This window comes from Megalobrama amblycephala, linkage group LG7, assembly GCF_018812025.1.
Source record: "Megalobrama amblycephala isolate DHTTF-2021 linkage group LG7, ASM1881202v1, whole genome shotgun sequence".
NCBI lineage: Eukaryota > Metazoa > Chordata > Actinopteri > Cypriniformes > Xenocyprididae > Megalobrama > Megalobrama amblycephala.
Genome location: NC_063050.1, coordinates 9,350,663 through 9,484,345, shown reverse-complemented (window position 1 = coordinate 9,484,345; position 133,683 = coordinate 9,350,663). Strand labels below are relative to the sequence as shown.

The 133,683-nt window shown below is 39.4% G+C and overlaps 6 protein-coding genes and 2 long non-coding RNA genes across 16 annotated transcripts in view; 5 read left to right on the top strand and 3 right to left on the bottom strand.

Moving 5' to 3' along the window:
- The first annotated feature begins 12,671 nt into the window (after positions 1-12,671).
- Positions 12,672-63,898, top strand: LOC125271229 (B-cell receptor CD22-like). The gene is made up of 6 exons (XM_048195265.1): positions 12,672-12,729; positions 13,076-13,435; positions 13,534-13,782; positions 62,862-63,116; positions 63,209-63,463; positions 63,606-63,898. Exons 1-6 carry the CDS (start codon positions 12,675-12,677, stop codon positions 63,881-63,883), a joined length of 1,452 nt encoding a protein of 483 aa, XP_048051222.1. The 5' UTR covers positions 12,672-12,674; the 3' UTR covers positions 63,884-63,898.
- A 24,168-nt stretch (positions 63,899-88,066) lies between these two features.
- Positions 88,067-89,482, top strand: LOC125271338. The gene is made up of 3 exons (XR_007185576.1): positions 88,067-88,645; positions 88,805-88,882; positions 88,982-89,482. It is a non-coding gene; the product is annotated as an uncharacterized LOC125271338 (long non-coding RNA).
- A 10,789-nt stretch (positions 89,483-100,271) lies between these two features.
- On the top strand, positions 100,272-104,055 carry LOC125273094 (B-cell receptor CD22-like). The gene is made up of 5 exons (XM_048198361.1): positions 100,272-100,290; positions 102,820-102,885; positions 102,985-103,326; positions 103,425-103,673; positions 103,760-104,055. Exons 1-5 carry the CDS (start codon positions 100,272-100,274, stop codon positions 104,038-104,040), a joined length of 957 nt encoding a protein of 318 aa, XP_048054318.1. The 3' UTR covers positions 104,041-104,055.
- Positions 104,056-112,305: 8,250 nt separating this feature from the next.
- LOC125271335 lies at positions 112,306-113,389 on the top strand. The gene is made up of 3 exons (XR_007185573.1): positions 112,306-112,552; positions 112,718-112,795; positions 112,895-113,389. It is a non-coding gene; the product is annotated as an uncharacterized LOC125271335 (long non-coding RNA).
- A 1,416-nt stretch (positions 113,390-114,805) lies between these two features.
- Positions 114,806-121,354, bottom strand: LOC125271286. The gene is made up of 5 exons (XM_048195365.1): positions 120,897-121,354; positions 120,466-120,795; positions 120,119-120,265; positions 118,965-119,014; positions 114,806-118,757 (listed from the first exon to the last, which is right to left on the bottom strand). The coding sequence occupies exons 1-5, from the start codon at positions 120,934-120,936 to the stop codon at positions 118,578-118,580; spliced, it is 747 nt and encodes a 248-aa protein (XP_048051322.1). The 5' UTR covers positions 120,937-121,354; the 3' UTR covers positions 114,806-118,577.
- A 1,188-nt stretch (positions 121,355-122,542) lies between these two features.
- On the bottom strand, positions 122,543-124,951 carry LOC125273093. The gene is made up of 7 exons (XM_048198360.1): positions 124,763-124,951; positions 124,296-124,621; positions 123,846-124,073; positions 123,587-123,647; positions 123,112-123,285; positions 122,995-123,029; positions 122,543-122,889 (listed from the first exon to the last, which is right to left on the bottom strand). The coding sequence occupies exons 1-7, from the start codon at positions 124,800-124,802 to the stop codon at positions 122,563-122,565; spliced, it is 1,191 nt and encodes a 396-aa protein (XP_048054317.1). The 5' UTR covers positions 124,803-124,951; the 3' UTR covers positions 122,543-122,562.
- Positions 124,952-125,171: 220 nt separating this feature from the next.
- LOC125271294 lies at positions 125,172-127,159 on the bottom strand. 2 transcript variants are annotated; one of them, XM_048195375.1, is made up of 4 exons: positions 126,808-127,159; positions 126,424-126,528; positions 126,306-126,340; positions 125,172-126,195 (listed from the first exon to the last, which is right to left on the bottom strand). In XM_048195375.1, the coding sequence occupies exons 1-4, from the start codon at positions 126,986-126,988 to the stop codon at positions 125,824-125,826; spliced, it is 693 nt and encodes a 230-aa protein (XP_048051332.1). In that variant the 5' UTR covers positions 126,989-127,159; the 3' UTR covers positions 125,172-125,823. The 2 variants fall into 2 exon arrangements, with proteins under 2 accessions (XP_048051332.1, XP_048051333.1); XM_048195376.1 differs by lacking the exon at positions 126,808-127,159 and having other exon boundaries at positions 126,424-126,763.
- Positions 127,160-128,392: 1,233 nt separating this feature from the next.
- Positions 128,393-133,683, top strand: part of LOC125271221 (B-cell receptor CD22-like) — a 136,821-nt gene continuing 131,530 nt past the window's right edge. For 4 of the 8 annotated variants that reach the window (XR_007185540.1, XM_048195250.1, XM_048195249.1 and 1 more), the window contains exons 1-5: positions 128,396-128,538; positions 128,702-128,768; positions 129,726-130,061; positions 130,160-130,408; positions 132,332-132,586. Coding sequence is in view for 7 of the 8 variants with exons in the window: in XM_048195250.1 (XP_048051207.1) it covers positions 128,714-128,768; positions 129,726-130,061; positions 130,160-130,408; positions 132,332-132,586 (895 nt within the window). In the remaining variant the exon portion in view is untranslated. Of the gene's footprint in view, positions 128,539-128,701; positions 128,769-129,725; positions 130,062-130,159; positions 130,409-132,331; positions 132,587-133,683 lie in introns of all 8 variants that reach the window. The other 4 variants (XM_048195244.1, XM_048195243.1, XM_048195245.1 and 1 more) reach the window with 3 other exon arrangements.

Sequence of the window (133,683 nt, the reverse complement as noted above, 5' to 3'; positions counted from 1 at the left end):
CTCGACACACACATCAATATTGTCAACCAGTAGACATGGACAAAGCCATAGAAATGGGCGTGGTGGAGGGGCTCAGTAGCGCCACCTTTTGACAAAAGTGGGGGGGTTTGTTTTTCCTACAGTCACCAAACTTGGTACACATATTGTTCTCATCAAGCCGGACAATTTTCTAATTTACATTCATTAGCTCCGACCAACAGGAAGTCAGCTATTTTGGTTTGAATGTTAATTTTTTGAAAAAACAGGCTATGAATTTTATACTACTACTCCTACAGGGTTTATCCAATTTACACCAAGCTTTTTTTAACTTGTTGCTAACACATTGAAGTTGTTTAATTGCAAACGGATTTTGGATATCTCAAACGGTTTGGCCGTGGCGAGGCAACGAATTTATGGCAAGAAAAGGGAAACAAAGTGTTATAACTTCTGCATACATTAATTGATTTTGATGAAACTTCGGCTTAGTCTTCGTTGTACAAGGCTGATCACATGGATGTGACTATTGTGATTCAAAGTCATAGCGCCACCAACTGGAAGCAGAAAATGTGTCACTTTCAGCATACATTGAGATCACCCTCTTATTTTTACCTGATTTGCTTCAAAATTCATCAGAATAATGTTAAAACTTGGCACATGTAATCCTTTGAAAATGGGCAGGGAGGAGGGGCTCTATAGTGGCACCTTGTAGTGTAGCACCCCACATTAATCAGGCTCTTAAAGCAGCGTTCCCAAGCTCCTTGAAAGTACTTGAAAGTACTTGGATTTCAGACACATGGATTCAAGGCCTGGAAAGTACTTGAAAACAATATTGGTCCTTGAAAGTGCTTGAATTAAATTTGAAATAAATTTTGTGAAATATACTTATTCCTAGTATATTTGTTCTGGAATATTATTTTACAATCAGTTTCTGAGTGTTTTCCATTGCGGTACTTTCCCTTGCTTGTTATTAGGCGGGGTTTGGACATTTGAGCTGTGACACTTGCTGTGTCCACAATGAACATTCGTATAGGTGTGTGCGATTTTGATCGTGGACGATAAAATGGTCTCCACGATCTGCTTTTGAAGAAATACCATTGTATCGTACTATAGTGCTTTCTGTCAGTTGCAGTCCTGGCGCCGTCTCAACATATTGTGTAGTACAAAAAAGCGACATACATTCACATCACATGTTAACACAGCGGTAGAGTTATACTCACGGAACACTGCAGTTATTCACAATCACAAAAGTTTATTATTTTCATGCATTTTAAAGCCTTGCCGGTAAAACTTTTATCTGCGTGCTCGTCTAACACGTGCTTTTCTGAGCCGAAGCGCGCACACTCTAAACACTGTCAAACACTGCATTTGCTGGACAAAGTTATCATTCGCATCTTATTATGCTAATACTGTCAATACACACAAGGTTTACACCATTGGTTAAGTGTAAAATTAAACAGTTGAGAGAAAATCAAATCTGTGTCAATATATTCTTCTTCTTTCCTTTTTATGGCGGGTGGCACCAACGTTAAGGTGCATTATCGCCACCTACTGTATTGGAGTGTGAACCAGAGTTTACTCATTTAAAAAAAAACAAAAAAAAACAACTAAATTCTCTTAATCAGCTGTGTTCTCTTGAGATACAAAAATAAACTCTCTAATCCATAATTAAATATATTTTTAAGCTTAAGATCAACCACTCCCACCTTTCTAAGTTCATTCTTCATTGTTTCTCGTTCATTAGTATACTTCTGACAGACACAAATAACATGCTCTACTGATTCCTCCATTCCACATTGCTCACATAATCCTGTTGGATGTTTATTTATTAATTTTAAGGTTTTATTCAGCATGGTATGCCCAACCCTTAATCTTGTTAGAATAGTTTCTTCTTTAGTATTTCTTCTTGTCTTCCTCACCCCTCCTACTTCCCGTTGTATTTCATAAAGCTGACGTCCTGTGTTTCCTGTATCCCATTTTTGTTGCCACTCGTTAGTGGTAAATATTTTAATTACTGCTTTTGCTTCAAATTTACTAAGTGAGATATTCATGATGTCCTCATTTTCCAGTGCCTGCTTTGCTAATCCATCAACCTTTTCATTACCCTTTATCCCCCTATGAGCTGGTATCCACATAAATATTATCATGACGTTCATATTTTTAAATCTATACAGATTTTCATACATCTCATTAACTATATCCTGTCGACTGTGAGATGTGAATGATTGTAATGACTGTAACGCTGAACATGAATCTGTACAAAGTATAATCTTTTTGATTCCAGTGCCTTCTATCCACTGTAGCGCAGTTGCTATTGCCATCATCTCTACAGTCTGATCTGATGTTCTCCTATTATTAAAAATGTTTAAGGATGGACAACTAAAAGCAAAACCTGTTCTCCCTGTATTTGGATCTTTAGATCCATCAGTATATACTGCAGTAAATGCTTGATATACAGTTTGTATTCTATCTTCAACAATAGCTGCAATGTCTCCAGATTCTTTAAATACCTTCATTAATTCTAGCATATAAAAATCCAAAAACACTGCAGGAAACATCCATGGTGGAGTTATTGATAGCGGTACTGTAGCAATGTATCTTTTCTGACTTAAAACCATTTCTCTTGCTTCTTTGCCACTATTCCATGCAAAACACTTCTGTTTAGATCTTTCCTTTTCCCAGCAAGGAAGGAGTACCTTTACTGTTGGATGGCGGTCTTCTGAATGACCTTGAAGATTTACCCAGTAGTTCATCATTAACTGCTTTCGTCTGATTTGTAACAGCATTTCACCAACCTCTACCTGAAGAGCAGATACAGGAGTCGTTTTAAAAGCACCACTACAAAGTCTCAAAGCTTGAGCTTGTATCACATCCAACTTCTTCAATAAAGTTTTTGCTGCTGAGTCATAAACAATACTTCCATAATCTAAAACTGATCTAACCAATGCTATATAGATATTTTTCATTGCCGCGCTACTCGCTCCCCATTCTGATCCTCTAAGGCATCTCATCACATTTAAAATCTTTTTACATTTAGTATCTGTCTTTTGAATATGTTCTTTCCATGATAATTTAGCATCAAACCACACACCCAGAAACTTAACTTTATCTTGCTCAATAGTTTGCCCATACATCTTTATCTGTGTGTCAATGCCTCTTTTCCTAGTAAACATGATTGTTTTTGTTTTATCTACTGAAAACCTGAAACCCCATGAATATGACCATCTTTCTACTTCTTCAATTGCCTCTTGTATTTTCCTGGTAATATGATTAATATTCTTTCCCCGCTTCCACAATGCCCCATCATCAGCAAACAATGATCGCCCAATGTCCCCTTGTACTTGAGAAAATACATCATTTATCATGATTGAAAAGAGTACTGGACTAATGATGCTGCCCTGGGGGGTACCATTTTCCACCATATATCTTTCAGATAAAGCCTTCCCAATTCTGACTTGAATAAATCTATCAAACAAAAAATCTTTAATCCAATTATAAATTCTACCTGTTATTCCTATCGTATCAAGTTTAATCATTAACCCCTCTTTCCAAACCATGTCATATGCTTTTTCGACATCGAAAAAAACTGCTATGACTGATTCTTTATTAACCTGAGCTTTCCTAATATCTGTTTCTAGGCATATAATGGAATCCATAGTTCCTCTTCCTTTCCTGAAACCACTCTGATGAGGTGATATAATTCCTCTACTTTCCAAATAAAATGATATCCTCTCCGTAATCATTCTTTCCATTATCTTTCCCATATGCGAAGTCAATGCTATTGGTCGATAATTCTTTGGATTTGATGGATCCTTTCCTGGTTTCCTAATAGGAATAATGACTGACTCTTTCCATCCAGTAGGTAACTTTCCTTTTTCCCAAACTTTATTATAAAAACCTAACACTTTTATTGAAGCCAAAACACCCAAATGTTTTAACATTATGTAGCAGATTTCATCCTTCCCAGGAGATGTCATTCCAGCTCTTGATATTGCCCTTTTCATTTCTTCCATAGTGAACGGAGCATCCATTGTGCTACTAGTTTCCCTCCGCCTCTCAAGTCTTCCAGTATAAATTGATTTTGTTAATTCCCTTCCTCTCTTTCCCTCCTCAGTTAGATTATTTGAGCTATGGATTTCAATAAGTGCCTTTGCTATCATTTCTGCTTTTTCCTCATCAGATGCTGCTGCCTTTTCCCCCACCTTCATAATAGGATATTTCCATTCCCTTCTGATCCCTCTCATACTTTGAATCATGCCCCATACCTCTCCCACGGGTGTTGATCTACGAATTTTATTACAAAACATCTGCCAACTTTGTCTTTTTGCATTCCGTATAAGTTTCCTAACCTTTGCTTGTATTCGCTTATATTGAATTAAGTTTTGATAATTATGAGTTCTTCTTAATACTCTTAGAGCTTTATTTCTTTCTTTAACTACTGCACTACACTCATCTGTCCACCAAGGGATCCCCTTCCTCTTCATTTGTCCTTTACTTTTAGGAATTACTTTATCAGCAGCTTCAAGCAATACTTTTTCCAATTTTCCCCCAATCTCCTCAATATCTTCATTCAAATCTATATTGTCTATTTCACTTTCACAAATAAAACTAAACATTTCCCATTTAGCACGATCAAAAATCCACTTCCCCATTCTTTCCCCTTGTTGTTTATTTTCCTGTATTAATATTCTACAAAAAACTGGATAATGATCACTTCCTACTGTTGTTTCATAAGTTACCTCCCACTCACATTTCCCTGCTAAATTATTTGATACCAAAGTTAAATCCAATACTGACATATTTCCTGTATGTACATCTAATCTGGTTCTTCTCCCATCATTTAAACAAACCAAATCTTTTTCTTCTAATAGTTGTTCAATCACCCCCCCATTTACATCTGTTTTTGCTCCTCCCCATAATGTATTATGTGCATTAAAATCCCCACATATCACTCTTCTATTTCCATCTATTCCTTCAATTTGCATTAACTCATTGAGATCTAATTTCTTACAAGGATTATAATAATTTATAATAATAAACTCTCCTTCCTTCATCAAGATCTCTATGACTATATATTCATTCTCATTTCCTTTTCCTATCTCTCTAAATGCAATATCTTCTCTAATAAATGTCATGCATCCCCCCCCTACTCCTTCCCTCCTATCACACCTAACACAATCATATCCACCTAGTCTAAAATCCAAATTTGGTCTCAACCATGTCTCTTGAACACAAATAACACTAGGTTTGCTAGATAACTCTTCTATATATTTTTTAAATTCTTGTCCATTGGTCAACAAACTTCTAGCATTCCATTGCATCAAGAGAATCATTATTAATATTATCCAATCCATAATTGTTCCTGACTTGCCTGAGCACTAAGGTCATTTCTTACTTCCTCCCATGTCAGTCCACTGATGTTTAAATGATGTACTGCTGCCTTCACAATTATTTGTATTCTTTCTGTCTTTGATTTAATCTCCATTGTGGCATTAACTACCCCTGCAATGAAAATAACCAACTTCTTTAAGTCAACCAATACTTTTCCTTCATTTGTCTGTTCTGTTTTTTTTGTGATTTGATTCTCCTCTCTATTTATTTCATTTCTTCCTTCTCTTGGATTCACCATCTTAACATCTTCTGCATATGTGATCTTATTCTGAGTTCTTATCTGTTGTATTTCCCTTTCCTTTTTCATCACTTCACAGCCCCCATAAGCCACACTGTGATTTCCTCCACAGTTACAACATTTTAGCTGATCATGATTACATTTCCCATATTCATGGTCTTCTCCACACCTGGCACATCTCCTTCTACCTTTACATACCTTAGCTGTATGACCAAATCTTTGGCAGTTGTAACACCTCATTGGCTAAGGGATATATTCTCTTACGTTATAACTCAAAAATCCTAACGTCACTTTTTGGGGTAGCGATTCCGCTTCAAAATCAAGTACCACACATTCACTGTCTTTCCTCACTCCCTCACGAGTTATTTGTATCCTCCGAACACCTTTCAAAATTCCTCCTTTTAGGTTTGATTTAATTTCCTCCATTGAGACTCCTACCGGAACTCCCCAAATCACCCCTTTACTCCACTTATTTTCTCTTTCAACACGACTTGTATTTATTACCTTGAATGATCCTATTTCCTTCATTCTACCAGCCCTCTCCCTCTGTTCTTCATTTCTACAAACAATCAGTAGATTTCCATCTCTCAAAACCTTTGCCATATGTACATCTCCAATCTGGTTTCGCAAAATAGTTGTCAATTTCACTGGATTCATTGATGAAATTCCCTTCTCCTCTCCGAATCTCAATACCATTTTAAATTTCAAACTTTCCTGATCACTCTCTTCCACTCCTCTTTCAAAACTGCGACTACGCCTGGTTTTCTTTGCTCTAATCCTTTCAAAATTATTTTCTCTTTTCTCCCTCATTCTTCCGCTTCCTTGACTCGTTTCCATACTATCATCACTATTTACTATATCAGAATCCCCCCACTCTGGTCCATTCACAACACAGCTGTGCTTACCCACCACCGCTTTCTTCTTTTCATTTGATTTTCCCATTCTTGTTAATTCTCCGCGTTTCCGACCACCAGTTGATAAACATGCTTTTCCTCCAAAGTCATCTGTTAAATTTCCGTATTCTTTTAATTTGGAAGGTTTAACCATATAACCTTGCCAACAGCTGCACACGTTGAATTTCAAACTTCCCGCAACAGCCCACCATGCAGCGGAAATGACGCACGGGATCTACCAACCAGCCACCTAGTATGGTGTGTCAATATATTAAATGCGTGCAAGAGCCTTAAAGGGACAGACATCGAATGCTGCGACTTGTCCTTAAAGGGATAGTTCAACAAAAAATAAAAATTGTCACTCTAAAGTTGATCCAAACCTGTATTCATTTGTCTTGTGCTGAAAATAAAATAACATATTTTGAAGAACGTGGGTAACCAAACATTTGCTAGTACCCACTGACAGCCATAGTATTTTCTTTCCTACTATGGAACTCACTTGGGGACCATCTGTTTGGTTACCCACATTCTTCAAAAAAAAAAAAAATTGTGTATGTTCAACAGAAGAAATGTATTCGGGTTTTAAACAGCTTTTACAGTGAGTAAATAATGACAGAATTTCCTTTTTTTTTTTTTTTTTTTTTTTTCAATTTCTTTTCAATTTCAATTTTTTCCATTTCAATTACAGTAGCTTTAACAAGAAACTCATAAGAATTGCGATATATAAATTGCAATTCTGATTTTTTTTCTCAGAATTGCAAGCTTACATATGATGTTTTATTAACAAAGTTCGGGAGGAGCAAGTTCAGATAATTAACCTAATTAGCACAGGTGGAGAGCATTCAGTTAATCGACTCAACCAATGACTAGAGGTATAAATTCAGCAGACTGACTTCATGTTGAGAGTTTATCAGCATCCCTCCTCCACCCCATCTCCTCACTTCTTGTTCTATCTACTTTTACCACACTGGGGGGAGTACTCTGGGTTTGGGCCAAAATTTCGAGCTCGGAGCCCTCTCCCCAGACAGCACGCCAAATATGCATAACTTTACTCTATTTAATTATATGGATATGTGAACTCGTGAACTATAATATATTGTATATATTCTGACTTTAAGCCACAATTATGATCCATATAATCCTTTTTTTTTTTTTTTTTCACTCAATTGCAAAATGTATTTTTATAATATTCTCTCTATATTATAACGTTTTTACTGAAGTAATGATTCATAAAAAATGAAAACCAAAGCTAGTATGGAATATTTGTTAGCATTAGGGATAAGAAAGCCGCAAACAGTTTTAATATATTTCCAAAATGAATGTACAAATGATTCTGTTCCTCTTCCGGGTTAAAATGGATGCAAATGCAATAGGATGATTAAAATGTTAAGTACTGTAAGAGGTCTTTCATGACGCTCCATATGTACTGTGTATTTGATAGGTGCTTGATATAAAATAAACAGTGCTTGAAAAAGTCCTTGAAAGTCCTTGAATCTGGTGTTCATGAAAGAGTGGGAACCCTGTTAAAGGTGCCCTAGAACATTTTTTCAGAACATCTTAAAATACCCCACAGATTTTTTTTTTTTTAATTATTATTTTTTTTAAATTATTTTTTTTAACTGCCTATTTTGGGACATCATTAACTATGCACCGATTCAGGCTGCGGCCCCTTTAAATCCTCGCACTCCCTGCCCCCCGAGCTCTCGACTATAATACAGTGCATAAACAAAGTTCACACAGCTAATATAACCCTCAAATGGATCTTTACAAAATGTTCGTCATGCATGCTGCATGTGAGTATAGTATTTATTTGGATGTTTACATTTGATTCTGAATGAATTTGAGGCTGTGCTCCGTGGCTAATGGGCTAATGCTACACTTTTGGAGAGATTTATAAAGAATGAAGTTGTGTTTATGAATTATACAGACTGCAAGTGTTTAATAATGAAAATAACAGCTCTCTTGTCTCTGTGAATACAGTAAGAAACAATGGTAACTTTAACCACATTTAACAGTACATTAGCAACATGCTAACAAAACATTTAGAAAGACAATTTACAAATATCACTAAAAATACCATGTTATCATGGATCATGTCAGTTATTATTGCTCCATCTGCCATTTTTTGCTGTTGTTCTTGCTTGCTTATCTAGTCTGATGATTCAGCTGTGCACAGATCCAGACGTTAATATTGGCTGCCCTTGTCTAATGCCTCGAACATGAGCTGGCATATGCAAATATTGGGGTCGTACATATTAATGATCCTGACTGTAACAGTCGGTGTCATGTTGAGATTCACCTGTTCTTCGGAGGTCTTTTAAGCAAATGAGATTTACATAAGAAGGAGGAAACAATAGTGTTTGAGACTCACTGTATGTCATTTCCATCTACTGAACTCTTATTATTCAACTATGCCAAGATAAATTCAATTTTAAATTCTATGGCACCTTTAAATAGCAATATTGCTAAACTTACCACACCAAACCACACGTACATTGTTGCATTTGTTATCCCCCTCAATCTCCAATTAATCAAATACACATCTCTACAATCCTTTACTGCATCAAAAGATTTGGTATAAGTATAAAAGTATAAGATACAAATGTCAACTGCAGCCTGCCAACACCTTTTGCAGGCTACGTCACATTCTACGAATTGTAACACATTTTTAATCACTTGAACTTTAAGACCTTCACATTAGTTTCAATCTACGCTTTTGAGTATAATAAAAAACATACATTGTATCAGTTCCCTTTTAATACTTCTCGTTTAGAGAATAAAACATACATCTCGGTTAGTTTCCATTAACACCTCCAGATATGAAAAATAAAACATACATCTCGGTTAGTTTCGATCTACACTTCTGAGTATAAGAAAAAGCATACATCGTATCAGTTTCCCTTTAATACTTCTTGTTTAGAAAATAAAAACATACATCTTGGTTAGTTTCCATTAACACCTCTAGATATGAAAAATAAAACATATATCTCGGTTAGTTCTTTATAAAATTTAGCAGTAAAAACATGACATCTATTCAGGCATCATTTTAGCCATTAAACACAATTTTCAGATTCAATCGGTGTTGAAGCTTTTGTGGTCAAAGCTTCAACCTCGTTTGTAATCTGTTCCAGGTCACAAATAAAAGTATTTTATATATATGATTGTTTAATAAGCATAATCAATTTCAAATTAAATTTCTGTTGCTGTCTCAGTAATTTAAGCATCTCTTTGTTATCATTGAGAATATTTTTAAGATCGCAAATATGAGCCCATTCGCGATCTCAAAAAACTACATAATTTTCACTGTCTTCAAAATCAATATTTTGATCACTGACAGCTTGACCAGATCCTCCATCAAGTGACAGTGATGCTCATATTTGATTGGATTCAGTATTTGCTCTGCAGTTAATCGCTGAGCCATTTCATGTTTTGCCTATTCTCTCGTTTTCAGTCTGAATGAAACATCACTTCATAATTGTGTATCAGCCTTTTTAGCGCTTATTCCATCATCAAAGATTCAATTATTGTTGTGCAGAAAATAAAAATATACATACACTGATACACTTGGGTCGTTAGCGACCCTATACAATTATTACAAAAAATGAATAAGAAAATCTGCATTCTTTTATAACTTGAATTGATTAAGGAATAGTAAGAAGGTTGATGTCTAACTTTGAAAAATGAATGAGGAGGAGGATAGTGAATGACGTCCCGGGTCGATAAAGACCTGAGGTATGCATTTAAGGGTTAAATGCAGTTTACTCATCTACTTAATATGAAATAACATTTCTGTTTGTGACTAGTGCTGCAAACTCGTTTCAGAGTATTACATAATTTAAAACAAGGCTTCAATCTGAAACTTTCTGAATACAATTTCTGTAATTGTTTAACCATTTTGTAATATTTTGTTTGTTTGCTGTGTGACACACAGAAGGCGTTTTCTCATATGCAGCGACTGACAATACAACCATAAGATACACCAAAACACAACATAAACTCACAAATCACATTCGATCCGTCACGGTCAAAGCCTGTGGTCAATATGATTCAAATTTGAAAGTTGCGCCCTCGAGAACCTTTACAACATGGTTTACGGCACTGATATCAAACACTCATTGGTTCTCACCTGCTTTGTCATGGATTGCGACATGCTGTGTTTCAGTGGATTGACATTTGAAATGAGTGTGCGCCTTCAGGAAGAGAAGCCGGATTAACCCATTTGTGCCCAAAGTTTTCTGAATGGTTTCATGCATAGTCGTGTTAATAGTGTCCTATGTAAACATGTTCTGCATTTATATTCCCCAGGATTTTTTTTTTTTTTTTTTAAACGTATTTGAATAAATATGTTGTATGCACACCTTCAATGTAAAATTTGAATAGGAGGATGCATCCAACTCAAAATAACTGCTTTCAACAGATCAACAGATCAATCAAAGTTGAAAAACATTCGACATGAACACAAAAAAGCTGCATCTAGCTTATAATCTCTTGAATAAGGAAACACAACAAACAACAAATCCATTTGTTTTAAAGTGGTGGAGCATAGTGCAGAACAAAGTGCAGCCATTAAGTTGCTCCAACAGAGCATTGTGAATCAAAAAGTTAAATTACATTGTTCATTAGAAAAAATTACTCCTATATGTGACCCTGGACCACAAACCCAGTCATAAGACGCATGGGTACATTTGTAGCTATAGCCAATAATGCATTGTCAAAATTATTGAATATTTTTTTCTTTAATGCCAAAAATCATTAGGATATTAAATGACTGGTATTGTGCTGCTGTGACTTCACCCTTCCAGGCTCACTATTGGCTGATTCAGAGGTTGAGGGCGGCCATTTTGAGTTGACATCATTGTAGTCCTTGGTTCACAACACTTAAGAATCCGTCGTACACTTTACTAAAAGTTGCTTTTAGCTTCTTTATAAAAGTCTCTTAGAACTCTTAGAAAACTCCTACTCTTTACTAAGAATTTTTTGACACTTAAGTCAAAACTTGAGACTATTCTTAAGAGCATTTCCGAGAAGTTTTATACATACGGGCTCTGGTAATATCTTCAATTAACTCCATTAATGCAGTAGATGTAGATGCAGTAGATGTAGATATATATAAACAACATTAAAGTCATCATGAAATCAAAATTGACCCTATTTACTTTGTAAGTGCATATTACTAGTATGAATTCCCATTAATAATTGATGATTAATCTTGTGGTGAGCAATTAATCCATGGAAGTTAATACATTTTATTTTGTTGTAGTAATCTTTAATCTTTAATCATGGTAAAAAAGTTACTTCCGGTCTGGAATGGCGTTCCTTCTCTGATAACGTCACTTTGACGGCTTGGGTTGAAAACGCTTAAACCACTCCAACCGTTAGTCTGCTATGAGCGAGAGACAGAGAGGAGGAGTGCTAAAGTAAAACCCTGAACCTCTATTCAATATTCTGTTTCACTTAGAAATACGTAACAACACTGGAGAAAAGTTGTTTGCAAATTTCGGTTCACGGGCACTTTAAATGACTGGTGTTGTGCTGCTGTGACTTCACCCTTGCAGGCTCGCTATTGGCTGATTCAGAGGTTGAGGGTGGCCATTTTGAGTTGACATCATTGTAGTCCTTGGTTCACAACACTTCAGAATCTTAGACTTAGACTTTACTACAAGTTGCTTTTAGCTTCTTTATAAATGTCTCCTACTCTAAGAAAAGTCTTACTTTTTACTACGATTTTTTTTTTTTTAAACTTGAGTCAAAACTTAAGTCTATTCTTATTCTTAAGAGCATTTCTGAAAAGTTTTATACATACGGGCCCAGAACTGAAAGCTTGAACTGTGTACTAAAGAGAAAATTTATGTCACAAAAGGAAAAAATAAATAAATTTCATGAGTTCTCATATTTAAAATAGCTTTAAAAATATACTAAACAATGTTTGATTAAAAATGTAAAAGTGCAGAATGTTTTCTGTGATGAGTAGATTTATTGGTAATTCCCAATCCTGGAGGCACACCAGCACTGCACATTTTGCATGTCTCTTTAATCAAACACATCTTATCCAGGTCATCAGCTCATTATTGGAGACTCCAACACCTGAAAAGGGTTTGTCAGAGAAAGGACTTTGCAGGTGAAGCTGCTGCCAGTTAATTACTGCAAATTTACAGTTTATTATTGTTCTTGCAGTGATGTCACTGATAATGGCTCCTCCTCTTCCTCTGGTGTTTCTGCTCATGATTCACGGTGAGTCGCTTCTGCTGGAGAGTTTTTAATGTTTTAGTCACTTATCAACTTGTCTTTATTTCAAATCATGGGTCTTTAACGGGGGTCCGGCAGTCATTGAACCCCTGTTAAAACACCTTTCACAAATGAATTTCTGTGGGAAAAAAAAAAATAATAATAATAACAATAACTTCAGATAAATGTTTAAATTATTCTCACTGAAATGAATCTGAAATATGTGCATCAATAGTGATTACTTTTGTCTTGTAATGTCAGCATTTCATGTGATGATTAATGTGATGAACATGAGGAGTCAGTAATGAAGCAGTCATTGTAATGTAAACTATCCCTTTAATGTGTTTTTCAGGAGGTTTCAGTGATGATGCTGATTGGGGTGTGAGTTACAGTCCTTCACACATCTGTGCACTAAAGGACTCATCAGTGATAATGAGCTGCACTTATACATACCCTACTGGATATCAGATCATGAAAGTGTTCTGGACAAAAGGTGCTGTAATAAAGGGTGAAGAGCCTCCAGATCTGTCTAATGACCCTGAATACAGTCAGAGGCTTCAGTATCTGGGAGATAAACAGCAGAACTGCACCATCAGACTGAGTCATGTGACACTGAAGGATTCACACGTGTACTATTTCAGATTCATCACTGATAAATGTCAGTGTATTAGAGGATATACTGGTGATCCAGGAGTGACTCTTACTGTCACAGGTGACTTTCATGAGGTTTCTCTCTTCTTCTGTGCATTATGTTGAATAATAATCAGTGTATGACAGCAGCACTAGATATAATGTGTGTGTTGTGTTCAGATCTTCAGGTGGAGTCTCCTGAGAGAGTGACAGAGGGAGATTCAGTCCGTCTGACATGTAAAAGCAGCTGCACTCTGACTGACAGAGCAACATTCATCTGGTACAGAAACTCACAGCCATTAACTGAGAGAAGAGACAGAAACAATGAACTCCTGCTGCAGTCAGTCAGAAGAGAGGATGCAGGCAGATATAGCTGTGCTGTACACGGACACAATCACATCTCTCCTGCTGTTCAGCTCAATGTCACGTGTGAGTATGAATTTTATTTAGTGAATACACTTTTTTCTTTGAAGGTTCTATCCATGTAGGAGGGGACGTTCTCGTGACTTTGTGCAACGTTCCTAAAAGTTCTGAAAGGTGACGAAAATACAGAACAGATGTTCCTAAAATGTCCTCAATGAAAATGCTGCTGTTCAAGGTTCCTTATATAACATTAACCCTCTGGAGTCTGAGGCTGATTTGGGGCCAATGTTCCCTCTAAGCTGCGCGCGTGTGCGACCGCACAGAAAAAATAATTGCAGCGCAGAGAACAGACATGAAAATAATGTGTGGGGAAATCCATTTGATTGTGGTAGTTTAAATGAGAAATAATTGCAGTGCTCTGGACAACCGCTATAGAGTTATTGTCGCTATAGAGTTGGAACCAGTGAATGCGGTTTACAGGTTTCATAGAAAGAGAACGATTGAGCGCGTGTGAGCTGGCTGGCCCTGAGCTAAATCAGCCGCGGTAAGAATACTGTAATGTTTGCGGACTAAATACATCAATACGAGAGGCAACACGAAACTAAGAAAAGAAATGTTTTAATGAAAAGTGGTGGAAATAACAGATGATGGGCACAGAATGCTAACAAAACTCTGAGACATTTACAATCGCACACCCACCACAGGTGTAGCTTGCAAACTCAAAATACATCAGTGATATACCTCAGTTTAAATAGATTATTGTATGTGGTGGTGGTGTGGGTTTCAGGGATGTTTAGATAAATATAAAAGAGTTAACTTTCACTTTTCTTAAAAATATTTAGCTATCAGATCTGTTTAAATGCTTCAGTTTGTTTTTACTTTATAATATATTAAAACAAATGGAAGCATTTAAACTGATATAATACTGTATATCAGTTTAAATACTTAATTTTTTTTATTAGGCATATAATATTTATCTCACAAGGGGATTGTTTAGGGCTCCTTGCCATGAAAAATCTTGAAACCTCCTGGTATATAAAATCTGTGAAATACATAAGCAATAAACGTAATTTTGATGGTTTAACACTGTCTGTTGCTAATAATTGACTGTACAAAAACACATTATGGTTGTTCCAAACCATCATTGTAACTGCTCATATTATATTATTATAAAGAATTGAACTGTCCTGCAGGAGGACAGAAATTATTTTTTAATAGAAAAATGAAAAAAATCTCAACTGAACTGCTTGTTTTCAAACATATTATTTAATAAATCACTAAGTTACATCAAGGGTCAAATAAAATAGAAACGGCACATTAAAGTTAAATGTTACAGTTGCATGATAAAACCATTTTTTGTGTGTGTGTTTACGTTGATTGTACAGGTCTGATATAAAGTATGTTTTTGCTCAGGTGGCCAAAATGTGCGCTCAACAGAGAAAAGTTTTGCTCAGCGAGAAAAAAAATTAAGGCAAGGCAAGGCAAGGCAATTTTATTTGTATAGCACATTTCATACACAATGGTAATTCAAAGTGCTTTACATAAAGAATAATAATAAAAATAGAACATAAGGAATAGAAATAACAGTAAAAACAGAGAATTTTACCGCAATAGCCTATTTAAAATGCTTTAAAAGTCAGAATCAAGATGATAAAATACATTAAAAATGAAATAAAAACAGGAAAAGGAATTTAAAAAATAAAAAGATAATACGTATAAAATAAAGTGCAAACAGTTCGGACATAGCACAGTGCTCAATCAGCAAATGCATAGATAAAAAGATGTGTTTTGAGTCTGGATTTGAATGTGGCTACTTTAGGAGCACACCTGATCTCTTCTGGAAGCTGGTTCCAGCTGCGGCTGGCGTAACAGCTAAAAGCAGACTCTCCCTGCTTTGAGTGAACACTTGGTATTTTTAAGTGTGTTGATCCTGATGATCTGAGTGATCTGTTAGGTTTATATTCTATGAGCATATCTGCAATGTATTGGGGTCCTAGGCCATTGAGTGATTTATAAACGAGTAACAGTACTTTAAAATCAATTCTAAATGCAACTGGAAGCCAGTGCAAGGACCTGAGGACTGGTGTGATGTGTTCATGTTTTCGGGTTCTGCTCAGAATCCTGGCAGCAGCGTTCTGTACGAGCTGCAGTTGTCTTATGGTCTTTTTGGGAAGGCCAGTGAGGAGCCCATTACAGTAATCCACCCTGCTAGTGATGAAAGCATGAACAAGTTTCTCCAAGTCTTGACTGGAGACAAAGCATCTAATTCTTGCAATATTTTTGAGATGATAATATGCTGATTTAGTTATTGTCTTTACATGGCTACTGAAGCTCAGGTCTGACTCCAGAATCACACCAAGATTCCTGACTTGATTTTTAGTTGTTTGACCCCTAGAGTGAAGGTACGTGTTCACTTTGAGAACTTCGTCTTTGTTTCCAAATGCAATGACTTCAGTTTTGTCTTTGTTTAACTGAAGGAAGTTTAGGCACATCCAATTTTTAATTTCATCAATGCATTGGCACAGGGAGTCAATGGGGCTGTAGTCGATATGTGAGAGGGCTAGGTAAATCTGGGTGTCATCTGCATAGCTGTGATATGCAATTTGGTTCTTTCTCATTATTTGGCTCAGTGGCAGCATATATAGGTTGAACAGGAGGGGTGCAAGTATTGAACCTTGAGGGACTCCGCATGTCATGGATGTCCACTCAGACTTACATTCACCGATACTCACATAATAACCTCTCCCTTCTAAGTATGACCTGAACCATTTAAGGACCATCCCAGAAAGCCCAACCCAGTTTTCGAGCCTGTCAAGAAGAATGTTGTGATCAACAGTGTCAAACGCAGCACTGAGGTCGAGTAGAACCAGCACTGATAATTTACCTGTATCTGTGTTTAGGCGAATATCATTTATTATCTTTATGAGTGCTGTCTCTGTGCTGTGATGCGGTCGGAAACCAGATTGAAAGTTGTCGAGGTATCCATTCAAGCTTAAGAACTTGTTCAGCTGATTGAAAACAACTTTTTCAATGATCTTGCCTATGAAAGGAAGATTTGAGATTGGCCTGTAGTTGCTCAATATGGTGTTATCCAGATTGCTCTTTTTCAGGAGGGGCTTAACAACTGCAGTTTTCAGTGATTTTGGAAAAGTCCCAGAGAGAAGTGAGGCATTTACCACTTCTAGGAGATCTGCTTCTAAACAGTTAAACACTCTTTTGAAAAAAGATGTGGGAAGTGTGTCAAGGGCGCAGGTTGATGTTTTAAGGTGCTGTACTGTTTCTTCCAAAATTTTACCATCAATTGCTTCGAAATCAGACATAATAGCTACTTTCTGAGGTTGTGATCTGATCTGTTTTACCCCAGTGCAGCTCAAGGATGTGCTGATCGCCTTTCTGATATTATTAATTTTCTCAGAGAAGAAGGAAGCAAACTCACAACATTTGCTGTCTGAGAGCATTTCACTAGGAATCTGACTTGGGGGGTTTGTTAGTCTCTCTACAGTAGCAAAAAGAGTGCGGGTGTTGTTTAAGTTTCTGTTTATTATATTTGAGAAGAAGGTCTGTCTAGCTTTGCCTAATTCCACATTGAAAGCATGAAGAATATCTTTATAGATGTTATAATGAATTTCAAGTTTTGTCTTTCGCCACATGCGCTCAGCTTTTCTGCATTGTCTTTTCATATTTTGCACTGCTGTTGAGTTTCTCCACGGTGCTTTTTGTCTGCCACTTTTCTTCCTGACTTTCACAGGATCAATGTTATCAATAACATTCTGTACTTTTGAGTTAAAAGAATCAAGGAGAAAATCAACAGAGTCCGCAGAAATGCTTGGTGTTAAAGATATAGCCTTCATAAACAGTGCACTAGTATTCTCATTTAAGCATCGCTTTTTGCCCGAGACAGATCTAGCTTCAACAGTCGGACAGATCAATATTTCAAAGAAAATACAGAAATGATCAGATAGCACTACATCCTTAATGACAATGGATGAAATGTTTAGACCCTTACTAATAATTAAATCTAGAGTGTGTCCACGATTGTGTGTAGGTCCATGTACATGCTGAGTCAGATCAAAAGTATTCAGAACAGTTATGATTTCTTTTGCCATATTGGATTCTGCATTGTCTATGTGGATGTTAAAGTCCCCAGTAATAACAAAACAGTCAAACTCTGAGGAAATTGCTGATAACAGTTCTGTAAAATCCTCCACAAAGGCTGGAGAGTATTTTGGAGGCCTGTAAATAACTATAAGTAGAATGCGAGGAGCACCTTTTAACACAATACCTAAATATTTGAAAGACAAGTAATCCCCAAATGACACTTGCTTGCATTGATAGACATCTTTAAATAGAGCAGCAACACCTCCACCTCTCCTAACAGCTCTGCAGACACTCATAAAAGTAAAGTTAGGAGGGGCTGTTTCATTCAGGATTGTTGCACTGCAGCTGTCTTCAAGCCATGTTTCATTTAGAAGCATAAAATCTAGGTTGTTTGTGGTTATTAAGTCATTGACTAGAAGTGATTTATTTTTAAGTGAGCGGATGTTTAAAAGTGCTAACTTAACAGTCTTACTTTCTGTCTCTACAGTAATCTTAGTTTGACGTGTAATAGGTAGCAGATTAAATGGGTTTGCCAAACAGTTTGAAAAGGCCTTAGGCTTTCTATAACGTAATAAAATAGAAATAGAGAAAGCTACAGGCACACTGGGTTCCCGCTTGTTCTGTAAACAATTGATAAAGTCACTGTTATCGTAGCGGGGACCCGACACACATCACTGAGAGCTGTTATCGGTTGTTTTTGATTCACCTAGAACAGATGGAGGAGGGTGAGGGCCCTGGCGTTGTGGCAGGGGCCGAAGAGCTCTCGCAGGAGGAGGGGGTGGCCGAGCTGGGCCCACAGGCTTTGGTGGTTTCGGGGCTTGACGCTTTTTTGTTGATATCTGGGGGCTCGCAGCAAAAGAGTGGGAGAGTTTGGTTCCAGCATACACCAGTTCCTCCATTTTCTCTGAAAAGCACAGAAGAGGGGATGCTGTAGAGAGGGATAACGTGTCCGCTGAGAGGGGCTGTTGCTCTGGTGTTACCGGAGGCTGTAATATGCTTTCCTGGCTTCCCTGGCTGTTTTCCCAAAAGTCGTCCTTGGGTGCTGAATCTTGGAGCAGTTCTAACACGTCACTGTCTCTCGGTGAGCTCTGTGGGCAGGGCTCAGTTAGGATTGTGTTCGTGAGCAGTGGTTGTTGTGGCTGCGTGGTGTTATCATTGACCTTGTGGGAAGTGTCAACCGCATGTCCATTCAGCTGCTGAAGTGAAGTCCTGTGGTCAGTTGTACTCTGTCCAGGTGTGTTTGTGCTATTCAGGTTGAGTGGATTTGCACACACTGCTGAAGGATGATGGAGGCAGAAGTAGATATTGTCCTTTAGCACTCTTGAGCCCAGTTTGTTTGGGTGCAGGCCATCATGAGTGAACATTTGTCTCTGACTCCAGAACAGATTGAAGTTGTCGATGAAGTTAAGTCCTTTTAAGTTGCAGGTTTTTTGCAGCCATGTGTTAAGTCCAAGCAACCGTGTAAATCTATTTGTTCCTCTTGCTGGGAGTGGTCCACTGATGAACGACTGAACTTTTAGTCTTTTAAGCATTTCAAAAAGTTCATTGAAATCCCTCTTAAGGAGTTCTGACTGCTCCTTCCGAATATCATTCTTCCCCACATGAATGATTAGTCGATTTGCAGTCTTATATTTCATCAGAATGCTCTTAAGTTCCCTGTTTACATCAGAAACTGTTGCTTGTGGAAGGCAGCATGTAGTTGTATCCCTGCTGCTAATGTTTCTGATAATAGAGTCACCCACTATCAGAGTCCTGGGCTCGGCTGCTCTAAGAGCTGAGTGCCGCTGACTGTTCAACCTTGGGCGGCAGTTAGCATCGGTGTTAGCTGCTGGCTGATTTGATCTGTGTCCGATCATGTTTGGGGATTCCTCACCCACATTCATCAAGTCTGGAGATTCCTCACCCACATTCATTAACACTTCAAATCTGTTCTCCAGATGTATTGGCGGTGGTAGGGAGCTAGTGTTTGGGGTAGAGGATGCTACTGCATTAATATGTGATACTCGTTACAATCTAATGTCTCGAGTGCCTTTGGGTCTCGCTCCCTGTGTGTGCCATCGATTAATGTGCTGATCAGTTCTGGCACTCAGTACGGTCTGTTTAGGGGCATTAGATTCATGGGACTCACCGGCTTTGTGCTGAGGACGTCCATGACGAAGCTCTGTTGTGTGTTCCTTCTGGTTTGGTAGTCCCGCAAGTAACTTTGTTTCAAGAACTGCAATCCTTTGTAGAAGTCTGTGGCAGTTTGTGCAGCAGGTAGATTCTTCAACCAGAAGAGGCATATTATTTCTAATCCTTTTGGATGTAGGCAGCTGTGTTTTCCCTTCTCCGGATTGTAAGCTGATGGCGGTCAGTGGGAGGCTGGTTGGATAAAAATTCCCCCTTTTTTTGTAGCAATTCTTCCAGTTAAAAAGATTGTTGTTGCCAAGATTTGTCGTTTGAGCACTGTGCCGATTTGCTGCAGAGCTGTAAGCAAGAGCGTCCGAACAGTAGCGAAGCAGGAAGCAGAATGGGAACATTGAGGGAATATTGTTTGGGGCCCTGGAGAAGTTTTGATATGTCCTGACATTTGTGCTTGTTTCAGTTGTTCATAAACATATTAATGGAAAAAGTGTCATTACACTGTATTCAGCACGAACTTGTCTACCATATTATGTGAGCAACATGTATGTACATGTTTGTTTTTTTTGAAGGAATAACGTTTATGCGTGGTTATTAAAAAAACAAAAAACTTAAGACTGAAATAAGGCCAAAAAATAATATTAAATCTGTGTTCACAAGACTTTTGTCTCAGACACTCCAGGCTCCAACAACTTCGGTAAAGTTGGTTTTATATTCGCACATTCGGACTTCTGCGTTTAAGATTTGTCTAATTATATGTGCTTTGAAGTGAATATTTGCAAATACAAAGCATGGCATGCTATTCACAGCTAATTATTATCAATCTGTACATTTTCCAGAATCGAACAAGACGGCCATATATTGTATAATCGCTTACTTACTTGCTGAATGTCTGCTGAATGTCCAATGTTGTGCGGAAAACCACATAGGGAGCGTCTCAAAAGTTCGATATTGTTTTATTTTGTGCAAACAGACAACTACATTTTATCCAACTATGTACAATATAGAATATAGATATTTTTCTGTTTCTGTTTCTATACCTACAGAACATACAGCCCATGTATTGCTGTTTTATTCACCTCTGTTTCTCTGGTTTGAAGTGGTAATAAAAACAGTGTTCTCCACGTGTTAAATAAAATAAATGGCTAAACTTCTAAACTATCTTTTATATTTTCCTGTTGTATGACACCTTCGTTTAACAATAAACTCTCACAACATCACAAATCATGTGCATTGAAGGATGTTTACAGTCCTGCAGAATTATCACTGTCCATGGTACTGAATCAATCAGATTATTGACAAGCATTCACAAAGTATAACAGCAAACAGGATGTTTAACTTGGGTGAACACTTCAAAAAGTAGTGTAAAAACTTTTTTTCAAGATGGTTTACTGGACATTTATGAGAAAGGTAGGGTACCACAATGTTTATTCACCCAATTTGTAGGCTACTGCATTTAAAAAAAGTAATAGGCTATGTGATCATAAAGATGTTACTACTTTTACAAATCATATTTGTATATCCTTTTTTTATGAACACATCTATATTGAAATATTACAAAATCTGAACATATTACAAAATTATTTTTTATGTGTCTACTTCACAAAAACGGAGATTTGCGTTTGTGGCTACGTGATGACGTAATTTAGCAACTTATAGCAACAAATCGACCAGCCTGAAATCAACTGAAGGCAAAATACATTAAATCTCTTAATATCTCAGCAGAGGAGGATTAAAGAACTCCACAAACAGCATTACCAGCTTCACTTATTACTAACTTCACTGACATTTATTTCTGTCAGACGTCTGCAGCAGTTCTTATTGATAATTAACACAACTTTTATATTTCTTTCATTTAAGGTTACCGTGATGGTGATTGATGTTTCCATTTATTGGTCTCTAAAGTTTTGTTATAAGTAACGGCGTTCTTTGATTACTGAGACAGTTTGTTTAACAAACATGTTTGCAGTATATCAATAATTGTAATATTATGAAAAGATGAGGGTTTGCTTTAGTTGGGCTCTTGACCCTTGACTTTTAAAATAAAATTTTGTTTGGGTTGTTTTAAGTTATAACATCCAGACAAACAAGTGGAAAAAATGGTTAGGTTATGTTGGTTATGTTTTCACATAATCATTATTTGACCTGAATCACTGAACTCATTTAGAGCCCAATCTCTGAGTTAGATTTACATAATTGATTACAGCAGCACTGTGATTCTACAGCACAAGATCAGCTACATCAATATAATCTGACGGATTTCACAAAAAGTTGTTCTGAGCAAAAAAAAAATAAATAAATTTCACTTAGGCACACACAGACATCAAGAATCAGCCTGTCAATCTCAACAATGGTCAGAATAATAAACCATGTTGCAGTGCATCAGGGACGTGCACAGGGGGGTTGCTCAGGTTGCCCGGGCAACTGCCCATATGCCCTTCTCAACTCACGTTGCCCTTCCGAGGTGGAAAAAAATAAATAAAAAAATCATATAATGGATGCAGAATTTCACGTAGGCCTAGATAAAAAAAAAATCGCAAAGCCTCATTCACTTCCATTCGGGCACCCGTCCGAAAGTGAAAGTCAGTAGGGGAAGGGCAAACTCTGTTTACGTGGCTGCAGCGCTGCACGCGACCGGCACCTGAGCTGAGGCTGCATGAGCGGCACTAGAAGGAGATTGTAGCGGTTGTCGGGTGAGACGACTTAACGTTGTCGGAAAGGTGAGTAAGGTTATAATCGTTAACGAAAACGAACGAAAAAACGAAAACTAGGTGGGAAAAAACATCATCGTTAACTGAAATAAAAATAAAAACGAGGCATTACAAAAAAACGATAACTAACCAAAACTGTAATGTGTGTTTGGCAAAACTAACTAAAATAAAATAAAATTATAGATTAAATGTCCTTAGTTTTCGTCTTTGTCAATGTCTTTCATAGAGCAAACGTTCAGCTGCATTTCATTTCCCTGCTTCTCTCACTCACGCGTCTCTCTCAAATACTCGCGCGCGCACAGCCCCTCCCCTCCGTGCACACCGCGCCTCCATGAGAACGAGTGTTGGAAGCAAGTTCGCGAAAGGTTGGTATCTCGTGAAAACCTTTACACAATCACACATTAAAAAGTGGTATAAAAATATTTTTAATTCTGAATATAATTTTGTCAGTGTGTTAATGTCGACCTATGAAGCAATTGCTACTATAGAAAGTTGACTAGATGTAAGTTTGAGGTAAAATGCACTTGGGTTGTCTATGTCAAAACACTATTTAAGCTGTGATTCAAGGAATAATTGACGACGGGCCATTGAATTATTAGAAAAATAATGCACACCTGAGGTGGTGATTCGGTCACGACTCGAAGCGTCAATTAAAAAATAAGAGTCAATTATTCCGCTTATACCACGGTTATTCTCAGTCCTTCATATAGCCCGTGAGTTTTTTTTTTTTTTTTGGGGGGGGGGGGGTGTTGGTAGGGGAGTGCCCTTTTTTTAGGTCAGAGCAACTGCCCCTCAAAATTCCTGTGCACGTCCCTGCAGTGCATTCTGGGTGCCACCAATCAAAATCCATCCATGGCTCCCATCATGCATTGCTGCATGAATAAATTATGAGCTGAATTGTCTTAGGAGCTTGTGCTCCTGTAATCAATAATGTAAATCTAACTCAGAGTTTGGACTCTAAATGAGTTCAGATATTCAAACCAAATAATGATTATGTAAAAACATAACCAACACCACCTGACCATTTTTTCCACTTGTTTGTCTGGATGTTATAACTCAGTTAAAACAGCCCAAACAAAATTTTATTTTAAAAAGTCAAGGGTCAAGAGCCCAACTAAAGCAAACGCCGATCTCCACGATGGTGGCTTAAAAATTGTGATTTTCTCCTTTGGTGATTCTGCTTGTTATCATCAGGTGTCTTCAATAATGGTCAATCATCACTCAATTAATCACTTAATTATCTCATTAACTTTAACACTCTGGAGTATGGTCTCACATGTACTCCCTGGAGAGTTAATTTAACACTGCAGTTTTTGCTGTGTAGTATTAAAATAGTAAACTACTAGTATACTAGTATAAGTTCACTTTTAGTACAGATGCAGTACAAATGAGAAATGTAGCTGTGAACTAGTTAAAGTTTACTACTGTTACACTTATAGTACACTTAAACGTATACTTCAATTGGGCCAATTTAGTCCCAAGCGGTATTAAAATTTAATATTTTTTATCTTGTGAGTGCTGCTGAGTTCCTTGCCAAGGCTGCCGTGCCGGGACGTGGGCTGGAGATTAGCGTACGACGCGTGCGAATAGATTGGGAGGGATAGTTTGTAGCGTTGGGGAGTTTTTTTCCCCTACTAAGTTAGGCGGCTGCCGCTGTTTTCCTCGAACGCTGTACCCCACGTCCGGTAGCGGTTAAGAAAGCCAGCAGTACATTTTTATATTTATTTATATATTTGTTGTTATATATGACAGTGAATTGCTTTGTTCGCCGGGGAGGCCTTGGGTAATGTGTATGTTTATTATGGTCCCCCGGCGCTATGTGTTTATAAAGTGAGCGTGTGTGAATGAGTACGGGGTATGAGGGCAGGTTATCAATTCCCATATCTCCCGTATTGTATACTGACGACGGCTGGGTATTTAGCTTGAGGGGTATTGATGCACAGCAAAATCCCCAGTGTTAAATGAACACCCAAAGTGTACATATGACTCCATCTTGCTGGGTGTTAAAAAGTAACACTGAAGCAGTGTTAAAGTTAATGAGATAATTGATTGATGATTGAGTGATGATTGACAATTAGTGGAGACACCTGATGATAATAAGCAGAATCACTGAAGAAACAACAAGAGAAAGAGAGAGAGACACAACAACTACAACTGACTTCCAGCCATTAAACATTATTACACTTATTATTAACCAGTTTGATTTGATTTCTGTCATACATCAACAAAAGTTCTTATTGAGAATTAACAGATGTTTAGATGTTAATGTTTTAATGAAAGTTTAGTTTGAAGTCACCGTGATGGTGAAAAGCATTTCCTTTAGTTGGGCTCTTGACTCTATTTATTAACATTAATTTATATCTGGCTGTTCCAACTTTGTGTTTGTAGAGCACATTTGTTATGGCCAGAGAAACTCTGATCTGAGCTGTGTTTCCCAAAAGTGCTGTGAGCCAAAGTTCAGCTAGTTTAGGTTTACAATGCTTTGGGAAGCACAGTCATAATGGTTGTTTGCTCATTGTGAAATGGCCAGATTCATTGCTGACATCCAGTATTAACTGGTGATATAGATGTTATATTATTTCTTTATAGTAAATCTCTGTTACCGCTTGAGATCCAGCAGAGCTTTTATAATCTGAAGGGTTTTTTTTTTTTTAAACACACACAGACATCAAGAATCAGCATATGACCCTCAACAATGGTGACAATCAAACAAATTGCTTCATGTTGCAGTGCATGATGGGAGCCACCAATCAAAACTCATCCATGGCTCCCATCATGCATTGCTGCATGAATAAATTATGCAGCTGAATTATCCTGATAGATTGTTCATGTTTGCTTTTTTTTTTCTGTTGTTTTGTTGTGACAGTAGCTTGTTTTGTGATGTTCAGAGTTGATCTGTTTGTCAGTATTTTGTATTTATTTATCGTCACCGTTCTTGAGAATCAGATGCTGATTCTTGATGTCTGTGTGTGTTTAAACACTGAAGCTTCAGTGCATAATGTATTCTTAAAAAAAATAAAAAATAAAGTCATACTATTGTTGGATCCGAAGCTGTAAAATCACAGGACTACAATCATTAATACTAAAGCTTCACATCAAGCACACAGAGATTTTGACTCTAAACGACATCAGGCCATCACATGATGATAATATCATAAAATTATATTGGGCCTGGATCATATTTGCTCTGACTATAACAAATGTGCTTTACAAACACAAAGTTGAATCAGCCAGAAAAAAATTAATAATAAAAGGTAAAGAGTCAAGAGCCCAACTAAAGCAAACGCTGACCTCTTTCATGGTGACTTGAAATGAAGCATTCATAAATCATTAATTAACACCCTTTTTCTCTCTTTCCTTCAATGATTCTGCTTATTAACATCAGGTGACTCCACTAATTGTCAATCATCACTCAATCATCAATCATCTCATTAACTTTAACACTGCTTCAGTGTTACTTTTTAACACCCGGCAAGATGGAGTCATATGTACACTTTGGGTGTTAATTTAACACTGGGGATTTTGCTGTGTGTATAGGTTGCCTTGATCGTTGATGCTGTATTCTTTCATGAGTTAAGTTTACTGAATATCATTCATACAAATACATAGCCAGTTGAATGGTCCCTGTCATGATTGCCTTGACCTGCCGTCACCCTGTGTTTTAATATTATGATTGTACAAAAATAAAATTGTTATATTTGTATTTGATAAAAAAAAAAAAACCTCCCCAACGCTACAAACTATCCCTCCCAATCTATTCGCACGCGTCGTACGATAATCTCCAGCCCACGTCCCGGCACGGCAGCCTTGGCAAAGAACTCAGCAGCACTCACAAGAAAAACCCCCCCAAACAACAAAAACATCATACCTTTATAGCTTTGATCCCTGATTGCTAATGCAACACAGGTGTTTCTTTTACCTGGCACAGCACGAGGAAAACACTATGGATGCCGCTGACGTCACCACACTACTTATTTGGAATGAGCGGCTTACACACTCAATCAGCACTCCAATCACACACCAGTTAAAAGACACTTACACTCACTCAGTCACTGTCCGGTCTCATTTGCATTAAGACTTACCTTCATGCTTACCTCAAGGACTCCAGTCGATATACTTACCTGTCTCCAGCGTCTCCAAGTCTCCTCCTGTGTTCCAAGTCTGTGTGTGAGTGTCTGTCGTCTCCAGCGTCTTGTCTCTCCATCATCGCTCATGATCTTCATCACTATAAGCGCAAAGGACAGTATCACTCATCTATCACTCATCTATCACTCAACTGTAATGAATCTTTAGCGATATTACAAGTATTTAATCAATTCATGGGTGAAATATATGAATATAATAAATCATAAAGCTTTATGATTAATTATGATACATATATCCACCCAAGAGGGAATTATGCACATATATTGTGAATTAATTACAACGAAGTATAATCAATTACAGTTCTGATTAGTTCTAGTTTAATAGTTCTTGTCAGGTGGGAAAGGCATACAAGAGAAGTTAGTTTACAGTCAAATGTAATCTTTAGAAATGACACTATCACAACTACAGTCATAACTAAGTTTAATCACCAGGGATACATACATGCACTTGACATACATGACAGGTACACTTTGGCACAGTCATATTTTGAGAATAACTGTACTTAAAATCTCTAAGCATGTTTGTGTGTGTGTGTGTGTGTGTGTGTGTGTGTGTGTGTGTGTGTGTGTGTGTGTGTGCGTGTGTGTGTGTGTGTGTGTGGTGTGTGTATTGGAGGGGCAAAGGGCCATGTTGGTAGCAGTCCAAGCCTGGACTATCGTTGAGCTGGTTATGATGGGCAGTCGGGACAGTGCTTGGAGGGTTGTGTGTCGATGGGAGTAATGTGGATTAGCTGGGACCCCCTTTCTCAATCCTCAGTTCCAGTTCTGGATCTAAGGTGAGGTTGTGATTCCTGAAGAAGGATAGGGTTTCCAGTTCCGACTGGTACTCTTCACTTGAGAGATAGTACAATGCCAGATTGTCGAGTTGGAAGGTGGCACCTGGGGGTATCTGGATCCACATACTTTGGTTGGGCAGACTGACACGAGTGGCAGTGTCGTGCTGATTATAGGTTAGGGTGGCAGTAGTGATGTTACGGTCTGTGCCGAGGCTTCGGAGCGTGTGTTGAGAAATCCTTGAAGCTTTCAGTGAAGCGCGTATCGAGGCTTGTATCGCTTTAGATCAATGACGTCATTGATGATGTTCGAAGCCTCGCTTCTGCCTGACTGGTTCGAATGGTTCGACTGGATGCGGTTCAAATCTTGACGCGACACAGAATTTGTGGTTTTAGAATAATAATATCGCCCCTCCTGCCTGTTATGACCAAAGAATTTGTTTACACACATTTGATAGCCCCATTCATTTGAAGCCAATACGTTTATTACACAGTTATGTTATACAATCATTATATACAACCAGAAAATAGCCTACACAGTACATTCAAATAAATATATAAGTCTTTGTGGAAATTGATTTTTTTCTTCACTGTTATTTCTAGGCCATAACTGCCGCAAAATACAGTGTATCACAGATTACATCAGGTCATCTGTAATGTATCTGCTTGTTTTACACTCTTTGACCACCAGGTATTGGTATTGGTATTGTGAGCAAATTAAGCCTCGAGAACCTTTTTGTGAACCACTTGGCTGAAAAGTTTCAATGCTTCATGAGGCTTCATCTCGCCATCACTAGGTGGCAGTACGAGTGGGGGTGTGGACGAGCAATCGATTGTGTCGCTGATCATGGGCTGCAACTGGCAGATTCCATCAGTGTGGTCTCTGAGGAAAAGCTTGTTAGGGCCGAGGTAGTGAATGACTTTGGTGAAAATACACCTGCACAAATGGGGAGCCAGGTACAGCCGTGGGTTGCTGTCGTAGTAGGCTACCACATCTGAGGTGTGTATCTTCGCTGTAAAAAAAAAAATCCCGTAAAAAAACGGTAATTTTCTGGCAGCAGGGGCACCAGAAATTGTCCGTTTAAAAACAGAAAAATACTGTCAGAAAAAAAGACATAGATAAATTGTAAAAAAAATCCCGTAAAAAAGACGGTAATTTTCTGGCAGCAGGGGTGCCAGAAAAGTACCATAAAATAACGGAAAATAACCGTTATTTTATGACATTTATTTTCCGTTATTTTTTCTGGCGCCCCTGCTGCTAGAAAATTATCGGTTTTTTTTACTGGATTTTTTTATTTAAAAGAACTCATGCTGAAGTAACGCAGGATTTATAACAACACAATTGTTAGATTGAAATGACATCAGTCCATTTCATAATGCCCATAAAACAATCAACAGACATCATCACCTGATGTCATTTTGCTTTAGCTTTCTTTACTACTACAAACGTGTTTAACAAACACACTATCACAGCAGCCAGAAAAAACAAATGTATAATAAGAGTTAAGAGTCCAACTAATGGAACAACTATTCACCATTATGGTGAATTCAAAAGAAACACATTAGAGTTAAACCTCTGTTAATTCTCAATAACAACCTTTGTTGATGTCTAACATAAATAAAGTCAATCTGGTTAGTAATAAGTGAAGCTGGGGATGCTGTTTTCAGTGGCGTAACTTTGTTTTAAAAAGTGGGTGGGACAGGAATATGTATGTGCCATTAGTCCCGAGCGTATGTATATTAGTTAATAAATACGAGGATCCGCAGTTGATATCAGATTGTCCTGATGGACCAGTAGCAGCATTTTCGTTTAGCGTGCAAGAGGTTCTGGGTTCTAACCCAACCATGTATGATTTTTTTTTTTTCTCATTAAAACCAAAGATGTTCATTAAGATTGTATACCAAGAGCAGGGATATGTTTATGTGTAGCTATTTTGTTTTGTGATTTCAACCTAACAAATAGAGAGTCTCTGCAACAGAGCGATAGATTGAAGCGCTCATCCGTGTGAACACTGCTCAGTGTGCACGAGCGCCAAGAGAACACTGTTGCGCCTCTGATAGCAGCGACAACGAGCACTCAATCGGGTGACCACCTGCCCCGCTTTGCGTTGTACCGCACAGCATTTTAACTCCTTGTCCCGCATGTCGCATATTGAGAAAATGTCCCACATTTTCATCAGTCTGTTCCGACGAGCATACAGCAGCCTGCTGGAGCAATTGTGTATTGATCATGTTCTCCAACAGAGGGGGCTATGCAGCTACACTTGGTCGCGCGTGTGCGCGCCGCTACTTCATGAGGAACGTAATCTGGATCTGGAGCAGAGCAAAGCGCCATTATCGTCAAATATCAAAATAAACATCGTTATCAGTTTCAAGGTTAGTAACATACTAACTATTCAAACTGTTTGTATGTTTTATAACAGAGCCTCAACAGGGTGCGAGATTGTTTTGCACAATTTCAAACGCCCACAAAAGTTTTGCTGTCATAACGCAGCAATTTCCACACACACGTCTTAATGGTGCTAAAGAGGATGTTTTGTTTTATACATTTTTGCAATATTACTTGAAACTGTCTTTACTAACTGATAAAAGACTATTTATTAGGTGCACTGAAAGGAATAATATTAATATACATCATCTGTGCACGAGGTAGGGCCTTAAAAACATCAGCCAATCGTTTACGCGATCATCGTGTAAACGATTGGCCCTCTGGCTTGTCAATCACTGCCATGACGTTCCTTGTGAGAGACGAGCGCGGCTGCTGCTCCAGTAACTTTCCACACTCCACAGGCGCCGCATGCAATGTTTTTGTCAGGAGACAGGAATAACAACTGCAGATTATGAGTTACCTGCGGTGAGTCCGACATAATGAATCTAAAAAACACGACACAGCGAATGCCGGTGGTAAACACTCGTGTTCCAATACTCGTGCACGAGTTTTGGGAGGCGTTCCTTTGAAATGAGCTGTGAAGGAGGGGGGTTGTTCTTACGCATGCGCTCATTTCAAAAACTCAGTAACAGTCTTTGGATTCTCAGTCGACAAAAAAATCCTCTCTATCACCTTTAACTACGTGATGAAGGTACACTCAGATATGAATAAATAAAAAATAAAATAAAATAATACACATACTTTGTGCTTAAAATAAGTATAAAATGCAAAATAATAGTTGTACAGTTGTAGCCTAATTTCTGTACAGTAGCTAAAAACAGCATGTGAAAATTAAATTATTAACTTCAATAATTTTAAATTATATTTGTTAAATATTTATCTTCTTATATGCCTATTTCTGTTTTATTTTTGAAATGTAATATGTTTTTGTAAAGTCACACGAATGTAAGGCTATAACAGTATTGTTTAGAACTGCTTTTACAGTGGTTACTATTGTGTAAAAGTTTTTTTTTTGGTTGTATTTAAACCAGAGCAAAAATCCTAATAATAAAACTAAATCATAATTATTTATGTAATAATAGCCTATAAGGAACTCACAACAATTAAAAACAAAAACATAAAAAAATGTATTGTCCCTATTTTTTAAATAGATAATAACAAATGAGGTTTTTGTTTACCTAAAATAGGAAATGTCCCCAGTTTTCATTTCAGAAATCTGGTCACCTAATTCAAAAATAGTTATATGCATGATGCCTGCTGCCTTTAGGGTCAGTGATGTTGAATTTAAATGACATGTAAAAGACATGTTATGTTACATTGTGATGTAATGGTGTTTTCTGGAATGGACTAAAGAACAAAGTATTTTTATCAGCTGAAAGGCAGAATACAAATGTTGTTATTAAGTTAGACAGACATCATATAACAACTTTAGGTTATGTTTTAGTATTGGTAACATGTCCCACATTGTCCCACACAAACTTAGTAATCGTCCCACATTTGGTTTGTTTGATGGTGGTCACCCTATAGCACTCAACAAGATTTCAAAAATGGCACATTCTAGCGCCAGATCGCCTATTATTAACTCAAATTGATAATCAACTAGAGGTGTTTCTTTTTATTACATATCCGTGCCGCGAGAGGTTTCAAAAAGTGGTCGGGACAATATCAACCCTTTCAAAAAGTGGTCGGGTGTCCCACACGTCCCACCCGTCCCACCCGCCCCACCCGCAAATTACGCCTATGGCTGTTTGTGGAGTTGTTTAATCATCCTCTGTTGAGAAAATTACCCCTGCTGCCAGAAAATTACATATTTTTTAATTTAATTTTTAATAAAGTACAGTTTATAACCATAAATTTACATTAAAAAGCTGAAGAAAATACAATAGTTTATGTACAATTATGGTTATAAACTGTATTTTATTAAAAAAAAAAAAAAAAAAAAAAAATCCTTAAAAAGACGGTAATTTTCTGGCAGCAGGGGCGCCAGAAAATGTCCGTTTAAAAACAGAAAAATACTGTCAGAAAAAAACAGATAAACTGTAAAAAAAAAAAAAAAATCCCGTAAAAAAACAGAAATTTTCTGGCAGCAGGGTCAACGGCTATTTTCTGTTATTTTATGGTATTTTTCTGGCGCCCCTGCTGCCACAAAATTACTGTTTTTTTACAGGATTTTCTTATTTAATTTTTAATAAAATACAGTTTATAACCATAATTTTACATTAAAAAGCTAAAGAAAATACACAAGATTTTATGTAAAATTATGGTTATAAACTTTATTTTATTAAAAATTAAATAGTTTAAAACCATAATTTTATATTAAAAAGCTAACGAAAATACACAAGATTTTACATAAAATCTTCTGTATTTTCTTTAGCTTTTTAATGTTTAATGAAGGACATTTACTTAACACAATAAAAACAATAAAAACAATAAAATTCCCTATAAATAAGGTTAAATGCTGCTATATACAAATTACCAGTCTTAACTGCAAAATAATGTTTATTATTAGTTTATTTTATAAAAAGCCAAAAACAGTTTGAAAACTAGTAATGGTTTCAATTACAGCAGTACTAAATATACAGATACAACAAAGAAAAAAAAGTTACAGTGGAATAATAATTAAACAGGCTGCCTTCAAAACCTTGATTTTAACCGAGGGAGCGAGGGTCTGCCCATGTAAACTTCCCTCGTCCACTTCACGAAGTGGAACGCACTTCAAAATGGTGGCAGGGATTCCCCCGAGGGGAAGTGTGTAGGGAAGTTCGCGAGTGCGTGTCTAAAACTGGAGTGGAACGCAGCCCTGGAGCGGGTTGGAGCACTTTGCAGGACAGTGGTCCCCCAGGAGCGGAGTTTGACACACATGCTGTGGACTGAACTATATCTGCTTTCTTGAAGTTTCTTCTCAGCTTTTGATCCTTTGGGGTTTATCTTGAAAAGGCATCCCACTGAGCAAATTACGTCCAGAAGACGTGTTTTTGAGGTCTTGTCTCAGGTTGAAAAGACGTCCACTGAGGGGCCAGAATGAAAGTTTTTATGACGTCTTTTTTGGACGTCTTCTGGACATCCGATATAGACGAACACGCACAATCACCAAAGGAGAAAAATCACAATTTTTAAGCCACCATCGTGGAGATGAGTGTTTGCTTTAGTTGGGCTCTTGTCCCTTGCCTTATTAATATTAGAGTTTGTTTGGGCTGTTAACTCAGTCATAACAGCCAGACAAGCAAAGAGAAATGATCAGGTGTTGGTTATGTTTTCACATAATCATTGTTTCTGATTCACTGAACTCATTTAGAGCCCAATCTCTGAGTTAGATTTACATTATTGATTACAGCAGCACTGTGAGTCTACAGCACAAGATCAGCTTTATAAATATGATTCACACGATTTCAGAAAAGATGTGTTGAACAAAAAAAAACTTTTTATTTTAGCCACACACAGACATCAAGAATCATCCTGTGAATCTCAACAGTGGTGACCATCAAAAAGCATGTTGCAGTGCATTCTGGGAGCAACCAATCAAAATTCATCCATGGCTCCCATCATGCATTATGAACTGATTGTCTTAGTAATTTCCTTTGTCACTATTTTTTTTTTTCTGTTTTTATGTGACTTTTTAGTAGCTTGTTTTCTAATGTTCAGAGTTGATCTGTTTATCAGAATATGTTGCTTGTCACTGTCGTTGAGATTCACAGGCTGATTCTTGATGTCTGTGTGTGCCTAGAAGAAGAATTTTTTTTTATTTGTTTATTCAGAACAACTCTTGAGAAATCCTTCAGATTATATTGAGAAAGCTGATCTTCTACTGTAGAATCACAGTGTTGCTGTAATCAATAACATAAATCTAACTCAGAGGTTGGGTTCTAAATGAGTTCAGTGATTCAGACCAAATAATGATTATGTGAAAACATAACCAACACCACCTGATTATCTTTTCTCTTTGCTTGACTAGCTTTTACAACAGCCCAAACAAAATCTAACATTAAAAAGTCAAGGGTCAAGAGCTCAACTAAAGCAAACACTCATCTCCATGATGGTGGCTTAAAAATTGTGATTTTCTCCTTTGGTGATTCTGCTTGTTATCATCAGGTGTCTTCAATAATGGTCAATCATCACTCAATTAATCACTTAATTATCTAATTAACTTTAACACTGCTTCAGTGGGTGGAATAAAAAAATATGGCAGGACTTTTACTTTCTGACCCCTGGTCTTTACACCTCTGCTAAACGATGACTCGCATCATCAACATCTAAAAATCAGCACCGGATCACATGTTCTCTTGACATTTATTGACAAAGGCGCTTTATAAACACTCATTTATAGCAGCCAGAGAACTCTTGATGCAATGAAACCAAGAACCCAATTAAAGCCAACACTGACCTCAAAGATGGTCAAATGAATCTCAATAATTCATCAACATCTAGGCCTACACCTCTGTTAATTCTGTAATAATTTTGTAAACTCTGTAATGTTTTGTAGAGTAGTTTGTTTATGTAAAAACTATGTAATCCAAATGGATGGAAAATATGAATGTAATTAAATTTTTTTGAGTGAACATTTAATAATAGAGAGAAGTTTAGAACATGTGTGTTTTACCTGCTTATTTTCGCTTCACGTCCGCGAACAGCAGCAATCCTAACGGTCGAGTGATTCCAGTCAGGGGTGAGTTTCCCAAAAGCATCGCTAGCCAAATGTGGTCCTAAGTCCCATTGAACTCTATTGGTAACGATGGAACTTGCGACCATAGTTCTCTTTGGGAAATGCACCCCAGCTCCGCTGCTTCACCGTGTGCTTTGAAGAGACTGTATCCTTGCGCCGGGCGGGAATTCCTTCATTTCGATATTTAAACTCTACATTGTTGAAATGTCCGCGTATTTCAACAAAGAATGTATGATTATATTATATTAGGAGGAGATGATATTATGAAAAGAAATTCGTTACGAAACGAAACATTGAACGCAGCAAAACTACTTTGAAAAGCGGATTAAGTCCAATAAAAAAACAGAAATTTTATGTTATTTCACAGTTACATGTTTTTCCACATTATTTTACAGCGGATATGTAAATTTACATTATATTTCTGTGATTTTACTGAATATTCAAAATACAGAAAAATCTGTAAAATATTAATCAACATTTTATGTAAAATTACACATTATTCTGTAAAAATACCGAACATTTCTTAAAAAAAAAACAGAAATTTAATGTAATACTAAAATACATGCAATTCCCTGTAAATTTAATAGTGTAAAATAAATTACAGCAAATATCAGTAAAACAACAGGCATTTCAGTGTATAATGACAAAACGGGAAAAATCTGTAAAAAAAAAAAATACAGACCATTACCTGTAAGTTTACATTTATTTTTAACAGTGTTGGTATGGGTGTTACCTGGCCACAACCTGGCACTGACCCTGTCTTTGGGTCTGTAGATGTTTTCTGATTCGACGCTGGGTGGATTTAGGAGGAGGGCCACCTTAGTCTACTCTGCTCGTGCGGTAGGATGGCAGTACCCAGAGAGTAGGCGCGGTGGGCTTGAAGAGGCTCGGTGGGTCTGCCAGTAGCAACATCCAGCACAGTTTGTACAGGATATGGGGGAATCCTATCCATAGCCACGCTCTCCGTGGAAGAGCTAACCTCCCACAGCATGTCTGTCATCAGAGCTGTGACCAGTTGATGTTGGGCAAAGTCATTTTGGAAGACTGTAAACAGTTGGTTCATTGAGTTCACTGTTGGGTTCAGCAGGAAGCTGTGAGTACGGAGATCCACCACAATGCCTTTCAAGAATTTGCCGCTAGTTTGCAGGGTTTGACTCTGTGTAGAGAGCTGTCCTCTCAGCTGTGGGTGGAGCTCGTCGAGGTGCTGGTGAGTGGAGTAGGCTGTGATGAGGCTGGAGTATCCTGGTTGATACAGGCAGAGGTGGACATTCCAGGGGTCAGAAAGTAAAAGTCCTGCCATATTTTTATTCCACCCACTGAAGCATTAATGAGATAAATAAGTGATTAATTAAGTGATGATTGAGCATTATTGAAGACACCTGATGATAACAAGCAGAATCACCAAAGGAGAAAATCACAATTTTTAAGTTACCATCATCAAGGTCAGGGTTTGTTTTAGTTGAGCTCTTGATCCTTGACTGTTTAATGTTAGATTTTGTTTGGGCAATTTTAACTGCATTAAAACCAAACAGACAAGCAAAGTTAAAAGATGGTCAGGTGGTGTTGGTTATGTTTTTACATAAACATTATTTGATCTGAATCACTGAACTCATTTAGAGCTCAATCTCTGAGTTAGATTTACATTATTGATTACAGCAGAACTGTGATTCTACAGCACAAGATCAGCTTTTACAATACAATTTTTTTTTTAGAGTTCTGATTTAAAAAAAAAAAAAAAAAAAAGCAGAGCTCATTTAAACACACATACATCAAGAATCATCCTGTGAATCTCAACAGTGGTGGCCATCATAAAGCATGTTGCAGTGCATTCTGGGAGCCACCAATCAAAATTCATCCATGGCTCCCATCATGCATTGCTGTATGAATAAATTATGAGCTAAATTGTCTTAGTAATTTCATTTATTCTCACTATTAAAATTTTGCTGTTTTTCTGTGACTTTTTAGTAGCTTGTTTTCTAATGTTCAGAGTTGATCTGTTGATCAGAATATGTTGCTTGTCACCGTTGTTGAGATTCACAGGCTGATACTTGATGTCTGTGTGTGCCTAAAAGATTTTTTTTTTTTTTTTTGTGATAAGGACAACTTTTTTAAAAAAAACATTCTGTATTGTAGAAACTGATCTTCTGCAGAATCACAGTGCTGCTGTAATCAATAATGTAAATCTAACTCAGAGATTGGGCTCTAAATGAGTTCAGTGATTCAGATCAAATAATGATTTTGAGAAAACATAACCAACAACACCTGATCATCTTTTAACTTTGCTTGTCTTGTTGGTTTCAATGCAGTTAAAACTGCCCAAACAAAATCTAACACTAAAAAGGCAATGGTCAAGAGCTCAACTAAAACAAACCCTGACCTCAATGATGGTAACTTAAAAATTGTGATTTTCTCCTTTGGTGATTCTGCTTGTTATCATCAGGTGTCTTCAATAATGCTCAATCATCACTCAATTTATCACTTAATTATCTCATTAATGCTTCAGTGGATGAGATAAAAATATGGCAGGACTTTTACTTTCTGACCCCTGGAATGTCCACCTCTGGATACAGGTGCAACGGTAGTGTCACCTGCCGTGCTGTCATTAATTCAGTTGGAGACACCCGAGTTGACTCCTGCATGGTTTCTGTGATGGCCATGAGCCTCAGAGGAAGTTTTACATTCCAGTCTTTCTGATTGACTGACCATGGGAATGTGACTCCTCTGCGTTGCAGTGGAGTTCTGTGATTTGTGTTTGCAGGTTGGAATTGACAGCAAACCTGACATCCTCTGACAAACTCTGCCACATCTTGTTGCACACTGGGCCAGTACGCCACTTGTTTTAATGTCTCATAAGTGGTTCTGGTACCATGGTGTCTGGCACATGGTGTGTCATGGGCGTATATCAGTTCACCCCCCTTTTGGCCCTGTGACATTACAAGTTTTGGTGCTGTGAGGTCATCAGGGACATACTTTAGAATGTTCAGTCCCACACGCAGCATCTGGTTGATCTCATGCAGTCATTTGTGGCTAGGGGCCACCGTGGGACCAGATGGCATGATCGGGAGGTTGGAGGGGTTTGAGTGGAGGTGCAAAATAGTTCGTTTGGAAGTGTTGGAGATTTTAGTTGTTAGGGGCAGTGGCAGTGAGGCGGAAACTGTTACAGGAACAGTACATTGGCTGCGGGTTATTGTTGCCATATTAAGGGTGGGTGCCTGGGGTGGGGTCAGGGCTGGGCGATATATCGCATGCGATTGTCACGCGCATTTCTTCAGTAAAGCCGGTTCCCTGATTACCGCTAAATCGCCATCACCTGCTTTCAAATGGAGCGCCATTTAATAGACAGAGCCGTAGTTCACTGACATGCTACGCAATATCGTGTTCATTATCGAAGGCGATTCATCTGTGATAATGAATGCGATATTGCGTAGCTTGACAGTGAACTACGGTTCTGTCTATTAAATGCCGCTCCATTTGAAAGCAGGTGATGGCGATTTAGAGGTAATCAGGGAACCGGCTTTACTGACGAAATGCGCGTGACAATCGCATGCGATATATCGCCCAGCCCTAGGTGGGGTGACCATAGATTGTTATGCAGTGTGCCAGTCATGGCAAGGGCATTAGTTTGGTCATTCACTCCTTTGTCACGCCCTGGTTGTTTTGAGTGTCTTTTCACATTTTCCCAGTAAACGATCATGTTGTGTGTTTGGGTGATGATCATGGGTCATCACATGTTTGGAACAGGTGTTGATGTTTCACTGGCTTGTTGCATTCAGTCTTGAAACCAGTTTGTTTCCAGCCCAGAAGATGGCAAGTGAAACTAAGTCTGGCATAGTGTGAGTCTGTGCAAATGAGTTCTGATGTTATGGGCTGAGGCGACTTCAAGGGTTATGAGAGTAGCTGCTACTTCAGTATACTGCCACGACTGGTGACCCCACCTGAAGTTCTGTGGTGGGCAGGGTTGGTTGTTTAACCATCGCACCCCTGCACCTGCCTTTAGGATGCCCTCATGGCTGTAGGAACATCCATCGCCGTAGGCATACCTTGGCACGCATTCTCTTCAAAGTGCCTGTGACAGGTTGGTTGCTGTTGTTGGGGTACCTTTATCGCAAGTGTCGAAGCTGGTGTGTTGTCATAGCGGTTTTTGCAGGCAGCTGAATCTTTGCCCCATGCAGACTTGTGATATCTGGCATGTCGTTACAGTGGCACTTGCTGGTTCAACTTCCTGAAGTCAATGGTGGGTCGCCACTTGCCGTATGGTTTGACAACGGGCCAGATGGGGGCTGAATAGGTGCTGTTGGCTGGGCACATAACACCTTTTTCTTCCATAAAATGAATAATTTCCTGCACTGGGTCATGTGAGGCGATGGGAATTTTGTACTGCCTGACAAAAGTGGGAGGATCATTCGGGTGTGTTGGAATGTGCACCGTGTGAAGGTTAGTGAGGTCACAGTCTAAAAAGTCTTTGGCAAATGACACTTTGAATTTGTTCAGGACCTGTCTGAATTTTTGATGGCCTGCACCATTCTTTAGGGCATCTGCAACTTTAAGAATTAGTTGCACTTGAGACTCAAACCCTGGGAATGGCCTCTCCGTTGTGGTGTCAGCTGTCAGGTTGGCTGTCAGAGGTGCAGCACTTTCCTGAGTTTCGCAGGCAGGCTGCGAAATAAGGGAAGCTTGTATAAAATAAGGGAGGCTTGGGTGTGAGGATGCTGTTACCAGCAAATCACAAAAGGGGAAATATAGATTATTGTAAATTAAGTGATCAAAAGGAAAGAATTTCCAAAGTAAAAATAACTCAAGAGCAAAAGAGACAGAGAAGAGCAAAAGGGAATAAATTGAAATAAACTATGACAGAATAGAGTAAATCTGTGAAAACAGGAAAAAGAAGGGAAAAGGACGCACAGATGAGGGAATTGAATTATCTGGAGCGTGTCCACAAGGGGGAGCACTTCCAGAAAGTGAATTCTCTTGTTGGAAGGGAAACTTAATTCAAATTAAACATTTAAACCTGTTTAAACTAAATTTTTAATCAGTAAACCACATTCCAAAGACAATTGAAAAGGATACCATCAACAAAACAATTTTAACAGCAAGCAAGATTAAAGTACCCAAAAGGAATTTGGAAATACTTCAGGTCAAAGTATGGAGAGCAGAGCTAACCCAGAACGCCCACACGATGGCATTAATGAGTCCACACAACAATGAAGTAGCGAGGGGTGCCACACACCTGAACAGATTGCCCTCTGGCGTCTGGTCAGAGTTACTGCATCCACCTACTGTAAGCTCGTGATATTTTAAATTAGCGCGTCTGTGGAGATCTGACTCCCTCGACTGATTTAACTACAACTATCACGGATACAAAAATTTGCAACCTTGACGGATTCTTTGGTGCCAGTTCGCTGGACACTAATACGCACCTTTATCATGGATACACATTTTTTGGGGATCAGTGGATCCCTTTTGTGCAAACTCAGTGTACACAAATATGTAACTTTGCAGGATTTCTTCACTGCATGTGTTACGAATCAACACTGGATCAGGTGTTGATAAGCTCCAAATTTTACACATCAATCGGATAAATCAGATAAACTGTTTCCAGATTAGATTTGCACTCGGTAACGTTATCGGTTATGTAAGGCCCACCTAATGGGTCCAATGACGGTTTCCCACAGGACAGGGAAGGTTTAAGCGTGTATGCCTTTTCAGCGTCTCTATTAAGTTCACTTAATTTCACTCGCTTAATCTGACTCCAATTTCAAATGATTCTTACACTTAGGTTGTGTTTCCAATTAGAAATTCATCATTAGTTATGCATTAATTTAGATATTTGATGATTCTGGATATTCCATATTTCAATTGTTCAGTCATTAGGGACCCGATGCCGCACAGAGATACTCGCCCCGGGATTTCGCGGTAAACTCACGGACATAAACTCGCCAGTCTGATCTTCGTCAGAGGGTGTAATAAGTTGGCTAATACCTTTAGTCGGTTGCCTACTGCTCACTCGAACAAAAGTGTATTTTAATTTAGCCACTTTCATACAACTTGCTAAATCAGCGGTAAACAGAAATCAAAAGGTCTTCAGATGAAGTGCCTACTGCTCCTTCATTCATGCGCCTTCAGTTTGTTTTACCCTGGACACAGATTTACGGTAGCATTAGCCTCCCATAATTTACTGGTAATAATGATATCAGGAGAATCCAGAGTAAATCAAATATAACATTTTATTTGTCAGGTAAAAGTGTATCGTGTCAATTACACACATAACCAATTAAAGCCAATTCAGAAATGATAAATGCATAACATCGATTACTCAAAGAAATGCATATACACACAGTGATGGGTGAATGTCCTCAGACATTCACCCATCTCTGGGGGGCCTCTCCTACAGATGATCCCCCATGACTGCTTTGCTCTTTACCTTTTATACCAGAACCAGAACAAAAGGATCGTAAATGTTTATTACACCAACACCTGTTTTGGGGGAGAGGAGAAGAGACACCACCCAAAAAGAGGACAGAACTTTCCTTAATTTTCCATCTTCTTCATAATTCTAGTGACTGCTATGAAATTGAGACCAGTTTACCAATCGCACTGAGACAAATTAAATGATACCAAACATGAAAAGGGAAAAACAATAGATACACAAGTTACATTATATGTTTTGAATAACTTTCAGTGACTTGAGCCAGAGGAAGGGGAGGTGTGTGTGTGTGTGTGTGTGTGTGTGTGTGTGTGTGTGTGTGTGTGTGTGTGTGGTGGGGGAGGCGTTGTCCTTTTGGGGTTAGGGCGAGGCGTTGTCCATTGCTACTTCTTTGAGATTTTCTTTCCAGATTAAAGTTTTATTACTTTATTGCAGGACGCTTGATCTCAGTTTTTGTTTAGCAGGAAAATCAAGCCTTACAGATGGCCCCTGGCCCCTTGGGGCAAATTCAATGAGTCCCTGAGGGGCCACTTTTGGACATTTTCTGCTTCCATATGTTGGGTGTTGCTTTCAGAGTGTTCATAGTCTGTCTCTTTGCAGTGTCAGTCGATGGGTGCAGGAGTCAAGTCGTCACCTGAATTAACAACATTAAGGCAGGTTGAACATTAAGATGAAAGTACAGCAGGATGCATCTCTGTGGCACACAGTCCCTTCAGGTGTGTACTGTGCTGACTGGATGCTGCAGCAGCTGGACATAATGTCTGTGATCCTCTTGGTCAGGTTTACTTCCACCTGCACTTGGCTGTGGTGGTATTCTGTCTGTAGAATGACTGGTTGTACCAAGTCTGTTGTGTTGGTCAGCATGAGCAGAACGTGTCAGGAAAGTCTCATTACACTTTACAGAAACATCTGTGTCCGCCCCAGGTTTAATTGATCCTGTGAGAAATCCTCGGTTACCTTCAAGTAGAAGGTCTGGTTTGCCGGGCAGGTCAAATTTCCATGGGTGAAGGATTCATTTAGCTGATGATGCTCCATTGCGTGCAGGACACCTGAACAACCTCTGAGTGACCATTCAATACTTGAACACTGATGAACTTGGTGTTATTGTAAGATGAGGAAAAGGGTTGTTGGAAAAACAGAATAACACAAAATAACACATGATGAACATGTCAAAAGTGCAAGTGGTAAAGAAGGTCTCCCTTTCAGAGTCCTATCTTTAGTGAGCAGGTCTCATTTAATCACCAGATTCTTCACTATGATAGTGGAATTTAGACTTGGTCTGGATGCGTTAAAGGCAAGTAGCAAAGAGTCTAAATAACTAGTATATTTACCAGTGGTATAAATAATTAAATATATCACATACTTAAACATAGAAATACACAATTTCATAATTACAATTATAAAACTGTCTATAATAGTTGTTTAAACGGCACATCCTTAATGCAGAACTTATGCTTCAATCAAGTCAATTAGAGAATGGAATTTACAGAAACGGAGACTTAAAATCTCTTGTTTAGCTTTTACAACCATCATCTGTGCATTTGATGTACAGGCTAAGTCACACTCAAGAATAGAGGTCTGAGAATTGAGTAACTGATTTATAGAAATGTCTTCATTTCAGTTCTACCTGTTTATTTCAATTTGTCATTAGTCATATGTTGGAAACTAGGGGGCCCTCCTAGTTTGCAACAATGCCAAGGACTGAAAGAGACCAGTTACATTACTGAAAAGGTCTCATTTAGATTTTGAATTTGTAATTTGAATAATCAGAAATTCTCTTAATTGATGTGTGACTAAAGCCATGCACATGTCCTGCATATTACAGTGTTTCCATAACACCTCAAAATTTACACAGTTAAAAAGGAAAAGAAATTACGACTATAATTTCCCTTGTCCTATATGTATGAAGGTGAATGATGTATGTTAAGTTTGCATTATGTGAATGCCAGGTAGAGATGTTGTGAGTTTGTAGTGTGTGTGTTCTGTATGTTTGTGTAGAAGATGGGTGGTGTCTATCCTACCATAATTTGTGTTGCATAATTTAGTTCCAGTTTTACACTGGGAGGCCATGTATCTATTAGTGTCATGAGATGGCCTCTTGAAGTTTCTACACCCCCATCTCCTGCGTGTGAAGTTGTGTATCATGGCCCTTAAAATGGCAGCTGTCAATCCTGAAAAGGAAACAGACACACAGAAAAAACAGTTTATCTTGAACCTTCAAACAAATTATTAAGATAGATGGTGCCATCTTAGTTTTTCTTAAATGGTCTTATCCAGACAGTTGTTGCAAATGGCTTTAATCTGTTAAGATTGTATGCCATTAGAAGAAAATTTGTTTTAGTTTACAGAGACATAGATCATTATTATGATTATGTTTCTGCAAAGAAAAGGCCAGATAAAACTGAATGTTAGTGGTCAGATCTGACTGCTGGTGTTTAAGCATGGTCAGAGAATCTTGCACTTTGAGTTGCTATTGCAGCTGTGCTTACACACACTGTTGTGTTGTGAGTTTTATCACACCCGGGTTTCCTGGGGGAATCTCACATTAGTTAGTTCTGTGATTAGGACACCAGATCACCTTTTGTGGTGCTGTGCTGTTTGTTTAGCAATTAGCATTTATGGTGTCATTCAAATACTTGACCATTTGGACCTCTGTCGTCTGTAAAAACAGAAGAGTTTCTGCCTGATATTAACATTTCACACAACTTTAATTACATGTCCAGTAAAATAACTTCCCTGATAAGATCCCATATGATCCAGTGCCCTCAGAGAGGAGTTTGCTAACACTTGTCCACTTTGTTTGTGGTTTTGTTGCAAAGGAAAATCAAAACTTGTACTTCCTCTTGTCGATGGGTTACAGATCAATAGAATCAAATTTTTAATTCATGTTTTGATCTTGAATGGATTTAGCCTATTCAAGATATGACAATCGGGTTGATTGTTTTAGTTAATAAATACTGGGCATTGTAATTTTTCTCATTAAAGATTCTTGCACAGATAGAAGATAAAGAAGTTCTTTCCCATTAATTTTATTTATTCCTTCCATTTTTCTTAACAACGTATTTAATGCAATTGTGAAGCACATTGTAGCCTTATGGCAATTCTATGCTCCTGTGCATGGTTTAACTGCAGCTATACGGAAGATAGCTGAGTGTTCCACTTAGGAGACTAACAAATTTAACACAGACACACATGTTGTACTATTTCAGTACTAGTTATTCCAACTTACACAAGACACATGGTCTAAAATGCATAGCATCTAACCTCAAACCTAAGTGTGTCAACGCATCACTTACAGTAAGGCAGTCATGTGTTTTAAAGAATAAATTCAACTAGTCTAGGTGCACATGTAGCACAAACAACTAGAATGTGTGTTCTGTGAGAACAATGTGTCTAACACAATTACAAATTTGAATCCTTCCATTGATTCCTCATAATTCTTTCAGCACTGATAGTGCTCCCAACTTCTGTCTTCATTCTGGTTCCATCTTACTACATTCTAATTCCTTCTGCTCCTCTCCAAAATTCTTTCTTCTTCCAAGCCATTGCTTGAATCATCATGAGATTAAAGGCCATCCCTGGCCATCATAATATAATATATCATGATGTGATCATAATATAAATTATATTATATTAAAATAGTATAAATTAAAAATAATTTTATTTGCTGGTATCAAGAGGGTCTTGGCTGAGTAATTTGTGAAGAGTGACTTATCACCTCACTGATCTTTTAGAAGGCATCTGGCCCTGTAGCTACAGCTGTGATCGCATTGCTTTGTGTTCACAGCAACAGGCTAAACTGGAAACAGTTATAGACTTTGATGCTGTGAATATTGGGTCAAATCATTTGCTCCATTTTAAGATTTTTGTGACAACAATATAGAATTGGACACAATTTTCTTATTTTTGGGCTAAGACATTCTCCTGAGACTCTATTTGGATATGAAAATAAAGGTTGGACAAACACACGTCTGATTGAGAGCACAAAGATTAATTGTTGGTCTGTTTGTTTTTTCAGTTTCTTTTGAGACACTGAACAACATACAAGAGTGCAATAATGTTTTAAAGTTTGAACTTAGACCAAGGTAAAAGATATGTTTTATACTTTTATGAAACAAAGACAAGTTGAGCATGTCCTCTGAATGGGTGAAACCCTTAGGCTTGGTTACAAGTCTCTCAGTAACATCATAGTTATCATTATACACATCAGTTTTAACATTTAGTGTATTTTCCCAATTGCAGTCTCTAGGACTTCTGCATGGCAGCAGTTCTCCCGGACTGAGACAGAATTATGCCCAAATCTTTTATTTTGAAAACTTTTTAGTTTTACAACATTGTTTTGTCCAGCTTTACATTCCACACACAAAGGATTTCAGTGAGATTTTTCTCCCTTGTTATCTTTTTTGGTTTATCCAATCACAAGATTTTTTCACAACGTGACCATTTGCTTATTTGCAACGTTGTTGCAGCAAGACAAATAAACATGTAGCCGAGCATTCTTTACCTCAGAATTTAGGTTTCAATTTACAGCCTTCTGTTGAATACCAGAATAAAATTTGGATGATGTTATTCCAATTTAAGGTTAATCTCTTGCTGCGTGGGCAAACAAGGAGATCTTTAAAGTTTAAAGCAAGGGATATCATTTCTCATATACGCTGCCGCTATCATGTCCCTGATAACATGTGGTTGTCTAACTCTCCAGCCCCACCGGATTTCGGTCTCCGGTCTTAAATATGGGTATGCCGACCCATTCTATAAATGTGTAGGATGCAATTATCTTTCCCTCAATACTTCTAAAAGGCAAATAAGAATGGACTTACCACAGCTGAAGAAAGAGAAGATGATCAAGCCTCTTACTTGTTGCAAATCCCAATTTTCCACTGAAAAGACACTCGCCAACAGGATATGGGAGATCACTGAGGGAATGTCACCACTTTGTAAGGCCCACCTAATGGGTCCAATGACGGTTTCCCACAGGACAGGGAAGGTTTAAGCGTGTATGCCTTTTCAGCGTCTCTATTAAGTTCACTTAATTTCACTCGCTTAATCTGACTCCAATTTCAAATGATTCTTACACTTAGGTTGTGTTTCCAATTAGAAATTCATCATTAGTTATGCATTAATTTAGATATTTGATGATTCTGGATATTCCATATTTCAATTGTTCAGTCATTAGGGACCCGATGCCGCACAGAGATACTCGCCCCGGGATTTCGCGGTAAACTCACGGACATAAACTCGCCAGTCTGATCTTCGTCAGAGGGTGTAATAAGTTGGCTAATACCTTTAGTCGGTTGCCTACTGCTCACTCGAACAAAAGTGTATTTTAATTTAGCCACTTCCATACAACTTGCTAAATCAGCGGTAAACAGAAATCAAAAGGTCTTCAGATGAAGTGCCTACTGCTCCTTCATTCATGCGCCTTCAGTTTGTTTTACCCTGGACACAGATTTACGGTAGCATTAGCCTCCCATAATTTACTGGTAATAATGATATCAGGAGAATCCAGAGTAAATCAAATATAACATTTTATTTGTCAGGTAAAAGTGTATCGTGTCAATTACACACATAACCAATTAAAGCCAATTCAGAAATGATAAATGCATAACATCGATTACTCAAAGAAATGCATATACACACAGTGATGGGTGAATGTCCTCAGACATTCACCCATCTCTGGGGGGCCTCTCCTACAGATGATCCCCCATGACTGCTTTGCTCTTTACCTTTTATACCAGAACCAGAACAAAAGGATCGTAAATGTTTATTACACCAACACCTGTTTTGGGGGAGAGGAGAAGAGACACCACCCAAAAAGAGGACAGAACTTTCCTTAATTTTCCATCTTCTTCATAATTCTAGTGACTGCTATGAAATTGAGACCAGTTTACCAATCGCACTGAGACAAATTAAATGATACCAAACATGAAAAGGGAAAAACAATAGATACACAAGTTACATTATATGTTTTGAATAACTTTCAGTGACTTGAGCCAGAGGAAGGGGAGGTGTGTGTGTGTGTGTGTGTGTGTGTGTGTGTGTGTGTGTGTGTGTGTGTGTGTGTGTGTGTGTGTGTGTGTGTGGTGGGGGAGGCGTTGTCCTTTTGGGGTTAGGGCGAGGCGTTGTCCATTGCTACTTCTTTGAGATTTTCTTTCCAGATTAAAGTTTTATTACTTTATTGCAGGACGCTTGATCTCAGTTTTTGTTTAGCAGGAAAATCAAGCCTTACAGATAGCTACGCCAATGACTTACCAAGGGAGCGAGGTGCTATTTTGAATTATTGGACGACACAGTAATTCACATTTAACAGCGCTACAAATTATGAGGCCTTCTGAGAGAGGAAGGGAGAATCTCGTCCCAGCTCTCTTTTTCAAACACGCTGAACAACGATTCCTTTCGTTTTATTAAAGCGGAAATCAATATTAAACTGTATTGCAAAAATATTGTTGCCCTTTTGCAGATAAAAGTTTGAAATATTAATTGGAGTGCAGTTTATTTTACGGTCAACAATTGACTACAGTGTTCACACACATAGCAGTTTGTTAACGTTTTTTCAGAGTGAGGGACGCGTTGTCAGCTCACTCAATAGGGCACGCATACACATCAAATCACACAGATTTATTCTGAGTTGCTCACACATAAAAAACAAGTTTAAAACTTTGTTCGTGAAATCTCCACCAAAATATATGTAATGAATCCTTAGCGATATTACAAGTATTTAATCAATTCATGGGTGAAATATATGAATATAATAAACCATAAAGCCTTATGATTAATTATGATACATATATCGACCCAAGAGGGAATTATGCACATATATTGTGAATTAATTACAACAAAGTATAATCAATTACAGTTCTGATTAGTTCTAGTTTAATAGTTTAGAGAAACTATCCTTTTTTAACAAACTGTTAGTTTCCTCACAGACTATTATAAAAAGAATGTTATTCTCTGGCCATGAGAATAACTTCCTATTATAGCATCAAAGCGTAAAGCAGTGTTACTGGATCGACAATGAAGAAGTGACTTGGTTTTTCTGAATGAGCAGCAGAACAATCGAGCATGAATATAATGTATTTAATATATGAAATTGATAATACAAAGGTTATATGGCTAAATATACACAGAGGATATACATATATATACGGAAGCGAAAGTAAAGGCAGGAAAAGAGAGGTGATCAAAGATTGGCAAATTACAAACAGTTAACCTTTGAGAGCCAGCAAGGAAACTCAGTACACAAATCTTAAAGAAGTTAATACTTGCATATAGGTTTGGGTGCTGTAGTTTTAGAGTTTCAGAGTGCTCGGTTTGGTAATTGGTCCTTCTTCAGGAGGGTGTCTTCTGGCAGGTTTTTCAAACGAGGTTTAAACTGAAGAGTAAAATAACCGTTAAAGAAAGAAGAGAGAGAGTCTGTCTCCTAGGTGATGGCGGATGACTAAGGCTTGACAAAAGCAAAGCTTGTGCCAAGAAGATGGTCGTCCCGGGAAAGAATAGTGCGTGATGGAAGCGTGGTCGCCTGAGACGTCTGGGAGAGACGTGCATGAGAGGGCGATGGACAATTCAGAGACAATCGAGAGACAAAGCAAAAATGTTTGTGCTTGTCTTTTACGGACAAACAAGCCAACACGCCTCCTTGGTTGAAACAGCCAATGGTAAGAAGTGCAATCTTTGCGGGCAAACATTTCCTTTGTCTTGTCTTGTGGCTCGATTTGCATAATTTATGAAGCCTCAGATCAGAGTGTATTTTCTCCAAAGTACCATTAAAAATAGAACAATGCATTTTATAGTAATGTGACATACCTTGTTGAATGAGGCATAAAGAGAGCTTTACAAAGAAACCAAACTTGTCAGGTGGGAAAGGCATACAAGAGAAGTTATAGTTTACAGTCAAATTTTATCTTTTGAAATGACACTAGCACAACTACAGTCATAACTAAGTTTAAACACTAGGGATACATACATGCACTTGGCATACATGACGGGTACACTTTGGCACAGTCATATTTTGAGAATAACTGTACATAAAATCTCTAAGCATGTTTGTGTGTGTGTGTCTGTGTGTGGTGTGTGTATTGGGTTTTGGCTGTTCTGGAATGTAGCCACATGAGGGACTCTTTTGAAGTCCCCAGAGCTGGGGACTGGGGTTCTCTGGTTAGTTTCTGATAGGGCCACAAAAATGCCAAATCCCAGTCTTTTACTAGACCAGCCGGAGCTGATTCATGATTTACATACACCGTTCAGGAGGCTAAAAGCATTCTGAAAATTCCAAAGTTGGTTCACTAAGACGGATATTGTACAGGCGTTACACAACCATCATCTATATACTCACTTGCACTTCTGTTAACTCTGCTGTGTGTCAAATAAACAACCTTATCTGTTACCTTCAGTCTCCGATCCTTCTGTATTGTAACAACTTCTGGGTATTGGAGATTGTAGACTAGAGTTTTTGCTTCAAAATGATGTAAAAATTTACACTCACTCTCAGCTTCACTCAGTATGTAATCAGCACGATGAGGGTGTGGCTCAGTGGACACCATCAGCACAGAAGGGTAGAAAAGAGAAACATCATTATCAAAATCATTTTCATAAAATGTTGACCATCACTTGTGACCACAGGCAATATTTTTTTACCATCTACATTCAATTCCAAATTTGGCAAATCAATTTTGTTATTTTTATATTTTAGAGTGAGCATAAAATTACTTGGGGTTCCTTCACTCCTTAGGCATCCCTTTTGAGGAGTCCATTCTGTTTGGTATTTGTTACTCTTGGTTGGAGTTGGAGTTCTTCTTTTTTTTCTGTCTCTAACTGTTTGCGTTTTAGCTCATCATATTTTGGTTTCCTGCACTCTTGCACTTTTGTGCCCAATTACCAGGTTTGCCACAATAATGACATTTCCCTTGCCTTCGTGTCCCTTTTCCATTCATTTTATAATTTTTTAATTTAATAATTTTCAGAGAAGGACACACATCAATTATCTCTGTCTTTGTCACATCATCCCCCAAAGTTCTGAGGAGTATTACTCTAAAATCTGGACCCGTCATTTGTGCGTAATGGGTATGACTTTTCAGAATCTGCACAAATTTCACTGGATGAGAGGGAGAAGGTAGATTGTTACATATGCTTTTGATGTCACTTGCCTTAGCAGGACGTATGGAAATTTGATTTCCCTGTCTCACAAACATAAAAGCAGGCTCTAATTTTTGTTAATCTTTTGGCTGCTCACAGTCTGCCCGTTTACTAGCAGCTACGACCCTTCAATTCCTCTACTGTAGGAGCCTTATATTGACACATATTTGAAGGGGATGTTGGGGCATAGGGCTGGTATGGGTACCCCTTTTTTTTTTTTTTTTTTTTTTAATTTTGGCCTCTCTGGACCTTTATCCCAATATTTTTTCATTTCTTTCCATTTACTGTATGACTTTTTCATGTACTTATCGTTAGGGATGTCCAGATCCGATCACGTGATCGGAAATCGGGCCCGATCATGTGGTTTCAGACTCGATCGGAATCGGACGTTACCTCCCGATCAGGACTCGGATATATATGTATATATATTCTCATTATTTTTAACACATCTAGTGATGCGGTGGCACAGAGTTAGGCCTGTTTCACACTGCAAGCGTAAGCGGCGCGTGAGTAGCGCATATTTTTTTCAGCGTGGATGTCAACCAACGGATGCATTCACACAGGCAGCAGGAGCAGCTCGTAAAGCGTCAGGCAGGAGCGTCGCGTAAGCAGCAGTGCCGCGATCGTCTCGGCACCGAGTCTATTGCGCTGCTGACGCATAATTAAAGTGAAAGCACACTTTCGATGGACAAAATAAATAGAATTTCACACAAAAAGTGTTCAAAATGCACACAATACGCATGTCTAATGTGTTTTAACAAGAATTTGAGTATGACAGAAAAGAAAATTAAGAATCAAAAATAATAATAGAAGATTTACCCATTTAAACTTGTTTTTTATTATTCATTTTGGGTTAAAGTATGGTGTATTATAAAAAACTAAAGTAAACTAGCCAGAAAATATGATATATATAAACATTATTTTAGTTATTACACAGACTGCAGCATACCCAAATCAAACCAAATATATTTGTTTTTATATTAGCCTTTTTTATATTTACTGTTGCACTAAAGTGAAGTGAAGTGAACAATTTATGTTATTTATTACTTGATTGTTCAAGCTACCTCACAGAAGTGATCTGTTTGTAATTAAATAAATAAAAAATAAGGAACGTCCTGGAACGTTTTTTTTTTTTTCGCTCTTCTTTATTCTTTTTTTGATGTATTATAGAAGTATCGGATCGGGACTCGGTATCGGCAGATACTCAAAATCAAATGACTCGGACTCGGACTCGAGGGCAAAAAAACCTGATCGGGACATCCCTACTTATCGTTCCACTCTGGGTCTCCCCAGCCCCCATTAATCATCAAATTTGCACTTTTCATATCCCCTGGCTTAAAAGAGCCTTCTTTGGGGAAAGGATCCAATTGTATTTTTCCTTGAGTCCACCCCTCTAAATTTGATAAATAGGGTTCAGTCCAATATCCACAATTATTTTTAAACATCCAATTTTGGGGTGTCTCATCTTGTATTGGTCTTGATATCTTTTGACCCATCCTTCACCTAATTTGATTTTTTTTAATTTGCCACACCACACCAAAGGGGTCTCTTTATTATTCTTTAATTATAATTTTTCAGCCAATTTTATTAATTCGTCAACCGGAATATTCCAATCAACACTTTGTTTTTCCATCAGAGCGGATCTAAACGGATATCCATCAGAGCGGATCTGCACAGATCTTCCTCGCACGGAGGGATAACCAAAATATTTGCCAGGTAGCTGTGTGTAACAAAGTTCGTAGATGTTAGGAAGGAAGACGACAAGGGTCGGCTGTGACTACTGGCTGCTTTATTTGGAAAATCAACAAAAAGGTGTGCAAACAGGCACAAAACAATCGCCAACATAAACACGGGGAATTCACTCCGTCAGCTCCAGTCAGTCTGTGGGAGTGTGGCAGCCAGCTGTCCTTCTCTCTCTCACTCACTCCTGTTTCTCCTGGCGTTAAGTACTCTCTCCACGCCAATTACTGTAACAAGAGACAGGTGTTTGTTATTTGCGCTTAACCCGCTCATCCACCGCGCGTCTCCTGACGCTCTCCCCCGCTGCAGCGTTCGCTGAACCACGCCCCCCTTGCCACACTGTGCATTTAAACAGTACCCTTACAGACAAATCTTCCTGGACTAACTCTTAGAGCTGCTTCCAAGGATAACACTACCTATTATGGGATGAGTTCAATCATTCCTACCACCACAGGAAATTATTCATGAAGGATGACCTCTCAGTCCCCAGTCCCGTGTTTCTTGGGAATATCCTGGATGAGCCCCCAAACTGTTAGATCAAAATCTCAATAATAGGTACAATATTTGTAGTCTCAGTCATCAATTAAGAAACAGGCGCCTCAACCCCTGTGATGTGTGGCAGCAGCAGCGTGAGATCTCGGGAGAATGACCAAGCAGACACAGATCAGTGTACCACAGTGTGGTACAAAGCATTCTCAGATTTATTCAGGAAGAAGGGTCATATTTATAGACATAGGTCAAACAACAATCTCCAGGATAGCTTGAGCTTCCAATCATACAACTTAAGAATCAAACCTTACCATGTATGGCATTTCAAGAAATATAATAACAAATGAATAGAAATGTATGTGCGTAAATGTGTGTGTCTTCAACTTCTGGTTGTGTTTGAGAGTGTCGGTGTGTCCAAGGACTACTACTTCTTGTTTTGTCTAGGTAGGTACATGATGTGCACAATGGAAAAATCCCAAGACACAGAGAAAGTCAAAAAGTGAAGCCCAAGAAATAAGAAATTATTTAACAGAACGTAACCTCGGTTCCCTGAGTTCCCTGCGTAAAAGCTCTTTCCCCCATTACCTTATAACAGCCTCAACCACTTAAGTACAAAACTACTATAGGTCTGATTTTTAGGGAAGGGAACCGCCAAATTACATAGACCTAATCTAAACCAGGTATAAATCACATAGAACAGTCATGCAATGAAAATGTGTTTTTGCAATTTTATATAAGTAAACCAACCCACAAACAAACAAGAAAAAATATATAGACAATAAACCCAGCAATGGATATTGAAACAAAACAAACAATGAGCATGTGAAAAAAACAGACTGTATGATTGTAGGCAGGCTCAGCTTTAAATAGGTTTCACAGTCCTTGAAACCAGTAAAGATGGCAATTGTAGTCTTGAAACATAGAATACTCCACTCCACAATGAATAAATCCAACGTGCAGTCAATCCCAAAAAGAACAGTCAAATTTTCATAATCCTCGTGCAAGAGATCCAAAAGATCCACAAGGTGAAGTAAAGACATAGTTCATCTTTTGAACAAAAAAGGGAGTCTGTAGTCTACGTGTTTTAGCCATTAAATAAGCACATTTAGTTTCAAGTTTGTTAAGTTTTGTTTTGAAGAAAGATTTTCTTTAAAGTGAATTTCGTTTAGTATAAATTGTATCTTAATTTTAATACATTTTTCATCATCCAATTACCTGGATTTAATACATAAAAAGCAATATAGCAGACAATGTAATTATGACATGGAGGCGCCGGCGCGCCGCGGTCACACACCTTTTGAAACTGGTAACACACGCTGTCACCGAATTTACAAATGCACATCTTGCTTGTTGCTCACACACATATTATGTTGAAATAACAATATGTTGAAGTAACATTATTAATAATAATTCATCTTTAAGAATATTTGATTGAATGCTGAATGTTGAGCTTGTTCAATTTAATAAAATTAAAACTTTAATTATGATAATTAAAATAATTTAATATTTAATATTGAGTGGCCAATTTTTGCTCATTTATTAATAGTATTTATATAATTTATATAACTGCGCAGCTCCCCCCTGTAGCCTAAATGATCTAGCACAGCAGCACCTGCGTTAAAAAAAAAAAAAAAAAAAAAAAAAAAAAAATTTGGCGCCGCCCCTGGTTATAACGGCCCACATATTAAAAATGGTCGGGTTTAAATCGGGCTCGGGCTCATAATTACAGTTGACGTGTCAGGCCGGGCCGGGCTCGGACACAACGTGCTCGGGCTCGGGTAGGGTCGGGCTTGATTTGTTGGGCCCGATCTAAGCTCTACTGTGCTCTGAACAGGGTCGAGAGCACTTTAGGGACCCTAGCCATGCCTGGGCTTTAGAATGACCTTCGAGTCGTTGGGCCCAAACTCAAGGCATGCAGGGTTCATGGAGAGGGCCTGCAGGTTGCCAACACGTTTGACTGATGCTAGTGCACGTAGCAGAGCGGTTCTGAGCATAAAGGGCCGAAGGTCAGCTGATTGCAGCAGCTCAAAGGGGGGCCCTTTGAGCGCTCTGAGGACTGTGGAAAGGTCCTAAGTGGGAACAGTGAGAGAACATGGGGGGTTCGACCACCTAGAACCTCTCAGGAAACGCACAGTGAGGCTGTTTCAGCCCACTGAATGGCCAGCGATAGGAGCGTGGAATGCTGCAATGGCTGTTATGTACACCTTGAGCGTGAAAGGGGTGAGGCCCTTGTCCAGACACTCCTGGAGAAATGACAGTATCGGAGATACATCACACTCAACAGGGTCTTCGTTTCATGCAGAGCACCAGTCAATGAAGACTGACCACTTCTGGGCGTAGAGGCGTCTCGTAGATGGGGCTCTCACCTGAAAAATGGTATTTAGCACATCCCCGAGGAGGTTTAAAGGCTCCCATCGAGGGACCATAGGTGCAGTGCCCAGTTCTGGCTATGGATGCCAGATTGTCCTGTTCGCCTGAGAGAGGAGGTCCCTTCTCAGGGGGATCAGCCATGGGGCTTTCGTGGAAAGCCTGAATAGCTCCGAGGTGGGGCCACCAGGAGGAATCTGTGCTTGTCTTCCCTGACTCATCTGATGACCTGGGGGATCAGAGTGATCGGGGGAAAAGTGTAAAGAAGGAGGCTGGGCCAGTTGTGGGCCAGCGCATCTGTGTCCTTCAAAAAATATGTTGGGCAATGAGAGTTGTCTTCGGAGGTGAAGAGGTCGACCTCTGCCTTCCCGAAGATCTCCCAGATTCTGAGAACCGTCTGGGGGTGGAGCATCCAGTCCAAGGGGACATTGCTCCGAGATAGCATATATGCTCCCAGATTTGTTCTGCCTGGTATGTGCATCGCTTTGAGTGACCGCAGCCTGGGTAATGCCCATTCCAAGAGGTGCTTTGCCAGTGCGCAGAGGCGGCTGGACGAAAGGCCGCCTTGGTGATTTATGTAGGACACCACTGTCAACCTGTCCGATTGGACTAAGACGTGGCGCCCCTTCAGAATCGTGTGGAAGGAGTGAAGGGCTCGACATACTGCCAGCATCTCGAGGCAGTTGATGTGGAGATTGCTCTCCTCGTGTGACCACGAGCCGAAGGCTGGTCTACACTCACACAGAGTGCCCCAACCCCAGTTGGACACATCTGTCGAGAGCACCGTCCTTCTGGAAACCGCCTGTAGTGGTACCTCATGACTGGATAGCGTTCATCCAAGGTTTCAGGGCTGCTAAACAGGCCTGATTGACCCTGACACAAAAGCGGCCATGCCACCAAGCGTGAGTTGGGAACCGGAGTTTCAGCCAGTATTGCAGAGGCCACATCCACAGAAGGCCAAGCTGCAAAAACCGGGGAGGCGGAAGCCATCAGCCCTAGCATCCTCTGGAAAAACTTCAGAGGGAAACAGACTTTGTTCCTGACGGAAGCCACAAGCTGCTGAATTGCCAGGGCGCGCTCTGGCAAGACTACAGCCCTCATCCGGATTAAGTCGAAAACTGCACCCAGGAACGTAATATGTTGGCTGGGGAGCAGTGAGCTCTTGGCAAAGTTGACCCTGAGTCCTAGGCACTTGAAGTGGCTGAGGAGCACAGATCTGTGATGGTCTAGCTCGGTTCGTGACTGGGAAAGAATGAGGTAGTCATTGAGGTAATTCAGAACCCTTATTCCCATCTGTCTCAGAGGGACAGCCCGAAGGGAAGGACTGTATATTGGTAAGCCACACCCTTGAATGCAAATCTCAAGAATCGTCTGTGATGGGGGGCTATCTGGATGTGAATGTAAGCGTCTTTCAGATCCAGCGAGAAGAACCAGTCCTCGAGGCAAATCTGCGTGAGGATCTGCTTCAACGTTAACATCCTGAACTTCCATCTCATGAGGGAGAGGTTCAGGAGTCTGAGGTCTAAGATGGGTCTGAGACCACCATCTTTCTTGGGGACTAGGAAATAACGGCTGCAGAAACCCAATTCACTCTCTGAGGGGGGAACTATTTCTATAGCTCCCTTCCTAACAGAGTCATCAATTCGGCGCGAAGGATATGAACATCGTCCGATTTACCATAGTGGGAACCACTCCGCTGAAGTGCGAGGGTGCTCTGGCAAACTGCAGCGAGTAACCTAGATTTATTATCCCCAACATCCATCTTAACACTCCGGGGATGGCCTGCCTGCCAGCCACAGCCCGCGTGCAAGGGATTGGATTAGGTTGGTTGACAGACCGCAGTGTTGGGGCCTGTGCACTGATTCAGAGAGCTGCGAAATCCTTGCTTATATAGCCAGTCCCCCCACCTATTTTGGTGATCTTTGGCGCGCTGCATCACCATAGGCTCGCGCAGCTACGTTACTCCATCATTGGTTCAAAAAGTTTTCCAGTTTGAACCAATGGATGTGCAGTTACACTGCGCTATTGAAAAAAGGTTCAGCATCGAGGAAAAAGGAGCTTTTCCCCATACGCAGTACGAGTGAAGTATCGAAAGGGAACCTCTGTCATTCATTTAACTTTTTTTTTTTTTTTAAACTTTGGACGTTTAGAAAGAGAATCCAACTCTTTAACAGTGTAAACAAGTCAGAATGCATAAAAAAAGCATGTCTAAATGTCTAAAAATTTCACATATATTTTCTATAAAATGTAAATCTCTTGTAATCAACCATTAATGGCACACATACATGAGCTAATGTCACTACTGTGTCACTGCATCAGCGATTACACAGATACTGCCTTTAAATAGAGCAACAAGTGTTTCTCAAACCTGTCCTGGAAGACCCCCAGTCCTGCACACTATGTATGTCTCCTTCATCTAACACACCTGATTCAACTCATGAGCTCATTAGTAGAGACTGGATGTGTCAGATATAGGGAGACACACACATGTTCAGAGCTGGTGCTCCTCCAAGAGAGAAACACTGCTCTAGGTCTCAGCATCCACACTTAATGCAAACCTGTATGACATTATTTCTTTCATATGAAACTTGAATGAGAATTAACAGAGGTTTAGATGTTGATGTTTTATTGAAGATAATGAAGTTTGAATGCACAGTTATAGAGGTGAGTGTTTGCTTTAGTTGGGCTCTTGATTCTTTACTTTCAAAATATCAAAGCAGGACATGATTTTATGCAATAGTATTATAGTGCTACAAAATGAATATATTCAAATATCAGTGAATAAGGCCACTAGATGGTGATGATGGAATCATTATTAATAATTATCAGATTTATCTGATCACATTTGTTCTTGCAGTTTTTGTTATAACAAATGTGCTTCAGAAACACAGATAGAACAGCTGGAGAAAAACTTATGTTAAAAAGTCGAGTCAAGAGCCCATCAAAACAAACGCTCACCTCCATAATGGTGACTTTAAATGTTATTACTTTCAAAGCAAGGCAATTTTATTTGTATAACACATTTCATACACAATGGTAATTCAAAGTGCTTTACATAAAGAAGAATAATAAAAATAGAACATAAGGAATAGAAATAACAGTAAAAACAAATGGAAGAGCTAGGAAGTCTTAGGGAGTTTTGTGTTGTTGTTGTTGTTGTTCGTCAGAGTGGATCTAAACGGATCTATCCATCAGAGCGGATCTGAATGGATCTTGCCCACACAACAGGACTGCTACCTGTTAACACTCTGAGGTCTGAAGGTATCGCCGGCGATACCACCGTGGTTTTTTCTTATCAGTGTGAAAGAGACTCAAAATACTCCGTCAATGTTGCACATACAATTAAGAGTTATACACCATTTTAATCTGTGGAATATCTTCTTTCATTTGTGTACACTCAGAGTAAAAACAAAATGTTGTGCTCCTTGTAAAATAAAGAAAACTAACATGATGCGTGATCTCTCCTCTCCCTCTGAACGAACTCCAATCTGATAGTTCTTAGAAAATTAACTGTAACTTAGTGAATACTAATGACAAAAAAATTACACTTATGTCTAAAAAAACGTTAAGATGTCAGGTTTTAAAACATGTAAGTCAAATCGAAAACAAACCTTCTGTGTTTATGTAATCTGTATGAAAAAAGAGCCATGTCAGAAGTCTGTGATTCAGCTCATTATCCGCTAATGCGGCCACACCCACAGAGCCAGCGCTATTCAGACGCAAATTCAGAGGCAATACATGCATTCATCGTCTCAATCGTGTATTTATTATCTTCAAAAGTGTTTTGAATAGCCATATTTAGCGATCTCTTGCCTCTGTTAGTTCCTTGATTGTCACATGATATTCCTCTTCTTTTACTGAGGCATTTGTGGACAAAAGGGGCAGAGCGCCCTCCGGCTGCAAATGAATTAAAAACACAGCATCCAGCGCTCATAATGATGACAATAAATATAGAATAATAAATATTACTTCTGTATAGAAAATTGATATAAACATATGGGAATCCATCAATATTTCTCCAAATGTGTATGCTTTTAAGCATATTAAGAAATTATGGTCAATATAAGATTTTAAGAGTCAAAATGTGAAGCTTGAGTCTTAGATCTTTTTAATGATGTATAGTTTGTCAACTGCACATCAACATTTAGGCTCTATAATATAACAAATATAGTAGCCTATATGAAATGCCCTAGAGGTAGGAATGTTCAGACGCTTTGCATCACAGAAATACATTATATTTTAAAGTATATTAAAATAGAAAACCATTATTTGGTTAGAGACTTGAGACTTCTTTTAAAAACATTATAATGGCATTATAATGTGTTCAATCTTTTGACTGGTAGTGTAATTTAACATAGGCCTATACACAATTTTCTTCATATCATGTGCAATAATACGTGCATGCATGAGATCACAAAAATCATGTTTTTTTTTGTCCTGAGTGGACTTTAATCCTGTTATTAGCATGATCACAGAGGGTTTTTTCACAGCCTACCTGACTGAAAGGCCTCATTAATATGCAAGTCATTTCAGGTCATTATTATTCAATTCTTTTGTCTTCTCAGGTGAGAATCACCCATTATACATGAGGATTCCCGCCTCCTCGCATACTGTGTTTCTTGACCAAAAGTGTCTTAGAAAATTTAAATCTCTCTATTGTTTTATATGAAGGAGTAGGAAGGATAATTTTTACTTCATTCTGAAGCAAAAACTCTAGTCTACAACCTCCAATACCTAGAAGTCTTATGAACACAGTTTTAATATACTTTTTTTGGCCTTATTTCAGTGACTTAAGTTTTTTGTTTTTTCAATAACCACGCATAAACGTTATTCCTTCAAAAACACAAACATGTACATACATGTTCCTCACATATTATTATAGCCTAGTTTGTGCTGAATACAGTGTAATGACACTTTTTCCATTAATATGTTTATGAACAACTGAAAAAAGCACAAATGTCAGGGCATGTCAAAACTTCTCCATGGCCCCAAAAATCCTCAGACCCCTGAGGGTTAAGGCACTTCAAAACGATAAACAAAGTTTCAATCTCCCCTTTTGCCAAGACACCTCAAACTGCACCACATATCTTATCTATGCAACGCAGTTTAAATTTCCCCTTTGGAAAGTGTCCTGACTGAAATCCAGAGATATCTTAACCATCTACTACAGCTCAAATTTCCCCATGGTTTGTCCCCTTATTCAAACAAGTCTTTGTTTAACTGAAGGAAGTTTAGGCACATCCAATTTTTAATTTCATCAATGCACTGGCACAGGGAGTCAATGGGGCTGTAGTCGTTAGGTGATAGGGCTAGGTAAATCTGCCCTTCAATAAAACATCAAAATCTAAACCTCTGTTAATTCTTAATAAGAAGCTTTAAATGAAAAGAAATAAAGTCATACTGGTTTGTAATAAGTGAAGATGCTGAGATCTAGAGATCTGTTAGTGTTTAATGTTCTGTTTCTGTTCTCTGAGTTTTGTGAGGTTACCATTGTGCTGGAGAGTAGAGCCTGTGCTTCAGTCAAGGCAGTAACTGTTGCAGTGCAGTGATACAGTAGTGACATTAGCTCATGCGCTGTTGTTAGCTAATGATTAACTGCAAGAGATTTGCATTCACAGAAATGATTTATCCAGAAAAGACCTGTATAAAGTTGTTTTGTTTTTTGTAAAATGTATTATTAACATACATATTATCATTAATTTTACAATCTGAAAGAAAAAAGGAAGAGAAGGACAGAAAAAACATACATTATATGGTCATTCTTTTACATAGTCTAAAATGTTGGGAAAAAAAAAAAAAAAACATTGCCATGCATCAATGGTACTAGGTGTAGCCTAGTTAATTCATGCTGTTGTACATTCAGAAGTCATTATTTTATGTGAATCCAATATGTTTCTGCACGCATGTGCAGAGTAAACCAGTTTTGTATTATTGTCTTTTTGCAGCTGTAAATCCAGCAATCAACATTCTCTTCTTTAATGAAATCATACAGGAGTTAGAATCATCATTGAGAAGACATAAACCTGGATTAGACATCTAATCAATTTGTAGTAAAAGGACAAAACAGAATTTACATGAGTGTAAACATCAAATTTCCAAATAAAATATGGTTCCCTAAATGTTCAGAGAACATCCTGAATCCGCCAAATAACGTCCCCCAATCCTTAAAATAATTCCACATCATGTCCATCTCAGAACGTTCTGGGAACTTTACCAGGTAACGCCCATGACACCAGTGGGGACGATCTGAGAACATTCTGGGAACATACATTTTTTAGTGGGGTAATGCTATAAAGTACATGGACAAAAGTATGTGGGCTTTCTTGAAATGAATGAGTTTGACTCTTTCAGTCACACACAATACACAGAGTGAGGTTAATAAAAAAATGATTTACTGACTCTTTTAAATGCATGAAGTACAAATCTTAACCTCACTGAACACATTTGAGATTAATTGAATCAGACTCAGTGCGAGTGAATCGATCATGAAAATCTTCAAAGTTCCAGTGTAAAAGTTTCAACTCAGAGTTTTCCTTGACACAAGATTTTCAGTGATAAACTGAATAAACTGATAAACTATGATTTAATATAACATTTCACCTATAGATCCTCCAGAGAAACCAGTGATCTCCATCAGTCCATCTGGTGAAATAGTGTCAGGAGATTCAGTGACTCTGATCTGCAGCAGTGATTCAAACCCTCCTGCAGAAATCAGCTGGTTTAAAGGAGGAATGTTTGTAGGATCTGGAAGAATCTACAGCAACTCAAAGATCAGCTCTGATGACAGTGGAGAATACAAGTGCAGATCCATCAATAGACATGGAGAGAAATACTCTGATACTCTGACTTTAAATGTCATGTGTGAGTTAATGATCATCTGCACATTGTTTAAAATTTTCAAATTCATATTTTTCTAATATTTATTGTGAATGTTCATTTTTCTCTTTTTTAGATCCACCCAGGAGTGTCTCAGTGTCCATCAGTCCATCTGGTGAAATAGTGTCAGGAGATTCAGTGACTCTGATCTGCAGCAGTGATTCAAACCCTCCTGCAGAAATCAGCTGGTTTAAAGGAGGAACGTTTGTAGGATCTGGAAGAATCTACAACATCTTAAAGATCAGCTCTGATGACAGTGGAAAATACAAGTGCAGATCCATCAATAGACATGGAGAGAAATACTCTGATGCTGTGACTTTAAATGTCATGTGTGAGTTAATGATGGTTCAGTAACTTTGACATTAAATCCTCTAAACAGTCTGTGATGTCTAATTTATTTAAATACATTAAATATCTAAATATTGTCTGTGATGGCAGCTTTAATGTGATTGTTAATAACATCTATGTTTTCAGATCCACCAAAGAGTGTCTCAGTGTCCATCAGTCCATCTGGTGAAATAGTGTCAGGAGATTCAGTGACTCTGATCTGCAGCAGTGATTCAAACCCTCCTGCAGAAATCAGATGGGTTAAAGGAAGAACGTTTGTAGGATCTGGAAGAATCTATAGCATCTCAAAGATCAGATCTGATGACAGTGGAGAATACAAGTGCAGATCCAGAAATAAACATGGAGAGAAATACTCTGATGCTGTGACTTTAAACGTCATGTGTGAGTTAATGATCATCTTCACATTGTTTAAAATTTTCAAATTCATATTTTTTCTAATATTTATTGTGAATGTTCATTTTTCTCTTTTTTTAGATCCACCAAAGAGTGTCTCAGTGTCCATCAGTCCATCTGGTGAAATAGTGTCAGGAGATTCAGTGACTCTGATCTGCAGCAGTGATTCAAACCCTCCTGCAGAAATCAGATGGGTTAAAGGAAGAAAGTTTGTAGGATCTGGAAGAATCTACAGCATCTCAAAGATCAAATCTGATGACAGTGGAGAATACAAGTGCAGATCCAGAAATAAACATGGAGAGAAATACTCTGATGCTGTGACTTTAAACGTCATGTGTGAGTTAATGATGGTTCAGTAACTTTGACATTAAATCCTCTAAACAGTCTGTGATGTCTAATTTATTTAAATACATTAAATATCTAAATATTGTCTGTGATGGCAGCTTTACTGTGATTGTTAATAACATCTATGTTTTCAGATCCTCCAAAGAGTGTCTCAGTGTCCATCAGTCCATCTGGTGAAATAGTGTCAGGAGATTCAGTGACTCTGATCTGCAGCAGTGATTCAAACCCTCCTGCAAAACTCTACTGGTATAAAGGAGGAACGTTTGTAGGATCTGGAAGAATCTACAGCATCTCAAAGATCAGCTCTGATGACAGTGGAGAATACAAGTGCAGATCCATCAATGAACATGGAGAGAAATACTCTGATACTCTGACTTTAAATGTCATGTGTGAGTTAATGATCATCTGCACATTGTTTAAAATTTTCAAATTCATATTTTTTCTAATATTTATTGTGAATGTTCATTTTTCTCTTTTTTAGATCCACCAAAGAGTGTCTCAGTGTCCATCAGTCCATCTGGTGAAATAGTGTCAGGAGATTCAGTGACTCTGATCTGCAGCAGTGATTCAAACCCTCCTGCAGAAATCAGATGGGTTAAAGGAAGAAAGTTTGTAGGATCTGGAAGAATCTACAGCATCTCAAAGATCAGATCTGATGACAGTGTAGAATACAAGTGCAGATCCAGAAATAAACATGGAGAGAAATACTCTGATGCTGTGACTTTAAACGTCATGTGTGAGTTAATGATGGTTCAGTAACTTTGACATTAAATCCTCTAAACAGTCTGTGATGTCTAATTTATTTAAATACATTAAATATCTAAATATTTCTGTGATGGCAGCTTTATTGTGATTGTTAATAACATCTATGTTTTTAGATCCTCCAAAGAGTGTCTCAGTGTCCATCAGTCCATCTGGTGAAATAGTGTCAGGAGATTCAGTGACTCTGAACTGCAGCAGTGATTCAAACCCTCCTGCAAAACTCTACTGGTATAAAGGAGGAATCTTTGTAGGATCTGGAAGAATCTACAACATCTCAAAGATCAGCTCTGATGACAGTGGAGAATACAAGTGCAGATCCATCAATGAACATGGAGAGAAATACTCTGATCCTGTGACTTTAAATGTCATGTGTGAGTTAATGATTGTTCAGTAACTGTGACATTTAATCCTCTAAACAGTCTGTGGTGTCTAATTTATTGTGATTGTTAAAGGTGAAGTATGTAAGATTTTTTATGTAAAAAAATACATTCTCTTAACCCAGATTATTGGTCATTGACTATTATAACTAAGCAGTGTTGGGCACGTTACTTTAAAAAAGTAATTAGTTATAGTTACTAGTTACTTCTCACAAATAGTAACGGAGTTAGTAACTGAGTTACATCATTAGAAAAGTAACTAATTACCAGGGAAAGTAACTATTGCGTTACTTCAAAAAAATGACAAATAACTTGCATGCCCCCAATATTAAATATAAGTCTAAGAGTAAATTATTCTTGATCCGACTTGTGACTCATGATCCGCTCTTGCTTATGAAATTTCTCTGTACTGTACAATACGTGTTTGTAGCCATTAAAGAAAATAAAGTTTCAAATATATGTTTAAATAGTCCTAAGTTATGTTTTAAATTCATCTATTTGATTATGAGAAGTGAACAGCATGAGTAAGATGCATCATAAGATGCGCAATATATCGGGAGTCATGGAGTGGGTCAGACATGATTTTGACCACTTCATTAAGTTTTGTTTTGCAGAAAGCCTTTCTTTAAAGTATATTTCGTTTTGTAAAAATTGTATCTTGATTTTAATGTTTCATCAACCAATTGCCTGGATTTAATAAATAAGAAGCAAATATAGCAGACAATATAATCATGGCGGGCGCGATCACTGACGCGTAAACTGGAGCGCGACTTATAGGCTAAATGAACCGAAACTCAGCGTATAGGCTGCTTGCCTCAGAGACATGAGAAATATCTCTATAGAAAGCATGGAATATCTAAAAACGAAAAGAAATAGGCTACTCTGATTACGTAGCCTAATCCGAATGAAATGTGCATTTTCTCTCTAAGCATGTCCAGTATGCGGAGATGATGAGAGTCAGCAATATCAACTTCATCTTCGCAGCCGACACTGATTCAGAAAACAGTACTTTATTAATAAACAATTAAAATGTCTCCTTGCTGTTTTGATCCCATTCATAATAATTTTTTTTCCCGGTTCTTTGTGGCAAGCTTTATGTGTGCGCTATAGCCTATATTACGATCATTATTATGGTTTATTCAACAGATTGGAGTTGCTGTTTATAGCAGTAGATAGGACCTTCGAACCAGAAAGACAAAGCTTACATTTGACTAAAAGGTTTTTGCCTTTATGCTCAACTAAAGTGCAATAATGAGCATATTTCCACTTTGAGAAACTCGTCTTGTTCTCGCCTTGACTCGCCATGACTGCCACACATACTTGAATAAACGGAAACACGCCCACAGTGCGTCTTCGTGTTTACAGTGATTGGCAACCACCAATCCTACAATGCGTCGCTGCTGTAAACAGGTTAGGCTGTAGGCTACACTTCAGCCAAAATTAATTAATTTAAAAAAGTAACGTACAACGCACTATATGGTAACAGTAACGGAGTTAATTTATTTAAAAATGAATGCGTTACAGTATTAGTTACTGTCAAAAGTAACTGCGTTACAGTAACGCGTTACTGCCCAACACTGATTATAAGTATGCCATTCATGGGTTTATGTTTCCCAAAATTGTAAAAGCTGAGCCTCCCAGGCACCATGAAATCATTGAAAGCGGTCTGCTCAGATCCGTCAATCTCTGACGGATCAGATGCTGTAACTGTCACAGGTGAAGCTTTTATTAACACACTCCTGTATCTTCACATCATTCATCAGTTTTGAGAGTTAATCATGATGATCTTCCTCTTTCAGTTCATCATGGTGATGGTATTAATGTGATTGTGATCACAGCGTCATCTGGAGGATTATTCATCATCATCATCATCATCATCATCATATTTATAATGTAAATAAAATAATATAGTATACATATTCTCTACTTTCAAACTAATGCAATTGGATATTTGATTATTAATTATATATATGAAATTACTTTGTTTCCTATTTTGACAGTCAGGGGAAAATGAAGAGGAAAATATCTGCACTACATGAGTATGAGGTGAGGTGAACAAAAAACACAGATTGAAATCAATTAAAGAATAAAATTAGGTTTTTATAATAAATCAATAATAGAATAAAATTAGATTTTAAGTGCAAGAGTAGTAAACTAAGTACACAACTAATTTACAGCTATTTTCATTTTGTACTACAGTTATACTACAAATAAACTGTAACGAAGCTGGACTCAGGCAGGGATCCAAATGCAAAGCTTTTATCAAAAGTGAGCGTGGTCGTACAGGCAGGGTCAAAACAGGAACAAACAGGAACAGTAAAGGATAGGCAGAGTCGTAGTCAGGATACAGGCTAAGATCAGGACAGGCAGATATCACTCAAAGGCCGGTATACAAAGCACAGGTCAGGGGTAGGCAGCACTGGATCGTAAACAGGTAACAGGCAGGAACGGTAACAGACTGACAGACAGCATATTAGTACGCTCAGAATTGTATCACAGGGAAAACAAGACTTCGCAATCAGGTGGTGTGTGTGTGAGTCATTTATAGTCCAGGTGGTGGCTAAGCTGTATGTGGCAACAGGTGATTGGTGTAGAGTGAACATGTGACTGGCAGGAAGGGTTGTGGGAAATGTGGTCCGGGAACTGACAGGAACAGATGGAGATCTGACACATCATGACATAACGTCCTCCCTTCCGGAAGGCGCGTCCTCGCGACGTAGATGGCATAGATGGTGTAGATGGGGAGGGGGGGTGGGTGCATTGGAGACTTGCATGCAGACAGGAGCGGGGTCCCCAATGCAGATCCAGGAACTTGGGCAGCCACGGAGGGTCAGATGGCTTGGGCGGCCATGGCGGAACAAAGTCTGTAGACGACCACAGTGGGTCAGAGTCCATTAATGGCCATAACAGTTCGTAGTCCGTTAATGGCAGTGGTCGTGTAGGATCCCCACCTGTAGGCTCCCCACCCCTAAACTCCCCACCCTCAGGTCTATGGCCCCCCCAAAAAAAGTTCTTGGAGAATGTGGCGTGTTCGTGGACAAGGAGCTTGGGTGGTGCTGGCAGGGCAAGACGCTTGGGTGGTGCCGGTAGAGGTGGCAACTTGGATGATGCCGGCAGGGCAAGCAGCTTAGGTGATGCCGGCAGGGCAAGACGCTTGGGCGGAGCAAGAAAGACCTCTGGAGTGGTCTCCGGGCCCACAGCGGGCTCTGGGAAGGCCTCCGAGCCCTGAAGGAAGAAAGAAGCCTTCTTCCTCCTCTTCCTCCTCTTACGTGGATGAGGCGGTGGCTCTGTGTTCACCTCCTCTGTGGACGATGCAGCGGGCGCATGGGCTGGAGCGGGCTCTGGAGCGGACCCACTGGCTGGAGCGGACTCACTGGCTGGAGCGGGCTATATGTTTACAGACACCAAAGGGGCAGCCATCTTGTCCATCGCATCCAGAGAGCCTGAGTGCATAGCAACCGGCAAGCTTGAGTGCGCGGCAGCCGGCGAACTTGAGTGCGCGGCAGCCGGCGAACTTGAGTGCGTTGCAACCGGCGAACTTGAGTGTGAAGCGGGCGGCGGAGGCTTAGGAATGCCAGCCGCTCGTGTTGACATCAGCGATGGATCAGCCACACTGGAACGAAATCCTCTCCGCTCCCGGACAGATCCAGAGACGTGACGTGATTCTGGGCGATCAGCAGGGACGTGACGTGACTCAGGAAGTTTAACTTGGACTTGGCTTGGCTCACAAAGATCAACGGTGGCTTGACTTGGCTCATGAAGATCAACTGTGACTTGCCTTGGCTCTGGAAGATCAGCGCTGACTTGACTTGGTGTTGTTATGATGGTAGCCGCCATCTTGTAAATGTCCTTTGGCGCGGCGGCCATTACGTGATTCAGCGAAGTGTCGCATTTCTCTGCGACACCCACAGTAAACGCAGAGCCAACAGACAATAACGCATAATCCAGAAAGCAAGTAAGTGATGAACGCAGTCCCTCTTGTCTAAGTTTATTCTGAAGGGGTTGATTAATGCCATCACATAAAAAGTCTATCAGTGCACAGTCAGGCCAGTCTGCATAATAGGCAATATCCAGAAACTTCTGAATGTGGTCCTCCAGAGTACAATTACCTTGACGAAGGCGGATGAGACGTATAGCTGGGTCCATGCTGATGCTGGAAATGCTCATAGAAGCTGCTGGATCTAGGTTTGGCGAAGTCTTCTGTAATGAAGCTGGATTCAGGCAGGGATCCAAATGCAAAGCTTTTATTAAAAGTGAGCATGGTCGTACAGGCAGGGTCAAAACAGGAACAAACAGGAACAGCAAAGGACAGGCAGAGTCGTAGTCAGGATACAGGCTAAGATCAGGACATGCAGATATCACTCACAGGCCGGTATACAAAGCACAGGTCAGGGGTAGGCAGCACAGGATCGTAAACAGGTAACAGGCAGGTTAGGTGGCTCGGGCAGCCACGGCAGGTCAGATGGCTTGGGCAGCCATAACAGGTCAGGTGGCTTGGGCAGCCACGGCAGGTCAGATGGCTTGGGCGGCCATGGCGGAACAAAGTCTGTAGACGACCACAGCGGGTCAGAGTCCATTAATGGCCATAACAGTTCGTAGTCTATTAATGGCAGTGGTCGTGTAGGATCCCCACCTGTAGGCTCCCCACCCCTAAACTCCCCACCCTCAGGTCTATGCCCCCCCCCCAAAAAAAAAACGTTCTTGGAGAATCAAACAGGAACAGCAAAGGACAGGCAGAGTCATAGTCAGGATACCGGCTAAGATCAGGACAGGCAGATATCACTCACAGGTCGGTATACAAAGCACAGGTCGGGGTAGGCAGCACAGGATCATAAACAGGTAACATGCAGGAACGGTAACAGACTGACAGACAGCATATTAGTACGCTCAGAATTGTATCACAGGGAAAACAAGACTTCGCAATCAGGTGGTGTGTGTGTGAGACATTTATAGTCCAGGTAGTGTGTTAAGCTGTATGTGGCAACAGGTGATTGGTGTAGAGTGAACATGTGACTGGCAGGGAGGGTTGTGGGAAATGTGGTCCGGGAACTGACAGGAACAGATGGAGATCATGACATGAACAAATAGGTTTACTGATAGTTTAAATACTTGTAGCACATTTTTTTTTTTTAGTTAATAAAAGTACACTTTAAAGTATACTCAGTAGTTATATACTGCAAGTATACTTGCACGTTTTCTTTATGTGAACCTAACACCATACTTATATGTAGGTATTAATTTCTATACTTGAAATATACCTTTAACTGTACTTGAACTCTTTCCTCGCCAGCTTTTTTTTTTTTTTTTTAAGTTGCCAGTCAGCATCAGCATTTTTGATCATTTTCACAAACTTTCATGGCCCCCAGAATATTTTGATGTATGAATATCTGAACATAGTATAACAGTATAACAGTCAAAACATGGGTTACCGAAAAATTTTAAAATGGCGAGGAAGCGTTGTTTCATAAACAGTGGAAAAAAGTTAGGTAGATTTGAAGTAAATTCCTATGTACACTACCAGTGGACTACACAAAAATTCAGAATTAGGAACATATCTGTTTTCTTTATAAATCTGTATTTTCAAACAATGTAAGTTTATAAGACAGTATGTAAAACTATATGAAAAAAGTATATACATGGCATGAAACTCTAAATGGTGCATGCTGACAGTAGGTTTAACGCATTTGGAAATGATCATGACATTATCTACATAGCATGATAGCATGATTATCTACATAGCTGGTTGGTTGTTGTTGCCTCAGCATCAAATGAGCTGCAGCTCAACATTCAAACATATTCCAGTATGATGCTGGTAGTAATGTGCAGCATGCTTTCAGAAATCCTCCACCTTCCCCAGCTCCACTTGTATAGATCTGCTACTGGGATAATTCATGTATGTTACATGTGCAGCATCAGTCTTACATGCTCACAGCAATGTCTGTTAATGTATTGGCTGTGGCATAATTCTGTACTTGCTCTGCAGCAGCAGTGTAGCAAATCTATTCCACCAAGACCAAATACATTAACATTGCCATATCCATAAACATGCCAATCTCTTTTACCATACCAATCTCCCGAGTTGTCATGACAGAAATAAGGCTACTCAATCAAAATTACACACAACTACAAGCCAAGTATGCTTAGGCCTAGTCCACACGTACACAGGTATTTTTATAAATTGAGTTGTTCCTCCATTTAAAAAAATAAATAAATAAATAAATAAATCTTGTCTACACAAGCACACTTAAAAAAAAAAAAAAAAAACCTCCATCGACATGAATAGCAGCACACACTCTGACATCACAAGCCAAATTCTCTGGTTTCACCAGCCACATGACAACACTGCAACCGTCCCAGTTATTCTAGCACAGTATTAATGGGTCAAGTGTTGTTTAGTGATAGTCAAGTATATTTTACTTAAGTTAAGTGTAATTTTAATTATATTTCTGAGTACATACTTTCTAATTTTAGTTTAAAGGTAGTATACTAAGAAGTATAACAATATACACAGATTATGGATTTGTGTGCTCAGATTTGTAAACTGCCATTTTTTTTTTTTTTATTCTTAACAGCATGCTTAAATTCTAGGCTATAATTTGGGGATGGGGTGAAATGGACAATAATTTATTAAGAATTGTAAGCAGCTGTCTTGTATCAGGCGAGATTGGGCAAAAATTAGGCAATTAGTATCCTCAATTCTCAAACAAATAACATGTGTAATTAAAAGAAAAGGGTGATGTGACAAAGTGGTAAACATGCCTCTGCCCCCACTTTTTTGGAGTGTGATGCAGCCATCAGAATCAAAATATCTTTATATTTACAAAATAAAATTGAGTTGGTCAGTGAAGACTTTGAAAATCTTTTCTTTTGTAAGTTAAAAAAGGTTCAAAGTGAATTAACAAAACACAGATTCTTGATTTTATTGCATTTTACAACATTTTCTTGATTTGGGTTTGTTCTGGTTCTTGAATTTGATTGGCTGAAAGCCTTTTCCAGCCATGTGATATTCTACTAAAATTACATGGTAACCATTTCACAATTTGTATTACTCCACTTGTTTCTGCCAAATCTATACCAGTAGCATTTCTCACAGCAGCCGTCAATGGTGGATGAACAAACCTACTACAGTTTTACAAATACTACTGTTACAGTGGTGGTCAGAATTATTGGCACCCTTGGTAATTATTATCAAAGATGACTGTAAAAATAAATCTGCATTGTTTATCCTTTTGATCTTTAATTCATAAAATTAGCAAAAGTCTAACCTTTCAATGAAGAAAAAGAATTGAAGGTGGGGGAAAAGTCACATTATGAAATAAATGTTTATATCCAAAACACGTTGGCCACAATTATTGGCACCCTTTTATTCAATAGTTTTTGCAACCTCCTTTTGCCAAGAAAACAGTTCTGATTCATCTTCTATAATGCCTGATGAGTTTGGAGAACACCTGCCAAGAGATCAGAGACCATTCCTTCATGCAGAATCTCTCCAGATCCTTCAGATTCCAGCTCCATGTTGGTGCTTCTTCTCTTCACTCCACTCATTTTCTTTAGGGTTCAGGTCAGGGAACTGGGAAGACCATGGCAGAAGCTTCATTTTGTGCTCAGTGACACATTTTTGTGCCATTATTGGATTTCTAGCAGAAGCAGTCAGGTTTTGATTTTTTATCTGCTGATATTTGGTAGAATCCATGATACCATATATCTGAACAAGATATCCAGGACTTCCAGCAGAAAAATAGGCCCACAACATTAAAGATCCAGCAGTATATTTAACTGTGGGCATGGGGAACTATTATATTTATTATATTATTATTTATTATATTATTTATTATATTTATCCATGTGTGGTGTATCCATCTGGTGGGTTTGCTGCCAAAAAGCTTTTTTTTTTAGTTTCATCTGACCATAGAAGCTGGTCCCTTTTGAAGTTCCAGTCTTGTCTGAAAACTGAATATGCTGGAGATTGTTTCTGGATGAGAGCAGAGGATTTTTCTTGAAAACCTCACGAACAACTTGTGGGGATGTAGGTGCTGTTTGATATTTTTGTTTTTTTACGCTTTCTGAGACTCAATAACTAATCTCTGCAATTCTCCAACTGTGATCCTTGGAGAGTCTTTGTCCACTCAAACTTTCCTCCTCACCGCGCATTAGGACGATTTAGACACACGTCCTCTTCCAGGCAGATTTGTAACATGTTTAGTTGATTGGAACTTCTTAATTTTTGCCCTGATGGTGGAAATGGGGATTTTCAATGCTTTAGCTATTTTCTTACAGCCACTTTCTATTTTGTGAAGCTCAACAGTCTTTTGCTGCACATCAGAACTATATTCTTTGGTTTTTCTCATTGTGATGAATGATTATGGGAATTTGGCCGTTGTGTTTCCTCATGTTTATGCTCCTGTGGAACAGGAAGTCATGGCTGGACAATTTCATGTTTATGATCACCCTGGTGTGCTAAAAAATGTAAATATGAATGGGAATATACTTCAGAGATATTTTACTCATACAAAATTCTAGGGGTGCCAATAATTGTGGCCAACATGTTTTGGATATAAACATTTATTTCATAATGTGATTTCCCCCCCACTTTCAATTCTTTTCCTTCAATGAAAGGTTAGACTTTTGCTAATTTTATGAATTAAAGATCAAAAGGATAAACAATTCAGATTTATTTTTACAGTCATCTTTGATCATATTTACCAAGGGTGCCAATAATTCTGACCACCACTGTAGTGCTGTGATGAGAAATCCTCTTAACTCGGCCTACAACCTCATGCCTGTGGCCTAATCACAGCCATCTGATATAGAGCCATGTCACATTACGCTGAGTGTGATATTGCTCCTATATCTTTCTCTGTGTTTCACTGTAGAACAATAATCCCAGTGCAAACATATATACAGCTCTTGAACTCAGGTCCAGATCTTCTGGCCTCTACAACACACACAACTGTAAGTGAAATCTCAAAAACTACACATGCAGAAGAGTTTGTACACTCAAAATCACGAAATAAATAATCAATGTGTCTTTCACATAGACTGTCCATCCCAGACCTGCTGATCACCAGTCGGCTCTTATGAGAATCAATCAGTGAGTGGGAGATCCTCAGGCCTTCTCAATATCATCAGTAAAGAAGAAAATATCCTCACCACTAATCAATAGATAATGAACATCACTTTCATTCAGTTACACACTTGACTAGAAGAGTAATTTTTGTGGATCCAAAATGGCCAATATTCATATTTATGCATTTTAATTCATATTTCATGTTAATCATTTATGGCTTATGATTTATTAATGTTCCTTTTGATTTCATATATTCATGTACTCCTATATCTATTAATCCTCATCATATTTTCAAGTATTTACTCTTTATTGTACCCTTTATGGTTATTCTTCTTTTATCTTTAAGAGTATGTATGCTTGTTATATTCAATTGTTCTTCAAAGTGTTCCAGTGTCACAGGTCATGTTGACACGTTTGTGGTTAGATACTGGACGCCTGCCAAGTACTGCAGAAGCGATGATGTTTTCAGAATTAGTTGCTAATTTCATCTTGTACCTTTATATCAAAATATGTCTGTTATAATTTCTTCAGACATGTGATAATGCAAGATCTGCAAAATTCCCTAAAGGGTGTCAAAACAACCCCTATATCTATTTTCATCTATTTTTGACATCTGACCAGTCTATGGCATAATGGATAAGTCCATTTGAACTTTTCTTATTAGACCAAAACATAAGTTTGAGTGGGATGTAAGTTTTCCTATGCTTATGGTATAAAACGGACTGGGTCTTTGATAGTTTAGCTTTCCTTTGCTTTTCTTTACTTTTTCTTTGCTCTTTTTACTTCTCGCATCTCTTCTGCATCTTCTGCTTCTTCTCTTCTATCTCTCATTTCATTATGCAAAATTTTGTTCCTTCTTTCTCTATATTCTAATCTTCATCTATTAGATAAAATACATTGGGATTTATTATTAACTGTTAATTACTTAATTAATTTGTTTGTCTTTATAATTTTTAATTAATAAATTTGTTATTCCTTATTCAAATTTGTTCTCTGACATAATCATTTCTGGACTGTCTGGATCTCAAGTTTTTGCATCAAATTTCACCAAAAGTAAAAAAAATTGTAATGTTGTGTAAACATGTTTCTGTTGTCTTATTTCTGTTGCACGCAGTAAGACTCCACGGTAAAACGAAGCACAAGTTAAACTTTACTTATTTTTTGTCACGTTGCTGGACACGCCAACATCATAACTCCCAATGAAAATGAGCGACTTGTTTTACCGATTTTTGGCATAAAAACGTTCTCCAAATATTAATTTTGGTTCTGCGAAAGTAAAAATGTCCAGTTCCCTTTCGAGGGAACTCGCGCTGCGTCGCCATGGCAATGCTTTGGGGATCCCTTCAGCATAATTGCTCCTGAAGACGTATACAACTAGTCCAATCATGATTGGTGCAACGTCATCCCGTGATGTATGCCAGCAGAACGCGGAAGCTATAAAAGAGTGGTCAAACACAGCTGTTTCTCATCTTTAGCAAGCGTTCTGTGTCTCCTGTCTGTCTAATTTGGTGTTGTTTGTCCCGTAGAAAAAGCAAGCATGCACATATATATATATATATATATATATATATATATATAAGAAATGGCGAGTGAATGCAGCAAACAAAACTTTAGACCATGCATTCCTCCCTGCCAGCATTTTATAACGGAGGGAGATGCACAAGAGTTTTTGCTGGCCTTGTTTTCTGAAAGCGGCCAGTTCGGCGTTCCCCGTGGCTCAGGTCCCGTGGCTGCTGAGGCAGCTCGGCGTCTGCAGTCATGGGGTTTTCACAGATGGACCTGGGGCGGGGGTTGAGACGGCTGCGGCCCCTTCTCAGTACTCAACCACTAAGCCCAGTGCTCAATACCGGGATCCGGAAGCTTCTTACGGCCCGTGCGAGCCGTTTCTGCTGAGTCCATCTGCCTCTGAGGAGGTCGATGTTCTCAGTATTGACTGTGAGATGAGTGATTTGGGTGACTCGCCAGCCCAATCACCACAGTATGACGAGCTTGTGGAGGTTGTTTCTCGGGCCATGGCGAAATTAAATATCGATTGGCCGGCCGAGAGACAGGAGGAGTGCAGTAAAAGCAAGTTGGATAAGCACTTCCTCCAGTCAGCACAGCAACCTCCATGTCGGGGCTTGCTGTTCTTCTAGGATCTCCACACTGAGGTGGCGAGATCATGGAATAAGCCATATTCTTCTAGGCTTTCGAGCCCCACCGTTCATCATTATTCCTCTCTGGTGGGGCTCAAACAGAACGGTTATGGGACGATGCCCAGGGTTGAAGAAACCCTGGCTGCGTATTTGTCACCTGACGCTGCGTCATCCCTAAAAGCTCCGACACTGCCCATCAAACCATGCTGAACTACATCATCGTTGGTGGGCAAGGTGTATATGGCAGCAGGTCAGGCCGGTGCCTGTTTACACACCATGGCAATTTTACAAGCCTCAGCAGGTCGGCCTGATAGGCTTGTATATTAAAGAGCTTTGTCGGGCCTCGGGCATTAAGGTGAGGGATAGAACTTTTCTCTTGATGCCCCGCTATCATCATCTGGTCTCTTCGGCAATGCCATTTCGAGAGAGAAATATATGTGATATATGAGAGATTTCAGGAGTCAAAAAAACAGGTGGCAGCATTTCAGAGGTTCATCCTGCTGAAATCCAAATCCCAGGGGGCTGCAGCCAAGGAGCAGCCCCGCCCATATACGGCAATCTCCTCATACCGGCAGGCACAGAAAGAGAGTGTTGCCTCTCGAGCACCCCCTCCAAAACCTAAGGCGCACAACCATTCTCAACCAAAGCCCCAAAGGGAGAGGACGGATCTGAGGAACGTCATTCTCTCCAGACGGGCTTCAGGAAAGAGGTCCTGATGATCATGTCAGGCCTTTGAGGGCACCCCCTCCAGGGCAGGAGTTCATTACTGCTGCTCCTCCGTCGAGCCCTCAGGAAATCGATTTGTTAACCCCGCTGCCATCGGTGCTTCGGGGCACAACGACTTTCAACAAACACAAAACTCAGTGTTCTTGTGACTCTGGGGGGTTCGCTCTCAGTAGAGAGGCCTGTAGAAAAATTAAATTGGTTGAACCCTGCCACAGATGCACTTCAGGGCACCAAACCTGCTCCACTGAATGTGGCTGGGGCTGGCCCCAAGAGGCTGGTACCCTTAGTGAATTTCCTTTCAGCATGGGAAAATGTTATCTTTTATAGCTTCCACATTCTGCCGGCATACGTCACAGGATGACATTGCACCAATTACGATTGGACTAGTTGTACACGTCTTCAGGAGCACTTATGCAGAAGGGATCCCCAAAGCGTTGCCACGGTGACGCAGTGTCTCGTTCCTCTCTCAGGGAACCATGGTTACATGTGTAACCTAAGACGTTTTCTTGATGTTAGAGGAATGTGTTTTAAAAGGTATGATGTTCCTCAAACGTTCTTTCAATTTTGATTTAAAATTCAACAGACCAACATCAAATGACCACATTAAAGTGACTGCCCTCTACAGGAGAAACTTAAACTACATTACCCTTTATACCTCCAAATGTTTCCTCATCTGCTACATCTTTGGTGCATGTGAGCTTCAAGAGCTGGTACTTCCGGGGCTACTAATCAGTCAGACTAATACCATTTGGGATAAATGGGAACACTAATGCTGTATTCCAGGTATTATATAGACCCCTTTGGGATATTAACAATTCAAAAAGCAGCACAAGTCTGTTTATAACTAGAGATGTCATAGTAACAGGTCTGTAACATCAACACTCGTCTGTTCATCGCTCACAATGGTCACATGATCACAGTCAACTCTAGAGAGAAGCTGCTGTGGTTTTGTTTTCTCACCTCTCTCGCTACAGAGGAAACTGTATTTATCCATATATTATTAAGAGTTTCATGAGACACCAGAAAGCACACAAGGTCACTGTCAGAATAAAAATATTTGAAGATATCATATGATGAGATCCTGCAAGTTCAATATTCAGTTACTCTATTAATTACTTTTATTTTGTTACTTTAGTCTAATGTCATCTCTGATGTTGCTTTATTTACACCTTGCTATATCAGCACTGGGTGAAGTATATGTCATATCCTCATGTTAAATATAAAGTGTTTGACCATATAAAATTCCCACTGCTGGTTTCACTCTGTTCATTTGTTCTGTTGTCTCTGGACATGAGTGTTCATGAAACAGGTAAGATCATCATTTACTAATAATTGAGTCAAATATGTTATAGGGGAGACTGGGGCTAGTTGTCACACAGCAACTATAAAGTTTAAAGTCAAAAGTTGAGGTGGTTTTGTATCTTGGTTACAAATACCTATTTAAATCTGCCTTAGATTAAAATAGCTCCAGTATCATTGTGTATTTAAACATACTGTAAGTTGGGTAACAAATGAACAAGGTCAAACCACAGTAACATACATTAATACACAAGTTGAGTATCTAATGAAGTAGATCTGAACTGAAAGCTTGAACTGTGTGCTCAAGAGAAGGGTTGGGGCACGGTTTCACAAAAGAAAAAATAAAAAAAATCCCCCCCCCTGAGTAATAACAGTCATGTTCATTAGCTGTTTAGACTTTAAGATGTTTCTCTAGATAGAAAGAAACTTTACACATGCAAACTAATCAACAAAAATGAGAATCCATAGAAACAACTTCAATAATATTCCATACGGCAGGCCCTACAGTTTGCCATGCATGTGATTCATGGACTAGTTGCAAAGTTTATCCATCATAGAGTCAACAGCTTTTACTGTAGATGGTGCTTGATTTGCACTGGCCGAAAGAGGAAGTGGAAGGGCATATGTGCTTAAACCCGCATGCAACCCCCATTTTGGAAAGTAGGGCATAAATGGCTTACCCAGAGGTTGCTGTTCAAAAGTCATTCTAGATAGACACATAATGAACATATGTGACCATGATGGCAAAATGAGTTGTGTGCATGGGCTAATTTCAAGCGACAGGCAAAACAAATGAAAAATGTCAATTTTGGTCAAAATTGAGGTTTTCACAAAAATTAGCTAATTACGTCCCTGTCTAGTCATCCCATTGCTCCAAATAGCAATTAAACATCTAAAAGCTTTATTTGTACATTTTCTGAGAGGAGTTTCTTTCCTTTTAACAAGAAAAAATGCTGTTTTTCTGTGCTTGCTTCTGGACGACTGACGCTTCCCTCAGCACAATTTTGAAATCGCTGTAAAGTGCAGCATTCTAACTTTGTGAATATTAATAGTGAATTCTCGATGGCATGAGTCTGAAATTCAAAGTGGCGGAAATATTTCAATGATGGAAAAACAATCACATGAACATGGAGAGAAATTTAAGATTTAATTTACACATCATTTACATATTTCATTTGTAAATATCAGAATAATAAGTTTACTATAATATTATTAAATATATAATAACACACAGGGGTCACATGGTCCTTTTTCACAACAATTACATCAAACCATTTTTTGTTTCCCCAAAGACCCTTTCTGTCAACATTTCTTAAAAGATCCATGTTTTATTAAGGTGAAGGACATTTTAATAATCTAACAAACACTTGTCCACTATTAAAAAGCTTATTTTTTATTTATTTTATTTTATTTTTTTACTTCACAATGGAAAGGTATAATGTATGTTAAAGGATCTTCATGTAGAAGAACATCAATGCCAATAAAGAACCTTTATTTTTAAAGGGAAAAACTCAGCATCTGTTGAGATTTCCACTGTAGCTTTGTTTGAATACTCCTTCAGTGAATCTGGTTTCCACAGACACATATGAAACACATCAGATCAAAACAAAAGTGGAACAAATAAAGGAGATTTTAAAGTGTTCAGGATTGAGTCAGGCGGCTCCCTCAAGTGTTCAGATGATGTTCAGCACCACGGACAGCAGCAGAGATTCAGCACAAGCAAACAAACACAGTCTGTCCAGATCAGCTCCTGGAATTACACTTCAGAAAAGCCTTATGCAGAATAACTGATGTTCAAGAGCCCTGTATGAAACTGAGTCATGTTACATAAATCAACAAATCATAAATAGTTTATCTGGACAGACATGAGCTGCTGAGTTCATAAGAACAAGTACATTAGTTACTGTAGTGGATTTAAATGCATCATATTTCCTTCTGAATGTTTGAACCTTTTTAAATAACTGTTTGAATCCCTCAATTGTCCTCAGTGTGAAAAGATGAATCTTAAAATCATAGTCACTCCTGGAAAAGGATCGAATATGCAAAAGACACTGAAAAAAATAAAGAATCTGCAGGACCTGAAGGATTTTTCTGAAGAAAGTTGAGCTTTTTTACTGCTCAGGTCATTTTAGGGTGATCAAAACAGGGTTGTGGGTAATTGTGGAGCAGCACTAAACAGTTTTAGAAGGATCAGAGGGGTTTATGGAAAGAGTTTGACCTCGAGTCTGACGCTTCTTGCAGGAACCTGAGGAAACAGATCATCAAAACATCATTTGAGCTCTTATTGTATCTGCAGTTGTTCTGAACTTCCTGTTGACTAATAAAGTCTTAGTGGCAACATTTGCATTTTAACATGGCTTGTGCACTAAATTGATTAATTGAACAACTATTGTTGTTCTTCTCAGTATCTTTTTTTTTTTTTTTTGGCAAATATCTACACATTTTAACTCAAGCTGAATAACAACACTAGTGTCTTCAGTAAAACTGCTTATAGCTGTATTGAACTAATGAATGAACTTTATTATTGAACTGACTCTGAAACAACACTGACTCAAGCTGAATAATGACACTATTGTCTTTTTAGAGCTGTTTTACAGAATTTAAATTTGTCTCAAATTTGATAAAGATTGCATCATTGATTCTGTTTATTACTGTGAAGCTGTTTTGAAATTATCTCTACTGTATAAAGGGCTTTAGAAATAAAAAAAAGAGACTTGACATTCTTAATAAAAGATTCATTTAGGCCTACTTCTATGCAAAATGACAAATCTTAAAATTAAGCAAGCAAGAGCAAATATCAGCCAATAGGGTCGGAAAATATAATTTGTGCACCAAATTACCAACAACATAAATAAATAAATTACAGCATTTGTGATGGTCATGGTCAAAATATGGATTGAAGTCATTTTTGCATGTGATGTTGACTTCAGCTCCTGGATATCCTGTCACACTGATGAAGCTCACGACACCTAGAACAGATCAAAATAGTGGAGTAGATCATTGATCATCTGGAGTATCTGCTGTAGTGTAGATGGTGTCACAGACACGTCAGTTTCCACCTCCCTCCAATACCCACGCACACAATCGCCAGAGTACTAATCGCCGCCACCTGCACGTCATCAACTCAGCAATCACTTCCACCTTAAAAACCCCACACTCACACACAGTCACTGTCCGGTCTCGTTCGTACCACATCTCCATGTGTACTTACCTTAAGGACTCCAATCTGCTACTTACCTGTCTCCAACGTCTCCAGTGTCTCCAGTCTTCCTCGTGTGCTTCTCCAACTGTGTGTGAGTGTTCCCAGTCTCCAGTCTCCAGCGTGCTCCTCCATATTCATCCTACAATCAACAAAAGGAGAGTATATATTCTTCTATCAACATACCAAGCTTCTGTCATTGCCATATACTCACAGTTATCTCTGCTGATATCAATAAAACATTGTACTTGCTTTTACATCTGCCTCCGAGCCGTCTCTGTTGTAACAGATGGTGGTGGTGTGTTTGTTCTTGCACTGACACTCGCTGATTTCCTGATAAAAATGGTCATTCCAGTCAATGTCCTGCAAAATAACTAATTTGAACATCTCAAGAATGTTTCAGGAACATCATAATAACCTTAAAATAACATTCTACTAAAATTAACCCTCTGGAGTCTGAGGCTGATTTGGGGCCTGGAGAAGTTTTGACATACCCTGACATTTGTGCTTTTTTCAGTTGTTCATAAACATATAAATGACAAAAGTGTCATTACACTGTATTCAGCACAAACTAGGCTACCATAATATGTGAGGAACATGTGTGTACATGTTTGTGTTTTTGAAGGAATAACGTTTATGCGTGGTTACTGAAAAAACAAAAAACTTAAGTCACTGATATAAGGCCAATAAAAGTATATTAAATCTGTGTTCACGAGACTTTTGGGTATTGAAGGTTGTAGACTAGAGTTTTTGCTTCAAAATTATGTAAAAATTATGCTGACTACTCTTTCATTTATAGCAATATATTGATTTAGTTTTTGTAAGACACTTTTTGCCAAGAAACACGGTATGCGAGGAGGCGTGAATCACCACTGAATAATGGGCCATTCTCACCTGTGAAGACAAAAGAATTGAATAGTAATGACCTGAAAAGACTTGCATATTAATGAGGCATTTCAGTCAGGTAGGCTGTGAAAAAAAAACTTCTGTGATGTCTCAAGCTCATCATGGTATATGAAACATACAGAATTTTATTACAATATAAAATAATGGTTTTATATTATACTTTAAAATATAATGTATTTCTGTGATGCAAAGAGTCTGAATATAGGCTTTTAAAAGCATGCACATTTGGAGAAATATAGGATTCTCATATAATAACCTTTAAATAACATTCTACTAAAATTAAGGAAACTGAACATTTTCAAGTTCTTGGAATATTAAAAATCAATGTTCCTAGAATGTTGAATTTTAGATCAAAATTAAGTTGAAAGAACGTTTGAGGAACATTATACCTTATAAAAACGTTCCTGTAACGTCAAGAAAACTGGATGTTTTTAATGTTCCCAGAACCAACACTGAATATTTAGAGAACGTTCTTATAACAAAATTCTGTTAGCTGGGATTTGGGATAGATGGGAACACTAATGCTGTATTCCAGGTATTACATAGATCCCTTTGGGATATTAACAATTCAAAAACCAGTCTGTTTATAACAGAGATGTCATAGTAACAGGTCTGTAACATCAACACTCGTCTGTTCCTCGCTCACAATGGTCACATGATCACAGTCAACTCTAGAGAGAAGCTGCTGTGGTTTTGTTTTCTCACCTCTCTCGCTACAGAGGAAACTGTATTAATGGCCACATTAAGAGTTTCATGAGACACCAGAAAGCACACAAGGTCACTGTCAGAATAAAAACATTTGAAGATATCATATGATGAGAACCTTTAGATATAAAGATGCAAGTTCAATATTCAGTTACTCTATTAATTACTTTTGTTACTTTAGTCTAATGTCGTCTCTGATGTTGGTTGCCCTGTTGCCTTATTTACACCTTGCTATGTGAGCACTGGGTAAAGTGTCATATCCTCATGTTAAATATAAAGTGTTTGACCACATAAAATCCCCACTGCTGGTTTCACTCTGTTCATTTGTTCTGTTGTCTCTGGTCATGAGTGTTCGTGAAACAGGTAAGATCATCATTTATTAATAATTGATCTGATGAGTCAAATATGTTATAGTGGAGACTGGGGCTAGTTGTCACACGGTAACTAAAAGCTTTAAGTTTAAAAGTTGAAGTGGTTTTGTATCTTGGTTACAAATATTTAAATCTGCCTTAGATTGAAATAGCTCCAGTATCATTGTGTATTTAAACATAAGTTGGGTAACAAATGAACAAGGTCAAACCACAGTAACATACATTAATACACAAGTTGAGTATCTAATGAAGTAGATCTGAACTGAAAGCTTGAACTGTGTGCTCAAGAAAAGGGTTGGGGCACGGTTTCACAAAAGAAAAAAGAGTAATAAAGGGAGTAATAACAGTGATGTTCATTAGCTGTTTAGACTTTAAGATGTTTCTCTAGATAGAAAGAAACTTTATACATATTCACTGGAGAAAACGTGTATAAAACAGACAATGAACTGAACAAATACAAGGTTAAACACAAATGCAAACTAATCAACAAAACTGAGAATCCATAGAAACAACTTCAATAATATTCCATACGGAGCAGGCCCTATACGGTTCACCACGGTGATTCATGGACTAGTTGCAAAGTTTATCCATCATAGAGTCAACAGCTTTTACTGTAGATGGTGCTTGATTTGCACTGGCCTGAAAGAGGAAGTGGAAGGGCATATGTGCTTAAACTCGCATGCAACCCCATTTTGGAAAGTAGGGCATACATGGCTTACCCAGAATTAAAAGGTTGCTGCTCAAAAGTCATTCTAGATAGACACATAATGAACATATGTGACCATGTTGGCACAATTAGTTAGAATGCGCATGGTCTAATTTCAAGCTACAGTCAAAACAAGTGAAAAATGTCAATTTTTGTCCAAAATTGAGGTTTTCACAAAAATTAGTTAATTACGTCCCTGTCTAGTCATCCCATTCCTCCAAATAGCAATTAAACATCTAAAAGTACCTTTATTTGTACATTTTCTGAGAGGAGTTTCTTTCCATTGAACATGAAAAATGCAGTCTTTCTCTGTTCGCTTCTGGACGACTGACGCTTCCCTCAGCACAAGTTTGAAATCGCTGTAAAGTGCAGCATTCTAACTTTGTGAACATTCATAGGGAATTCTCGATGGCATGAGTCTGAACCAATGAAATGTGATTTGATGGGGAATGGGGTTTTAAGGTATGGTTGCTGGTGATTTTGTTTTGGAGCCCTCAGAAAACTTTACCTCAATTTTTCTCAAAATTGACCGACTCTATCACCTTCAAACAGATGTAGCTCATTCATTTTTTCATTCAAACATACATCATTTTAAAGTTTTTTTTTTTTTTTTTTTTTTTTTTTAAATGGAGAATGTGAGAATAACAATAACTAATTTTTGAAAATTTGCTCATTGCGACTCATTTTGCCAGAATGGGACACATTTATTTAGAAAGCTGACACCTGGGAGTTTACAGTTCAAGACTACTCAGACTGTTATTAATATGGACTTATATAAGCTCAGAGATAAAAAAACAAATATTATATAAATATATTTTTTGTATAATATTTTCATCTATCACACCTGATTCAATGTGCTCATTAGTAGTGACAGTAAGACCTGAAATGTGTGTCAGAAATAGAGAGACATACAAAATTTGCAGGGCTGGGGTTACTCCAGGACAGGATTGGGAACCACTGCCTTACAGTTTGATTCATAAAACAGTATATCAAAAAAAAAAAAAGAATTAACTGGCAAGGCATGCAGGCACGCCTATTTTATATAGTTTGTAAGCAATTAAAATTGCAATAAACAAGTAGGCAGGAACTATGCCACGTAAGATGATTGACAGCCCTAGACTAAATCAGCACTCACTGAGTCATATAACTCGCTCTCAAAACCCGGAACAGAACAGACAGAGATCGCTCTACCCTGTTTTTGATCTTAAGATTGCATAATTCAGTGTGAAAAGAACAGAAATGATATTCTACAAAATATTTTGCAAACGTGAGAATAAATCACTATAAATATAAATCATTTCCCTAAAGATGCACACTTTTGGACTAAAAGGTGCTGTTCAGTGGAGCTGTGTGAACACAAATAAACCGCAGCAGAGATGACTGAATGTTTTTATTCTATTCAAAATAACTTACCAATGTATTATTTTGCACGCCTGACATAAATTAAGAAATTACTGTCACTGCAACTGACTTCTATCATAAAACGTGGTTTATTATGGAAACCGGAGCCTTTAATCTTTCTAATGATACACGGTTTGTCCACATGACATTAAGAATGTGGTTTCAATGTGCAATGAATGTTAAACGACTATAATCTGAGACCGTCAGCGATGTGGTGATGGTAAAGGGGTTAATTTAATCAAACAGAAACCAATGATTCTGGCTAAACCTCAATAAACACCAGTGCCAAAACAGACAATGCTCCAGCGGTCCTCCAGGACCAAAGTTACCCATCCCTGATTTATATGTTAACTACGTGTTGTACTATAAACAATACAAGAGATTAAAACACACTTAAATATAATAGAAATAAGCCACTGTACATTTGTTGTAGGTGTTGCTATGGTGACATCAGTCAGAATGGCTCCTCCTCTTCTGATGGTTCTCCTCATGATTCATGGTTAGTTACTAAAACACTCACGAGATTTTGCATACCACATTTTTATGCAAAAGCAGCTACTAATTTGTTTAGTATGAACTTTTCAGGTGTTTCTAGTGCTGATTGGGGTGTGAGTTACAGTCCTTCACACATCTGTGCACTAAAGGATTCATCAGTGATAATGAACTGCACTTATACATACCCTACTGGACATCAGATCGTGAGAGTGTTCTGGACCAAAGGCGCTGTAATAAAGGGTGAAGAGTTTCCAGATTTGTCAGAGGACCCTGAATACAGTCAGAGGCTTCAGTATCTGGGAGATAAACAGCAGAACTGCACCATCAGACTGAGTCATGTGACACTGACGGATTCACGCATGTACTATTTCAGATTCATCACTAATATAACAGAAGGTAGATGGATTGGTAGACCAGGAGTGACTCTTGCTGTCACAGGTGACTTTCATGAGGTTTCTCTCTTCTTCTGTGCATTATGTTGAATAATAATCAGTGTATGACAGCAGCACTAGATATACTGTGTGTGTTGTGTTCAGATCTTCAGGTGGAGTCTCCTGAGAGAGTGACAGAGGGAGATTCAGTCCGTCTGACATGTAAAAGCAGCTGCACTCTGACTGACAGAGCAACATTCATCTGGTACAGAAACTCACAGCCATTAACTGAGAGAAGAGACAGAAACAATGAACTCCTGCTGCAGTCAGTCAGAAGAGAGGATGCAGGCAGATATAGCTGTGCTGTACACGGACACAATCACATCTCTCCTGCTGTTCAGCTCAATGTCACGTGTGAGTACAGATTCATTTGTTCTTTTTTTAAAACTGGAGATTGTGTTTGAATGAGATTATTCAAAGATTTATTTTTTCTCTGTTTTAGACCCACCCAGGAACGTCTCAGTGTTGATAACTGGATCTGGTGAAATAGTGTCAGGAGATTCAGTGACTCTGATCTGCAGCAGTGATTCAAACCCTCCTGCTCTGAACTTCAGCTGGTTTAAGGAGAATGAAAGCTCAGCTGTTGGATCTGGACAGAGTTTCAGTGCACTACAGAGTGGACGCTTCTACTGTCAGGCTCACAATCAACATGGATCTCAGAGATCAGACGCTGTAACTGTGAATGTTAAAGGTAGAGCAGCTCATATACTTACATCTTTCTAAAGTGAAGAAAATGAATCTGTTCAGATGTTTTACTCTTTTGTAGGACATCTGGTGATATTATACATATCCGTTGGAGTGGTTTGTGGAACTGCAGTGATCATCATGACATTAATGATTTAGTAAGAAATATGAAGTATTTAATTGTAGATATTTAACTGCAATGTAGTTCCCTTTCGAAAGGGTATTCACGCTGTCTCCCCTAGGGGTCGCTATGGGGAATGCCTCCGGCATGCTAGGTGTCTGAAGCATGAGTCTAAACATGACGATGAACTTGACATTGGCAGGCGTCAGCCTATGACATCATTACATATTAGTTGTGAATGCGCTGACTCCAGGTAGTCAAAGAATATACACTAACAAGAAGCGACACTTAATAGAACGTTCCACTGCAACGTCAGTCCACTAGTTTCTATGGCAATATCAGCTGTTTTGTTAAAAAAAAAAGTACATTAAAGCTGAAATCTAATCTGAATGATGACAAAACAGAATAAAATACTATCACTAGTGATCATCAAATCCTTTTAACAGTTTATTTACACACTTTGTGTTTAAGTCTTCCCCTTCTTTTACAAAACCTTTGCTCTCTAGAAACCCAGTCAGTTTAACCTGTGTCTATGCCGCTCTTTTGTTTTTTTTCTTTTTTTTTTCTAGAATATCTGCATTAGTTTCTATGGCAATTATATTGTATTGGTGGGTATATCCCAAAACAACAACACAGAGAGTTTTGCAATACAGTCTTACTATGGAATCCCAAATCCCAAATGTTTCCTATAACAACATCTGACGATTTCTTTTTACGTGGCATGAGAAAGTCACATAATCCATCAAAGTCTGAAACAGATTTCCTGAAATGCAATTTGAATAGGATTTCAAACCACGTGCAGTGCTGCTTGAAAGTTTGTGAACCACTTGCAGAATCTGTTAAAATGTGAATAATTTTGACAAAGTAAGAGAGATCATACAAAATGCATGTTGTTTTTTATTTAGTACTGTCCTGAGTAAGATATTTTATATTAAAAATGTTTACATACGCTCCACAAAACAAACAAACAAACAAATAAACAAACAAACAAAAAAAAAATAGCTGAATTTATAAAAACGACCCGCTCAAAAGTTTGTGAACCTGTGATTCTTAATACTGTGTGTGGTTACCTGGATGATCTACAACGTTTTGTTGTTGTTGTTTGTTTGTTTGCTCTGAGCAGTTAAACTGCCCAATATTCTTCAAAAAATCCTCCAGGTCCTGAAAATTCTTCAGTTTTCTAGCATCTTTTGCATATTTGAACCCTTTCCAGCAGTGACTGAATGATTTTGAGATCCATCTTTTCACACTGAAGACAACTGAGAGACTCAAACACAACTATTAAAAAAGGTTCAAACATTCACTGATGCTCCAGAAGGAAACATGATGCATTAAGAGTCAGGGGTGATACAGGATAAAGATAAAGGATAAAGATGTCCAAATGTTGTCTTATTTTGTTTAAATATCTTTTTTTTTTTTTTTTTCGTTTAGTACTACCCTTCGGAAGCAACAGAATGTTTGCCAGAAGACAAATTAAGTACAATATTCCTTGATCTTCAAATTCAAAAGGTTTTCACCCTCCGATTCGTAATGCATCATGTGTCCATCAGGAGCATCAGTGAATGTTTGAACCTTTTTTAATAGTTATATTTGAGTCCCTCAGTTGTCCTCAGTGTGAAAAGATGGATCTCAAAATCATACAGTCAACAAACCTTTGAATGGGGTCGTATTTATAAATTCAGCTATTTTTTATCTCGTAAACTTTATGTAAAATATCTTATTCAGGACAATACTAAATAAAAAAAATACATGCATTTTGTATGATCTCTCTTATTTTGTTAAAATTGTTCATATTTTCACAGATTCTGCAAGTGGTTCACAAACTTTCAAGCAGCTCTGTATCTAAAAACGGATTAGTTAAAATCACATTTCATTTTATTTTCTTTTTTTCACACTTGCTAAATCTGATCAGATTTTAATCGCATATGCACAAAAATTAGATTTGCATTGACAGTCTGAACATAACCGTAATATTTGCTTTCATCTTCAGTTTATTTCATCTAAGGCTGTGACTGAAGTTGTAGTTCTCGTGTTTCTCTTTTCTTCAGTGATTCTGCTTGTTAACAGCAGGTGTTCATCACTAATGCACAATTATCACTCGATTAATTAATTATCTCAATAACTCCACTCTTGCATGGTCTTGTTTTGGTCTTAGAGGACTGGTCTTCACTACACCTCAGAGATTAACACAAATATGTGTAAATGCATAATATTAACACATGATGGGTGTTCTTGGCTGCACAGATTGTGTTGGATGCTGTGAATGAATACACAGGTTGTGTTCATTTTAAAACTAAACATCACTATGTGTAAAGCAACTGAATTCTTCCAACAGTGTTTTATTTATTATTATAAATAACTAGAGTGCTACACATAATGTGTACTTTTTTTTTACACATTTCTTCCAAGAGTGTAATTATCCTGAAGATCCAGATTTGCTTGTTCAGGTGTTTTCCCATCCCTCTTCTATAAGAATGTAACATGTTCATTGTTTTCAAGGAGAAGCAGAATGAAAAAGAGAATGGAGTCTCAGGTGAGAAAAATTAGTTTGGTTATCAATAGTATTATTGATCAGATAAATTGAGTAGTAACTAAAAGATTGAAAGTCTGAATGTAGTTGTTATATATTTTGTGTTGTTTATAATCATTAGTTATTTGTCTATTCTGTTTTATTTTTTCTTTAATGGCAAAGATGAATCAGTCCAGACCTCATGACAGACGCAAAGCTTGTGATGTCGAATTGAGTGAACATATGTATGCGAATGTAACGGTAAGTTATTGTTAACAGTAACTGTAAGTTATCATCTGTTGCTGGAGACACTAATATAGTTATCATTACAGTTATCGTCCATTTCTTTCTTTCTTTCAGCGTGACATGAAGAGGCCATAGTATTTGAAATGCATTGCAAAATGTGTCTTCCTTTGGGTGGAGCCCTGAATGATTGACAGATCATTTTATACAAAGTGACTTACAAATGATAAACAACTGTAACAACACTGTAACTGTAATCTGTCAAAAGAGCCAGTAATAGTTGCTGTGCACAATGCCAAGTTTACATTGTAAGCTACATTAATGCAAGCTTGTACAAAGTGAAATGCTGAAAATATGATATAGAAAAATATATATATTTTAAGCACTTGCAAAGGGATCTTCAGCATGATGTTTTACTGAAATGTTGTGAGGATTATTATGATTCAATGACTGATGGAAATGGGGGAGGAAAAGTATCACAAATTTATACAAAGTGTCTAATCACTGAAGTGTGTTTTTTATTTACATTTTGTTTTTGATTACTTCATTTACATGTATTATGGTGTTTCAGCCTTTAGTATCATTGTTAATGTCTTCAATGCATATAATAAAGCTCTATTATGGGAATAGTTTACAGTCTTCTGTCCTTCAATACTGCCAATCAACATAATCAATAATAAACAGCGATACATTTAGAATTTGGTAGACACACACACTGTACTGTACTAAACAACACTGATTAACCCACAGTTCATTATACTAGTTAATTTTGTATGAAAACAATATAAATATTCTGAGTCTGAGCCTGAAGATGTCATACTTTTCGTGGTCTTTGCACCACCTGCTGGTGACCACGTAACAAGGCAGCGGTATGCCTATTTTCTCTCTTTTTAAGATGAATGTGGATCTGTGATTTTAAATGCCAAGCTCCAAAAAGCTTCATAAAACACTCCATAAGGTTGGTGATTAGCATTAAAAGTTGTTTCCCCAAGAGTTTGAAGTGGACGCTTCACAGTTTCATGAAAAATGCCAATGCTTAATATTTCCTGCACAATTATGTACATACAGAAATATATCTTAACAACTTCTGTATATCGCTTATCCTGTGTGAATAAACTCCTATCTACAATTAAAAAGTCCGAAGTAACAATTGATTCATGTACATATATCCTAAAAATGAATCCTGTGTGACTGAAATGCTGCAAACCGGGTCCTTTTACGTCAAGATTTCTGCTGTCAGTCAGTGATGCCCTCTGTTGGTAGAGAATACCAATACGGTCGCTCGAACACTTGCGGTGACTTCACCTGCTGGCAGTTTAGAACGCAGTGAGCAATCCAGTGGTTTATATAGATCAGTGGAGCCAAGCACAAAACAGGCACAAGGAGTTATGCAAGCATGGCTGGGAGCATCAGAGCAACGGCAACAATTAGAGTAGATTATTTTAGGCAAAACAGCTGAAAATGATATACAATCACCAGTAATATGATTTAATTATTATCACTTTTGACCATTAGGTGGTGCTGTTACCAAAATGTGGTTGTGAGGAGATGTTACAGCCTCAGAATCAGCTTGGCACCATGCCAACAATTTTGTTGCTATATTATTCGAGAACGGTTTGGTCAATAAAAAGGCTTTTAATAACCTTTTGCTGGCATGGTCTCATGATGATCTGATATGATTTTGGTTAAAATTGGACCAACGGTTTAGGAGTTAAAAAAAAAAAAAAAAAAAAAGGTTTTTGAAGAAATTAAAAATAGCAGAATGCAATTTTGACTATGGTATAATTGGTATCATTGTATTCAGTATGGTTAAATGAGTCTATTAAGACTATTTTCATTTGAATAGGCAATCAAAAATCACAAACTTTTAGCTTTTTTAAAAAAATTCATTTTAAATTGCTCCTATTCTTTTAGCATTAGTTCACTTTCAAAAATGTCCTTATAATTTACTCACCCCCATGTCATCCAAGATGTTCATGTCTTTCATTCTTCAGTTGAAAAGAAATTAAAGTTTTTGAGGAAAACATTCCAGGATTTTTCTCCATATGGACTTCAATGGCCTACAAACGGTTGAAGGTCAAAATTACAGTTTCAGTGCAGCTTCAAAAAGTTCTACATGATCCCAGATGAGGAATAAGAGTCTTATCTAGAGAAACCATCACTCATTTTCTAAAAAAAAAAAAAAAAGTTTGAACTAAATGTTATATACTTGCACTAGCATTTTATATATGACAATTTAGTTCAAACATTGACCTGTGGAGGGCAGTAATACACTTAGCAGTGTCTACACTGCTGGAATTCAAATAGAGAAGAAGAAGAGAGCTAGTTCAAGATGAGCATTTATGGTTAAAAACTATATATATATATATATTTTTTTTTTAGAAAATGAGTGATGGTATTAAAGTGAACTAATCCTTTGAGTACCTTCAGGCCATACAAAAATTTAAAATGTCAGACTGCAAAATGGCCGATATGTGGAAATTGGGTATCATTTGAATCTATATGCTGCATGTTTTATAATGTTTGGGCAAACCATTCAGAAGTTCTAAGCAAAAATATATATATTTTTTTATATCTCCTGACCAGTAGGTGGTGCTGTGCTGAAATAATGTCTATAGGTCTTGCTTGTGATGACTTGTACCAAGATTGGTCTTAATCCAATTCAGTGTGCTCTTCATCAAATTCATTTGTGAGTTACTGCAAAATGGTAAGGTTTATTTAAAAGTTTTTAATAACTTTTTGCCAGCATGGTCTGAAGATGATGTGGGCCAATGTTGGTGAAAATCAGATGACCCATCAAGGACGAGTTTGAAAAAGTAGGATTTAGTAAAATTCAAAATGGCGGAAATATTTGAATGATGGAAAAACAATCACATTAACATGGAGAGAAATTTAAGACTTAATTTACACATCGTTTACAGATTTAATTTGTAAATATCAGAATAATACGTTTACTATAATATTATTAAATATATAATAACACACAGGGGTCACATGGTCCTTTTTCACAACAATTACATCAAACCATTTTTGGTTCCCCAAAGACATTTCTTAAAAGATCCATGTTTTATTAAGGTGAAGGACATTTTAATAATCTAAAGAACACTTTTCCACTATTAAAAAGTTTATTTTGTATTATTATTTTTTATATTATTTATTTATTTCACAATGGAAAGGTATGATGGATGTCAAAGGTTCTTCATGTAGAAGAACATCAATGGCAATAAAGAACCTTTATTTTTAAAGGGAAAAACTCAGCATCTGTTGAGATTTCCACTGTAGATTTGTTTGAATACTCCTTCAGTGAATCTGGTTTCCACAGACACATATGAAACACATCAGATCAAAACAAAAGTGGAACAAATAAAGGAGATTTTAAAGTGTTCAGGATTGAGTCAGGCGGCTCCCTCAAGTGTTCAGATGATGTTCAGCACCACGGACAGCAGCAGAGATTCAGCACAAGCAAACAAACACAGTCTGTCCAGATCAGCTCCTGGAATTACAATTCAGAAAAGCCTTATGCAGAATAACTGATGTTCAAGAGCCCTGTATGAAACTGAGTCATATTACATAAATCAACACGATTTATGAAATCAACAAGTACATTAATTACTGTAGTGGATTTAAATGCATCACATTTCCTTCTGAATGTTTGAAGATTTTTAAATAACTGTTTGAATCCCTCAATTGTCCTCAGTGTGAAAAGATAAATCTTAAAATCATAGTCACTCCTGGAAAAGGATCGAATATACAAAAGACACTGAAAAAAAAGAAGAATCTGCAGGACCTGAAGGAATTTTGGAAAGTTGAGCTTTTTTACTGCTCAGGTCATTTTAGGGTGATCAAAACAGGGTTGTAGGTAATTGTGGAGAAGCACTAAACAGTTTTAGAAGGATCAGAGGGGTTTATGGAAAGAGTCTGACCTCGAGTCTGACGCTTCTTGCAGGAACCTGAGGAAACAGATCATCAAAACATCACATTTGAGCTCTTATTGTATCTGCAGTTGTTCTGAACTTCCTGTTGACTAATAAAGTCTTAGTGGCAACATTTGCATTTTAACATGGCTTGTGCACTAAATTGATTAAAATAATAGTGCCCATTCAGTCGGTCACGTTCGACGTACGTCGGACAGACCGACGAATAGGAATCTCGCTAGAGAGGCCAATCTACTTCGAGTGTAACTAAAACGAGCCAATGCACATTGGCATGCAATCATATGCATCAGCTGCTCGCCTCGCAGCGCGGGTATATAATGAGCAGCAGGTGCGTTGCATCTTCAGCTTTACGCTTCGGAGCCGAACGGTGTTTGTTCCTGTTCTCTGCAAGCGAGTGTCTGCTAGAAGACGAGTCAAGCTTTTTGGTTGAACTTCTCTTTTTTTCAGAGTGCGGGCGAACAGCACAGCAGCGGGGTCCTCTCTTTTTCTGTTTTTGTTTCGTTTGCCGTTTTTGAGCAAATAGCTGTTTTGACAGCGTCAGAAGGCTGTTCTCACGGCCGGTACGGTGCGCTTTTGAGCGCTGAAAAGCCATTTTTACGGCTGGTAAGAGTGAGCGCCTTCAAAGAGAGAGAGAGCACACGACAGGCTGCACACAATCCCTGTCTGTGTTGTGGCTGCCGTTCCCCTGCATGCTTCAGCACTTTTAAAAGAGTAAAGTCCCTGAAAGAGCTTACACAAGTAGATTCGCGTCTTTTTAAAGATGACATCCTACTTGTGTATCTGGATGCGGTCATTCCTGTCCTCACTGACGGCCACGATCACTGTTTCACATGTCTGGGCGCGTGTTGAAACGATGTTCGTGGGTGTTTCATGTTTTCATATGAGAACATGATCACGTCGACACGCCGGTCGTGACTCTTCTTTCTCCGGGAAGCTTGAGTCCTCTCTGTTGTTGGCCAGCTGCTGCTTGTGTGTAAAAGCACAGCCGCGGGTCTGCCCGACACTCTGGGAGACCGTGGAGATCTGCGAGAGCAAACCTCTCGCTCCTCTGCGTGTCGTGTGCCGTCGAGCTGCCGGGCTGCAGCGCAGGTTGTCACGGCAACCCAGCGCTCGCTCGGCGCTCTAGATGCGCGGTTCCCTTGCATAATCTCCATTGTAGCGCCCTCTCTGGTGCACCAGAAGAGGTCTACTTTGCTGATATGGCTTGGGTGACATGAGGTTGAGGGGTTCCTTCGGGGAACCAACCCCCTAGGGCACCTCCCTCTCTAGCGCTTTACAAGCTGTGCAGTTTCTGGATTGGATTGCTGGTCCTTCTCATAGGGGAACCTAGCATTTCATTCAGAGCTCCAGCTGAGGGACAGACGTCGATTGCAGCATTGGAGAGAGTGCTGTTATGCTCTGGAAATGAGGGTGATGCTGCCCACTGTAATGGTGTGTGCTTATGCTGACTCACTTTCGGAGTTTACAGCCATGCTTCCCTGGGTCTTCCAGATGTGCAAGGAAAACTTTGCAGTATGGGGGTATGTTGGTGCCATAAATATGGAATGCCAAAAGTGCCAAAATCTGCATAAGTTTTTCCTCTCTCACTACCCTCTTGGATGGGGTGGCTGTACACAGACCACACCCACCCTGCATGTGAGGCCAAGGCACTCTTTTTGCATGAGGGTAGTTCTGTGCTGGGGTTGAGCTGCGCTTGTTGACTAACCGTGATCAAAGTCACGGCGCAGGCCCTCAGCCAGACGATGTCCACCTCAGTGGTCCAGAAGTGCCCCCTGGCTTACCTTGTGAGGTGCGAGAGGTTGTCAAGCTAAATGCTTTCTCAATGCTCCCATCTTACAAGGTGGTCTTTTCGGTGACACTGTCGAGGACTGAGCCCAGCGGTTCTCCTCAGTTAGTAGCGTTGAGTTAGTTGAACCATTGAGTTCCTCTTGGGCCGCCCCTCAGTCTGCTCGTCGCCAAGGGTGTCGTCCCCTGCAAGAAACTCCGGCCCAGCAGGCTCTGCTGTGTCCATTGCGGGGAGATGAAGCCTCCCGTCTCTGCAGCTGTTTAAGTGGTTGGTGAGAATCACCCCTGAGACGGGCGACCCAGAGATGGGTGGGGCTGCTCTTCCACCCCTGGAGGAGGGCCGGGTGGTAAATCCTTTTATTGGGTTTGTTTCTGTTCCGCCACTGACCCAAGAGGCAGCGGTACCCAAAATTAAAAGAGCAGTTCCTCCATTTCCAGGTCTGAAGAGGGTTTGGAGAGCAGTGGGAGGAGAAAAACCTCACCACTCTCATCCCCCTCTTCTGTCGCCAGCGGACAGCAGCGAGCAGCGGGCAGCCAAAGCCTCGACTGCTCCCTCTGTCCATCCGTGGAACCAGGTAAGTGTTGCCTAGCACACTGTGACGCCGCTTAGGGCCGCCTCACAAAGAGAGCCCCCCAAGGCGCGTCCCTGTGTTCCACCTCGCTGCCCCGCTGCGGGTACGCCGGTGGTCCCTTTGGTCCCGCTTGTACGGTCTCTGCGAGCCTGGTTAGCGCTCCCCAGTCCGTCTCGCTGGCTCATTCGGACCATCAGGCTCGGCTATGCGATTCAGTTCGCCCGGCATCCCCCCAAGTTCAGGGACGTCCTCTTCACTACAGTGAAAGATGTCGTTGCCCCCGTCTTGCGTGCGGAGATCGCAGTCCTACTGGCGGAGGACGCGATAGAGCCGGCCCCTCCAGCCGATGTGAGGTCAGGGTTCTACAGTCCCTACTTCATTGTACCCAAAAAGAGCGGTGGGTTACGACCGATCTTGGACCTGCGAGTTTTGAATCAGAGCCTGTACAAGCTACCGTTCAAAATGCTGACGCAGAAGCACATTTTTGAGTGCATCCGTCCCCGACATTGGTTTGCAGCGATCGACCTGAAGGACGCGTACTTTCATGTCTTGTTTCTTCCGCGACACAGGCCATTCCTGCGCTTTGCGTTCGAAGGTCGAGCATATCAGTACAGAGTCCTACCCTTCGGGCTGGCCCTGTCTCCCCGCGTCTTTACGAAAGTCATAGAGGGAGCCCTTGTTCCCATGAGAGAACAGGGTGTTCGCATTCTCAACTACCTCGACGACTGGCTCATTCTAGCACAGTCCCGGGGTCAGTTGTGTGAACACAAGGATTTGGTGCTCAGACGCCTCAGCCAGTTGGGTCTTCAGGTCAACTGGGAAAAGAGCAAACTCTCCCCTGTGCAGAGGATCTCTTTTCTCGGTATGGAGCTGGATTCGGTCGAACAGATAGCACGCCTCACAGAGGAACGTGCTCAGTTGGTGTTGAACTGCCTGAATACGTTCAATGGCAGGACAGCGGTCCCACTGAAATTCTTTCAGAGGCTCCTGGGGCATATGGCGGCCACGGCGGCAGTAACCCCGCTCGGTCTGCTTCATATGAGACTGCTTCAACACTGGCTTCACGGCCGAGTCCCAAGATGGGCGTGGCAACGCGGCACGTTCCGGGTGCCAATCACTCAGGAGTGCCGCCAAGCCTTCAGTCCGTGGTCGGACCCTTTGTTTCTCCGGGCAGGAGTGCCCCTAGAACAAGTGTCCCGGCATGCTGTGGTATTCACAGATGCTTCTGCCACCGGCTGGGGTGCCACGTACAACGGGCATGCAGTGTCAGGGGTTTGGACGGGACCCCATCTGCATTGGCACATCAATTGCCTCGAGTTGCTAGCAGTACGTCTTGCTCTGAGCCGCCTCAAAGGGCCGCTACGGGGCAAGCATGTACTGGTCCGTACGGACAACACTGCGACCGTTGCGTACATCAACCGTCAAGGTGGTCTATGCTCCCGTCGCATGTCGCAACTCGCCCCCCATCTCCTCCTCTGGAGTCAGAAGCGTCTGAGGTCGCTTCGTGCCATTCTTGTCACTGGTGTGCTCAGCCATGTGGCCGACGAGCTATCACGAGCTCAGCTGCCAGGAGAGTGGCGACTCCACCCCCAGGTGGTCCAGCTGATCTGGAGAGAGTTCGGAGAGGCTCAGGTAGACCTGTTTGCCTCACCGGAAACCTCCCACTGCCAGTTGTTTTACCCCCTGTCCGAGGGAACACTCGCGACAGACGCACTGACACTCAGCTGGCCCCGGGGCCTTCGCAAATATGCGTTTCCCCCAGTGAGCCTACTTGCACAGACCCTGTGCAAAGTCAGGGAGGACGAGGAGCAGGTCCTCTTAGTTGCGCCCTATTGGCCCAACCAGACCTGGTTCCCAGAACTTTCACTCCTTGCGACAGCCCTCCCTGGCCCATTCCTCTGAGGAAGGACCTTCTTCTCAGAGACGGGGCACTCTTTGGCACCCGCTTCCAGACCTCTGGAAACTCCATGTCTGGTCCCTGGACGGGACGCGGAGGTTCTAGGTGACTTACCCCCTGAGGTACTTAACACCATCACTTCGGCACGTGCACTGTCTACGAGACGTGCTTACGCCTCGAAGTGGAACCTGTTCGTCGAGTGGTGGTCTTCTCGCCGAGAAGACCCCTGAGGATGCTCAATTGGAGTCGTGCTTTCCTTCTTGCAGCAAGGGTTGGAGCGTAGGCTGTTCCCCTCCACCCTCAAAGTCCATACTGCTGCTATCTCCGCTTACCACGACCACATAGATGGCAAATCTGTTGGTCAGCACGACCTGGTCGTCAGGTTCCTTAGGGGGGCGAGACGGTTAAATCCTCCTCGTCCCCCCTCCATACCCTCTTGGGACCTTGCTCTGGTGCTAAGAGCACTTCAGATTGCTCCCTTTGAGCCTTTGCAATCGGCAGACTTAAAGATTCTGTCTATGAAGACTTTGCTGCTGGTTGCATTGGCCTCCATCAAGAGGGTAGGGGACCTGCAGTCATTTTCGGTCGACGAATCGTGCCTGGAGTTCGGGCCGGGTGATAGCCACGTGGTACTAAGACCCCGGCCTGGCTATGTGCCCAAGGTTCCTACCACTCCCTTCAGGGACCAGGTGGTGAGCCTGCAAGCGCTGCCCTCGGAGGAGGCAAACCCAGCCCTGGCTTTGCTCTGTCCAGTTTGCGCTTTGCGACAGTACATAGACAGAACCCAAAGCCTCAGGACCTCAGACCAGCTCTTTGTCTGTTATGGAGGCCAGCAGAAGGGAAAGGCTGTCTCCAAGCAGAGGATGGCCCACTGGATAGTGGATGCCATCGCCCTGGCTTACCAAGCTCCACGAGAGGTGTCGCATCCTCCTGGGCTCTGGCTCGTGGCGCCTCGCTGACAGACATTTGTAGAGCTGCGGGCTGGGCGACACCTAACACGTTCGCTAGATACTATAGCCTTCGTGTCGAGCCGGTCTCCTCCCGTGTTCTCGCCACAGGCCAGAGGCACGGAGAGGCCCCGGCTTAGTGTCGGCTTGCTGCGCTACATGCGCTTCTTTTCTCCAGAGAGTCCCTACAAGGCAGACCCTGTCGAGTCCTCCGATATCCCTTCGGCAGCCGACGTGGCGGAGCGTCTGGCGCCAGGCCTATACTCCGTTGTATCCTTGAGAACCGGGTTTAGGCTGGGTTCCATATGTGTGACCCTACGGGGATCCCATATGGTTGGTTCCACGGTTGCTCCTAAACGAAGCCCTTGTCTTTCCCTCTGGGAGAACCTACCCTTCATCGGGTTGGAGTCACCCCAGCTCTTCCATATGTAGCACAGCCCTACAGGGTTAGTCCATATGTACTTCTCCACATAACTCCTTCGGGGAAGGATGTGACTTCCGCAGCGTTCCTTTCCCAGCGAAAGGGTACGCTTTCCCAGCGTTATCCAATAGTCTCACTGAATGGGTTTTGGGGAACAGCAGTGATCGACTCTCTCTGTGTTAGCCCTGTCCCACCATCCTCAGGCAAGGGGGTTCAGGTGGCTTGGAAGGGGGCAGCTCCTGTGGCGCTTTGGTAGGGATTCCTATTCGTCGGTCTGTCCGACGTACGTCGAACGTGACCGACTGAATGGGAACGTCTCGGTTACAAAGGTAACCCTTGTTCCCTGAAGGAGGGAACGGAGACGTACGTCCCGTCGCCACAGTCGCTGTACCCCGCTGATGCTGCCGCCTATCCGGTTCGGCTCCTCAGCGAAAACCTGAAGATGCAACGCACCTGCTGCTCATTATATACCCGCGCTGCGAGGCGAGCAGCTGATGCGTATGATTGCATGCCAATGTGCATTGGCTCGTTTTAGTTACACTCGAAGTAGATTGGCCTCTCTAGCGAGATTCGGTCTGTCTGACGTACGTCTCCGTTCCCTCCTTCAGGGAATGAGGGTTACCTTTGTAACCGAGACGTTGTTCTTCTCAGTATCTTTTTTTTTTTTTTGGCAAATATCTACACATTTTAACTCAAGCTGAATAACAACACTAGTGTCTTCAGTAAAACTGCTTATAGCTGTATTGAACTAATGAATGAACTTTATTATTGAACTGACTCTGAAACAACACTGACTCAAGCTGAATAATGACACTATTGTCTTTTACTTGACATTCTTAATTCAAGATTCATTTAGGCCTACTTCTATGCAAAATGACAAATCTTAAAATTAAGCAAGCAAGAGCAAATATCAGCCAATAGGGTCGGAAAATATAATTTGTGCACCAAATTACCAACAAAATAAATAAATAAATTACAGCATTTGTGATGGTCATGGTCAAAATATGGATTGAAGTCATTTTTGCATGTGATGTTGACTTCAGCTCCTGGATATCCTGTCACACTGATGGAGCTCACGACACCTACAACAGATCAAAATAGTGGAGTAGATCATTGGATCATCTGGAGTATCTGGAGTGGAGTAGATCAAAATTAAGTTGAAAGAACGTTTGAGGAACATTATACCTTATAAAAACATTCCTGTAACGTCAAGAAAACTGGATGTTTTTAATGTTCCCAGAACCAACACTGAATATTTAGAGAACGTTCTTATAACAAAATTCTGTTAGCTGGGATTTGGGATAGATGGGAACACTAATGCTGTATTCCAGGTATTATATAGACCCCTTTGGGATATTAACAATTCAAAAACAAGTCTGTTTATAACTAGAGATGTCATAGTAACAGGTCTGTAACATCAACACTCGTCTGTTCCTCGCTCACAATGGTCACATGATCACAGTCAACACTAGAGAGGGGCTGCTGTGGTTTTGTTTTCTCACCTCTCTCGCTACAGAGGAAACTGTATTAATGGCCATATTAAGAGTTTCATGAGACACCAGAAAGCACACAAGGTCACTGTCAGAATAAAAATATTTGAAGATATCATATGATGAGAACCTTTAGATATAAAGATGCAAGTTCAATATTCAGTTACTCTATTAATTACTTTTATTTTGTTACTTTAGTCTAATGTCATCTCTGATGTTGGATGCCCTGTTGCCTTATTTACACCTTGCTATGTGAACACTGGGTGAAGAGTCATATCCTCATGTTAAATATAAAGTGTTGAGCACATAAAATCCCCAATGCTGGTTTCACTCTGTTCATTTGTTCTGTTGTCTCTGGTCATGAGTGTTCGTGAAACAGGTAAGATCATCATTTATTAATAATTGATCTTTAGAGTCAAATATGTTTTAGGGGAGACTGGGGCTAGTTGTCACACAGTAACTAAAAGGTTTAAGTTTAAAAGTTGAAGTGGTTTTGTATCTTGGTTACAAATATTTAAATCTGCCTTAGATTGTAATAGCTCCAGTATCATTGTGTATTGAAACATAAGTTGGTAACAAATGAACAAGGTCAAACCACAGTAACATACATTAATACACAAAGTCTAAACAGCTAATGAACATCACTGTTATTACTCGGGGGGGGGGGGGGGGGGGGGTTCTTTTTTCTTTTGTGTCACCGTGCCCCAACCCTTCTCTTGAGCACACAGTTCAAGCTTTCAGTTCAGATCTACTTCATTAGATACTCAACTTAAGATGTTTCTCTAGATAGAAAGAAACTTTATACATATTCACTGGAGAAAACGTGTATAAAACAGACAATGAACTGAACAAACACAAGGTTAAACACAAATGCAAACTAATCAACAAAACTGAGAATCCATAGAAACAACCTCAATAATATTCCATACGGAGCAGGCCCTACGGTTCACCACGGTGATTCATGGACTAATTGCAAAGTTTATCCATCACAGAGTCAACAGCTTTTACTGTAGATGGTGCTTGATTTGCACTGGCCTGAATGAGGAAGTGGAAGGACATATGTGCTTAAACCCACATGCAACCCCATTTTGGAAAGTAGGGCATAAATGGCTTACCCAGAATTAAAAGGTTGCTGCTCAAAAGTCATTCTAGATAGACACATAATGAACATATGTGACCATGTTGGCACAATTAGTTAGAATGCGCATGGTCTAATTTCAAGCTACAGTCAAAACAAGTGAAAAATGTCAATTTTTGTCCAAAATTGAGGTTTTCACAAAAATTAGTTAATTACGTCCCTGTCTAGTCATCCCATTCCTCCAAATAGCAATTAAACATCTAAAAGTACCTTTATTTGTACATTTTCTGAGAGGAGTTTCTTTCCTTTGAACATGAAAAATGCAGTCTTTCTCTGTTCGCTTCTGGACGACTGACGCTTCCCTCAGCACAAGTTTGAAATCGCTGTAAAGTGCAGCATTCTAACTTTGTGAATATTAATAGCGAATTCTTGATGGCATGAGTCTGAACCAATGAAATGTGATTTGATGGGGAATGGGGTTTTAAGGTATGGTTGCTGGTGATTTTGTTTTGGAACCCTCAGAAAACTTTACCTCAATTTTTCTCAAAATTGACCGACTCTATCACCTTCAAACAGATGTAGCTCATTCATTTTTTCATTCAAACATACATCATTTTAAAGTTTTTTTTTTTTTTTTTTTTTTTTTTTTTTAAATGGAGAATGTGAGAATAACAATAACTAATTTTTGAAAATTTGCTCATTGCGACTCATTTTGCCAGAATGGGACACATTTATTTAGAAAGCTGACACCTGGGAGTTTACAGTTTAAGACTACTCAGACTGTTATTAATATGGACTTATATAAGCTCAGACATAAAAAAACAAATATTATATAAATATATTTTTTGTATAATATTTTCATCTATCACACCTGATTCAATGTGCTCATTAGTAGTGACAGTAAGACCTGAAATATGTGTCAGAAATAGAGAGACATACAAAATTTGCAGGGCTGGGGTTACTCCAGGACATGATTGGGAACCACTGCCTTACAGTTTTATTCATAAAACAGTATATCAAAAAAAAAAAAAGAATTAACTGGCAAGGCATGCAGGCACGCCTATTTTATATAGTTTGTAAGCAATTAAATTGCAATAAACAAGTAGGCAGGAACTATGCCACGTAAGATGATTGACAGTCCTAGACTAAATCAGCACTCACTGAGTCATATAACTCGCTCTCAAAACCCGGAACAGAACAGACAGAGATCGCTCTACCCTGTTTTTGATCTTCAGATTGCATAATTCAGTGTGAAATGAACAGAAATGATATTCTACAAAATATTTTGCAAACGTGAGAATAAATCAATATAAATATAAATCATTTCCCTAAAGATGCACACTTTTGGACTAAAAGGTGCTGTTCAGTGGAGCTGTGTGAACACAAATAAACCGCAGCAGAGATGACTGAATGTTTTTATTCTATTCAAAATAACTTACCAATTTATTATTTTGCACGCCTGACATAAATTAAGAAATTACTGTCACTGCAACTGACTTCTATCATAAAACGTGGTCTATTATGGAAACCGGAGCCTTTAATCTTTCTAATGATACACAGTTTCTCCACATGACATTAAGAATGTGGTTTCAATGTGCAATGAATGTTAAACGACTATAATCTGAGACCGTCAGCGATGTGGTGATGGTAAAGGGGTTAATTTAATCAAACAGAAACCAATGATTCTGGCTAAACCTCAATAAACACCAGTGCCAAAACAGACAACGCTCCAGCGGTCCTCCAGGACCAAAGTTACCCATCCCTGATTTATATGTTAACTAGGTGTTGTACAAACATTACAAGAGATAAGTCACTGTACATTTGTTGTAGGTGTTGCTATGGTGACATCAGTCAGAATGGCTCCTCCTCTTCTGATGGTTCTCCTCATGATTCATGGTTAGTCACTGAACACTTTAAAAAACACTCAAGATTTTGCATACCACATTATTATGCACAAGCTTCTGCTAATTTGTTTAGTATGAACTTGTGTTTCAGGGGTTTCTAGTGCTGATTGGGGTGTGAGTTACAGTCCTTCACACATCTGTGCACTAAAGGACTCATCAGTGATAATGAGCTGCACTTATACATACCCTACTGGACATCAGATCGAGAAAGTGTTCTGGACCAAAACACTGGTAAAACATAATGTAGAGCCTCCAGATCTGTCTGAGGACCCTGAATTCAGTCAGAGGCTTCAGTATCTGGGAGATAAACAGCAGATATGCTCCATCAGACTGAGTCATGTGACACTGAAGGATTCACACATGTACTATTTCAGATTCATCACTGATAAAGACAGATGGATTGGTGATCCAGGAGTGACTCTTACTGTCACAGGTGACTTTCATGAGGTTTCTCTCTTCTTCTGTGCATTATGTTGAATAATAATCAGTGTATGACAGCAGCACTAGATATAATGTGTGTGTTGTGTTCAGATCTTCAGGTGGAGTCTCCTGAGAGAGTGACAGAGGGAGATTCAGTCCGTCTGACATGTAAAAGCAGCTGCACTCTGACTGACAGAGCAACATTCATCTGGTACAGAAACTCACAGCCATTAACTGAGAGAAGAGACAGAAACAATGAACTCCTGCTGCAGTCAGTCAGAAGAGAGGATGCAGGCAGATATAGCTGTGCTGTACACGGACACAATCACATCTCTCCTGCTGTTCAGCTCAATGTCACGTGTGAGTACAGATTCATTTGTTCTTTTTAAAACTGGATATTGTGTTTGAATGAGATTATTCAAAGATTTATTTTTTCTCTGTGTTAGACCCTCCCAGGAATGTCTCTGTGTCCATCATTCAGTCTGGTCAGATTTGGACAGGTTATTCAGTGACTCTGATCTGCAGCAGTGATTCAAACCCTCCTGCTCTGAACTTCAGCTGGTTTAAGGAGAATGAAAGCTCAGCTGTTGGATCTGGACAGAGTTTCAGTGCACTACAGAGTGGACGCTTCTACTGTCAGGCTCACAATCAACATGGATCTCAGAGATCAGACGCTGTAACTGTGAATGTTAAAGGTAGAGCAGCTCATATACTTTACTCTTTCTAAAGTGAAGAAAATGAATCTGTTCAGATGTTTTACTCTTTTGTAGGACATCTGGTGATATTATACATATCCGTTGGAGTGGTTTGTGGAACTGCAGTGATCATCATGACATTAATGATTTGGTAAGAAATATGAAGTATTTAATTGTAGATATTTAACTGCAATGTAGTTCCCTTTCGAAAGGGTATTCACGCTGTCTCCCCTAGGGGTCGCTATGGGGAATGCCTCCGGCATGCTAGGTGTCTGAAGCATGAGTCTAAACATGACGATGAACTTGACATTGGCAGGCGTCAGCCTATGACATCATTACATATTAGTTGTGAATGCGCTGACTCCAGGTAGTCAAAGAATATACACTAACAAGAAGCGACACTTAATAGAACGTTCCACTGCAACGTCAGTCCACTAGTTTATATGGCAATATCAGCTGTTTTTTAAAAAAAAAAGTACATTAAAGCTGAAATCTAATCTGAATGATGACAAAACAGAATAAAATACTATCACTAGTGATCATCAAATCCTTTTAACAGTTTATTTTACACACTTTGTGTTTAAGTCTTCCCCTTTTTTTACAAAACCTTTGCTCTCTAGAAACCCAGTCAGTTTAACCTGTGTCTATGCCGCTCTTGTTTTTTTTTTTTTTTTTTTTTAGAATATCTGCATTAGTTTCTATGGCAATTATATTGTATTGGTGGGTATATCCCAAAACAACAACACAGAGAGTTTTGCAATACAGTCTTACTATGGAATCCCAAATCCCAAATGTTAACAACATCTGACGATTTCTTTTTACGTGGCATGAGAAAGTCACATAATCCATCAAAGTCTGAAACGGATTTCCTGAAATGCAATTTGAATAGGATTTCAAACCACGTGCAGTGCTGCTTGAAAATTTTTGAACCACTTGCAGAATCTGTGAAAATGTGAATAATTTTGACAAAGTAAGAGAGATCATATAAAATGCATGTTGTTTTTTATTTAGTACTGTCCTGAGTAAGATATTTTATATTAAAAATGTTTACATATGCTCCACAAAACAAACAAACAACAACAACGTCTCGGTTACAAAGGTAACCCTCGTTCCCTGAAGGAGGGAACGGAGATGTACGTCGGACAGACCGACGAATATGAATCTCGCTAGAGAGGCCAATCTACTTTGAGTGTAACTAAAACGAACCAATGCACATTGGCATGCAATCATACGCATCAGCTGCTCGCCTCGCAGCGCGGGTATATAATGAGCAGCAGGTGCGTTGCATCTTCAGGTTTTCGCTGAGGAGCCGAACCGGATAGGCGGCAGCATCAGCGGGTTACGTACGTCTCCGTTCCCTCCTTCAGGGAACGAGGGTTACCTTTGTAACCGAGACGTTCCCATTCAGTCGGTCACGTTCGACGTACGTCGGACAGACCGACGAATAGGAATCCCTACAAAAGCGCCACAGGAGCTGCCCCCTTCCAGCGCTCTATTGTAAGCCACCTGAACCCCCTTGCCTGAGGATGGTGGGACAGGGCTAACACAGAGAGAGTCGATCACTGCTGTTCCCCAAAACCCATTCAGTGAGACTATTGGATAACGCTGGGAAAGCGTACCCTTTCGCTGGGAAAGGAACGCTGCGGAAGCCACATCCTTCCCCGAAGGAGTTATGTGGAGAAGTACATATGGACTAACCCTGTAGGGCTGTGCTACATATGGAAGAGCTGGGGTGACTCCAACCCGATGAAGGGTAGGTTCTCCCAGAGGAAAAGACACAGGCTTCGTTTAGGAGCAACCGTGGAACCAACCGTATGGGATCCCCGTAGGGTCACACATATGGAACCCAGCCTAAACCCGGTTCTCAAGGATACAACGGAGTATAGGCCTGGCGCCAGACGCTCCGCCACGTCGGCTGCCGAAGGGATATCGGAGGACTCGACAGGGTCTGCCTTGTAGGGACTCTCTGGAAAAAAGAAGCGCATGTAGCGCAGCAAGCCGACACTAAGCCGGGGCCTCTCCGTGCCTCTGACCTGTGGCGAGAACACGGGAGGAGACCGGCTGGACACGAAGGCTATAGTATCTAGCGAACGTGTTAGGTGTCGCCCAGCCCGCAGCTCTACAAATGTCTGTCAGCGAGGCGCCACGAGCCAGCGCCCAGGAGGATGCGACACCTCTCGTGGAGTGAGCATGCAACCTGAGCGGGCAGGGCACGCCCTGAGCTTGGTAAGCCAGGGCGATGGCATCCACTATCCAGTGGGCCGTCCTCTGCTTGGAGACAGCCTTTCCCTTCTGCTGGCCTCCATAACAGACAAAGAGCTGGTCTGAGGTCCTGAGGCTTTGGGTTCTGTCTATGTACTGTCGCAAAGCGCGAACTGGACAGAGCAAAGCCAGGGCTGGGTCTGCCTCCTCCGAGGGCAGCGCTTGCAGGCTCACCACCTGGTCCCTGAAGGGAGTGGTAGGAACCTTGGGCACATAGCCAGGCCGGGGTCTTAGTACCACGTGGCTATCACCCAGCCCGAACTCCAGGCACGATACGTTGACCGAAAATGACTGCAGGTCCCCTACCCTCTTGATGGAGGCCAATGCAACCAGCAGCAAAGTCTTCATAGACAGAATCTTTAAGTCTGCCGATTGCAAAGGCTCAAAGGGAGCAATCTGAAGTGCTCTTAGCACCAGAGCAAGGTCCCAAGAGGGTATGGAGGGGGGACGAGGAGGATTTAACCGTCTCGCCCCCCTAAGGAACCTGACGACCAGGTCGTGCTGACCAACAGATTTGCCATCTATGTGGTCGTGGTAAGCGGAGATAGCAGCAGTATGGACTTTGAGGGTGGAGGGGGACAGCCTACGCTCCAACCCTTGCTGCAAGAAGGAAAGCATGACTCCGATCGAGCATCCTCGGGGGTCTTCTCGGCGAGAAGAGCACCACTCGACGAACAGGTTCCACTTCGAGGCGTAAGCACGTCTCGTAGACAGTGCAAGTGCCGAAGTGATGGTGTTAAGTACCTCAGGGGGTAAGTCACCTAGAACCTCCGCGTCCCGTCCAGGGACCAGACATGGAGTTTCCAGAGGTCTGGACGTGGGTGCCAAAGAGTGCCCTGTCTCTGAGAAGAAGGTCCTTCCTCAGAGGAATGGGCCAGGGAGGGCTGTCGCAAGGAGTGAAAGTTCTGGGAACCAGGTCTGGTCGGGCCAATAGGGCGCAACTAAGAGGACCTGCTCCTCGTCCTCCCTGACTTTGCACAGGGTCTGTGCAAGTAGGCTCACTGGGGGAAACGCATATTTGCGAAGGCCCCGGGGCCAGCTGAGTGCCAGTGCGTCTGTCCCGAGTGTTCCCTCGGACAGGGGGTAAAACAACTGGCAGTGGGAGGTTTCCGGTGAGGCAAACAGGTCTACCTGAGCCTCTCCAAACTCTCTCCAGATCAGCTGGACCACCTGGGGGTGGAGTCGCCACTCTCCTGGCAGCTCAGCTCGTGATAGCTCGTCGGCCACATGGCTGAGCACACCAGGGACAAGAATGGCATGAAGCGACCTCAGACACTTCTGACTCCAGAGGAGGAGATGGCGGGCGAGTTGCGACATGCGACGGGAGCGTAGACCACCTTTATGGTTGATGTACGCAACGGTCGCAGTGTTGTCCGTACGGACCAGTACATGCTTGCCCCGTAGCGGCCCTCTGAGGCGGCTCAGAGCAAGACGTACTGCTAGCAACTCGAGGCAATTGATATGCCAATGCAGATGGGGTCCCGTCCAAACCCCTGACACTGCATGCCCGTTGTACGTGGCACCCCAGCCGGTGGCAGGAGCATCTGTGAATACCACAGCATGCCGGGACACTTGTTCTAGGGGCACTTCTGCCCGGAGAAACAAAGGGTCCGACCACAGACTGAAGGCTTGGCGGCACTCCTGTGTGATTAGCACCCGGAACGTGCCGCGTTGCCACACCCATCTCGGGACTCGGCCGTGAAGCCAGTGTTGAAGCAGTCTCATATGAAGCAGACCAAGCGGGGTTACTGCCGCCGCGGCCGCCATATGCCCCAGGAGCCTCTGAAAGAATTTCAGTGGGACCGCTGTCCTGCCATTGAACGTATTCAGGCAGTTCAACACCAACTGAGCACGTTCCTCTGTGAGGCGTGCTATCTGTTCGACCGAATCCAGCTCCATACCGAGAAAAGAGATCCTCTGCACAGGGGAGAGTTTGCTCTTTTCCCAGTTGACCTGAAGACCCAACTGGCTGAGGTGTCTGAGCACCAAATCCTTGTGTTCGCACAACTAACCCCGGGACTGTGCTAGAATGAGCCAGTCGTCGAGGTAGTTGAGAATGCGAACACCCTGTTCTCTCATGGGAACAAGGGCTCCCCCTACGACTTTCGTAAAGACACGGGGAGACAGGGCCAGCCCGAAGGGTAGGACTCTGTACTGATATGCTCGACCTTCGAACGCAAAGCGCAGGAATGGCCTGTGTCGCGGAAGAAACGAGACATGGAAGTACGCGTCCTTCAGGTCGATCGCTGCAAACCAATCTCGGGGACGGATGCACTCAAAAATGCGCTTCTGCGTCAGCATTTTGAGCGGTAGCTTGTACAGGCTCCGATTCAAAACTCGCAGGTCCAAGATCGGTCGTAACCCACCGCTCTTTTTGGGTACAATGAAGTAGGGACTGTAGAACCCTGACCTCATATCGGCTGGAGGGGCCGGCTCTATCGCGTCCTCCGCCAGTAGGACTGTGATCTCCGCACGCAAGACAGGGGCAACGACATCTTTCACTGTAGTGAAGAGGACGTCCCTGAACTTGGGGGGATGCCGGGCGAACTGAATCGCATAGCCGAGCCTGATGGTCCAAATGAGCCAGCGAGACGGACTGGGGAGCGCTAACCAGGCTCGCAGAGACCGTACAAGCGGGACCAAAGGGACCACCGGCGTACCCGCAGCGGGGCAGCGAGGTGGAACACAGGGACGCAGCTCGGGGGGCTCTCTTTGTGAGGCGGCCCAAAGCGTTGTCACAGTGTGCTAGGCAACACTTACCTGGTTCCACGGATGGACAGAGGGAGCAGTCGAGGCTTTGGCTGCCCGCTGCTCGCTGCTGTCCGCTGGCGACAGAAGAGGGGGATGAGAGTGGTGAGGTTTTTCTCCTCCCACTGCTCTCCAAACCCTCTTCAGACCTGGAAATGGAGGACTGCTCTTTTAATTTTGGGTACCACTGCCTCTTGGGTCAGTGGCGGAACAGAAACAAACCCAATAAAAGGATTTACCACCCGGCCCTCCTCCAGGGGTGGAAGAGCAGCCCCACCCATCTCTGGGTCGCCCGTCTCAGGGGTGATTCTCACCAACCACTTAAACAGCTGCAGAGACGGGAGGCGTCATCTCCCCGCAATGGACACAGCAGAGCCTGCTGGGCCAGAGTTTCTTGCAGGGGACGACACCCTTGGCGACGAGCAGACCGAGGGGCAGCCCAAGAGGAACTCAATGGTTTGTCATGGGAAGCTCCCCGATCCGCTACTAACTGAGGAGAACCGCTGGGCTCAGTCCTCGACAGTGTCACCGAAAAGGCCACCTCGTAAGATGGGAGCATTGAGAAAGCATTTAGCTTGACAACCTCTCGCACCTCACAAGGTAAGCCAGGGGGCACTTCTGGACAACTGAGGTGGACATCGTCTGGCTGAGGGCCTGCGCCGTGACTTTGATCACGGTTAGTCAACAAGCGCAGCTCAACCCCAGCACAGAACTACCCTAATGCAAAAAGAGTGCCTTGACCTCACATGCAGGGTGGGTGTGGTCTGTGTACAGCCACCCCAACCAAGAGGGTAGTGAGAGAAGAAAAACTTATGCAGATTTTGGCACTCTTGGCATTCCATATTTATGGCACCAACATACCCCCATACTGCCAAGTTTTCCATGCACATCTGGAAGACCCAGGAAAGCATGGCTGTAAACTCCGAATCTGAGTCAGCATAAGCACACACCATTACAGTGGGCAGCGTCACCCTCATTTCCAGAGCATAACAGCACTCTCTCCGATGCTGCAATCGACGTCTGTCCCTCAGCTGGAGCTCTGAATGAAATGCTAGGTTCCCCTATGAGAAGGACCAGCAATCCAATCCAGAAACTGCACAGCTTGCAATGCGCTAGAGAGGGAGGGGCCCTAGGGGGTTGGTTCCCCGAAGGAACCCCTCAACCTCATGTCACCCAAGCCATATCAGCAAAGTAGACCTCTTCTGGTGCACCAGAGAGGGCGCTACAATGGAGATTATGCAAGGGAACCGCGCATCTAGAGCGCCGAGCGAGCGCTGGGTTGCCATGACAACCCGCGCTGCAGCCCGGCAGCTCGACGGCACACGACACGCAGAGGAGCGAGAGGTTTGCTCTCGCTGATCTCCACGGTCTTCCCAGAGTGTCGGGCAGACCCGCGGCTGTGCTTTTACACACAAGCGGCAGCTGGCCAACAACAGAGGGGACTCACGCTTCCCGGAGAAAGAAGAGTCATGACCGGCGTGTCTCATATGAAAACATGAAACACCCACGAACATCATTTCAACACGCGCCCAGACATGTAAAACAGTGATCGTGGCCGTCAGTGAGGACAGGAACGACCGCATCCAGAACAACAAGTAGGATGTCATCTTTAAAAAGACGCAAATCTACTTGTGTAAGCTCTTTCAGGGACTTTACTCTTTTAAAAGTGCTGAAGCACGCAGGGGAACGGCCGCCGCAACACAGACAGGGATTGTGTGCAGCCTGTCATGTGCTCTCTCTCTCTTTGAAGGCGCTCACTCTTACCAGCCGTAAAAACGGCTTTTCAGCGCTCAAAAGCGCACCGTACCGGCCGTGAGAACAGCCTTCCGACGCTGTCAAAACAGCTATTTGCTCAAAAACGGCAAACAAAAACAGAAAAAGAGAGGACTTCAACCCCGCTGCTGTGCTGTTCGCCTGCACTCGGAAAAAGAGAAGTTCAACCAAAAAGCTTGACTCGTCTTCTAGCAGACACTCCCTTGCAGAGAACAGGAACAAACACCGTTCGGCTCCAAAGCGAAAAGCTGAAGATGTAACGCACCTGCTGCTCATTATATACCCGCGCTGCGAGGCGAGCAGCTGATGCATATGATTGCATGTCAATGTGCATTGGCTCGTTTTAGTTACACTCGAAGTAGATTGGCCTCTCTAGCGAGATTCCTATTCGTCGGTCTGTCCGACGTACGTCGAACGTGACCGACTGAATGGGAACAACAAATAGCTGAATTTATAAAAACGACCCGCTCAAAAGTTTGTGAACCTTTGATTCTTATACTGTGTGTGGTTACCTGGATGATCTACAACGTTTTGTTGTTGTTGTTGTTGTTTGTTTGTTTGTTTGTTTGTTTGCTCTGAGCAGTTAAACTGCCCAATATTCTTCAAAAAATCCTCCAGGTCCTGAAAATTCTTCAGTTTTCCAGCATCTTCTGCATATTTGAACCCTTTCCAGCAGTGACTGAATGATTTTGAGATCCATCTTTTCACACTGAGAACAACTGAGAGACTCAAACACAACTATTAAAAAAGGTTCAAACATTCACTGATGCTCCAGAAGGAAACATGATGCATTAAGAGTCAGGGGTGATAAAGGATAAAGATGTCCACATTTTTCTTATTTTGTTTAAATATCTTAGTATTTGAAACTTTTTTAATAGTTATATTTAACTTTTAATGGGGTCATATTTATAAATCTAGCTTTTTTTTTTTTTTTTTTTGTCTTGTAAACTTTATGTAAAATATCTTATTCAGGACAGTACTAAATAAAAAATGACATGCATTTTGTATGATCTGTCTTATTTTGATAAAATTGTTCACATTTTTACAGATTCTGCAAGTGGTTCACAAATTTTCAAGCAGCACTGTATCTCAAAATGGATTTGTAAAAATCGCATTTCATTTTTTTTTTCTTTTTTTTTCACACTTGCTAAATCTGATCAGATTTCAATCGCATATGCACAAAATTAGATTTGCATTGACAGTCTGAACATAGCCGTAATATTTGCTTTCATCTTCAGTTTAAATCAGTTGTAGTTCTTGTGTTTCTCTTTTCTTCAGTGATTCTGCTTGTTAACAGCAGGTGTTCATCACTAATGCACAATTATCACTCGATTAATTAATTATCTCAATAACTCCACTCTTGCATGGTCTTGTTTTGGTCTTAGAGGACTGGTCTTCACTACACCTCAGAGATTAACACAAATATGTGTAAATGCATAATATTAACACATGATGGGTGTTCTTGGCTACACAGATTGTGTTGGATGCTGTGAATGAATACACAGGTTGTGTTCATTTTAAAACTAAACATAACTATGTGTAAAGCAACTGAATTCTTCCAACAGTGTTTTATTTATTATTATAAATAACTAGAGTGCTACACATAATGTGTACTTTTTTTACACATTTCTTCCAAGAGTGTAATTATCCTGAAGATCCAGATTTGCTTGTTCAGGTGTTTTCCCATCCCTCTTCTATAAGAATGTAACATGTTCATTGTTTTCAAGGAGAAGCAGAATGAAAAAGAGAATGGAGTCTCGGGTGAGAAAAATTAGTTTGGTTATCAATAGTATTATTGATCAGATAAATTGAGTAGTAACTAAAAGATTGAAAGTCTGAATGTAGTTGTTATATTATATATTTTGTGTTGTTTATGATCATTAGTTATTTGTCTATTCTGTTTTTTTTTTTTCTTTAATGGCAAAGATGAATCAGTCCAGACCTCATGACAGACGCAAAACTTGTGATGTCGAATTGAGTGAACATGTGTATGCGAATGTAACGGTAAGTTATTGTTAACAGTAACTGTAAGTTATCATCTGTTGCTGGAGACACTAATATAGTTATCATTACAGTTATCGTCCATTTCTTTCTTTCTTTCAGCGTGACATGAAGAGGCCATAGTATTTGAAATGCATGGCAAAATATGTCTTCCTTTGGGTGGAGCCCTGAATGATTGACAGATCATTTTATACAAAGTGACTTACAAATGATAAACAACTGTAACAACACTGTAACTGTAATCTGTCAAAAGAGCCAGTAATATTTGCTGTGCACAATGCCAAGTTTACATTGTAAGCTAAATTAATGCAAGCTTGTACAAAGTGAAATGCTGAAAATATATAGAACAATATATTTTTAAGCACTTGCAAAGGGATCTTCAGCATGATGTTTTACTGAAATGTTGTGATGATTATTTTGATTCAGTGACTGATAGAAATGGGGGAGAAAAAGTATCACAAATTTATACAAAGTGTCTAATCACTGAAGTGTGTTTTTTATTTACATTTTGTTTTTGATTACTTCATTTACATGTATTATGGTGTTTCAGCCTTTAGTATCATTGTTAATGTCTTCAATGCATATAATAAAGCTCTATTATGGGAATAGTTTACAGTCTTCTGTCCTTCAATACTGCCAATCAACATAATCAATAATAAACAGCGATACATTTAGAATTTGGTAGACACACACACTGTACTGTACTAAACAACACTGATTAACCCACAGTTCATTATACTAGTTAATTTTGTATGAAAACAATATAAATATTCTGAGTCTGAGCCTGAAGATGTCATACTTTTCGTGGTCTTTGCATCACCTGCTGGTGACCACGTAACAAGGCAGCGGTATGCCTATTTTCTCTCTTTTTTTTAAGATGAATGTGGATCTGTGATTTTAAATGCCAAGCTCCAAAAAGATTCATAAAACACTCCATAAGATTGGTGATTAACATTAAAAGTTGTTTCCCCAAGAGTTTGAAGTGGACGCTTCACAGTTTCATGAAAAATGTCAATGCTTAATATTTCCTGCACAATTATGTACATACAGAAATATTTCTTAAAGACTTCTGTATATTGCTTATCCTGTGTGAATAAACTCTGCTAAAGTCCAAAGTAACATTTGAATAATGTACATATATCCTAAAAATGAATCCTGTGTGACTGAAATGCTGCAAACCGGGTCCTTTTAAGACAATATTTCTGCTATCAGTCAGTGATGCCCTCTGTTGGTAGAGAATACCAATACGGTCGCTCGAACGCTTGCAGTGACTTCACCTGCTGGCAGTTTAGAACGCAGTGAGCAATCCAGTGGTTTATATAGATCAGTGGAGCCAAGCACAGAACAGGCACAAGGAGTTATGCAAGCATGGCTGGGAGCATCAGAGCAACGGCAACAATTAGAGTAGATTATTTTAGGCAAAACAGCTGAAAATGATATACAATCACTAGTAATATGATTTAATTATTATCACTTTTGACCATTAGGTGGTGCTGTTACCAAAATGAGGATGTGAGGAGATGTTACAGCCTCAGAATCAGCTTGGCACCATGCCAACAATTTTGTTGCTATATTATTCGAGAACGGTTTGGTCAATAAAAAGGCTTTTAATAACCTTTTTGCTGGCATGGTCTCATGATGATCTGAGGTGATTTTGGTTAAAATTGGACCAACAATTTAGGAGTTCAAAAAAGTAGGTTTTCGAAGAAATTAAAAATGGAAGAATGCAATTTTAACTATGGCATAATTGGTATTTTCACAACAATTACATCGAACCATTTTTGGTTCCCCAAAGACATTTCTTAAAAGATCCATGTTTTATTAAGGTGAAGGACATTTTAATAATCTAAAGAACACTTTTCCACTAATAAAAAGATTGATTTATTTATTATTTCACAATGGAAAGGTATAATGTATGTTAAAGGATCTTCATGTAGCCATCAATGCCAATAAAGAACCTTTATTTTTAAAGGGAAAATCTCAGCATCTGTTGAGATTTCCACTGTAGCTTTGTTTGAATACTCCTTCAGTGAATCTGGTTTCCACAGACACATATGAAACACATCAGATCAAAACAAAAGTGGAACAAATAAAGGAGATTTTAAAGTGTTCAGGATTGAGTCAGGCGGCTCCCTCAAGTGTTCAGATGATGTTCAGCACCACGGACAGCAGCAGAGATTCAGCACAAGCAAACAAACACAGTCTGTCCAGATCAGCTCCTGGAATTACACTTCAGAAAAGCCTTATGCAGAATAACTGATGTTCAAGAGCCCTGTATGAAACTGAGTCATGTTACATAAATCAACAAATCATAAATAGTTTATCTGGACAGACATGAGCTGCTGAGTTTGTAAGAACAAGTACATTAGTTACTGTAGTGGATTTAAATGCATCACATTTCCTTCTGAATGTTTGAACCTTTTTAAATAACTGTTTGAATCCCACAATTGTCCTCAGTGTGAAAAGATAAATCTTAAAATCATAGTCACTCCTGGAAAAGGATCAAATATGCAAAAGACAATGTAAAAAATGAAGAATCTGCAGGACCTGAAGGATTTTTCTGAAGAAAGTTGAGCTTTTTTACTGGTCAGGCCATTTTAGGGTGATCAAAACAGGGTTGTGGGTAATTGTGGAGCAGCACTAAACAGTTTTAGAAGGATCAGAGGGGTTTATGGAAAGAGTTTGACCTCGAGTCTGACGCTTCTTGCAGGAACCTGAGGAAACAGATCATCAAAACATCACATTTGAGCTCTTATTGTATCTGCAGTTGTTCTGAACTTCCTGTTGACTAATAAAGTCTTAGTGGCAACATTTGCATTTTAACATGGCTTGTGCACTAAATTGATTAAAATAATTGTTGTTCTTCCTCAGTATTTTTTTTTTTTTTTGGCAAATATTTGCACATTTTAACTCAAGCTGAATAACAACACTAGTGTCTTCAGTAAAACTGCTCAAGCTGAATAATGACACTATTGTCTTTTTAGAGCTGTTTTACAGAATTTAAATTTGTCTCAAATTTGATAAAGATTGCATCATTGATTCTGTTTATTACTGTGAAGCTGTTTTGAAATGATCTCTACTGTATAAAGGGCTTTAGAAATAAAAAAGAGACTTGACATTCTTAATTCAAGATTCATTTAGGCCTACTTCTATGCAAAATGACAAATCTTAAAATTAAGCAAGCAAGAGCAAATATCAGCCAATAGGGTCGGAAAATATAATTTGTGCACCAAATTACCAAAAAAAAACAAAAACAAAAAAAAAAAAAACAGCATTTGTGATGGTCATGGTCAAAAGATGGGTTAAATGCATTTCAGTTACTAACCTGTTCCAACTTTCAGCTTCACTTCGGTGTGGAAATCTATCCCATATTTATCGACCCCACAATAGTATGTTCCAGAATCCCACTGACTCAGATTTCTGATGGTCACATTTAAACTTGTTTCCTCAGATTCTTACCAGGAATCATCAGAGTGAAAGTCAAGATGATCTTCATTCTTCTCTCTTATTAAATGATCTTCTCTGTTATCAGTAGATTCAGTTCTTCTGAAGCTCTCGTGTGTTTCAGGTGGGTTCTGGTTGCGTTTTTGTCATAATTATGATGAGATGCAAACTTCCTCCTCTTTTGTCTTCTGCTGTTCTGTGTCACAAGTTCAGACTTGAAACATCAACAAAAAAAGAGCAAAATTTACAGAAGAAATCAGAACTGTTGACATATAAAGAGTTTTGTTGATGAAGACAAGCTTATTTCTCCTTCTGTGAGCTTCATGTGTCATGAGTTCCTCTTTGTCACTCGCGGCCTCTGAATGAATAAACTATTATTAGTAACTGAACACACTTCCCACAATTTCACTTTACTTCCCGTCTCCCGTATTCAAAGTAAAGCCTCCATTTCCACATCCTCTATTCATGGATTAATTCAGTTCTGCAGAAACTACAGAAACACACTCACACTTTACAGCAGGCTTGATCATTCACTTCATGGAGTTAAATTTAAATATATTTCATTTATTCAATAAGAAGACACATTTACCAGAAGAGAATGTCATAAATATAAAGAAACACATAAAAAGATAAAAACCACTAAAGCAGAAGTGAAACTGTTGAACAGACTTTTCCCTTAAAAATAACAATATTGATATTCATTAATAATACATGAGAACATAATTATCCATAAACTGAAAGTTCATCTTTATTATGACTTGAATCCAGATCTTGTTTTACACAGATGAGGCCTTTGTCAAGCTGTGAAGCTCTTTTGTGTTTGTTTTGTCTCTCTGTGTCTATTTCCTGGTCATTTAATAAGTCGAAACACTTCATTGTGTGTCACTCCAGTGTAAGACAGCTGCCATAAACATCACTGTTTAATTAACTTGTTTAATTAAGTTCATTGAGCTATATCCCTGATACGATACAGCAGTGTATTTCACATAAATAAACAAATAACACATGTAATGTGCATAATATACAACTTTTGTTACTGCTCATTGTGTAACAAACAATATAATAGAAAAAGAATGAATTTATTAAATTTACTATAGTCAAAAGCTAGAACGTAGATATGGACTGACTGTCTATATTCCACAAATCAAGCAGATGAGAACATTATGATTCCTCGTTTAAAGCCTGATGTATCCAATGATTTCTTTCTTTTTTTTTTTTTGTCCCATCACATGACATTGTGGCTTTAGATTCCAATCCATGAAGATGATGAGAGACACAGATCATTGAATCATCTGGTTTATCTGCAGTGGAGTAGATCATTGAATCATCTGGAGTATCTGGAGTGGAGTAGATCATTGAATCATCTGGAGTATCTGGAGTGGAGTAGATCATTGAATCATCTGGTTTATCTGCAGTGGAGTAGATCATTGAATCATCTGGTTTATCTGCAGTGGAGTAGATCATTGACCATCTGGTTTATCTGCAGTGGAGTAGATCATTGAATCATCTGGTTTATCTACAGTGGAGTAGATCATTGACCATCTGGTTTATCTGCAGTGGAGTAGATCATTGACCATCTGGTTTATCTACAGTGGAGTAGATCATTGACCATATGGTTTATCTACAGTGGAGTAGATCATTGACCATCTGGAGTATCTGGAGTGGAGTAGATCATTGACCATCTGGAGTATCTGGAGTGGAGTAGATCATTGAATCATCTGGTTTATCTACAGTGGAGTAGATCATTGAATCATCTGGAGTATCTGGAGTGGAGTAGATCATTGAATCATCTGGTTTATCTACAGTGGAGTAGATCATTGAATCATCTGGTTTATCTGCAGTGGAGTAGATCATTGACCATCTGGTTTATCTGCAGTGGAGTAGATCATTGAATCATCTGGTTTATCTACAGTGGAGTAGATCATTGACCATCTGGTTTATCTGCAGTGGAGTAGATCATTGACCATCTGGTTTATCTACAGTGGAGTAGATAATTGACCATCTGGTTTATCTGCAGTGGAGTAGATCATTGACCATCTGGTTTATCTACAGTGGAGTAGATCATTGACCATATGGTTTATCTACAGTGGAGTAGATCATTGACCATCTGGAGTATCTGGAGTGGAGTAGATCATTGACCATCTGGTTTATCTGCAGTGGAGTAGATCATTGACCATCTGGAGTATCTGGAGTGGAGTAGATCATTGACCATCTGGTTTATCTGCAGTGGAGTAGATCATTGACCATCTGGAGTATCTGGAGTGGAGTAGATCATTGACCATCTGGTTTATCTGCAGTGGAGTAGATCATTGACCATCTGGTTTATCTGCAGTGGAGTAGATCATTGATCATCTGGTTTATCTGCAGTGTAGTAGATCATTGGATCATCTGGTTTATCTGCAGTGTAGTAGATCATTGGATCATCTGGAGTTTCTGCTGTAGTGTAGATGGTGGTGGTGTGTTTGTTCTTGCACTGAAACTCACTGATTTCCTGATAAAAATGGTCATTCCATTCAATGTCCTGCAAAATATCTCATGTTATCTTCCAAACCCTTCCACATTTGAACATCTCAACAGTATTTGTTATCACTAGCAGATATATGTTAAGTTTTGGATGCTGGTGAGCAGAAGAAAGACGTCTAGAGTCGGCAGCTCCAAACCAATGAGCAACAGGTATGTGTTTTCAGCAGCTCATAAACATAAGACCATCATCATCATCATCACTCACCTCTGAAGTGATTCCTGCTGTCGTATTCAAAGGCAAATGTGTGATGGAGACTGTCAAAACATGAGAAGAATTAATATTCAAACAACAAATGCTAGAAAATAACATTAAGTAAACTTGTGTGCACATAGTTAATCATATTTAGGAGACTTTGGTCCCATAAGAAAGATAACAAAACCTCCTGTTTGAGACAGACATGATATACCAAAATTAAACACTCTCATGGCAATTTGTAAGTACCTAACATTTTTTTTTTTTTTTTTAATTAGTGGATAATTGATACGAATTTGTATGATTTCATCTGTAAATTTTGTATATATAGATTTACATTACATCTAAAAATCATGCATTTAATCAAATTGTACAAATTCACGAGAAATTACCACTTCATAAAATAATGTTTTCTCATGAGATCTGGTTGAAAAATAAAATACACTAAAAAAAATAATAATAATTTGTTGGATTTACTTAAAATATTCATGTACCATTTTTGCATCATGGTTTTTAAGTAAATTCAACTTGAAGTAATTATGTAAAATTAACAAGAAAATGTTTTGTATATATACATAAATATATGAACATTTACTAAGTTTTCTTAAAAGACTTGAGTTTCGGTAACTCAGTTTTACAAGTTGAGTACTAAGTTCAGTTTTCTTAACAAGCTTGTTCACATAAAACCGATTTCCTTAAATTCCTCAAGCATGTTTTTTTTTTTTTTTTTGTCTTTAAAAAGTTTCCATAATGTATTTTAAAAATCAAAATTCATAATTCTTGATCTGTTGAAAGAAAGTATTGTTGGTGAATACAATCTATTAATAACATATTTGGTCAGTGAGGAGATTAATTACTTATTCTACTTTATGATGTTGAAAACTATATCATCTGATCATCTTTGTTTCTGCCTTTATTTGCACTAAATTATGTGTTTTGGTAAACACTGTTACAAAAACCACAAACTGACATAAAAAGCAAAGAGTCAAACTGCCCAACTAAAATAAAGCATGATCACCATAACGGTGGCCGAACATTTTAAATAAAACATTAATATCTAAACCTCTGTTAATTCTCAAAAAGAACTTCAGTGTGTGTGTGTGTGTGTGTGTGTGTGTGTGTGTGTGTGTGTGTGTGTGTGTGTGTTTCATGCATCTAAATCTGACCTTGCTGTGAAAGTCCTGATTGTGAAACTCTTGATGGTTTCTTGCTAATCTTCCTACACCACACCATCAGCGTCATGAAGAAGATGATCACCATGATGACTAACCCAACACTGACGTATATGACAGACTCTGAATGTGGGGCGTGACCTGTAACACACATTTAATAGCTGAAAATGAAGTAATTTTATAATTGATTAACTTTGCAACAATGAAACTGTTATTTTCCTGTTTATTACTGTGAAGCTTTGAAATAATATTGTGATCTTATTTTATTTAATGACCATTGGCCTGTTCCCTTGTAGTTCATTTCTACTGAAGCTACACTTCTAATAAATATAATCACTTACCCAGTTTAACCAGCAACAAAATCTCTGAATAGAGATCAGGTAAAGGCAAACTCCTCTTCACAGCACACCAGTATTGTCCTGCATCCTCTGTTCTCAGATCAGTGATGGTGACGGTGAAAACTCTGTTCTTCTTGTCATCAGTCAGAGAGAATCTCTCGTCTTTAGCTGGAGATCCTGATTCAACCATGATGTTTTTATTTAGAACGTATTTACACTTGCCTTTACAAAAATACTTTGAATTTGATTCATATCCAGGTTTATATGAGCATCTGATCTCAATTCTCTCTCCTCTGTGTCCTGTAACTGGACCTGGAGCTCCTACAACAACAGCTGAAACACAAATATCATTATATATATTGATGATCATACGATAACAAAATCAAGAGATCATGTCAAACTGTGTGTAAAAGAGCTCAGAGTCTCAAACTCACCTGTACAGATGCTGGAAAAGAGCAGCAGAACGTCCCACATGATCAACTTTGACAAGAGTTTCTCTAAAATAAAACACCAAATTCAGTGTGACAAACGTGACTGTCGTTCTCTTCTGTACTGAGTGAACAACTTAGCGTCAGCAACTAATATTATCATTTCCTTCCCCTTCCTGTCTCTCTTACCACATCAGCTCTACAGGACATCTTAAAGGAGCACATTTACTCTGACAAACTGCTTTTCTTTTGTGCTTTAATCCCTTTCTTACTTTCACTGGTTCATTTTAAACTTTCCTGTGGTGGACAAATTATTTTTAAAAGTTCAAATAAGCTATTCCATGTTATCTTTAAATCTTATTTTAATGAGCAAACTGCTGTTCATAATAGCTTTATATGGAGTATTAAACATCGCAGCACTGGACCGGTCAAGTTTGAAATCTGCTCAAAACTGAACCTTCACCTGAGAATGAAGTCACTTGTCAAGTAAACAAAGAGTTTGAGAGTATAATTCAAGTGAACAAGGCCATACGACAGTGAAAATACCGTTCATGAGAGTGTTTTTGTGAGTTCACAGTCGCAGCTGATTTCAGTCAAACTGGGTCATCTAGATTGGAGATTTATTCTGTAATGGTTTGCTCTGTTTTACTAGTGGATTAACATAAGCGTCTTTAAGAAATGATGCTCCCTTCAGTATTGGCACATTTCCTGAAAGAAAGAAAGAAAGAAAGAAAGAAAGAAAGAAAGAAAGAAAGAAAGAAAGAAAGAACTCTAATGCAGTTTTTGACTGGAGTTTATTTTATTGTTTGTTTCTGATTGTGCGAGATCTTTCAGTAAACAACTGAAACCTGAATGAAAATCTGAATCAATTCTTTGCCCAAAACGACAACGAAGGATTATTGCTACTACATGCTTGTTATCATCAGGTGTCTTCAATAATGCTCATTCATCACTCAATTAATCACTTACGTATCTAATTAACTCTAACGCTGCTTCAGTGTTACTTTATAACATATAAACATAAACCTATTTAAACACTGAGCGGTGTTAATTTAACACTAAGGTTTTTACTTCACACACCCATATTAAAACCTGAATGCGTGAATTCATGGACAAATTCTGCACATCTGCAAATTAATATGTGAATTCATAAAATGAGAGTAAGAATATTTTCACACAAATACATTTTTTTTTCCTTGGATATTTTTCTAGCTAAATCACAAATCCATAAAACACCTGCTCCACTACGAGACTCAGACACTGTTTTTTCACTAACAGTTTCCTGCTCTTTCACTTTTATACCACATATCTGTGTGAAATGTGGAGTGAAAAAGTGATTTTGCACCTGTAGAGGCGGGGACAGGCACTGTTCAGAGACCAGAATAGATGGACTGTTACAAACACTCAGACAGAACAGAGCTGTGTGTTTGTAATGCATTACACTGACTGTGAAATATCTGTTTTAGGTACAGGAGAGTCATGTTTTGAGTTCTGATGTTTGGATCAGGGTCACTGGGTTAGTTTTGTTACTCAGATCTGGAAACCCTGAATCTGAGACATGAATCACTTCACACAGAGGGTACAGGAGAGGAGCTAAACATGCTTTGTTTAGAATTTGAAATATTTAGAATTTGAAATATTGAATAATAAGATTTTTTTTAGAATTTACTTTTTATTCATGTTTTATTACTGAATATATTGTTCCCTCGTTGGTTGAGATGTTTTGTGGATGTGTTGCTGTCACGTAGATCACTTCTGTCCTGCTGTCCTGTGTTGGGTCAGGTGAATTTATAATGGCATAATAATCACAGTCTGGATCTGTCACCTGATTGGTCGAGTGGGTGTGACTGAGGTTTGAATCAGGCTGCTGATTGGTTACTGTGGTGTAAACAGTAGAGACTTCTGGGAGGTTGCCGAGGTGTGATGCAGGCGTCTGATTGGATGAAGAAGTTACCGCAGCGACGTCACTGTTTGGAATCTCTTCATACATGCGGTCAGTCTGAAAAACAATCAATAATTTACTAGTTTATATAGTTAATACTCTCTATTGATCGATAAACAATCATATTTCTGATCTTCTACAGATAAAGATCTGAACACCCACCTCTGTATTGTGCTGCACATTTTGCTGAACTAAAGCTGAATGAAAACAGAGAAAGAGAAAGTCAATTCATATACTAAAACAGGACTTATATAATAATAATTACAAACAAACTGTCACCTGTCCCACATTTCCTGTTCCTCTTTTTCAGGATGAGGAACGTTCCAGAACACAGAGTCAGAACCAGCAGAACCGAACCCAGACCGCCAGCAACAGAAGCCAGGTCTGAACAGGACATGATATTACATGATATGATATTACACATGATATTACATAAACAACACACTACTGATTCTGATTATACTGTTAAATGAACAATAACAATCTAATAATTTATACAGTTGTAAATCATTTTTATTATAGTACTATAATATATTGAAAAATATTGTCATCATATTGTGTAACTGAAGTGAAACTGCACTGGTAAACCTCGACTCTTCAGAAGGAAACACTTCTGTTACGGTTGATGGCAAACCAAATTAACCACACGAACATGGGTCTCCACAAATGTTCAAACCAATTTCCTTTCTCCAAAATGAGCTTGTTCTGTGCGATCAAAGAGCTGCATCATGGGTAGTGTAGTTTGTGTGCTTACTAGTGGTTGGCTGATGGAGTTCAACTGTAGTATTTCCTGTTTTTGTTCTTGTTATTTCTGTCTGATGAGTCACTGACAGAGAGAAACACAGTGACGTGTGAACGAGCCGCTCATGTGATAAAATCATGGACACATAAACGAAGCTCCACATTCACACACACAAAACATTCACATCATGTGAATATTAACAGATGTTGTATGTATATTTTTTATTCACAACACAGATTACTGTCTACTGAAAACATTTTAATGTTCATTTTAAAGACACTTCCTTATCCAAAGCAACTTGCAAATGTTTAATAACAGGGAAAATCCCACCGGAGCATCCCACCGGTACATTTAGATGCACAATATTCAAGAAATCAGAGTCATATAGAGTGACAGACTGATGAACTGACCTGATTGTAGATTCAGTTCTGTTGTGCTGAAAGACGACTGTGTTTTTGAAAAAGAGCTGATGGTTGAAACTTTGTTTTACAAGTTTTATCTGAAGGGTCACAGGAAAGATCAACTTAAAGGATGCAATTTTTAATTGAATCTCTCTTTTAATCACTGTTTCATGTTGTCCCAAAGAAAACCCCTTTAACCACAGTAAAATCACTGTAACGCACAGCTTGTAGTGGATCATTGCTGTATTTTACACTCAACACACTGAAATCTAAGCAGAAAATCAACCCAACACAACAATTGATGATTACAACTGATTAACCTGCAACAAAATCTCTGAATAGACGTCAGCTAAAAAGATATCAGCAATGAAAGTCCTCTTCACAGCACACCGGTATTTGCCTTGATCCTCTGCTCTCAGATCAGTGATGGTGACGGTGAAAACTCTGTTCTTCTTGTCGTCAGTCAGAGAGAATCTCTCGTCTTTAGCTGGAGATCCTGATTCAACCATGATGTTATTTGACAATAAACAATCCCCTCTACAAAAATACTTTGAATTTGATTCATATCCGGGTTCATATGGGCATCTGATCTCAACTCTCTCTCGTCTGTGTCCTGTAACTGTATCTGCAGCTCCTACAACAACAGCTGAAACACAAATATCAGCAAGAGACATCAGCAGGCCAGAATAATAACTTACAAATATCATTCATATGAGTCTGATGATCATGTGATAATCAAGAGATCATGTCAAACTGTGTGTAAAAGAGCTCAGAGTCTCAAACTCACCTGTACAGATGCTGGAAAAGAGCAGCAGAACGTCCCACATGATCAACTTTGACCAGAGTTTCTCTAAAATAAAAGACCAAACTCAGTGTGACAAACGCTAATGTCGTTCTCTTCCGTACTGAGTGAACGTCATGCAGCCTCAGAAACTAAAACGAACATTTCCTTCCCCTTTCTTTCTCTTTAACCACATCAGCTCTACATGACGTCTGTAATGGTTTACCAGTTCACCAAACTATATTGCATAGATAAGCAGTGTTGTGCTCTTTGAGGAAGGGATGATCCACTTCATTATAAGGTGGTCAGAGTATCTGTGACATTTACTCAGTATGTAAAATGTGAGTGTTTCATGCAGCATTCCAGTCTTGTTGCTTATTGAATATTAATCAAGAACTGCTCTGAGACACAAAGGTTGAGGATCCAAACACAGAATTTATTAAAAGGGTAATCCACAATTATAATCCACATCCAGGCAAAAGGTTATACACAAACAAACAATCCAAACAACAGCTGAGTAAAGCACTGAGGCAAAACGGAGAATCCAGTGGAACAGGTGGATAATCAAAAGAACCAGGACACAGGAGAAACAGGATACATAAGCGCTCAGTTAGACACATACAAGACTTAGCAAAGAATGACAGAGGGATTATTAAATAGAAATGATGAGATCAAAATATGGTGGTAATGTTAAATGTGTTAAATTAAGATATATTAAGGTAAAATACACTATATAAATGCCATCGCTTTAAACGCATGATTATTGTATTATATTTCAGGAACAGTACAACATCTCAATTACGAAGAGGGTTACACTAGCCATCATACTCTGAGGGTACGAGAGGAGTTTCAGCACAGCGCCACCTAGTGTTGATGAATAATGTAACATTGATATTTTGCCTATAACTTCAGAATAGTTTGACCTTCAGGAGTTTGATATCAAGCTGAAACATAATTATCCCATATAGTAACATTTGTGGTTAGTAATATTAATAGTTGAAGAAAAGTGTGTCAAAAATATCGATTCAGTAAAGAAATTTTACCAGATTTTATTTTTACTCGGAACATCATTTACAATGTCTGTGGACAGACTTTTTCTTGATCGCTGAATATATCAGACCCTCGTTTGTTGAGATGTTTTGTGGATGTGTTGCTGTCACGTAGATCAGTTCTGTCCTGCTGTCCTGTGTTGGGTCAGGTGACTTTATAGTGGCATAATAATCACAGTCTGGATCTGTCACCTGATTGGTCGAGTGGGTGTGACCGGGGTTTGAATCAGGCTGCTGTTTGGTTACTGTGGCATAAACAGCAGAGACTTCTGGGAGGTTGTTGAGGTGTGATGCAGGCGTCTGATTGGGTGAAGATGCAGGCATTTGATTGGATGAGGATGTTACCGTGGCGATGTCACTGTTTGGAATCTCTTCATACATGCGGTCAGTCTAAAAAAAAATAATAATTTACTAGTTTATATAGATAATACTCTCTGTTGATCAATAAACAATAATTTCACATGTATTTCTGATCTAAAGGTAAAGATTTGAACACCCACCTCTGTATTGTGCTGCACATTTTGCTGAAATAAATCTGAATGGAACATGAATAGAGAAAAGACCAAATCAAATCAGTTCAAACATTAAAAACAGGAGTTTAAAATCACAAAGCATTACCTGTCCCACATTTCCTTTTCCTCTTTTTCAGGATGAGGATTGTTCCAGAACACAGAGTCAGAACCAGCAGAACCGAACCCAGACCGCCAGCAACAGAAGCCAGGTCTGAACGCATGGCTAAACACATGATATTATAACATTACAAATATCTATCGTTGTTATCTTGTGTAACGGAAGTGAAACTGCACTGGTAAACCTCGACTCTTCAGAACGTCTCTTTATGGTTGATGTCAAACTGAAATAACCACATGAAAGATGATCTGTGCATCATTTTATGTTTATACAGGAAATAAAACGTGTCTCCACAAATGTTCAAAACAATTTCCTTTCAAAGAGTGATCACGTGATGTGTGTTGCATTATGGGTAGTGTAGTTTGTGCTTACTAGTGGTTGGCTGAAGGACTTCATCTGTAGTATTTCCTGTTGTTGTTCTTGTTTCAGTTTCTGTTTGATGAAACACTGACAGAGAGAAACACCAGTGACGTGTGAATGAGTCGCTCATGTGATAATATAATAACAAATAATAATAATAAACCCTGACAGTAGGCAAAAACACACATAACATTGTTTGTCCTGTGCTGTTGCTGCATATGAACAAAGATTGTGTTTTCTGTTCGTAACATGATTACTGATAATCACATGACATTAGTGCTCATTTAGAAGATGCTTTATTATCTGAACTGATACAGTCACTTTGGATAAAAGTGTTTGTCAAATGCATGAAAAACTTATGTGAAGTAATGCTGCGTTCATGTCATGATATTTTTACTCAGAAACTGTAAAAGAAAGAAAGTACTAAAGAAAACAGGCTATTAAAAACAGGCTGTGAAATGACACGTCCAACATTGAGTTATTGTACATTTGATTAAAGTGTTGAGGAACATCTCTGACTATCGAAGCCGCTGCCTTGTTTTTTTTTTTTTTTTTTTTCCAAGTTGGAGATTTGATGAAATTCAGACTTTCCGAGCTGGTGCAAGTTTGTGAAAAGACATGAACTGTGTAGCGGGAACTAGCTGAAAACTCGTAATTACAGGAATTACATCAAGATCATGAATGCAGCATTAGATTTGTGTATATAAGCTTTGATGTCTCTGTATTCAATACAATCAGACTATTAATGTTTAATTGAAGTTATGACTTATGCATGCAAACACAGTAACATCACATTAACAATATTTTCACCAAATTTCATGTGAGTTTACATGTCTGCAGGTGTATTCATTGTGTGTGTGTGTGTTTATAGAGTTACTCTTCCCTAATGCACATGTATGAACAAACACAGTGTCAGAAAACAGCTCCCTCTTCAGGACAGTGGAGGTAAAGTCTGGCCATCCTCAAGGTTACTCCATCTATCCATCATTTTTTTTTTTTTTTGCCTGATTCTTTTATATAAGGGAATTCAATAACATGTTACTGCCCTATCCATCCATCCATCCATCCATCCATCCATCCATCCATCCATCCATTCATCCATCCATCCATTTATCCATCCATCCATCCATCCATCCATCCATCCACAAATTAATTCAAACATCCATCCATCCATTGATCCATCCATGTATCCACTCAACCATCCAGCATTCACCCATTCCTGCATTCATTCTTTCATCCATCCATCCATCCATCCATCCATCCATCCACAAATTCATCCACAAATTCATCCATTCCTGCATTCATTCGTCCCTTCATCCATCCAGGGATGATCCTGATTATTTTATATAAGGGAAGGCAGTTACATATTCCTGCCACAAAGTCGTGTAATATATTACTGAACATGCATGCTAACATACACAGTTTACAGGAAACTGATAAACGCCATCTAATCATTACAGGGAGTTTCCCTTCACACTGAAAGTTTCATTTTTTTTTTTTTTTTTTTTTATTGAAAGCTCTGTATGTCGTGAATTTTATACAATACAATTTTTAATCCTCTTGAGAGAGTGTTTTTATCTTTTTTCTATTCTTTGCAAGTGTTTTCATTTGCATGGGGCAGGTCACTAAACTAGACTTTAAAAAGAGGAAGGAAAAAATTGCAAAAACAGCAGAAGAAAGTTCTCAGCTCGCATTTGCGGTTCACTCTCCTGGAGTCTGTTTGCTGTCTGAAACTACAACACGGTAAGAGTTACACTTGTTCAGTGATGAATATTGAATAACTAATGAATCTCCATTCACAGAAGAAACTTGAAGTGAGAAATATACATAGTGTTTATAACATAGACTGCAGTTATAATAGTTTTTATGTAACTAAAGATGACGTGTTTTTGTGTAAATGATTTAGTTTCCTGCAGTGATGTCACAGAGACCGGCTCCTTCTCTTCTTCTGCTGTTTCTGCTCATGATTCCAGGTGAGTCTCTCCTGTAAATGCAATGGGACTTATAATATCTCAACATTAGACAGGTTTTGACTAATCAGTTAGCCCTGCTAGTATCACAGCAATCACTGGTAAAACATCTACTATAATGTAGTAAAATGTAAAATGTATTTGTTGCTTCTAAACAAAATTGTATTATTCAGTTTTTTTTTTTTTTTTGCTGACATAATGTTCAACTAACTGATGAAACTTCTAACATGGTTTTCATAGTTAGTGTTCATTGGTCTCCTTCCTGTATTTCATCACCTTCTATCTGTAGATTTTACAGATATCATAAGATAAGTGTAGTTCTTCATTTATACAAACATGAGTTTTGTGAAGAAAAACAAGTTTTAATGAACGTTTATGGTCACAGGTGAGCATATTTTTAACTGTTTTTGCCAGCAGCCACATCGCCCTGTAGCTCTAGACTGGTTGCCCACTGAAGCTAAGCAGGGTTGAGCTGGTCAGTACCTGGATGGGAGACCTCCTTGGAAAACTAGGTTGCTGCTGGAGGTGTTAGTGAGGCCAGCAGGGGGCGCTCACCCTGTGGTCTGTGTAGGTCCTAATGCCCCAGTATAGTGATGGGGACACTGTACTGTCAAAAAGCACCGTCCTTCAGATGAGACATTAAACTGAGGTTGTGCCTCTCTGTGGTCATTAAAAATCCCAGTATGTCCTTCGAAAAGAGTAGGGGTGTAACCCCGGCCCATTGGTCTCATCATAGACTCCTAATCATCCCCATGCACTGATTGGCTTCATCACTCTGTCTCCTCTCCACCAATAAGCTGGTGTGTGGAGGGCGTTCTGGTGCAATATGGCTGCCGTTGCATCATCCAGGTGGTGCTGCACATTCCCCCTTACATATGTAAAGCGCTTTGACTACCCAGAAAAGCGCTATATAAATGTAACAAATTATTATTATTATTTCTTGTGAATGTTGTGTTTCAGGGGTTTCTAGTGCTGATTGGGGTGTGAGATACAGTCCTTCACACATCTGTGCACTAAAGGACTCATCAGTGATAATGAGCTGCACTTATAAATACCCTACTGGATACCGGATCAGGAGAGTGTTCTGGACCAAAACATTGGAAAAAGATAATGGAGAGTTTCCAGATCTGTCTGAGGACCCTGAATACAGTCAGAGGCTTCAGTATCTGGGAGATGAACAGTGTGCCATCAGACTGAGTCATGTGACACTGAAGGATTCACACGAGTACTATTTCAGATTCATCACTGATAAAGGAAAATTGATTGGTAAACCAGGAGTGACTCTTACTGTCACAGGTGACTCTCATGAGGTTTCTCTCTTCTTCTGTGCATTATGTTGAATAATAATCAGTGTATGACAGCAGCACTAGATATAATGTGTGTGTTGTGTTCAGATCTTCAGGTGGAGTCTCCTGAGAGAGTGACAGAGGGAGATTCAGTCCGTCTGACATGTAAAAGCAGCTGCACTCTGACTGACAGAGCAACATTCATCTGGTACAGAAACTCACAGCCATTAACTGAGAGAAGAGACAGAAACAATGAACTCCTGCTGCAGTCAGTCAGAAGAGAGGATGCAGGCAGATATAGCTGTGCTGTACACGGACACAATCACATCTCTCCTGCTGTTCAGATCAATGTCATGTGTGAGTATGTATTTTATTTAGTGAATACACTTTTTTCTTTGAAGGTTCTATCCATGTAGGAGGGGACGTTCTCGTGACCTTGTGCAATGTTCCCTAAAAGTTCTCAAAGGTGACGAAAATACAGAACGGATGTTCCTAAAATGTCCTTTTTGGCAATGAAAATGCTGTTCGAGGTTCCTTATATAACATTAACAGAATATTCCCATATGGTTCCCTGTTAGTTAGATGGGAATGTTTCATTCGGGACAGCGATGCATCTTCTGTGCACCTAGAGCAGGGATCTCAGTCCTGATCCTGAAGGGCTTCTGTCCTGCAGACTTCAGTTCCAACCCTGCTTCAACACACCTGTCTGTAATTATCAAGCAGCCATGAACACCTTGATTAGCTTCTTCAGGTGCATTTGATTGGGGCTGGCGTTGAAATCTCCAGGAGCAGGGTTGGAGACCCATGACCCAGAGGGAATGTCCTATTGTAATTGTCCCCTAAACATTCAGTACTTCCTGAATGTTCCCTGAAGGTAAACGTTTTAAGATGACGTCTCCCAACCCTTAAAAGAACTCCACATCGTGACGGTCTCTGAACGTTCTGGGAACATTACCAGGTGATAAAGAGTCACGAGCACACACAGCTTTTGCATAGCAACATCATTATAAATAAAAAGGGAACAAAAACATTCATGTTGACTTGTGATCGGGACTCGTGACACTTTTGATCGCATGAAGTCCAAATCTTAACCCCACTGAACACATCTGAGATTAACTGAATGAGTCAGTGTCAGTGAATCAATCATGAACATCTTCAAAGTTCCAGTACCCATGTAAAAGTATCAACTCAGAGTTTTCCTTGAAACTTTACGATTTTCAGTTATAAACTGGTGATTTAATATAATATTTCACTTGTGGATCCTCCAGTGAATCCTTTGATCTCCATCAGTCCATCTAGTGAAATAGTGTCAGGAGATTCAGTGACTCTGATCTGCAGCAGTGATTCAAACCCTCCTGCTCTGAACTTCAGCTGGTTTAAAGGAGGAACGTTTTTAGTGTAGCAGTGTGAAGTATACCTTCGGTTGTTCATTGGGTGATGTCAGGTAAAAACAGCGAACCTATCAGGACCGGAGTGTTAAGCCTGCACTGCACGCGTGTGTGGCGCGTTATGGTGTAAAATGGGAGGGCGTTGGTTACCTGGGATGTGTTGTCATCGACGGAATGCACGTCTAGTGTTATAACGCACAGCTGCCTTGCCTGGGTTTCCAACCGGTCGTGTGTGTGTGTGGGTGTGTGTGTGTGTGTGTGTCTGTGTCTATGTCTATGGTGTGTGTGTGTGTGTGTAACTGCGGGCCAGATTATCGCTCGCTGTGGAGTGAGTGCACACATGCGTCAAGCGAGGCCATTCTTTGGCCGTTTTGTGCCTCGAGTATGTGGGTGATTGTGGTCTGTTTTATGTTCTTTTTCTTTTGTTCATCCTTTGATTTTGTTTTGAATTGTAAACACGCTGAATGTAATGTTTTCTTTGTCAGTTTAATTTTTAGTTCTTTGTTGCAAAGTGTGGAGTTGTTATAAAGTGTGTGTTGCTATATTGAATTATTTCTGTGGGTATAAAAACCCCGGTGGCGTATGTGAAATCAAGTGCGATCTTTGGGTGTCGCCCAGTCACAGTAGGATCTGGAAGAATTTACAGAATCTCAAAGATCAGCTCTGATGACAGTGGAGAATACAAGTGCAGATCCATCAATGAACTTGGAGAGAAATACTCTGATAATGTGACTTTAAATGTCATGTGTGAGATAATGATCATCTGCACATTGTTTAAAATTTCCACATTCATCATTTTGTAATTTTTGTAATTTTTGTAATTTTTGCTATTTTGTTTTTATTTTTATTTATTTATTTATTTATTTATTTATTTATTTATTGTCTGTTTCAGACCCTCCAAAGAGTGTCTCAGTGTCCGTCAGTCCATCTGGTGAAATAGTGTCAGGAGATTCAGTGACTCTGATCTGCAGCAGTGATTCAAACCCTCCTGCAGAAATCAGCTGGTTTAAAGGAAGAACGTTTGTAGGATCTGGAAGAATCTACAGAATCTCAAAGATCAGCTCTGATGACAGTGGAGAATACAAGTGCAGATCCATCAATGAACATGGAGAGAAATACTCTGATGCTGTGACTTTAAATGTCATGTGTGAGTTAATATGATTCAGTAACTCTGACATTTAATCCTCTAAACAGTCTGTGTTGTCTAATTTATTGTGATTGTTAAAGGTGAAGTATGTAAGGTTTTTTTTTTTTTTTTTTTTTTGTTAAAATACATTCTCTTAACCCAGATTATTGGTCATTGACTATTATTAGTATGCCATTCATTGGTTTATGTTTCCCAAAATTGTAAAAGCTGAGCCTCATGAAATCATTAAAAGCAGTCTGCTCAGATCCATCAATCTCTGTTCAGCTCAACCAATAGTTTGAGGTTGGGCCGTGGCTACCGTAACTGGCAGAGATATTTTTAATTTTTAAGCCACCATCGTGGAGATGAGTGTTCGCTTTAGTTGGGCTCTTGACCCTTGACTATTTAATATTAGATTTTGTTTTGGCTGTTGTAACTGTTTTATCAGATAGACAAGCAAAGAGAAAAAGATGATCAGGTGGTGTTGGTTATGTTTTCACATGATCATTATTTGACCTGAATCACTGAACTCATTTAGAGCCCAATCTCTGAGTTAGATTTACATTATTGATTACAGCAGCACTGTGATTCAACAGCAGAAGATCAGCTTTATCTATATAATCTGAAGGATTTCTTAAATGTTCTTCTGATTTATAAAGAAAATAAAAGCTGTTTCATTTCGAGACACAGACATCAAGAATCAGTCTGTGAATCTCAACAGTGGTGAGAATAATAAAGCATGTTGCAGTGCATTCTGGGAGCCACCAATCAAAATGTATCCGTGGTTCCCATCATGCATTGCTGCATAAATAAATTATGAGCTGAATTGTTTTAGTAATTTCCTTTATTCTCACTATTTTATTTTTTTTCTGTTTTATGTGACTTTTTAGTAGCTTGTTTTCTAATGTGATCAGTTGATCAGAATATGTTGCTTGTCACCATCATTGAGATTCACAGGCTGATTCTAGATGTTTCTGTGTGCCTGAAAAAAAAAAAAAAAAAATATATATATATATATATATATAAAATAAATAAATTAAAAAAAAAAATATATATATATATATATATATATATATATATATATATAAAATAAATAAATTAAAAAAAAAATAAATATA

What these genes read in the sequence shown, in the direction of transcription:
- LOC125273093 (XM_048198360.1), bottom strand. Translation starts at nt 124,802, where the DNA reads ATGTGGGACGTTCTGCTGCTCTTTTCCAGCATCTGTACAG. An exon ending in GAACAGGAAATGTGGGACAG is followed by an intron (nt 123,030 to 123,111) that starts GTGACAGTTTGT and finishes GTTTTCATTCAG; the next exon opens with CTTTAGTTCAGCAAAATGTG. An exon ending in ATGTGCAGCACAATACAGAG is followed by an intron (nt 122,890 to 122,994) that starts GTGGGTGTTCAG and finishes ATTGTTTTTCAG; the next exon opens with ACTGACCGCATGTATGAAGA.
- LOC125271229 (XM_048195265.1), top strand. Translation starts at nt 12,675, where the DNA reads ATGTCACTGATAATGGCTCCTCCTCTTCCTCTGGTGTTTCTGCTCATG. An exon ending in AGTGACTCTTACTGTCACAG is followed by an intron (nt 13,436 to 13,533) that starts GTGACTTTCATG and finishes TGTTGTGTTCAG; the next exon opens with ATCTTCAGGTGGAGTCTCCT. An exon ending in TGTTCAGCTCAATGTCACGT is followed by an intron (nt 13,783 to 62,861) that starts GTGAGTATGAAT and finishes CTATGTTTTCAG; the next exon opens with ATCCTCCAAAGAGTGTCTCA.
- LOC125273094 (XM_048198361.1), top strand. An exon ending in AGTGACTCTTACTGTCACAG is followed by an intron (nt 103,327 to 103,424) that starts GTGACTTTCATG and finishes TGTTGTGTTCAG; the next exon opens with ATCTTCAGGTGGAGTCTCCT. An exon ending in TGTTCAGCTCAATGTCACGT is followed by an intron (nt 103,674 to 103,759) that starts GTGAGTACAGAT and finishes TCTCTGTGTTAG; the next exon opens with ACCCTCCCAGGAATGTCTCT.
- LOC125271286 (XM_048195365.1), bottom strand. Translation starts at nt 120,936, where the DNA reads ATGTGGGACGTTCTGCTGCTCTTTTCCAGCATCTGTACAG. An exon ending in TTTGTTGCTGGTTAAACTGG is followed by an intron (nt 120,266 to 120,465) that starts GTAAGTGATTAT and finishes TGTGTGTTACAG; the next exon opens with GTCACGCCCCACATTCAGAG. An exon ending in CAGCAGGAATCACTTCAGAG is followed by an intron (nt 118,758 to 118,964) that starts GTGAGTGATGAT and finishes GATATTTTGCAG; the next exon opens with GACATTGAATGGAATGACCA.
- LOC125271294 (XM_048195375.1), bottom strand. Translation starts at nt 126,988, where the DNA reads ATGTTATGTGTGTTTTTGCCTACTGTCAGGGTTTATTATTATTATTTG. An exon ending in AGTCCTTCAGCCAACCACTA is followed by an intron (nt 126,529 to 126,807) that starts GTAAGCACAAAC and finishes CCATGCGTTCAG; the next exon opens with ACCTGGCTTCTGTTGCTGGC. An exon ending in ATGTGCAGCACAATACAGAG is followed by an intron (nt 126,196 to 126,305) that starts GTGGGTGTTCAA and finishes ATTTTTTTTTAG; the next exon opens with ACTGACCGCATGTATGAAGA.